Source organism: Amblyomma mixtum, chromosome 2 (genome assembly GCF_055824585.1).
Source record: "Amblyomma mixtum isolate Tamu chromosome 2, ASM5582458v1, whole genome shotgun sequence".
NCBI lineage: Eukaryota > Metazoa > Arthropoda > Arachnida > Ixodida > Ixodidae > Amblyomma > Amblyomma mixtum.
The window spans coordinates 293664768-293786663 of record NC_143013.1 but is presented as its reverse complement, the minus strand read 5'-3'; the positions used below and the strand labels follow the sequence as shown (position 1 = coordinate 293786663).

General features: G+C 49.1%; 3 protein-coding genes across 3 annotated transcripts; 2 read left to right on the top strand and 1 right to left on the bottom strand.

Annotated features, from left to right (window-relative positions):
- Positions 1–11815: 11815 nt before the first annotated feature.
- On the top strand, positions 11816–112764 carry LOC149364521 (cationic amino acid transporter 2-like). Its single transcript, XM_089574481.1, has 6 exons — positions 11816–12455; positions 93755–93963; positions 95549–95785; positions 96213–97347; positions 102817–103077; positions 111765–112764. Exons 1-5 carry the CDS (start codon positions 12122–12124, stop codon positions 103047–103049), a joined length of 2148 nt encoding a protein of 715 aa, XP_089430607.1. The 5' UTR covers positions 11816–12121; the 3' UTR covers positions 103050–103077; positions 111765–112764.
- Positions 67460–70128, top strand: LOC149364523 (uncharacterized). The gene is made up of 3 exons (XM_089570135.1): positions 67460–67784; positions 68762–69012; positions 69675–70128. Exons 1-3 carry the CDS (start codon positions 67677–67679, stop codon positions 69934–69936), a joined length of 621 nt encoding a protein of 206 aa, XP_089426261.1. The 5' UTR covers positions 67460–67676; the 3' UTR covers positions 69937–70128.
- LOC149364522 (uncharacterized) lies at positions 75425–76312 on the bottom strand. Its single transcript, XM_089570134.1, has one exon. The coding sequence runs from the start codon at positions 76051–76053 to the stop codon at positions 75586–75588; it is 468 nt and encodes a 155-aa protein (XP_089426260.1). The 5' UTR covers positions 76054–76312; the 3' UTR covers positions 75425–75585.
- Positions 112765–121896: the final 9132 nt, after the last annotated feature.

The following is a 121896-nucleotide window of genomic DNA, read 5'->3' as shown; positions in this document are numbered from 1 at the left end:
AGGCTTTTGTCCGGAGGGGGAAAGTTCTCCTGCCTAGTTTAAAATGGTTGGTTAGATCATGACATGTGATCATGGAGTCCTTCGCGAAATTCAGGCAGCCAGACTCATCCACTGCCCGGTATACAAAACCTAGGGCTTTATTGTGGGCTGCCTCGTTCCCCGGATTCCCTGAATGGGCTGGGGCCCATATCAGTTCGGAATAATTTGGCGAGAATTTGGTGGCGTTAAGGATTCTAACGGAGGTGTTTTTAATTCGCCCTTGTGCGAAATTATTGATGGCCATTTTGGAGTCGCTGCGAATGTGCTCTCTTGGGTATGCGCAAGGGCGAGGACTATAGCTGCCTCTTCTGCCGTTTCAGAGCATATCGTTTTGAATGTTACCGAGCGCGTCTCGTTTGCAGTTCTGAGCCTGGCGCCGATCTTCGCGCCGCGACGTGTCAGCAGATTCATGCATTTTGTCCTTGCTCTTGCCATCATAAGCCCGCCCGTCAGAAACTCACTTGACTCAACTGTTTTCAAGAAAAAAAAATGTATTTTCAGCTATTTATGTCGTAATACCAGAGCAGCTTTAACTGAGCCCAAGAATGTCAACATTGACAACAATATCGCCCTCATCTGCCCATGAATGAAAGACGCAGAAGAAGAAGAAGAAGCGTCCATGACGGCAGCGGTTGTGGCTTCCACTACCGCTGTCAAATCCCGCGTCACCATCACAAGGCGGCAGGCCCAGACCCGGTGACATCGCGGCGGAAGGCAGCTTGGACGCCGAGCTGCAGACGCTGGTGACCCTTCCGGCCATGCTGGGAAACCGCGAGGGCCTTTACGTGATCGTCGCCGGGCTGGGGGTTTCCATTCTTGGCTGCGCTTGTATGCTGACCTACTCGCCCACCGACCACGCCAAGCTGGAGAGGAACGCCGAGGATGTGCGTCCTGGAACAAGGTCGTCGACCCGTGAGGGAGCTGCGCAGGTGTCAAAACACCGGCTCGGCTACCACGGACGCCGTAATGACACCACCCCCTAAAGATTCCAGCGAAGCACACGCGGACAAGGATGCACTGAACGGAAGGGATATCACCATGAGCCAAAGCAGCGACGGCGCGCCCAGTTCGGTGACAAGGCGAAGGCCAATTCCTACGGGGCAACTCAAGTTGATTCCGAAGCGACATCCTCGTCAATGTTCAGCCGATCCCACAGCTGGTGCCTCGCCACCTCCTTCTCTGCACTCTACCCCTCCGGCTTCCTACGAACACTGCTCGTCTTTGTCAGCTTGTCGCGCGAGCGTGTCTTGCTCTGCACAAGTCTACGAAGCAAAGGCAGTGCCTAAACTAACTGGTTCCTAGTCAAAGCTGCAAGTCGCATGCACCGCACATTTTGTAGCCACATCACACGAACGGTGATGAAGCTGGCTTCATGCTTCTCTTTATTGACCGGTGGAGGAATAAAGAAGCCTAGGAGGAGTGCCGTTCAGTTAGCCTGGAAGGTGTTCGTGCTTCTAATGTTTCTCTTGTCACGTTTGGCGCCGCTGACAATCGTGCAGACCAAACGATGGCCAGTTGCGTGGCGAAAGCTGACACTGAGCTCTCATAGGGCTTCCTCGCGGAGCTTCCTTTCAAGGATACTCGGAGGAAAACTGGAGCTGCTTACTTCGACAACCTCAAACGCTTCAGAATTAATCGTAGTACCTCCTCAATGAATGAATGAATGAATGAATGAATGAATGAATGAATGAATGAATGAATGAATGAATGAATGAATGAATGAATGAATGAATGAATGAATGAATGAATGAATGAATAAAAAAAAATAAATGAATCATCCAGGATGACAGTACACCCGCAGATGCAGGGTATGTTGTTGGGCTAGTTGGTATTTGTCAGACATCATGGAAGCACAACGCTCGCAGGCGAGGACACAGAACACAAGCGCAGCGCAGTTGTGTGTGTGTACTCTCTGTGGTCTCGTCTGCAAACGCTGTGATTCTATGACGTCAATGAAGGGAATTGCAATCATTTATGGTTATCAAAATGGAAATCATAGAGGACATATTAGGTATGGTATGGTATGGTTTGGTTTAATGTGGTGTAGTGTGTGGATGTAGTGCGTAATGTGCGGTTTGATACGCAATGGTATGGTGTGGTATGGCAGCCACTTGGACTGCAAGAGACGCCGTATAGTAAAGGGCTCCAAATTAATTTCGACCACGTTGGTTTCTTTAATGTGCAGTGACATCGGACACCACAAGGACGTTATAGCACTTAGGCTCCATCGAAATTCGGCGGCCACGGCCTATACTGTCACGATCATCATCGATGGCCCATTTAAAATCTGAGCCATCTGCTGTTGCAGCGACGTGAGTAAAAAGTCGTTCCACACCTTGGCTGTACATAAGGAGAAATAATGCTGAAATGTCTCTGATATGTCTGGAGATAAACGACCTTAGGATGGCCACGGTCGTTAAAGCGATGCGTTAGTCTTATGATGTTGATCTCTAGTAAGCTATTAATTAGTACGATGAAGGCAGATGCGTAACAGGCGTAACGGAGGTGAAAGGGGACGATGAAGGTGGTGAAGGCGGTTATGCTCACTTTAAAAAATTAATTTTGCAGAAAGTATCTTACACTGCTTTCGATGAATTCGGATGTATCGGCTGCATTGGTTATGTGGAAAGAAGAGATGGCTGTAGCGTACTCATATTTATATTTTATATCGAACAAGGGTCTAAGAGGACAATAGTTCAATAAATCAGGACGCAAGGAAAGCTTAGTGGGCGTATATCGAAGTGCAGAATTTGACGAGTGGCAAATTTAGTCGGCGAGGCGGTCGAATACGACGACGCTTAATTAAGCCGATGAGGGATGTGTGTAAGTTTTGAGTCACAGATGCAGCTGATTTTTAAAGTAGAACCACCTTCGAAAGTTCTTTTGTCTTCCTGTAATAAGGTTTCTAGGACCTGTTCTGGCGTCGCGCCTTATATGCTGGGCGAAAATTCGATCAGTATAGTCTGCGGACAGTTTTATATTCTCGCTCGCAAAGCTTGAAAAAGGGCGTTCTCCTGATACCAAGGAACAGCACCTATTCTTACTGGCACCACTTAACTTTTACCCAATTATAGCTGCATACGTAGTTAACTGCCACCACTATTTAGGTCAGTGGACACATTTTCAGCGACTTAAAGACGAGACAAGAACGAGAAAGACAGGACAGGGCGCTACTTGGAACTGTTTTATTTAGAAAGTTTTTTTTTTCTGACAAAACTGTTGCAAATAGCGCCCTGTCCTGTCTTCCTCGTCATTTACTGTGTCGTCTTTGTGTGCGCGAAGAAGAACTCTGACGATGGGCCAACTAGCCCCACAACGTATATTATAGGCCATAGACGCAATAAATTTGCGCGTCATGTTGAATTATAACTTACTGCTTGGAAATACACTGAATTTGTAGAAAGGAAGTACAGCGCATTTTCTCTTAAGTTTTACTTTGTGCCTAACCGGCGCTACGCCAAATTCTCCCAAAGCATGTTCATTCACTCGTCCGTAAAACGAATTACTTTGGCGGCTCGCGTCATCAGGACTGACGGTTGCTGCTACGGAAGAAGACATGTGTAATTTCATTACAAAAATCGATCAATAAACCCGCACAAGAACGCGCGCTGTCTCGCTCCGTACGCTTGCTTTATTCGCATAGGGGTTGAACGACTGCACCACGGGGTTGGCCTCCAGTATTCAATGGCTGAAACACCACGAATTGTCAAATAAGCCTGCACCTAATTACGGGGACAGCAAGAAGTGCAAAGCGGACAGGACGAGCGCAGATTCACGACTGATTTTATTATGAATGAAGATGACATATAGTGAACCAAAAAGACCAGCAGCATGCGCAGAAGCCTTTTTTAAAAAAAATGCACGTCTTTTACCGCAGTACAGTTTTTTCACACATTGCATCTAGACAACAAGCCCAACTTGCCGCTCTGCTGTTCCTTCATTGTCCCCTAGCTGCTAATATATATGTATGCATGGCGAAGGAAGTGAAGATGTCCGTCACGCGTTCGTATGGGCAAAGTAAAGAGGTACACCCAGCCAAATCTTTAACTGGCTCGGATGTTGCATCGCTAAATGCACCTTGTAAAAGGTTCTTTTCGGCTGCACCGCTGGCATATTCATGCTGTAATTTGACGCGTGAGATGGCATTTGGAGGTCTTTTTTTTTTTTCACGCGATATTAGAGTGGAGCACTTGCCTGCATGGATAACATTATTAGAAATCCTAATCATCCGCATCTACGAAGAGCCAAAACAAGCGGCATACGCAGCAATGGTTCTGGTCCATTTGGCCCCCTCCTCTGGGTAAACTAGCACTCCTTTCATGGCAGACAAGTCGTTTACCCAGAGTAAGCGCAAATGTGCCACCAGAACATTGCTCCGTATTCCGCTTGTTTCGGCTCTTCGTAGTGGCAGACGATGAATATTTCTTAAAAGATTGATCTAAACATGCAAGTACTCCACTCCAAAAAGGAACCACGAAATGCCATCTCACGCGTCAAATTACAGCATCAATATGCCAGCGGTGTAGCCGAAAAGAACCTTTTACAAGGTGCATTTAGCGACGCAACATCCGAGCCAGTTAAAGATTTGGCCGGGTGTACATACACGTAGTAAAGACCCCCTTATGGTTCGACGCACAGTGCTGTGCGCTTCTTCGGCCTCGTTTGTGAGCGAGCGGGTGCACCGAATGTACACGCAGCTACGCATTACCGGCAATTTCTTCGCCGGGAGCGCGGTAAACATGGACGTAATCGCGGCGACGGCGGCTGTAGTTAACGGCCGGACAAGCGGCTTACCGGGGAAGTTCAGCGCGGGAGCGTTGCCCGCGGTGCTACCGGTGGCCCCGGCCGTACATTGAGGCGTCCTGGATCGTGGGTGCGGGAACTGCGTGTTTCCCGCAGCGTGTTTGTGCAGTTTCGGTCAACCGGCTACGAGTGCTCCAGCGTCCTTAGCGCCATCCCTTGCATCGCGTTGAGCGTAGGTTTCGCCCAGTGCGTTGCAGGAGTGTGTTAGCATAGCGTTGTGTCGTTGTGTCGCGTCGTTTGTGACAAGGGATTAGCGTTGCATTGTACTGCGGACCACCACAATACTTTGTGTGCGTGTGCGCTTGAGTGGCCTAGGTTAGCGAACCGTTTTTCTGTAGACGCCGTGATACTCCCTCCGTGACAGCGTTGAGTAGTTCAGATGTTGGAAATGTTTGCTCTAATTTGAGCGCTGTATGGTTCGAGCACTTGTGCCGATACACTCGTTGCGCTGGACATACGAGTATTATTCTGTTGGCCCATAATAAACGCTGTTTTTGGTGCTACTGGTAGCGTTAGTCGTCTGGCGATATCATGGCAAAAGGACCTCCTTAACGAAGGAGGTTCCTTCAACTCATAGTCTTCGGACCTGATTGTTTATCTTTTTCCTGCCATATAATAGAGCACCTATGGGGCTCCTCAAGCCTCCGGCCTCTCTAAGGTGAGGGTAATCCTCGCACTTGCCTTGCGAGTACTTTTGTTCCTGAGGAATGTCGGAAGGTGGCCCCACTATGTGGCTCCAAAACTAACCATGTTGCCTGAAAACTTTTGACCTAAGCTATAAATCCAGAGTCAAAACTTCATGGGGCACGGCATTCGCGAACGAACCTAATTCCTTGGTATCTGGAGCTCGCCGCTTAATACTGGCCAGTTCACTATGCAATTTGAACACTCAAACCAAGAGGCATTTACCGACTTTCAGGCTTTGTGTAAAGACAGAATCGGAATAATTATTCTTCGTGTGTTTTCATATCCACTAATTTTTTACTGTTGGTGCTCGCTTCTTATCGCAGGAGATCTCTTCTTGAAAGTATTTAATCATTTAACAGACCTCTTTTCGCAGTTACGAATTAGTTATTTCCAAGAAATAAATGAATTTATCAGGCTGCTTTTATCGCTTGTAATAAATAGTAGCCTCTAGACTACATGGTAGATAAATTACTGCATTTGCAACGGCAGTGCCGCCGTATTTACACCGAAGAAGCAAGAGCACATATTACTTACTCTCTGCAAGCATAAGCAATGTCGGTAAAGCGTGATCTACACCTACATGTCCTAGAATTCTGCAAAAAAACGATGATAGTTGCTGCAAAGTAACTTTAACTTTAGTTTCCGCTTAGGGACTTTGCCACCAGATTCACAAAATACACTGAGCTCTCCACTGTTTTAGAGCTTTAGTTGCTATTGTTTTCTGCTGTGCTAAAATAACAGATTCCTTTTAGTGTGTGTGCGTTGGGGGGGGGGGGGGGGGTACATTTTTCGTTCACCTTGCTGAAGTTTCACGAGCGAGTATGCGTTATAACCCGCAGTATTAAATAAATAAATAAAACAGTAACGTTACCGAAATATGGATGTTGGTCTCGTGGTAGTCTAGCAAAGGGAAGGCCATTTTCCAAATGACGAAGGCAGCGGCGAAAGTGCATCCAATTTCGATTCTGCCAGAAGTGAGTCAAGGAAAGCCTTTCGCTGACCTAGCTTATCGCCCCTGCAGTAAAGCCGCAATTTCTTCGCGCAGTAGTCGTTTTTCTTGCAACCAAACCGAAAAATGCATCTTGCGCGGGAACGAAAAGCTAATAACATAGTACAGCCTGACAAGGCTCCTAAACACCGTTTTGACGTGGGCAACAAGCCGCTAAACGCACTATAGCATACTTGTTCTTGTTAGTATGTGCAGTATGTGTTTCTGTGTTGCGTTGGGCTCGGTTGAGTTTTATGACACGTAGGTAACTTAGGCCATCATGCGCGAAGCTCAATGTGCAGTATGAGCAGACCATGCTGTATTAACATTATGCAAACGTAGAATACGAAATAATTTTCAAACTGCACACTCATGCAGGCAATCGTATACATCCATAAACATTTTCCCACTACAGGTAGGTCGCCACACTACAGCTTCCGAACTCATACACATACAACTAAAAGAATTAGAACTAATTATGGTAAACAGGATATTGATTATCAAGTAATAAAGATACTTAACCGCCATGGGCGCTACATTGATTTTACGCTAGCATTTAAGTCATTCAAGTCAACTTATAAAGAATTTTTACAGATCACTGAAGATAATTTATACATATAGGTACCCGTAAGGCATATGCAAACCTTTGGTTTTTGTAAATTTTCCCCGGTTTTCTGTCAGTGTCATCCATCACAAACGCTAATTCATCTCTTCACTAAAATGTGTTGTCGCGAAACCTAAGTTTTTTGTGTTGCTTCACCGCGGAAGTTGTTTAATCTATAGCCATCATTCTGTGTTTATATGTATTTTATATTTCTTCTGTCATTATGTATATCGTTTCAACAGGAGGAAAACCTGTATATGTGTTGAAGCTGCCCACTGCTAATTTCAGACGGGAGACGAGGCCTTGTCAGGCTCCATGCCTTTTGCCTTGTCTTCCACTTTCAGTTGAAAGAAAATAAAATGTTTCTCTCTCTCTCTCTCTCTCTCTCTCTCTCTCTCTCCCTGGCGTAAAAAATCATACACCACGCATACATATATTTAACAAAAAGACATCATGCAAAAGTACGTATATATATTTAACAAAAGCACATATTACCAAACCATACCAAAGCATATGCACATATAAAGAATATAAACTAGCTAGCATATTACAGCAGTGTTTGCCCTTGCTTTGTTGTTGATTTGAAAACACTCAAGCTTTCAAAACCGCGACAGTGAGGAAAACAAGTATAAAGTATTACAGCACATAAATTACACAGCAACAACCACTATGGCAATGCCAATCGTACAGAATTATGGGCACTCCAGATTAAAGAATTCTTTTTTCATTTTTCGTTTCTTAACAATTTTTTATCGACATTTTGTCCTTCCAATAAATTCCAGCAAAATAGGCATGCGGCGCTGCAGCGTATTTAGGGAGCTAGTATGAAAAAAAGGTCAAAGCAGTTGTGCCAGCCATTAAAGTATGTGTGCCCGCATTGTAATGTTGCACAGGATCGCCCGCCAACTTTGACCCATTGCAGCCCCTATCACATTCATCGCTCATTTCTCGCGTAGAAAACGACGCACCGAATCCTTGAACATCGTGCCATTTCGTGCTTTTTTTAGACTGTCTGTTTTAAGTTTTCTTTTTTGCTCCTTCTCGACCGAAATCTGGAACAACCTCGGCGGTTCGTTGAGTAGTTTGCCTCCTGAAGAGTTTGCCAGTACATTGCCTTTTCATATTATGGCCTAATCACCCGTTATTCTTTGTATTACCCTTTGCAACCACTCCTGCAATGTCTCTCACCACAAACAGCAGTATCTGTAAATAAGAATAAAATAAACTAAGAAGCTTGATAGCGCAGATGAACACAAACAAAACAAAAAAAAAACCCTTGAAGCCAAGGAACTCCTACCTATTCCTCCTAATCGTACAGGAACTGACAGCGTGACAAACGTATTGATCTCTGCGTGAATACAAAATAAAACGAAGTGCACGAATTTAAAATTTTCGCACCTTACTTTTGCTAAAGAATTCCATGTGACATTTCCGATTAGACGAAGCAGCTGCTGCTGTAAATTTGAAAACCAATATCTGCTGGCAAGTCGACAACACACCCTTCTCTTTGAAGATAGAGAGTAAGAACAAAAAAACGAGGTTGGCCAGGCGTACGCCTAGCTCGCTACCGCGCACTTGGAGAGAGAGATCAGTGGAGTGAAAGAGGAAGCAGATTGAAAGAAAGTTCAGCTGGCGTATCCGCCTTCCACCAGTGCAACAAGCGTGGAGAGTTCCTTATCAGGTAGTGGAGTGTTCGTTATCAGCCTATATCAAGAACTAGCTGACAAGACTAGACTTAAAGTACGTTCTGAAGTGCTCAAAACCCGAAGCCAAAATAACCGCGTCGCTGACAGAAGGTGCGTTTTGTGCAAACTGTCGTCGCTGAGAGCAAGTACAGATGTACCCAGTAGTTGCGAGCCATACAGTTTGTATTTGTTTGTTAGTAGGAGAATCAGCATACCGAAACACCGTGCCTCATTAAATGAATAATTGCGCAGCCCTATTGGAGGTTCGTTTTATGGAGACTGGCACTGCTTGTGTTCATTGCATCGAAAACATGTCGATGTTGCCAGCAGCACTACGAACTCCTGGCGCCACCAAACCGTCTTACAACGAACCTGTCATAAATATCTCGCAATACCCCAGGTACAGGTGGTTCCAGTGTAAAAGTGAACACATTACTCGCATTTAGTCACTGATTACTCCTTAAGCATCAACGAAAAGCGCGCGTTTTCCTTTGTTTTGAATAATTTTCCTCTAGACTATGGACAACGGCCATGAGATAATTTCTACCTTAGTGAAGAATTAGCATCAGGAATTGTTCTTGTATGCAAACTGTCTCTTTCTTTTCATACTGAAGCCACTCATGCATTTACAAAAGTTTTGGGACATGCAAATGTGGATTCAGTTATCCCGGATGCTGCTGAATTTTATTTTTTCAAAGTATCGTGTTACTGACTCACCAACGACCCTCATGCGAACTCACGGTATTGAAACATTACAGCTGCGCCGTAAAACTCAAAGACTGAAACTACTTTTCTTACTAAAAAACCATAAACTGTCTATAAATGCAGACCCCTTCCTTAAACCTAACACTACGCGCCAAACACGAAATCATCATACACAATCATTAACCCCTTACAGTGCTAGGATTAACGCCTTTAAATACTCATTTTTTCCACGCACCATTGAGGAGTGGAACAGGTGTCCGCCAGATCTCTTAACCAGAGCTGATTCTTTTGACTCAATGTTTTCTTCACAGCATTTAATTTGAGAGCCATTATTTCTACGTTTACTTTTTGTATTTTGCATCTCAGCCTTGTATTTATTGCTGTATTTTGTGTTACAACTTGTATTTAACATTTTTCAATTTTGTAAATCTGTTCTTTTTTGCATATATTATGTATTCGCCCCTCCTGCTTGGGCCTTCTGTAGGCCTGCAGTATGTTCTAAATAAATAAAAAAAATAAATAAATAGAAGTTACGGGTCAGCCCAAAGCGTTGTCTTGAAAGAGAGCTACTTTACCGAAGTCACTCATCATGGCGAACTGTCATTCTTCCGAATGCTCTGTACGTATTTTATTTAATTGAAGTGTGCTCAGGAATTCTCATTTGTTCTTATCCTCATTTTTATTTTTCCTCCTTTTCCGCGGTCTCTTTCTCAGCGTCAAACACGTCAAAAATGCAGAAGCCAAGAGTATACAATCTTCAAGGCGGCAGCTCTCTCTTGGCAGATGAAAAAACGCAACAGCATCCCGCACCGAGCTGAGGCAGTGGCGTTGAAATTCTTTCGTATGCAAAAAGCGGCTCGCACTCGGCAGCCTCGATACCGAGGAGCGCAGCTTCCATGAATCCACAAGCAGCTCCGCAATGATACTCGAGAGCTGGACGCTCATCTATACACCAGTGACGCATAGCAATGCGGAACTACTTCGGCACGCTTACGGCTGCGTGTCAGTTTCCTCCATAGAGGGTTGCTTTAGATGCACGTACACCGTTAGTTCTTACCTGGTATATTGCAACGCACGGTATTCTCGTCATCGGCTAGTAGGCGAATGGGAAATGCATGCAGTTATAGACGCAGGGTTCAAGTTACGTTTTCAGTTCCTAACAACCGAACAAGCAACACCCATGATAACGCCTGTAACTGTTAAATCAATCAATCAATCAAGCAATTAATAAATCAATTAATAAATCAGTCAATCAATAAATCAATCAATTGGGATTGATTGATTGATTGATTGATTGATTGATTGATTGATTGATTGATTGATTGATTGATTGATTGATTGATTGATTGATTGATTGATTGATTGATTGATTGATTGATTGATTGATTGATTGATTGATCGACGATCGATCTCGATCGACTGACTGACTGACTGACAGTAGTGTTCGCTTCAAAATATTGCAACATATTAAAACGACGATAGAATGAAAATGTAACTGCTTTTTCAAAGCGGAGAGAGCTTGATGCGAAGAAGAGAAATATATTTGAAAACACCAAGCAAAAAAGAGAAAAAAACAGCAGGTTTTTATCTTGCTTTGAAGAACTCTACCAACACCTGATGGATTCGGGAAGTTCAAGCCTCATGCCATTCCTCATCCCCCCAAAACAACCAAAAGTGCTTCTCGCGTTCGAAGTTACGAACTCAAGAACAAACGCAAAGATGGGAACACTGCCAAAAGTTCCGGCACCATGGTCGGTCGCTTTTCTTCCTACGTACCTTCCCGCCGGAATCTCTAGACACATTTTGTTCTTTTCGTTGTTTCTGTTTATTTGCGCGGGCTTTGACGCGCAGCGCCGAAGAAACATGACATAGTTTGTCGGGGCGCACTCAAGCATTCCCGCAGCACACCTTACAGAGAAAGCGTTTTAGACTGTATCGACAGATGGCGGCACTAGGCTCGGCGAACGCAACGAAGAAACCCGCGAACGCAAAATAAGCGCTTCAAATGCTCTCCTCTTTCGCCGAACGTAACGCTTCCCTCCGGGAGCACTGCATAGATCGTCAATAATAAAAAACTGGGCCACTCCTGGCGCGTTGGAGCGATATGGCGTGAGATAAACGGAAAAAGAAACAATAAACAGACCCGATGAACAGAACTGAAAAAAAAAAAGGAAAAGCGCGGTGTCCTGTATGTGTGTGTGTATCGATCCGCACTTGCCAGAGCGCGCGCGCAGCACTCCCCGCCCCCTGGAAAAGAAAGGTGCGGGTCACGTGGCACAGCGCGGAAGCTCGATTGGACGGCGCCGGAAGCAGACGAAAATTCGCTCGACTGGCAGACGACGCAGCAAATCAAGATGGCTGCCGCCACCACTGCCGCCGCCGCAGCTGCTCCGCCAACGATAGCTCGCTTCAGTCGGCCGTGTTTCAGGATGAACTCGCGTTCGCGCTTTCGGCTTGCGGCTCCGGCGGGGGCGCGCCATGGCTCCCTACTTTGCTGAACTGCAGCGCGCGAGCTGAACAAAACGCAATCGTCTTATCAGCTCGGTCGGCGCTTTCGGAACATGCTCTAAAAGCCCGAACAGCAGCGACTCTCCACGCTCCCCGCAAATCATGGCACGTCGTCGGAACAGCGAGATCCTCTGGTCGCTGATGACCAGGATCAAGTCTCCGCACAGTTTCCAGGTGCGCAGGTTTTCCGGGAATGCGGAGAACGGCACGGCAGGAGGGAAATCCAAAGCCAAGAAAGGCAACGAAAAGTCGGTTTCGTCGTGCAACGCTGGGCCCAAGTCCGCGTCCCGGGCGCGCCTGTGTCTCATCGTATCGGCGATCGCGCCCGGGTTGACGTTCGGTGTGTTCGTCGTGGTGGGAAACGCTGCGGCCGTGGTCTCCGCAGGTGCCGTCGTACCGTCCCTACTTGTCGCCGCCGTCGCGTCGTTACTGGCTGGTGAGTTTGTTTTTCTATTTTATAGTATTTTTATGTTTTGCTGTCGTAATTCATCCTTCACGACGCGCGCGCGTGCAGCGTGTGCGGAGGTTGTTTTTTTTTCCCCCGTCTGCCAACGCCAGCTGTGGAGACGTCCCTCGCTCACCTGAGACAAATGGGTTAGAAGACGCGAGAAACAAGGCGATAGCCGGAGGCGGTGACTTACCCTTTGTAATCGTAAATGGAGCTATAAATGAGCATGCTGTGACGCAATCACTCATTGTGGAAATGCAAACGCTAAGCGCGTTGAAGACGAGGTGTCGAATCTCCACTATGCACTTTTACGTCAAAAGTTGCATTGGCAATGCTGTTCGATTCAGACGCGTATCCATTGGAATTGAAGACCGATGCCATGTTAATTTCTCTTTATTATGGGTGTAAGCAGCAGACCCTATAGAATTGCAGCCGAAGATACCTGTACGTTCAAGGCAACCGTTCTGGCGGTGTCATTGGCACTATACAGAACCAGAAGTGGCACCACATGTCAGTCACGCGATAACCACCGCAACTGTACAAGCGCAATGACATGCTAGAATGCTCTGAACATGAGATTGCGACTTGCTAACTGTTACTGCACAAGGTACTGTTTCGATAACAACACCTTAAAATACTTCTCACGGGGAAAGCATTTCCCGCGGCGCGAAGGTGTTTTAATCAGAGAGGCGGCTGCTTTTGATGTCTGCTTTGACATGGTCGTTTTGTTTGGTTTACTCCATAAATGGCAGCAACTCAAAATATGGACTGTGATGACGCCAGTTCTTGGACGGTGTCATTTCATTAGCTTTCTTTACCAGTGCGCTGAAGTCTCTAACGAATGGACGGTGTGCAGTGCTCGCGCTGACGTGACGGAAGTCCAGATCTGCCTATACAGCTGTCTGATTCGAGGCCCGTGTACTGTGTGATGTCAGTGTACGTTAAAGGACGCCAGGTGGTCGAAATTTCCGGAGCCCTCCACTACGGCGTCTCTCATAGCCTTAGTCGCTTTGGGACGTTAAACCCCATAAACCAACCAAACAAACCAACCTTTTCTTTTTTTTGCTGAGAGTAGCGCAGATCCGGTTGAGTGAATTCTCCGGCAAGCGTGCATGATGCAGGGCTCGTGCTCAGGTAAAAAGAAAGTAAAGAAGAAAATCTCGCGCGCCAGTTTCGTGCACACGTTTCGTCCATTCTTTTTTGTAGTTGTTGTTTTTTTTTTGCTTCTTTGCGTCTACCCTACCTCTACGCGCAATACTGGTTCGCACTTCAGCGTGTGGTTTATGCGCCGCGAGCCACTGCACACCATAAGAGTGATGCATGGCCCGCTTTCATACGTTTCAAAAGCGTGTGCAGTTGCCGACTTGACTCCGCGCGCTCAAATTTATTTTCTGCGCCAACGCACGAAAAGTGCGCAGTGCTGTGCACGCTGAGTGGAGCCGGTGCGAAGCGCCAGCCATGAATCTGCGTGTAATGATATCCCAAACTCGACGCTGCAGTGGAACCTTTTCAAAAGAAAAAGAGAAGAGAACGAGATAGAAAATATCGACGAAGATATGAAACGGAAATAGTCTAATCGTCTCACTGACAGCACTACACAACTAGACTCCGGCGATCTGTAAGCAGTGCGCCTTTGGCACCCTGTATGTTCTTCGCATGTGTACACAGTCAGACCATCCACAGCCGTGCGTGTGTGCGTGCGTGCGTGCTTCTTGTGCGTGCGTGTAGGACTCAGGAGAATCCTACACGCCCAAGAGACCTTCAGCGCAGACGGACAGCCATCTGTCAGGCATGTGACAGCCTTTTGATACGGCGGCTGTTGTGTCTGTCGACACGTCATCAACGTTGTCGAGTTGGTGAAAAAAAAAAAAGCAAAACGAAACTATAGGACGGCTATTCTGGGCGTGGAGAGTAAACAAATCGCGATCAATGTGCAGCTGAAGAATCCGCTGCCGTCAACGAAAGCTTACAGCCTAGCAGCCGGAGTTGTGCTTCAGGCGTAGTAGTTGTGTACAGGCATTTTTTTTTTCTCATGCACACGTACAGGCTCCCCTGTACTGGGCAGCGTACAGTCAGTCCGTCCGTCAAGCCATAGAGCTCTGGAAGGCCGTACAACGATTTTGCGGAGGAACTGAATAACACTGCATTTAAATCTATTGGGGCATGGCTTTTGACACTGTCAGGTATGTACGTGGCGACCTTCTGCCGTTAGCTTTGCATAAAGGTCGCCTTCGCTCGTGAATGAGGACATCGCGATATTCGCAGGCTGCTCGCATCTGTGGCTGACACGGTTTTTCCTCATGCGCCTGCCGGTACGCCGCGGCTCGACTTCTAAATATAAAGAAAATCAAGCACGGCGGAGTAATGCGAAAATCAAACTATTTAAAAGCGATAGTTTATCACTGAAGGGTAAAATAAAATATGAGCACGGAACTTTACTCAACTCAAATCGCAGTGAAAGTAAGCCTAAAAATCCGATTCATTTGCACAGAAACTATAGACAGCACTACTAGGCGGTGTTTTTTTTTTTTTTTTCGCATACAAATCTCACTGCAGCGTTAAGGGTTTCCAAGGTAAACGGTGGTTTTGAACGAAGAAGCGTCGTAAGTGCGAAAGTATGCTCATGCGAACGGTATACGCTGTAAACAGAAAGGAGTAAAAAGGGAGTAAAGTGTCTTCTTTTGCACTCCTTTTTATAAAATGGAGTGCAATAGAGGGCAGCTTACTTCCCTTATAGGCATATTTGTGTTTAGAGTGCAAAAGCAAAAGAAGCAAGCTTCTTCTTCTGCACACCTTCTACTATGCTTTCATTAACAGTCACCTTAATTATTGCCTATCATCATGGGGTAATACCTATTCATGCCATATGTCATGTATTTCTCATCTTCAAAATCAAGCGCTTCGAATTTTATCTTTCAGCCCATACACAGCCACTGCTTCACCTCTTTACTCTGACCTAAACATTCTGCCATTGAAATGCCTCCTTAATCTTAGGTTAGGTCTTCTAATCTACCGCGCTCGCAATAATAACAATCAACTTCTCTGTTTTTCCGTATCTTTCCTTTCTAATAGCAATAACACTAGATTCTCTGAACAAAATAATATGCTTCTGCCAAAAGTGAACACAAATTATGGAAAACAAACTGTTTTTTTCTCCGCCATCAAAACCTGGAATTCATTACCACTAGCAATCAAATCCGCACGTTCGCAGCCCGCTTTCTACACTTTACTAAAAAAACATCTCCTATCAACCCATTCAGCTTCATGCCATGCTTAAGGTTGCCTTCATCTTATTTTATGTTCCCCACTCTGACAGCAAACGGTCATATTGTTAATCTTCTGGAACCTCTTTTTTTTTTCTTTCTCCGCCTGTGTATTATATCTGCATTTATTCAATGCCCATTGTTATCTGATGTCTTTTTGTGTTCTTTCTATTGCTCTTATGTTTTGCTATTTTATGCCTTTTTTGTTAAATTATGCCCGCTAACTATTGTATAACTTATTCATTGCCGCAAATTACACTAATAGGTTTTAACTTGATTGTATACTTTTATAGCTCCTCTGCCAAACTTATGCACTTTCCTTATGTATTCCTGATGGGAGGTCCCCCAGACAGTTTTCACTTTGGGACCTCCTACTGTACTAACTTTTTTATGAAACTTACAACTCATTTGTATTTCGTTTTAATAAACCTTCAAACCTTTAATAAACCTTCAAAGAGAAGGCGCATTTTTTTCTCTCCGTAAAAACCGCTTACCCTCGACACTAAGCTCTGAACGCGTTGCTTTCAGGTCGAGGGCACCCTCGTACGTCAACCGCTAAAATAAATTGAGGTGGAATAAATCAAGCCTATTACCCACATTGCTTCACTAGCCGTTCCTCTTTTTAGCACGGTGCAGAAAAGAATGCTCGTCTGTAACCCCCTTTCTGGCTTTCCGTTCACTGTTTCTGCCGTTCTACTTTTACGTCATTTAACCTCAATCATTGCCGTTATTTTTTATTCCTCTTTATGCGCTTCCAACGACACGTTGTCCCCTTAACGAGGCAGGCTGCCTTCCGTGCTCAGGTTCATCTCATTCACTCGCACACACTCTCATCATCGACGACCTACCACCGCCGCAACCGGCTACGTGACGCCAACTGCTGTTTTATCTCGTTGTAACGCATAAAAGCCCGCATAACGGCCCAATTTTCGCTGAATAAGCACACCTCTGGCACCCCTATGTAAATAGCAGCAGCCGCCGTTGGAAATCGATACTGCAGATGGTATCGACCCCCCCGTGTACCTGTGGCCGAGCTCGGGCCGAGCTCGCACCCCGACTCTCTCCCGTGCCCTTAATTAGGCGCGCTTTGCGTTATTAGAAGGCTCGCCGGTCTTCCTCCGACCACTGGCCTGAGAAGCAACCTCCATTGTTTTCCGCGCTCTTCCGAGACGGCGAAGACCTTCGTGGGGATGTGTGAACACGGAGGCCAGTGGTCCAATAAGCCTGCACTTCAGTTATAGGCAGTGGGAGATGCCTTGGGTGTTTCGTAGAGTACAGTATGCACCTGCTGCTAGCTGTGACGATACTGCAGTTAATATGAGTCGACTTTATTGAGTCGAAAACGGAGCAGGTATCGGCGTACCTTACCTTTTCATTCTTATTCATTGCAGTACACTGTACAGGGAAACCGAAACGGATTGAGAAAATTGACGCCGCGAAGCGTTTGTGATTGCGAAACGGCTTTCATGAGTAAAACTAGCGAAAACGCCCTGGTCTGAGGGCCCACCTACAGGCGCTCCAGCCTTCATCCTCTTCAATAAACGTTCGCTCACTCACTCACTCACTCACTCACTCACTCACTCACTCACTCACTCACTCACTCACTCACTCACTCACTCACTCACTCACTCACTCACTCACTCACTCACCCGCTTAGTCTGTCACTTACTCCCTGCACTCACCGGCTCACTCTGTCACTCACTCACTCAGTCACCCGCTCACTCACTCACCCGCTCAGTCTATCACTCACTCCCTGACACTCACCGGCTGTCTTCTCTCACTCACTCACTCACTCACTCACTATCACTCACTCACTCACTATCAGTCACTCACTCACTCACTCAGCCTGTCAGAAGAACGACCATGCATCAAAATGTCCATTTTCATCATCTTCACCGTCGTCATCATCATCCTCATCGTGATGACAATAGTAGTACTAACCCCAAAGTTCCCGAATCCCATCGTTTCCGGCCAGATCTCCGCCCCACAAGTCCTACACGCACCTGGTTGACGTTCACGGCAGTTCGCTCACTTTGATGGACTAGCCTTCTCAACAGATAAGCCACGCGCCTGCGGCAGCCGTCACGAACGAATCTGAATATATTGGTCACAGATGACGTCATTCATATTCCGATTTCAATGCTACGTGCCTTGAGCTCTGCTGCCGTAAAACGCCCGGACGAAGAAGAGTATTTTTGGAGACAGAGGGCCATTAGTTTTGACGAGAGAATGCATCGAGTCTGAATTTTGGCTAAAAAAAAAGATAAAAAACGGCGCAAAAGCAATTAAAAAGAAAAGAAGAAAAAGAACCAATCAGTTCTCTTGGGAAACTAGGCCCTACTTCTACGTAAGCAGCGCTCTCCTAACGCGCTGTGAAGGTTTGTCGAGCGTCACGAAGCCTGTTTATTCCGCGGTGTAGAAATGAAACAACGTACGCGAAACCAGCTGCCTCGAAGAAACCTTCGCTCACATTATTTCGTTCGCCTCTGCTGTTCCTGCGACTAGTCTTCTCTGCTTTCAGCTTTTGTTTCGCGCTGAGTGCACTTTCTACCGCTCGCTGCCTCATACAACCGACGCAGGAAAGAAAAAAAAAAAGCAGCTCAAAAGAAACATTATACGCAGATAACACGCGAAATGCGATATGCATACGCTGCAGATATGCATTCTGAAAGAGTGCCTATACAAGAAGCCCCTCTATAATGTTTCCGCTGTCGGACAGACGAATGAATGGATGGATGTCAAGCTGTCAAACCTAAAGCTACTATCTAGACACTCTTCCTTTTCAACTAAAAAGTCGCACACGATTTGGCCCGACGCGCCACCTGTCGACATTTCTGCGAAACAATGCAGCAGTGAGCAGCGGCCAAAGGGAAGGCATGAGCCTTTTACTGGCGCCTCTGATTAAGCCTCCGACTACATTGCGATCGCATCTAACGGATTTCCGTCCCCACGAAGCACTAGTCTCCTGCTCTTATCAGCGCATTCGGGTCCCCTGTATACTTTCCTCTGTGTTTCATATCAGTAAGGGTTGCAGTCACTGTAAATACGTGTATCCATATATGGGAACGAAAAGGGAGTAAGTTGTCCTCTAGCGCACTTCATTTTATAAAAGAGAGGACAGCTAGAAGACAACTTACACCATTTTTAAAACTCCTTTCTCTTCAGTGTGTATCTGGACGGGGTAACTTCTCAACATCGCCCGTCTGCCACTTCACCTAGCCAGCTTATTCAACGCGTCAGCAGGGAAGGAGTGACAGCGACGCCGTCTGTGCTGTAGAAATTTCTGTACGCAGTTATCGCTGTGAAATAAACTACCCGTTATCAGAGTATCTGGATAAAATTGTGATTACGGCATGGACTCGGGGAGCATCATGCAACGCGCAGGACATAAGGACATACCCGGCTGTCTGCTGGAGTGACCGCGCATCGATAGCAAGGGTGCAAAAAAAAATTTCGAGGACACTTTGGCAGCTAAAGCGTTGAGAAGTGAAAGCCGAGGACACTATGCCGTGGCGACTTCCGGTGGATGTGACGTTACACCGTTCCCGTGGCTATATCGATACCCAAATTATATATCTTTCGGGGATCTTAAGTGTTAATTACGCTTAATTACACATTCTTCCATCTTATCTGACACAAATCCGACGTTTTTCCGACCATTCTGCGAAAATTTTCACTATACCGTGACAACTTCGGGTGGATGTGACGTCACACAGTTCCCGTGGCTATATCGACGTCCGCGCTATTTCGACATTTTTTACTGTAATTAATTAACTAATTAATCTACAGTCATCAAACCTGGCTTCTAGGTTCATTTTTCCTCCTCTATCTGAAGCAACCATTGTTTTTCTTCTATCTTTTTTTAGTTCCCGAGTTAAACGCGTGTGACACGCTTTGTTAACGGACGATAGTATGAGCCATTAAAGGCCTTCGCCTTAAAATGCAGTCGTGCGAAGTGAACCGATGAGGGAGCCGGGAAACTAGGCGTGCTCGCTTCTGGTGCGAAAGGGGAGTGATTGATCACTGGGACGGGGATTTTTTTTCTGTCATGAACTCCTTTTTGGTTGATGATTACGATGATGAACAAGAAGCCCTACGTGCCACTTTTGCAAAACACGTACGCTGCTCGACAGAGTTATTAATCTTCGCATGTGCCAGTCTGAAGCCGTAGCTATTGCGATAATGTACAGTAGTGGCCTCACTGTGAGGGCCTGCTTAGTCCTGGTTGTGATTAGCGTAACCGTTAATCGAGCGCGTCCTGTTTAAGCGGCTTCAATAAAACTTGGGTTGGGTCTAGTTGGTACATGTTGGGCCTAGTTGGCGTAGGTAAGCACTGAGTAATGAGTTACCAAGTTCTTTAACGAGAATAGAGGCTGGCTTCCCTGCTTACGCATACGTTTTCTAAGTACGCACAGAATCGTAGGCAAAGGATACGTAAAATAGGGCTAACTTCAGTAATTAGTCCCATCGAGGAACGGTTAGTCCATGGGGGGTGTAATCATGGCTGATGGGTCCCTTTGTATTTAGTCTCAAACGGAGTAATGGCTGCTCTCTGAACCACTTGAAGGCCTTCTTGGCCTTAGTCAAGCTGCATGGGCAGCTTTTAGCCAAGGAGACCATACAGACACTTTCTGGTATATAAACACTGAATTGAATTGAATTGAATTGAAAGGACTCACCCGTGTTGAACCTTGCTGGCTTAGAGTGTATATCGCTGACAAAAGGTTTAAATCTAAGCCTGCTATGTGGCGTTTTAACAAAATTAACCGGATGTTATCACAGCACTGTAAACACAAATTACCCGAGAAGGACGTAAAAAGGGAATATATGGTCCTTTAGCCCACTCTCTAATAGGGATCAGGTATGCCGCCAAAACCCTGGTGTAAACTTCCATCGCTAAGAATACGGAACACTTACGGTGCCGCAACGGAAACAGATTCCCTCTCCAAAATATGCGAAGTTCTTGCAGTTCCCAAGATATTAACCGACGTATCAGTCTCCTCTACTTGCATCCTCAAAACCTCCGGGGCAGCGTTTAAAGATCTCCTTGCATTTATAACTAAATCATGTAACTATTCATTCAAGTGGGAATATGCTTTCATTGCAAAACAATGAGCATTCCATATGCTTAATGACCGAGATCTACCCCGGGATTTAGACAACATGCCCTGTCCCTAAATGAGGGGGAGTGGTAGAGGACGGTTTACTCCCTGTATAAGGTAATTCATGTTTACAGAGCGGACGGAATCTCCGCCCCACACGGCAGACATGCCAAAGAACACCGTGCTCGTACATACCTAAAACCTTTCGACTGCCTCAATTTTTCTCTTCTTATCTATTTTTTCCTCCGTCTCACTCGTTCTTGCTGTCGTACCACGTCATACCCCTCCTCAAAAGAGCCTATACACGCCTCTTTGTCGTGGAAGATATTTGTAACCTTCAGGCGTATTTATACGCTTACAAAACATGGCGAGCCATCCCTTCTTGTTCGTTCCGCGTTCTCCTGGGTTGACATTTCCAAAACACTTGTCTCCCCCTCCGAAAGACGGAAAATAAAAAATGACGCGTATACAGTTTCTTTGTGTCGCTGTTCGTAAATTCCGACCGCTTTATACGACCAACCCTAAACTTTTCCAGCCCGTCTGTCGGGAGAGTGGACTGTCGCAATAAACGGCCTCTCTGTAAAGGCCGTCATTTCACTCGATGCTCGTCGTTCGTCGGTCATTGTGAAAAAAAAATGATAATAAACGAAACCGACATAAACACCGCAGGTTTCAAAAAAGAATACAAAAAAAAATAGGGGATCCCGTCAAAATTGCCGGTTCGGTCCTTTGGAATGAATCCCCAAATAACGCGGTCACACACAGAGAAGGCAGTGAAGGTGGGAAAGAAATAGCGTCTACGTGCCGGGGTTCAAATGATAAGCGCGAGGTATAGACGAGACCCCTCTTCGGAACACCGAACACGTCCACCTCGTAACGGACGCCTTCTAGCGGCGGCAAGGAGCAGTGCTCTGGAAGCAGTGGGCGAGAGATGAGGGGTCACCCAAGCACTGCGCCCGCGTGCCGACTACAGAAGCGCACATCTCTCGGGTACGGTGTGCTTCTACTGCTGCTGCAGCTGCGGCGCTGGCGTGTCGGGCTTTTTGTACGCGGGTCACACGACGTCCTGCTTGCTTGCTTCGTTCCTCATCGACGCTTCGGTCGCCCTGCTTGTTCCGTTCCTTCCTTCCTTGTTTTCGCTGACGAGTCGCGCAAGTGCTTTAGTGTACGTTTGTGCCGCGTTCCCTTCAGCGCGCCCTCAGAGCGCGCACGGTTTTCTATAGTCCCGTTAGAATCGGCGGGGGTGGCGTGTCTTTTTTTTTTTTTTTGCCCGCCATTTTTTGGGGAGCGAAGGGGCCCCATTGCTTTTCGTGCGTGATGGGAGAGGCTGCAAGTGAGTGCTTCTCTGCTGCTGACTTCATTTCTGGCTTCGTTTCCGGCTTTGCGCCGGGCTTCACAGTTGGCTTCAGCGAAAACTTCGTGGCTACGGTCGAATACAACTTAAGTCTGCAGTGAAGCTCCGCCCACATTCAGCCTCCGCGCACAGAATTCCTCCACGACGAAAAAGTAGTCCGATTATTAAGCGCTTCTTTTTACCTAAACAAAAAGCTTATTACAAGAAAAAGATTATGAGGTCTAGAATTTTGATACGTGTAGTGTTTGATATAGTCAAACATTAAAAAGCTGATTTCGTTTACTGTTGCGATTGGCCAGCGGAGTAATACAAAACGCCGCGGACAGCGGCCCATAGTTAGCAGGTGCGTTTTTTTTTTTTTTTAAGTTATATCCTGTTATAGTTTCACTGCTGGCTTCACTATAAATTTGGCAGCTTTACTGGCGCCTTCTTTTGTTCTTTTTATTAAGCACTTGACACCTCGGCATTTACTGACAGGGATTCTGAGTTGAATGAGCCTCTGATGTGCGCAGAGGTGAAACGCATGTATTCAACTTGACAGAGGCTGTGAGGTCCACGTCTTGTAACTATAGGCGCTTTGCGCTTCGCCAGCAGCGCCTTACGGAGGCGAGCTGTGGTTCGCTCGCGTGCATCTTTCGTCTCCGGAAATGCACAACGTGGTTCTGGCGTCGATATTTTTGCAGCCGAGCCAGGTATGCCTCATATTTCGATTTCACTGCATGGTCACTTTTCGGTCGGACGAGGATCCGCGTTCGGCAACGTCAACTCTTTAAACGCCTTTAGCCACGCGCTGTTAGAATATTCTCACGTTTTCAGATTTTTTAAAACAGCACGCCGAGCGTAATGAAATAATTCCTACCCTACCGTACGATCAAATATATTTATGTCGAGTCTTTATGGGCGCACATCGTGAGTGAACGCCTCTCTCAGAATGTGAGTTATGCTTGGTGTCTCTCATTTAAGTGGTTGAAATTCGTTATTTAAACCAATATGCAGATATCAGGCCTCTTACAGTGCCCATGATTGCGAAACGAACAACCGAAAACACTCGCTTACCGGAGTTTCTGGGTAATGCAATTATCGGATAGAATTACCAACAATTATCGCTAGAGAATTACCGATTACCGGAGGAACGATTATCTGCGTTAATTTTCTCCTGCCTGCCTTCAAATCGCACCGCGTGGCTTGCCGCCGAAGCTTCCTTATATGAGCTGTGGTCAATCGCGGAACGTTACATCCAAGCAGTATAAGAGCAGCAAAGCCACACAAAAAGTCTTGCGTAATTTGAAGGTTATCGCTTTCGTTTCGTCTAAAACGGACTAATCATTTTTTTTTTCTTGCGTGACGGTCGGTTAGTGCACGCTAAAAATGACGGTTCAAGATATTGCCACCTTCGGTTAGCTAAGCTCGTATATCCTTTCATCCTTCTTTCGAAAATAAACTTCCATAGAGCTGCTTAGTCCGAGTGGGTTAAGCCTGAAGAGCTCGCCTTCAAATCGCAACAGACTACATATGGGAACGTGATCGTCAAATGGGTTAAGAAACATCTGACAACATTGAGCCCATTGTCAATAGAAATCGATACAACGAACGCCTGCTCGCTGCGAACAAGGAAAAATAAAGTTACATTTTTGTCAACACACACAGCGTCCGTCAAGAATCTGTTCTGTGTTTGGGGTCCCTGTCGCTAACGTTTAATGTTTGCTCGCTTCGATGCCCTGCTGTGGTCCTTTCGGGACAGCCGTGCTCCTTCCTTTTTTTTTTTTTTTTTTGCTTCATATCGGTTTAGCTTTTTGCTGCGTATTGCGATGTTTTGTTTTCTTTTTCTGGTTTTAGGTCGTCGTGTCGTCTTCACTTACGCCTAAGCGTACGTTAGAAGCCCCCCCTCTGCGATCCGTAAACATTGACGGCTAGATTTCCCCCGGGATTCTGAGGACAACGCACTGACCCGCAGAAGCAGCTCGGCCTCGGCGGATACAGTTACGGCGGCCCTTTTTTTGTCCTCTCTGGTACACGACGCGGAGACTCGTCTTTTCCCCTCTTTTTCATCGACCATTACGTCTGCATGTAACATATTTTCCTCCTTACTTCGCGCGCGTACTTTTTTTGCTTTTGTATATTTTTATTTACAATGCTCCTCAGGCTAAAAAATAGATCATAGGGAGGAGGAGGAGCGGACAATAATCATTGAAAACATACAGGACCATTGATAAAATATAATAAAAAAGATTACAGGGACACCTAATTACCATATGTATTGGCAAAGAAATGACATAAGAATCTATTGATGCCTGTACCGAAATTTACCTCACTTCCGGTCTGATGACGTCACTTCTCCCCAGCCAGTGAAAGAATTCTGTGAGCGACGGCACGTTTTTTGTTGGTTTTTTTTTAATGAGGCTATCGCATTATTAGCGTAAGACGCGTAGTACAGGATGAGTGTAATTAACTTATTGATGATATTTAAAAATAACTGGGTTTTTAATAACTGTTAGTGATGCAGGTAATTTGTTTCATTTAGGCGAAAGTTTCAGAGAGAAATAAGTTGGCGCAAGTGATTATGGCACCGCAATATGTGTTATGTGATATGTTGACTCCGTGTAGATAATCACGGCGAGAAGATACTTTTCCGGCATCTATATTTATTAATTTCTTTTGCTGTTTATATTCTGTACATCCGGGATATCTCTTTCCGGCCGCGTTTCTTACCCAAACGTTGATCTCATCACCGACATAGGGCTTATAGCAACCGGTATCTTTTTGTTCCGAGTCATTTACGTTTTCTCGAAACCTGCGCTGTATCACGTAGGAGTCGTAACCCGAGGGAGGGTCATACACAGTGCGCACTATGCTATACCACACTGGATCTCCGTAGAGAACGAGACGGAAGTGGCTAGCCGTCCCGCGGACATGAACGTAGGTCGGTTTATTTTACGTCCTCCCCGCGAATCCGTCGTCGTCCTCGTTGTCGTGTGCGCACTAAAAAGAGGGCACTTTTTTTTTTATCTCTCACCAAAACAGCGCAGCGAATGACTTTGTCGCGGTGAAGTGAGCGGGCGAGGGGCGTATGTGAACGGATTAAAAGAAAAAAAAAATCTAGAGCGGATGCTGTTCTCGGAGCTGAGTGGATTAGGCTCCTCATTCAGAGAAGGCGGGTACAACACAAGAAAGAAAGAAAGAAAGAAAGAAAGAAAGAAAGAAAGAAAGAAAGAAAGGAAGAAAGAAGGAAGGAAAGAAAGAAAGAAAGAAGGAAGGAAAGAAAGAAAGAAAGAAAGAAAGAAAGAAAGAAAGAAAGAAAGAAGGAAAGAAAGAAAGAAAGAAAGAAAGAAAGAAAGGAAGAAAGAAAGAAAGAAAGAAAGAAAGAAAGAAAGAAAGAAAGAAAGAAAGAAAGAAAGAAAGAAAGAAAGAAAGAAAGAAAGAAAGAAAGAAAGAAAGAAAGAAAGAAAGAAAGAAAGAAAGAAAGAAAGAAAGAGAGAAAGAATCAGATGGCTCAGGAAATTGAAGCGCGTGAAATGCACTGTGTCGAGCCTGTTATGCAATTGTGGCCGTTCCCTATATGCCACATATTTCTGGCGCTCCATACTCACACAGTGTGCATAAGGGAATCTGCTCCCTATACCAGCTCGCTCCACTGCCTTGCTGAATATATTATATCGAGCCCGAAAACAAAAATGCATAATGGAATACATTTTGCTGCTATTGAAACGCTCCAGTGCGGCCCTAAGTATAACTTCTTAAGAACGAATTATTCAGCGTGCGCGTCTTAAGGGCCTGAAGTGTAACTGTTCGTCCTTCCAGCTTTTACTCGACAGTAAAGAAAACTTGATGAATGCGAAAGGAGCTTCACATGTGCAGAAAATGTAAGTGTGCGTGCATACTATGCCTCTCGTTCTTCTTTTTTTATTATTATTTCGTGCTAATACAATGGGAATTTATTAAACAGAACTCCATTATGCGCGAGCAAAACATCCCTTCCGCCTAGGGAGAGTCAGCTGCAAGCAGGGCTGTATAGAAGAGAAGGCGATAACTGGAAAAGGCCAGCCGTGACGTCAGCGTCCGAGGAGAACGCGCTCGGGACCGGGCTGGCTTATGCGCGACATTATTCATACGAGGCGCGCGTACGTCATAGCTCGGCCGAGACGCGTCGGAGCGAAGAAAGGTCGAGAGGTTTACCAGTGCAAGCGCTGATGCTTTGCAACTCGGATGCTGCATGTTGTCGCGGAGGCGCGGTGTGGATATTCCACACTGATCTGTTCGGGACCTACTGCACTCTGGAAATGGCAGCCTGACACCACTACCCCCCTCCCCCCCTTTCTTTGCCGTTGCTCGAGAAACCTGGAAGTGGTGGCAGCGTTCCCGTTGCTAGCCATGTGACTCCCAAAAAAGAGAAAAAAGAAAGTATGGGCGGAAGTTGGTAAGGGAGCGCTCGAGAGTAAGAATCACAGCCCCCCTCACTTTGTAAATGGTTTATATATATATATATATCGTGAAAGGAAACATTTATTCAACTCGACGTTTCGATCGGGAGACCAATCTTCAGGAGTCTCCCGATCGAAACGTCGAGTCGAATAAATGTTTCCTTTAACGAAGCGTATACTTCGCTATATACTTTTGTAAGCAGTCAAGTACTTCATGCTTTCGCAACATACATATATATATATATATATATATATATATATATATATATATATATATATATATATATATATATATATATATATATATATATATATATATACCCTGAGGAAGGACGGTCCTCCGTCCGAAACTGTCGGTATTAAATTAAGATAATTGCAAGGTTGTGACCCCTTCTTCTACAAGTCTTCCTGGCCCATTGAACGACAAGACCTCCTGCAACTATATATATATATAGCTATATAGAGCTATATATATATAGTAGAGCTGTCGCTCTGTGTGTGTGTAAGTGTGCGTGTATATATATATATATATATATATATATATATATATATATATATATATATATATATATATATATATATATATATATATTGTTACGTGGCGGCCAGCCGAAGAATGAGACGTGGTGAACCATGGCTATGAGATGATTTAATGGCCGCTGGCCTAGCGCGGGCGCTCCGTCCCGCGCCACTGCCAGCTTCGTCTTCGTCACACTACTCGAGGCCTCCGAGCGATCGTCCCGATCGGTGACGAACAGACGGCGAAATGGCGATGGTCTTGAGTTGGGGGTTGAACAGTATGTAGAAGATGGTGCAGTGCTGGCCGCCACGATGAGAAAGATGAGAGAATGAGTCCCGGTCCACGAAGCATCCGGGCCGGAGGGTGCCAGGAGCTGATGGCCGAGGTCCGTGGATGCACCGGACGGCAGGGGCAGGGGGGCGGTGTCTTCACGTGTGGATCTTGGGTCTTGGGTCGGTCGGGTTTCGGGTCGGTCGGGTCTCGGGTCGGTCGGGTCTCGGGTCGGTCGGGTCTCGGGTCGGTCGGGTCTCGGGTCGGTGGGGTCTCGGGTCGGTGGGGTCTTGTGTCGTCGTGTCTTGTGGTCTGGGCGGGGGACGGGGCTGGGGTGAGCAGCGAGGTCGGTTCAGGTCCGGCGGGCTGGGGCACGGCCGTGCGGCGCTGACCAAGTACTCACGGCCGACGTCCACGGCAGGCCCACGACGCCGAAGCTCCGTGACCGGGATGGCGATGAAGGGACCCCAGCACCTCACACCAAATGTTACGTGGCGGCCAGCCGAAGAATGAGACGTGGTGAACCATGGCTATGAGATGATTTAATGGCCGCTGGCCTAGCGCGGGCGCTCCGTCCCGCGCCACTGCCAGCTTCGTCTTCGTCACAATATATATATATATATACACGCGCAAAGAGCGACAGCTCTACTTCACGCGCCATTTGTGTCATATCGCCTGAATACTGGAACAGCATCCTTCAGGTGCATGCAATTAAATGAAAAATGTTTTACGACGTGCAAAGTATCGTCCAGCCGGTCATACAGGATGATCTTGCGCTGTGCTGTTCAACAGGCCAAGTTCGCAAGAATTTATACCCTGCTGAACTCTCGAAGACGGATAGTATCCTGGCATCTTCACCAATTCGCGTCGCCCGGTTTAAAATATTCTTCTTACGTTCAGTGCGCAGGATAGGAATCATTTAGAAGTCAAATTAATAGCACCCTGCCCTGTAATGTGAAATAGAACTAACAATGAAGCGCCTGAGAGTAATCATGGTCGCTTTATGTACTTCCAAGGGCGTGGGTCATTGTGTTTAGCTAACACCGCCGTCAACACCACCGCCTCTCTGTCTGCGAATCTGCGACACTGTGATATTACACGATGCCGGTGACCACGGTTATCACGCGGCGCGAGCAATAACGTCCGATTTTATTGCTCTTTTAGCAATAATACTGCCTTTTGAACTTGAACTTTCGATGCCTTATATGAAAGTGCAATACACGTCAGAATCACGCATGGGTGGTGTCTTACTAACGGTGTCTCCACGCCTGTCTATACGCTATACCTGCCATACCTGTCTCGAATCGGAAAGTATGTCGAGACGTGCAATTCATGCGTAGCATTTTCAATTCTGTGGCGCGCCATGATTCTCCTCATGCATATAAGGTACGTACTTTTCACCGTTTTTTTTTTCATTCTTATCTTACTACTCTGCTGTTTTTTCCTTGCTTTTTACGATTTTGGGCCCTGAATTTGCTAGAAAGTGTTTATAATTTTTGCACTGTGTTCACACTGGTGCCAAATTCTTTCTTCTATTCTTTTCCTTTTTTTTCTCGTCATCTTGACTCATGCGCTGTTCTTTTATTTCGGAAGTATTGCATTAATTAACGATATTTCGGAGCCGCTCAAATAGGCCATCACAGCATGAACATTTTTTGCAAAGAGTAATAGAACAGCTACTACGCAAGTACAAAAGCAACCTACTGTACTTTACAGTTTTTATCGCTTTCCCTAAATGTGAGTCATAGTCCGTCGTCGTCACTCGAGTTCTGCCCTTCTCATCACCTTTCATCATCAGCCATCCGTCACATCTCCTCCCGTGTTAGCGCCATTCGCATTCCATACAGCTGTCTTGATTTCCCGCTCCCAGTTGGCGTCAGGACTTCACAATTGAGTAACTGTGAGTGTTGGTCAAATCTTTAGGGGAATCCCCCAAGGTGGAGTAAATTTGTTATAAGGGAGTAATTACTCATTGGCATCCACCCAAGCGCAGCCATACGGCTACAAAAGGAAAGCTATACAGCTTTCTCAGAAACTTCGTAGTTAAAGAAAAATTCTTCCTGGTCCGGGGTTCGAGCCCGGGACCACCGCTTCACCGGAGCAGTCGCTCTACCAACTGAGCTAACCGGGACGGCAAGCTTATGGTAGGGCGAGAGCGAATTGATCAATAACTCGAAGTGGGAACAGTGTTGGTCCCACTTCGAGTTATTGCTCCCACTTCGTTCCCATTGTTCCCAGTTCCCACTTCGAGTTATTGATCTATTCGCCCTCGCCCTACCATAACCTTGCCGTCCCGGTTAGCTCAGTTGGTAGAGCGACTGCTCCGGTGAAGCGGTGGTCCCGGGTTCGAACCCCGGACCAGGACGAATTTTTCTTTAACTACGAAGTTTCTGAGAAAGCTGTATAGCTTTCCTTTGTAGCCGTATGGCTGCGCTTGGGTGGATGCCAATGAGTAATTACTCCCTTATTACAACTGTGAGTGTGTACGTTAGTGATGAGCCTGTTTAAATATTATCTGAAATAAACAGGCCCCATATCTATTCTGCACTCAAGTCGAGAAGATTGTGTTCGTTCACTGACGCTCATTTACGCATGTATATTGATTTGAATGGGAGTAATGAAGGAGATTGCAAAGTTAGATTGTCTGGCAGACCTCAAAGAAATGCACAAAATAATACGATTAGGAGAAGTGAGAAATCTAGGAAGTAGACATAAAGGTAACAAATTAGAATAGGGCACAACAAGGTTGCAAGTACGGCGACAACTGCTCCGACTGAACGGTGGCTTTTCCGTGTGAATAACTAAGCCAGACATATTAACAACTTGATGGAGCTTCGGCACCACCTTTTACAAGGCCATGCAGGGACGTCAAACATTTTTCCACCGCGGCGTACCGTTTGTTGCGTGCGGAAACTGTTCTCTAGGGAGCAGTGCGTTCATGCTCATCGATTCCGTATCTTGCTTCCTTGATGTCCGACTTATACTGTTTCGGTCGCTGTGTGCTCTTACAGGTTTCTCAACACATCAGTGCAGCATTCATTTTCCTGTGACTGTTTGTGATGTTTCATAGTTGTTTCGTTCCCTCTAATTGTGCCTTTTGTGTGCGGCAACTTCTGCGCATAAAAAAGAAAGTAAAATATATTTCTCCACTCTCGGCACGGGAGAATAGCGCTGTTTGATTTTCTTACTCACTATCCCGCAACCCAAATTAAACACAAGAAGGAATTCTGGATCACAGCAGCGGTTATTGCAGCGAAGCTGTTGTCTCCCTTGTAAACTTGGTTTCCTGTCACGTAACTTGCAGTGTCCCATACCTGTACACTTTACTCCTTCTGAACTGTTCAGGTTTGATATCTTTTTGGCCCCTTTGCTTATCTTGCGTTCCTGAAATCGTTTATCTTTCCTTCTGATATGCTGAGCCAAAAATTGACGTGTCATCATATCTTTCTTTTTCTCAATATTACGAATTCTTCACTTGTTGTTAACTACCTGCACACTTTGTACCCCTCATGTTTTAATCATTTATTTAGCCCAATATCGTACAATATTATCGCGACCCAGTGGTGACCGCTTGTCGCCGCCTCGGTGCACGACGTAAAGCCTAGACGGAGAAAAAACAACTTCAGCAACCGCACTCACAAAAAAAAAAGAAGATTAAATCGATGGGCAAAGGTCACGGGGCAGCGACACTTCGTCACCCCGCGACGAGACGGGGCAAGGCTGGCCGCTTCCCCGCATGCAAATCTGCGCCCTTCCTCGGCAAATAGCCCTACATGCGTCTAGCTGGCAGCCGCCTTCCCCTCTGTCTTCTTTTTAATCAAGAGTGGAGCCAAACGACGTACAGAAAAAGTGAAGAAAAAAAAGAGGAGAAAAGTGCGCCCCCTTCTTTCTCCGCCCATTAATCTCCCGGTTCATTTCCTTCCTGCGGAAGCACGTTGCGCGATCGAGTGCAGCGGGGCGGGCCGCAACAGCAGCAACGGCAACACATCTACAGCCGCGGCAGCGCTGTCGGAGGCGCCATCTATCTGTAATCTTTCTCTCTCGATTTCGTTGTCCCCTGATGCGCGCCGCCACTCTCCCTTCCCTCCGTGCTCTTCCCTTCTGCTGCGTACCGATTCTCTTCTCCTCTCCCTCCCTCTTTTCCTCCCTCCCCATCACAGCCCCTCTCCCCCCTCCTCCTCTCTGAGACCTCCTATTCCCCACCAACCCTTCTCCCTAAACCGCCTTCCCCACTGCGCCCTACTCAGACCTTTTTTTCGCCATCAACTCTTCTTGCTTAGACCTGTTCCCCACCACCCCTACTTTGTGAGACCTTTTCCCCACTGCCCCTTCTTCCTGAGACCTCTTTTTCCCGCCACTCCTCCTTCCAAACACCTCTTCCCCACTACCCGTGCTCCCCAAGACCCGAGCTCTCTCCGGATGAGTGCCGGCGCCGTGCTTTGCTCGGCTCGCAGCAGCGGCCCTAGTCGATCGTAGACGGTGGCTACCGCCATCGTCGTTGCCGTAACCGGCGACTCCCGCAACGAGGGACGGCTTTGTGCGAAAGCACTCTCGCCGAGACAGGAACGCAAACAACGCATGCCGCATTTGCGGGACAATCTTTCGCGGCTCACCCGCGCGAAAGGGGGGGGGGGGGGGGGTGAAGTAGCCGATAAGAAGAAGCAAAAGAGAACGCCGCCGCTTGTCGATCGTTGCTTGGCTTTGTGTTATTGCTCCTTCGGACAACCAGCCACCGCCCACTTCGTCTGTCGTTCGACAACGCCCTCTTCCTTTCTTGGCGCCCTCCCTACCTCAGTGCTGCGCACACACGAACGCACGCACGCGCCTCCTCTACGCCATTCTCCTCCATGCAAAAGCCGGCGATCGGCAGAGCAGTAGTGCGCGAACAATGCAGGAAGCCGTGGAGAATACGTTCTCGACGGCCGGAAGTCGGCTTTCCTGCCACCACCGACCGAACTATACCGATACGCCAACCCTCTCTTCCGCACTCCTCGTCCTTTTTCCTTCTACTCGCTGCTTTCCCCCTCCCTCTCTTGTAACGCGGCGTCGAACACCGCGACAACGACTAGAGAGCATGGTCGCGGTGTAAAGGGTTGACGACGCTAGGTGGCTCTCTGAGTCGCTTGTGTCGCTGATTGTGTATATACCGGGTTTACACGCGACGTTGATGCTGCTTATGTCGCGAGTTCATTCTCGCTTCTTGCTCTCTCCTGCTCTCCAAATGCACCCCCCCCCCCCCCCCCCTTCCTTTCCTGCTTTTTCCGTGGTCGATGCGAATGCGGGCCGCTGGAAGAAACGCCGCGTGAATGAGCCGGCTCTGTTTTCTGGACTGCGTTTTTCCGCGATTGTGACGAGCGCCCCGTCGACACCCGTCCGCTTGCATTGGAGATACGATCGTGTCGTCTCTGTGGCTCCTGCAGCGTTTCTCCACACTGGGCGGATGTTTATGTCGCGTACGCCTTTTTCCGCGGGATTCCCCGGGTATGGGGAGAAAAACGTCATATGCGTCTGGCTAGAGCGAAGGAGAAGCTGCATTTTCTTAGACCCTTCCGCGTGGAAGAAGTTTGCGGGAATGGCGCAAGTAAGGCAGAAGCGTTGCCAGTAATCGGCGTTGTGGGGCTGGTTGGTGCATTCTAAGAATTGTTCCTGCGCACGCAAAGACGACACAATAAGACAAGGGAGACAGGACGGAGCGCAAGCTTTCAACTGTTTTCTTCAGGAAAAGTGCATGATATTTATATATAAAAAAAGGATGATCATAGATGCCACGTGCAAGCCAAAAACCCGGAAAAAGCACAAAGGAAGAGCACAGGTGACTCAAATTGTGGTGTAACATTTTATGACAAGGATTTTGTCTTTCTAGATAAATTAGATAAGAGGTGAGTCACCTGTGTCCTTCCTTTGTGCTTTTTCCAGGATTTTGGCTTGCACGTGGCATCTACGATTATCCATTTTTTTGTATAGATATCATGTACTTTTCTGAATAAAGCAGTTGAAAGTTTGTGTTCCGTCCTGTCTCCCTTGTCTTATTGTGTCGTCTTTGTGTGGGCAAAAGGAATTCTCAGAAGCGTTGCGCTTGTGCTGTAGTGCTACGTACCGAACAGGCGTCTCTCTTTCAGCTCTGTCCTGTCCCGCATATTTCGTTGCTGCTATCGCGAAAAACGTTGTGCCATGGTCTCTGTACTCTCTTAAAGGGTCAGTCTACTGAATTTCATCGACCATATTTTCTTTGCGGCAACCGATAGCTCTTTACTCAAATTACCGTTTAGCCAGCTGTGGTGCCAAGAAGTGCGGTAGAACATTTTAAAATAGAATTTATTGATGTGGGAACACATCTGTATGAGATGGTAGTCTCATCTGGCAACCATCTGGATTTCCGCCGCGCGGCGACAAACATGGCGGCGCTCGTCGAAGCCGGACCTCTCGCTTCGGACTGAATACTAGTTGTTGCTGCCTTTTTCAGTGCGTTCACTGGCCATAAATGGGGCGCCGGTCTTTCGCTTCGTCCGATCTCGCCTATAAGAAAACATATAAAAGATAAATTTGCTTTATTTTAATAATTAGAGAGTGACGATTCTGCCGCTCCTAGGCTTAAGTGGAGAGTCGGTTTGTTTACAGCAATGGTTCCCGTCCTGACAACCAGGTGGCGCCACTATGGGCTGAGTTTATTTTTGCGTCTCTGCTAGCATACGCTCAACTAAAAGCGGGAATGTGCCTGCGTTTTAAGTACGTGTAACTATAAATATTCATGTGATTTCCAGAAAAAGCGAGCGGTACGCCTTCTACAGTTTACTAGAACAAAACGTGCATTTCTCTGACATTGGGGCATACAAATCGTACGCAGTATATTCACTTATGCTTCTACAAAAAAAGACTACCACCTTCTTGAAAAAAATGAACGTTTGGGGTCGCCACCATGCATTTTTACGCGACTTTTAACGCCGAAATAAAATATAAATTCCTGCCTAAACCGGGAGCAGATCCCTCGTTATTGATGTTATAGGGTGCCAACTACCAGAATATGCCATTATCTATACACTCATCTCGGTGAGTAGACTGACCCTTTAACACATATACGCCTCTATGGGAGTAAAAAAAGGGGTAAGTGGTCTTCTAGCGCACTCCGTTTTATAAGAGGTAGTGCGCTAGAGGGCAGCCTACACCCTTTTTACTCCTTTATGTTTAGGGTGTAAACTTGGAGAGAAAGTAAAAGGAGCAAAAACACACGAGTTGACATTTTGCTATCACGAGATCAAAAGACACGTGTTCTGATTTAAACTCAGTTTTTCAACGCAACAGCACACGGCCAAAAAACAGAAGCAGGAAGAGAAGAAGGACGAACACAGCGCTGACTGGCAACTTTTTATTTATGGACGCACACACAGCTTAAAGGTGCACTGAAGAGGAATCTGAACTTGTCTTTTTGCCGCGGGAACTCGATCTACACGTTCCTAGCATTCTTAGAAACTGCGACTTATTGCCCTATGTGGCCAATTTCCCTAATTAAATCGAATTAACGTCCGGCTCCCGCACTTTTTTTTTAATTCTGCCTCGTACGGTGGGCGGAGTCGACCAACGCGTGGAGTGCCTTTCACCCAGTCCCGTGGCGGCTTGCCGCTCTGCCATCGGCGGAGTAATACGTAGTAGTCCGTAGTAGCAAATAGTCCGCGCGTATTTTTATTACTGCGGGCTTATTTTGCGGCTATATTATCTGCGAATGAAACTATTTATTCATGGAAACCTAAAAAACAAAATAAAGCGAAAGCAAAGCCTCCACGGAGCTGGCTGAAAGGAACTTCACGCGTTGGTCGACACCGTGCAAGGTAAACAAGAAAAAAAAAGAGAGAAAAAGCTCGCTGCATACAAAAGAACTGCAGCATACAAAACAAGTATCGCTGACACATTCTGAGCCTGCTCTCTGGATATAATATGCCTCTATCGTTTCACGGGTTGTTTTCATTTTGCTTCTGCTCAGAATCCTCACTCCCGGAAACACCGGTGTACAATCCTTGCAAGTAGCTCAGTGCTCGACACGGTTAGCACCTTCCCCATTCCTTAAGTCTCTTGCGTGCTCCCTGAGCCGGTCGTTGATGCAGCGCCCAGTTTGCGCGATGTACGATCTGCCACACGTCAAGGGGATTTCGTTCTGATGCGTAGCTAGCTAATATTAGGAAACATAGCATAAATATAAATGCAAAGCCGCCACTTACTCAAAATTTTACTGCAGGATAAAGAGAGATTACTGGGCCGCCAGTCCGCTTTCGGTGAGCCTTGGAAGGAGCGCCAATGAAAAATTCCAGCTCTGTCCAAGTGCCTCGTGTATCGAGTAAAGGAATGCCTGTACGTTAATTGCCACTCCGCATTTGTGGGACGTTGCTACTACACTACTCTTGCTGTGTACTCGACACTACAGCGCACCATAAAACAGCAAGCGCCAGAGCAGCGTTGACATCCCGGCGATATAAAATAAATGCGGGCGACACAAGACCAAATGATCAGCTGATGACGAATCCAGCAGGTTCGAAATTGGGACTAATTGACTCGCGCTCACGACGAAGGAAAAGCGCTCGAAATTTAGGTCGCACCAGTAAGTAAAAGAAGTACTCATCTTGTTTCCTCATTTTGCTGGTCCGTCTTCTTAAGCGTTGTTCTTATACCTCCGTCACGAACGCAAGCTCAGCTCATCAAGATACAGCACCCGTGGCAGAAAGCCCACCGACAAACCAGCGACGGGCGAATGGATGGCTAATGAACTGAAGCAAGGTCGACGGAGAGCTGAGGATTGGTAATGAACGACTTACTAACCGGTATATATCTTTTTCACGGTATAGATTTTTTTTTTTTTTTTGCACCTAACATGTGCTTCTTATTCGTTGGAGAAATAATTTCTCGCTTTTCGTTTTCTTCAATGGAGAGAGGGGCGATGGTAAGTAAATAAGTATTGAACGAGCTCCCTCTTTTTAACGCGCTTGAAGTCGGTTTTCGTGCAATAGGCACCGATTTACTTTCAGAGGAAGAAATCAAAGCAGCAATAAACTTCTCAGCGTATCACCGGCCTTAATTTTGGGGGCTCTAATTCGTGATAGCTTAGTATCCGTTGCAGTCGCCAGAGAGTGAGCAGCAAGGCAATAATACAGTCCGCCAAAGCTTGCTGAACTCAGTTATCGAGGACCAGCGTTTACCAGCATGAGCTTACGTCACGCAGTGTCGAAGCGTCTCGCTGTCACAGCCAAAATCGAATCTGTACAGCTACGACTAGACAAGAATACGGGGGCGCCATCAACGCAAGAACTGAGAAAGAAGATATACAGCACCTCTCATATCGTCACTTGATTTGGCGACAGGCAGAAAAGTTGGTGCAATAAACAGACTGGCGCAGAACTCGAACGAGCTGCGCAGTGGGCAGACTTGATCCAACAAAAAGTAGTAGTACTTGACTTGGTGATGGCAGCAGCGACGCGCGAGCGTTGGAATTATCCAAATAAAAATGACTGATGATGCGCACCTTGGTCATTTTCTCGTTTATTGGCCGCTGTCGTTTATTTGCAGTTCTGAGCACGGAGCAAGTTAATCCTGCAATGCCCGGCGTATCGTCTCTGATACACGGGATGTTTCGCCTAAGATTTTACGCAATTTTTAAAAATAGGCTTTTTGAGCTAGAACAGGGCTTTTTTTGGCATAGCATTGCCAGCGGTATAGTACATTAGAAAGCAGCTACAGCATGCTAACTAGCAGCCTGGTTAACTAATACTGTATAGTTAACTTTTTGACTATTACCGTTATGCTCCTTAATTATTAAAAAGCGTGTAGCCCTACGTAAGTGGTATCCATATTAGTTTCTAGAATTGCGAAAACGCATTTACCCTCGGCGATGTGGCCCAACAAATTCCGGTTGTTTTGACAAGTTACGGGCACTGGAGAGGTTGTTTTGCCTGCAAGCGTTTCGAAAGCGCAGATATTTTGGCGCCACATGATCAGTAGCCCTGGCGAAACGCTCCCGCCTCGGGTGCGCTCTACTGGGCCACTGATCATGTCGCGACACCATCTGTCGCACGCGCCGCGAAGCTTAACCTTGATGAAGTACTAGTCGCATGCTTTTGTTAGCAGAGTCCTCTCCCTTGTCTATTTTACTCCACCGTTTTTACAGACAGTTCAGAACATTGACGCTCACGTATGACTGGGAACATCGTAGGTAAACGTAGGTAACGGACGCGTTATTTTGGCAAACGGTTTCGAACCTCGCGAAATCGCGAGCAAGCGCTTTCGAATCTTAGTGGAGAATCCAATCCCGTCTAGCGAGGATGCAAGAAAACTCGTTCAGCGTAGCGTGCAGAAAATGATAACGCCATGCGCCGATCGCGCTCAACAAGAACCTGGGCTAAAACATAAGCATAACAAATTCCGGGTGCACGAACGATCCTTCGTTGACGGCATTCGATAAAAACTTCCACAAACCACGTCGACAGCGTGAAACGTGTCAGCAGAAAAGCGACCTCGGTATTAAATTAATGATCGCATGCCGTTACGAAAGAAGTCATAAGAAATAGCGATAGATCACTGATCCATCAATCAACTATAATTGGACTCTGGCTGCCACAGTTTCAAATGTGCATGTTGTGCAACCATGTTATTATATACGCTGGTATACTCACTGCATGCGGCATTACGCCATATTCCAGCGGTGCTGTCTGTTCCAGTGAAATTACGTCAACATGCTTTTTTCCTTCGTTTGCTGTGTGATGAACTGTCTTCGAGATTTATGACGCATGGTTATCCGTTATGGGCGTAGCTAACGGTTGACGTGGCCTATGCCTCCACCAATTTCTGCGTTTGGCTAGTGATAATCGGCTTCAAAATGACCACGTCCAGAAAAGCAGAACGCAGGCAGGTTTTCGCAGTGTAGGCGATTAAGGGAAAGCAACGAGGCGGGACTAAAATTTGGCAGTATTTTACTGCGATAGCAGCGCCAGTGCAACTTGTCGAAAATGCTATGTGAAGCCCCGGGAGAGGGAAGCGCGTGTGTGAAGCCTCGGCTTGGAGTAGAACCAGTCAGTAGAGCAAAAGCGTCAAAGTAAAGTAAGAATCGTGGGATCTAACAGCTGTCGCAGCTTTCTGGGATTAGGTTTCATGACCGTCCTGTCATTTTTTTACAGCGCGATCTGTTACTGGCTGTTGACCTAGTTTTGCGGCGTCGTTGTCGGCGTTGGCGCCCGCTCCGCAAGCACCAACGCGCTGATTGCTCAGTGTGCAATGACGTCACGCCTGACGTCATTACAACGTGTCATGGCAAGGAGAACAAGGTGAAGAAGATGAGCACAAATAATTCGTCCCTCTCCCTGTGCTAGCTAACGCAGACTAACATTCGCGTTACTCACTCGAAACTGTCCTGCGGGTCTTTTTCTAGTTGTCGCCTCGTTGTTCTGGAGCTGAGTTATCGGCGTGCTGTTCATTCTGATGACGTCGTTTTGCCGCAGGGATTGTCTTCTTTGCCACTGTGAGATTTTGTTGTGCCTGTCTTCTCAACGTCATTTTGTGGGACATATTGGCCTGTTTGGTCCGGCGTGTGCTGTTTCCGCGAGACAACGGTTCTCCGGCAGCCGCAGCGCTCCGTGAACCGCACAACTCGCGAATAACGCGGAAGATTTTTTAATCTCTATCACATTCTTGTCGCGAACCTGATCCGCGAATAATTATTTCCGTATTCCGTTCTTGTTTTTTATTATTGTTGCTTTCAGCCCATCGTCGAAATGAATGATAGGCTAGACTTAGAGCATTGGTTCCTTCAGCTCATTTTTGTTGCTGCAAGATTTTTGCTTTCAGTTACATTTTGTTTCTGCTTGCTTGCTTGCTTTCTTTTCCGTTTCCATTAAGGCTGCCAGAATGATCAGCTTTCAGTTTTCTATCTCTCTCACTCTCATACACGCTTGCATAAACAGGCATATAAACATGTCAGCGGGAACAGCACTTTCGGAACACGGTTAAAAGAAAGTTCAAGAGGTTTTCACGTTGTCACGCGATTTTCAGCGTCAGTTTACGTGTGAAGGAAAGAATGGCACAAGAGGATGTGTTCGGGAGTTCATTTTACTTCTTGCAAGGGCATTAAAAAGCCTTAAAAAAAAAGAATGTCGCCTAGATCATAAAATTCGCCCATTGGCTTGAGGAAAGTGACGTCACCAGACCGGATGATTCCCATTGGCTAGAAGTAAGTGACGTCACTTCCGGAAAGCATCAATTTCTAACGTTATCGCATTGCCATAACATAAGGTAATTAGATGTCCCTGTGAATTTTTAATGGTTCGCATGACCTGTCGATCGTGTGACCTTGTTGTGTGGTGACGTCATTCATACGCACGCAGACGACAACGCGGCAAAGGGGAGGGGTTGGTCGGAGTTAGTAGATTAGGCTGTAAAAAAAAGGGGGGGGGGGGGGGAATAAAAGTTTGCCCGAGTTGTTACGAAGTGTACAGAAGCTTCGTGGGGCCACGTTTCGTCTGCGTCGTTTATCCTGCGTTCTCTGTGCATATTTTACTTCGATTGCTTCTACAAACGACGACGAGCAATTTGGCGTGCGGCCCCGGGTAAATAAGCAATGGCGCGAGCGGCTGGGTGCAGATGGAGGCTTAGCACGATCTCTCCCTCCCCCGCCCCCCGCTGCGCTTGCGGCGTATGTAGCGTGCATAGGTTTCTGCCAAGCCCGCTTAGAAGCCAAAGCAGATTGGTTTGGTCTCCTTTTTGTCTTGTTTTTTTTTTTGTTCTCGACCAAGCCACCAGGAAATTGCTCCTCTGAGTTCCCGAAAAAACCAGCAATGCGCGTTGACGCCCCCCCCCCCCCCCCCGTTCTCCCTCTCCCTCTCTCAGAGCTGCTTGCTTCGGGCGTGCTGGTTAATTGAATTCATTGTGCCCGCTCGCACGCTAGTCCGCGTGGCGCCCGGGCAAAACAGCGATTTTGGTGGTGGCGGTAGCATCGGTGCTGCCGTAGCCCACGCTGTTTACAGAGAACGTTTTTCTCGCCTCTCTATTCGCTATATTCTCGACGCCGTCGCAATAAAGTGCGCATTTTCGCGCGGGAAAAAAGCGCCGTTAAGCCAACGCCCGCCCAAGCTCGGGCCAACCGTGGCACGTGTCGTCTCGATTCGTTTGTTTTTTTGGGTGGTTTTCCTTTGCTGCTATGCTTTTTGTGTTTGACCCGCGTGTTTGTTTTCCCCCGTGGCGTGCGCCAAATGTCAGTTTCATCGCATTATGCACGCGGGAGCGCTTCCTGCTATATTCTTGCCGTGCTTCCGTGTACTTTTTTTTTCGACGCTGAATTGCTCGCGAAACGCACTTTCATTTACTTTTATTTATAGCTCTGAATTACTTGAAGTACTTGAAAAATGTGGCTGTTCTTTCTGGCCTCCTTGTTGTTCTTCCTGTCTTCTCTCCTTGAGTGCCGTATGTGTTTCCCGCCCTTAATAAATGACGACTAGTATTTTCAAATTAGTGTTGGCGGCGCCTGCTTATATTACGGTTTGGCTTCAAATGAACTGGCCAGGGTAGTCAGGGTGGTCTAACGAATGAGACTGGAACCGTTGAGAATTGCAAAAAGGCTTCGAAGAGTGAAGTAAATTAATATAAATTGGAGGAGTGTCGTACAAGGTGTGTGGCCGACAGGCTATGCACGCATGTCTGCTGAGTGCAGTCTGATAAAGTGGGGCAATCCATGAGGCCAAATTGTAAAGGGCAACTCCTGGGTCTTTTTGGGCTTCGTTCCCACCAATCGGGAAGATACCGAATAGACAGTTACAGGAAGTTTATGAAAAAAAAAAAAGAAGAAAAGACGAGTAATGAACAACCTCAACAAAAGAGCGACGGAATAGCGTATTCGTTCATGTTTTTTTCTTCGTGTTTTCAATCGCGTTCTTATGCGTGCGATATATTTTATGTTTCGCGTTAAATTTCAAGTGGTTCATTTCGATGACCCTCTCAGAAACACCTGCGACGACCTGACCCGTTTTGAAATCTCCGAGATTTTTTTTTTTTCTTTTTCCCTTCCACCCAAAATTACTATTCTGCTTGACAGCCACGATTCTAGGAGCTCAGGGCGCCAGTGTTCTGCTGGTTGTGCGTGGGAGAGATTAGAGCGTGGTACCCCCCCCCCCCCCCCCCCCCCCCCCCCGGCCTGTGCTGAGGCTTTGCCGACATGTCAGGCCGTTCATCTCCTTTATGCGCGTCTGACAATGTTATGCAAGCGAGGCCATAATGGCCCATGTAAGCGCGTCGCCCACAGTGTGTGCCACACGCATCTGACCCGTTTAAAAAAATGCTAATTCAAATGTTTCTGGGAAGCGGAGAGGCGCGTTACTGTCTCACTCTCGGTGGACACATCAACCACGCCGTGAGGGAAATGGTTCATGGAAGTAAGATAAGAAGACAGAGAGAAAATGCGCAATAGGGGTGCGCGAATGTTCGAAATTTCCGAATAACGAATCGATATATATCCTTCTGTTATTCTGTAGTAGCATGCTAGGCTAACAACCAGGGAGAGCTCTCCTGTATTCATTAAAGTCTATCTCTCTCGCTCGCTCTCTAGATTCGCCGAATGAATCAAGTAGGGCATGTTCAAAATTATTCGAAACGAATCGAATCCATTCTCAAGTTTGCGAACAGTTTTCTCGTAAATGGCAGGAAGCTCGAATAAGGCCCGTTGTAAGTTTTTTTTTTTTTCTTTTCTCGGCGATTGTTGCAAAATGACGGGGCTCATTCTGACGCCGCACAGCATGCTGCTGCTATCGGTCTGTGTGCACAGGATTCAGGGTTCAGCACCTCTACACGTTCTGTTAGTGCGGCGTTGTTCGTAGCGCTCATACGTACTTGGCCTTCAAGACTGGGTGGCGCGACAGGGTTCGGCCAAATTAGCAAAGCCTGTCTTTATGCCCGCTATCGGAGTTCGTGGCTCGAAATCTCGACACTTTCAAGATTGAGTTAGTCTGTTGGGTGTCGTCGCCAGTAGCAAAAAGTGATTTTCCGATGACAACGACATGATGGTAACAGAAATAATATTCACTGACTACATGTTGCGTGTGCCCTATAGTGGAGGCCAGTGTTGCGTCTTTCGACGGCTGCACCTTTAACTCTACGATTTAGAAGGCCGCCGCTAGCGCATCGCTGTTTCGCATGAATATTCGCCCAAGTCGCGAATAATCACACAAATATTCGATCCGTATTTCACAAACGAGGTTACCCTCGGTGCTGTGTCCCAATAAATTTTGGCTGTTTCGATGAGTTACGTGCACTGGAGAGGTTGCTTTGCCCGCAAGCTTCTCGAAAGCGCATGTATTTTGGCGCGATGTTGGCAAAATTTGTTGGGCCACAGCGCCGAGGGTAAACGCGTTTTCGAAATTCTAAAAACTGATATGGATATCACTTACGGTGGGCTACAAGCCTCTCAATAATTAAGGTGCCTAACGGTAATAGTTAAAAAGATTACTATTCAGTATTAGTTAACCAATCTGCTAGCAGCACGCTTTAGCTGTATTCTGATGTACCGTCTTTGTCAAAAGTAACCAGGCTGCATGGTTTGCTTCTAGCTTGTATAGTGGAGCCCTTGTGGCTATCCTAAAAATCACAAAGTGTTGGAAGGTAAGAAGACCACCAGTCCTTATCTTTAACGACGATTTCAGCTTCAGGGAAGCTGTAAGGGCCCCACTGAACGAGCTAGGAGCAAAGCATGCAGCCTGGTTACTTTTGACAAAGACTGTACGTCACCGCTGACAATGAGCGAAAAAATCGCTCACCCAAAAGCCAATTCTTGAAAATTCTGCAAAGGCTTAGGTGAAACACCGTGTATACTATATATAGCCTGAGGTATTCGAGCCCTCATGCATCTCGCCACTGGGGGGGGGGGGGGGGGGGGGGGGGGGGGGGGGGTAGAGAGAGGACATTGCGGATAAACCTCGCGTTTTCGCTGCTGCTGGGGTTCGCAAGAATCAACGAGCAGGTTCCGTACGCGTTCAGTTCCGGGAAGATGTAAAGGCAACAAACATAATGGCTGCTGTTTGAAGAAGAAACAAGCGCTTCGCTCTGTGCGCGCCACATGCTCTCATCGCCAGTGCCGCGCAGCTGTTTCAACAAATATACGCGTTGCAAAATAAAAAATAAAGTGGAGACGATTCACCCTGAAACCGTGCGTCCGCCGTTTCCATCTTTCGTGTTTTTTTCTGCGTCCTTTTGTTTTTTACGTAATCTTTCTCCGCGCTTCCGCTTCGCAAGCATCATGCCACTATTTTTCTTTCTTTTCACGTCTTTCCTTTTCCACTGTGAGCTCATTTTCCATTTCTCTCTGCGCGTCGTGCGTTTATCCAGTCTTTACGCGTGCTGCATTGCAAAACTTCCGGCCGGTCTGGAATTGCTCGCCAGTCTAGGTTAGGGGCTGTGTTGCTCGCTCTCTGGGTGAGGGATCTGCGGTCAAGAGTATGTCTAAAACGGTATCTCGTTATTACAGCAAATATAGTGTCCCAAACGGAAAACCCATAGAAATGTATTTCCACATACGGCTATGAGCGACATGTGTGGTGGATACGCGGCACTGATAACGGCCACCTGAATGTCCGTCGTGAAGATGAAGCGAGCCGAAAAATCGCCCGCAAGATGAAAACGGAATCGAGTTACGACAGAAAAAAAAATAGCATTGAAATAGAAGCACACAAGGCATTGCATTATTCGGCTTCGAATGAAGCCTGTATGGCGCTGGAGGTGACTGAACGCGCGGCTTCTTGACAAGCAGCACGCAGTGCAGCTGCAGCAAATTCATTCTTTTTCTTTTGTCCCCAGACTCTAATGCGAGACCAGATTGAGAATTATCTGACATCAGCCCCAGAGATGTAGCGTTTCAAGATTAAAGTTTTAGTATTATACTTGTGGTGTTCAATAAGTTTTGCCTCCTACGCTACAAGTTTTTATTAAGAAATATTATCGCTAGTTTATTTTTCTTCTCAGCAATGCATCAGTATTGAAAATCATCCCAACAGCATAGACTTCATAGACACCAAAAGCATCACACGCATCACAGGCACCATAGGCGCCACAGACACCAAAGGCGCCACAGGCACCATAGGCACCCTAGGCACAGTAGGCACCGTAAGCCCGTAGGCTCTTACCTGTAGAGCTTACTGTGCCTGTGGTGCCTACCATATTCATCGCAGGCACTCTCGGTACGAAGGCACCAAAGACATCAAGGCCCCACACGTACTACATACACCACAGGCACCACAGACAACATCATGCCGTAGACACCAAAGATATACAGACACCGACAGACAATGTTCAGTTTCGTCCGGGAGCTCATGCTCAGACGTCGCTGCACCCGCTGCGCCTAGTCTCTTGAGTCTTGTATGGCTAATAAATGTAGCACTCAGCATCGTTGGTGAATTCCAAGAAGAGGTAATAGAGCTAAACTCATTGCAGGCAGATTGTGCATAATTTAGGGACGTCGCGCGAGTCTATATAGTCACTGCTAAGAGGTGTCTTTTTCAAGCACGTAGTGTATGTAGCAGGATGTTAAGGCGGAGGCTTGGGCGAGTTTAAAACCTTCTTAAATTATAAAACTTACCACTGCAGGAAAGTCGTTCACGTGAACATCTTTAATCGGACTAGTCCCACTGACACTACGACGAGGCGACAAACCACTAGTCGTTTCATATTCTTTACGCAGAAAAAAATACCATAACGCGCGGAATGAGATGAGGAAACACTAGTTAGGTTCATTTTAATAGCAACAGTTACACGATGGATTTCTTTTGCTCGGTTTAAATATTCAAGAAGTTTGCTGAAGCGCTATAGAAATGACTAAACGCGAGCAACTTCGTAAACGATTAGTGCAAGCAAATACCATCCCATTTTCTTCTGGGCTACAGTGGGCAAAATCAATTTCAGTCCTAGGTCAAGGCGTAATGGGCTCTGGTCTCCGGGACTCCATTTACAGTGTAGCCTTGGAGCGACCTAATTAGCTCTGTGGTAACGGTCGGGAATAACGATTACTGAAGGGGAACTCTGATTTGATGGTACATAGAGTCAGTGTATTATTAATTAATGAATGATATGAACTGGCGCATGATCTCGTTGACTCAAATGGACACGTTTTGGACGCACATGAGATATAAAACGTAATTAGGACGGTAATGGGAACTGAGGTCGTTTAAAACCCTTGTAATAAGTTTCGAGAACTGAAGGTAACGGAAATTAACGACGGTATGCTGTATTGCAGGGGTAAAGGAATTGACTTGATTTCAGTAACGCAAGCCGATTATATAGGTGGAAGTTGTAACGACATATACAGTTATTCTGCCTACAAACCTCGGTCGGACTGATCCCCCGCTATCAGAGCACTGTCTCTATCGTGTAGTCGTCGGTTATACGGAGATCGCACGCTTCATCTTGCATGAAAAAAAAATTGATAATAAAATGTCGCCTCCGCGTATTTCTAATAATGAATTCCGATTACAAGAGTTTCGGCAGAACAAATTTCGTTCATGTCTGTTTTGTTTGTTGAATCGACGTCTTTTCGATTCGCTTACAACAATCACCGGAATCGACTTGAGGAAGCTCTGTCCTATTTCTTCCACTTTTCCTTCCGTCCGGGGCTCGTCTTTTTGACAACTCTGGAATAGCCTTAACACCCCTCCACTATCTCCCACGTTCGCTACGCTTGCGATCATTAACAAACAAACCAAAAAAAGAGGCCTACTCGGAGACGCATGTCGCGATTAGACATCACGCGGCCGCGCTAGCCACTGTAAAGATAAAACAGTCGGCTGGCGAAGCAACCTAGAAAGAAGCGTCCGCAAAGATTTCATAGCACATTTGCGTCTTGTAATTTGTTTTTTTTTTCTTTGAGGTTTCTCTTGCAGGTCATTAAAAAGCGATAAGCTATTCCTCGCGTTGTGGGAGATTCGTTGCATCTGTGTGTATACGTCGCCCTGTCTTCGGAGGGCAAACAAAGTTGCGAACAAGCGTTCAGCGCCCAGGTTGTGGACTCGGCGCATGTAGTTTGTTTTGAAATTATTGATTCGTTCAGCACATTTATTCCTCGGCCTGAAATCTCCCCTCGCGATTCTGCGGCACTGCGAAGTTCACGCGGAGAGCAACTCAGTAACGCTAAACCTGCTATGCCGAACCCCCGCTGAGCATCAACGCACACCGGCTGGGGCCAGTCGTCGTCGAGCGGAGCGTATTACAACGAGGCGGTAAGAACAAGGACACAACTGGAATACGCAGTCAGAGGACTGGCGCTGGCTTGCCGCTCTCTTAGGTTGCATGTGTGCGCCCTTGTAGTAAGTGCAGTCGGTTGAAAAAGTTACGAGACCAGACTGTGCGAAAAAAATATATTTCGGCGCAGTCAGGCAAGCTAATCGCTTGAAGTGCTCGCAAGTATGACGGGACATGCATGCTCCTCAGCCAACACCGCAGTCACCGCAGACATAGATAGACACTTATAGAGAGTCTTCAGTTTCTTCAGGCGACTGAGGCTAGTGGACTTAGAGGTAGCGCTATATAACGAACTTTCTGACGAGCACACACAACTCGTGACCTCTTGCTGCCGACTGTACATCTTAGCTATATCAAGAAGCGGAAAAATAAAAAAAAGCATGCAAACAAATAACTGGCTGTCCATTTGGGGCCTCTCTGATGTGTTCTAAACGCTTGGAAAATGCATGGCCTCCGAGAGTCGTGGCAAATGCCAAGGAAAACTGCATAATGGGTGCGCCTACTCTGCTTTGACTCCGAAAGAGCGCTATAAAAGAGAACATGGCCCTAAATATCGCACCCGACGGAAAATGCATTCTTTGTTTTAATGTGACAGCGGCGGTCCAGGAGGATTCGCGTCCAGTTTCCTAACCGCAATTAAGTTTCGTGATTTGATTCCTCCATGGGATGCAGTTCTCTTTCCTAAACATCCCCTGTTCAGGCTATATCAGGCCACGGAAATTCCAAGGAACGACGCACTGTGCAAGCGCTAAGCATATAACAGTATTCTTTTTAACCGCGAACCACCGAAAAATAGCACACACGTAAAAGACGACGAGTAGAAAGGCAAAACAATCTTTTAAATCAAGATAAACCCCCGCGTCTTTGAATGCTGCCTGTGTCTTGGTTCTTCTTTCACGGCAACTCGCTCTAATCGGAGCGACTTTCGCACACTATGGTCAATCATGTGACTGTGAGATAACGCTGAAGATAACGCTCGTTGATTATCCTCTGTTATCGTTAAGAAAAGCAGCCAATTATTGAGTTTTATTTCCAGTGACAACAATATACTACGTATACATCCAAGCAAAAGAGTGTGTTCCGTGCTCTCCTTTAGCATCGAACGATGAGTCAGAAAATTGCAAACAAAAAGAAAAGAAAAACGGAACGGAGAAATAAATTATCGTTTCTTTTCCCTGACTCGGCGTTACCGCGTATTTTTCTCATCCGATACTTCATGAAGCTAGTGCAGGTGGGGCTGCATGCTGCCAGAACCGTGGACAATGAAATGTGGTACAAACACATTCCTTTTTTTTTTCTTGATTACAGCGCGAACGCTATAGAGCTTGCAATCCGATGGCTGCTGTGCCCGCCCGCTGTGCCCAGACTCAGTGAAAGTGGTCTCGAAAACAATGAACAAAGGGCATCGCATCGCCCACTTTTGCCAGCCTGCCGCAGTAATACGGTTCTAGGAAACAAAAAGTGTAAAAGGAGAACTGTTACTTAGAAAAGGAGACACCTGCACGACGGCGCACCGATACATGCATCGAACAGCCACGCGCACACAGGCTGGAAAGACTGGTGTTTTACAAGCGTGCATTTCTAGCGTCAGCTCGCACCTGGAACCTGATCAAAGGCTTCGCGTCATGCCTGTGCGATTTGTGGCCTCATTTGTTGCTCGTTCGGTCGAAAAGCCGTCGGCGTAACAGTAGTAGTAGTCGGCACCGTGTGTCGGAAATAATCGGAGGCTGCGTAAAAATTGCCGCAGAATGTTCCGGATGTGTCATACGATTCAGCTTTTTGTACAGCATAAACCTACTATAGTTAAGTTAGAGCCTAGCTCGCGGCAGGGACTCGAACCCGCGACCTATAATTGGGAACTGCGTAAAAAAAAAAAACCTATCATGCGCCGTTCGAACGTCCACCAAGTTAGGTGAGACTGTTACTGCGTCATTTCTTTTCCTAAAAAAAAAAAAAAAAATTTGGTTTGTCCAACGAGCAAGGCGTTGCCCCGAACCGTGGACTCCCAGACAGCGCTGTCACACGCTGTGTGTTCCATTCTTTTAAAGGCGCAGATTAAGCGTCCTGCAAACTTTTATTGAAATATGTCGCCGCGGTGGCTCAGTGTTTATCGTGCTCGGCTGCTGACCCGAAAGGCGCGGGTTCAATCCGGGCTGCTGCGGTCGCAGTTCGATGGAGGCCAAATGCTATATACAGGCCCGTGTACTGTGCGATGTCAGTGCACGTTAAAGAACCCCAGGTGGTCGAAATTTCCCGAAGACCTCCACTACGGCTTCCCTCACAGCCCGAGTCGCTTTGGGACGTTAAACCCCTTAAACCTAAACGTTTTATTTAAATATCGTTAGGTCACTGTTATTAAGAATACCTCTCATCTGTCTTTCTACTTCTGTATCTCACGTGGAGACAGCTTCGCTCTTTTTTTGGAAGTAAATGCATCTGAATCAACAGGACGGTACACCTACTGCGCGCTTAGTCGACGATGAAGAGGACATTCAGTGAAGTTGTTTTTCTCCAAAGCGTTCAATTCTGTTCACTTAAAGCCACTAACCGATTTGTGGGGAACTTTTCTCTTATACTCAGCCATGTTTACAGAAACAGCAGTCTTTACTCTTTTTTTTTTTAGGGGGGGGGGGGGGGGGGGGGCATTTGTGGTTTGCGTCGATTGCGTAGGATCATACGCAGTTTGGTTTTATTCACGCTAAGGAATACGCATCCACTTAACGCACAGCAAACCACGGCGCCCGCTGTCTGCGTTGAATCACGACGTGATCGAAACCGGAAGCCGTCGGCTCATTACGGGTCATTACAAAACTAGGACAACGCTATTAAGCAGTGACGCATTCATTAGCTCTTCGTCGTCTTCTAATAAGAAAGAAGAAAATATGCATATATGAAATTTGCTGTTCGCAAGGGGGGGGGGGGGGGGGGGGGGGAGGAGGGGGGGGGGAATCCGTTGCTAAAAGTGTCCGAGCTGCCCTACTTTGCCACAGAAGCTTTTCGTCGTTAAAGATAGCCCCGTGAACTTTCAGGTTTTCAGAAAATCTCACGAGCCGGTATATGTGCGTTCTTACTTACGTGCACGCGTGACATGCGTATACGTTTTACGTACGCGCAAGCACAAATTGCACAAGCTGAAGCAGTGGAAATTAATTTGATAGAAGAAAATATATCGAGGCTGTAACAGTTCTGACAGCTACAAAGACCACAACATATGGCTGTACGAGATGACTCTGTAAAGCCGTTTGAGCACATCTGTGTGCGTGCGTTTTTTTTTTTTTTATGGACACTTAGCTGTGAGTAGAACAAGGAACGAGCCAAGTTATTGCGTCCTTGATGGATGAGCTCAATGTCATGCAATCTGCGATCGAAGGAAAATAAATGTGATTAAATAGCACCGTGATTTAATTTCTACATCCCGACAGACACTAAAAGCGGAACACGAAACACCACTAGCGCAGCTTTCGACAGGGGTGTGAAAACAAGAACAACTGGCGATTTGAAATAACACGTATTCACAACCCCTCGTTCTGTACGCAGTTGTCTCTCAACTGACTGCAGCAAAAGCTCTAATTGGACGCTGTTGAAAACGCATCTTGTGAAGATCAAATTTGGCATATTTTAGACTATACTCGCTGGCCTGACGTTAGAGTGTCGTGCCTTGAAAATGGGAGGATCTATATGGTTTGGTTTATGGCGGTTTGCGTTCCAAAGCGACTTAGGCTATGAGGGACGACGGTAGTGAAGGGCTCCGGTAATTCCGACTACCTGGGGTTCTTTAACGTACTGACATCGCTCAGTACACGGGCCTCTGGAATTTCGCCTCCATCGAAATTTGACCGCCGCGTCCTGGGTCGAACCCGCGTCCTTAAGGTCAGCAGTCGAGCGCCATAACCACTGGGCCACCGCGGCGGCTTGGGACGATCTATATGAACTAGAACGCACGCTCCTTCGTATTTCGACTTTCTCTAATGGCACATTGCGTTATTAATGTTAGAATGTCGTATGGCGTCGCTCAAGGTTTTAGACGAGGTTACCCTTACTGATGTCGATCACTGCCTTGCGTTATGAGGCGGAGAGTGTTACCACCTACCTTACCCGTTCGCATTTTACCCTAACTGCGCCGTAAGGAAGCTGAACAACCTCTGCAATCGCTCGCTTATAACCATAGTTACGTAATATCCTCAACAAATAGCGTTATGTTTCGTTCTAGGGCGATTGGCGTTTATTCCATGACTATATATCCAGTTCGTTCGGTTATATCTGTTACTTCTGCGTCTTAAGCCTTCAAGTTCGGTTATATCTGTTACTTCTGCGTCTTAAGCCTTCAAAAAAATGTTTTATAAAACTAACTTTTTGAAGACATTTAGTTAACTCAGAACAACAAATGGTCATTTTTACCCCTACGTTAGGAGCTTCATCCGTAAAACCCAGCAAAACACATATCTGTTAGTTCGCAGCCCCGACGCGGTGGCTCAGTGGTTACAGCGTTCGGCTGCTGACCCGAAAGACGCGGGTTCGACCCCGGTCGCGGTGGAATTTCGATGAAGGAGAAATTCTAGAGGCCCGTGTACTGTGCGATGTCAGTGCACGTTAAAGAACCCCAGGTGGTCGAAATTTCCGGAGCCCTTCACTACGGCGTCCCTCATAGCCTGAGTTGCTTTGGGACGTTAAACCGCAATAAACCAATAAACCAAACCAGTTCGCGTTGTCGACCGTTTCGTTATAGCGAGTGGAAACTCGTTGTAACGACCACAGATGCGCGACGTTGGCTCCCGTCCGCTACGCCGACAAGCTGCGGGCGCGCCGCAACAAGTGGTCTGAGAGAATGCCGCGCTGGCTCCACGTCCGCCGGCTATAGTCGCGTGAGCTCGTCGCCAGCTGCGGTGTGTGTGTGTGCATGCATGCATCCACGCGTCTCAGGCAGACGCCGTCGACCGAAGAGAGCTGCCCCAGCCGACGCCAGCTGCGAGGTTTCCCACGTCACTGCAGCCGCCCGCCGAACCGCGCCTTCGCCACCGTATAAAGCGCATATACGAAAGGCTGCGATGCCTGCTCTACATTTCCTTTTTTCTTCTTTCTTTTCTTCTTTTCTTCACCCCGTTTGAACTGCACACGTCGAAGACGTCCAACGAAGAAAGCCCGTGCACGCATCGCCTTGAAGGGCCTTGGTTTCGGTCTGCCACTGGCTCTTAAAAAGGCTGACAGCTCGATGAGTTTTCGCATGTATATCGGATTTAGCTTCAAGCTTTATGCTGATGGCAAAGTTTTGCGGTGTAAACAAAGCCTCCAAGCGGGTGCTGAGTGAGGAAAAAAATAATGCTCAAAGTAGGAAAAAAAAATTGCAGATTCGACTCTCTGTCACGAAAGAAATAAACAAGTCCGATGTCTGTGTGTATGCGAGCGTTTGTGCGTGCATGCGTGGGCGCGCGCGCAGCTGTCAGCTATGGCCATCACTGTGTGGTGAAATAATTGAACAACCAAACATTCTCCACCAATACAAGCCTTTAGTACACGGTTAGGTGGGATGCGACTCCCAGCGAGCATATAGACGAGGTTTAAAGTTTCATTAATATGGTAAGATAAAAATGGTTTTTGAGGAAAGAAAATGACTCAGTATCTGTCTCACATATCTCGGCGGACACCTGAACCGCGCCGTAAGGGAAGGGAGGTAGGAGTGGAAGAAGAGAGAAAGAGGTGCCATATTTCTTTTCTGCTCTATTTTTTTCCAAATACTGTTTTTTTAAGGCAATTAGCATTTGCCATTTATCATACCGAAGGCATCTTTGGTCGTCTGGATACTCTTCAGCGGTATCACTGTCTTCGTCTTCCAAGACAATGATGCTCGCATTATGATTAAACGGTTTTAGAACCATCCCTGTCTTCCTTGTCTGGAAGAGTACTGTAAGTGCTACTTTTGCTATCTGGTGTGTACTGTGGCGCAAAATGAGATTGAGCAGCGATGTACCACGGATAAAGCCAGGCCAGACCCGGGCTATCCTTAGCATAGGTACGATTACTAAGCCTCGACCACTGCCGTTATGCAACTAACGTTGCCCGCGTGTTTGGAAGAGGACAGAGGAAACATTTGAGGTGCTATCCGTTATCCGCGCCGTTATCCGCGGATAACGGCGCTTGGGAAGTACACTGCAGTAGCCTAGAGTCAACTATAGCACCACATATATCGCATCATGCGGGTTTATTCGAAACGTTGATATAGCTAGGCTCAGGGCGAAATGCACCTTGTAAACACTACAGATGATCCAAAAGAATACCACACAGCTCGCCATCATCCAAATTTTTATCACGCACGCAGTTCGCACCGTAAAATCAGCGCATCCTGGCTCTACCGCGCAATATACCACTCAAAAATATCCTCGCCAGCAACACTGCAACGCGTTAGTCAACTCAAAACACAAAATTCACGCTCCTCAAAAGCGTGTGCCTATACTTCTGCATTGTCCTGTTGCTGCGTGCTGCACAACAAGCCGAGGTCCGAGAAAAATTGCTTCAAGCAAGAAGAAGCACTCCGGGTTGCGTACGAGTTCTTTTTCTGTTCTGCGCCAGCAAATAAATGTCTGCAGTCCTATTGCTTCGCGCGGAACAAACCGCTGCTCGGCTCATGCGATGAGTTCCAGACAGCGCGTTGCCCAGGCAGAAAGCCTGGCGAACCGCTGCCACTAGGATAAACACTGGTTCGAGCAGCGCATACTGGTGACCACGACAGGCTAGGCCACCTCCTTCCTGGCCACCACAGTGGGCGTGCCGTGAGTGCTGCGGCCCGTTGAGCCATCGCTCGCGTTCGGCGCCGGCGTGCCCATCCTCGCCTCCTGTCCCGTAGTCGGTAGTGCTGGCACCGGAGCCTTCTGGGTGGCCGTGACGGCGTTGTGCGCCACTTTCCTGGCGCCAACGCCCCTGTTCTTGTGGTGGTCGGCCCCGTTGGCCCGGGACGCGATGTAGTTGCGCACCTGCTCGGCGTTCCTCTTGAGATGGACGTAGTTGCTGAACGAGTAGGTGAGGACGCACGAGCAAGCCAGGATGGACACTCCCAGCACGGCGATGACCACGTACAGCCCGTCGCGGTTGATGAGCGCCACTGGTGGGTTAAGATCTGCCTCCAGCCGAGACTCCATGGTGCTTCTGTCAGGGCGATATAATGGCGCTGCTCTGAGGGTCAGCTATGGCACGGGCGGAGGTCAGTGGTAGGCTTCCTCTTCTTCTGTCCGGGTGGTACCTTCCTTGTCTTCGGGTAGAGAGGGGTTGCTAAAAACATGTATTTGTATATTGAACGGGACGTGAGAAGTACCTTGTGTCGACGTCCTTACGGAAATACTGAGTGAAGGGTCATGTTCAGTCATGTTCAGTGAGGCAGTAACTGAATTCGCGGCGTTTTGTGCCTAAGGCTGGTCTTCCTGGGAGTTTGCAACAGGGTATTGGTTTGCGCTCTGTTGCCTAATCACAATTAAAGCTAATGTCGCTGATATTATAGATTCAGCGGCTTGCAGTCGCCGCTTTCTTTTATTCACGTCGCCCCCCCCCCCCTTTCTTTTTTTTTTTTCATTTAAGTGGTCTTTGTGCTGTACTGAACCCTTAGATAACTTTGTCCTCCTGTCAGACTGTCCTTGTGGTGGTCTCCCATCGTCTCACACTCCTTGTCATATTTTGAGGGTTAATTAAGACTGCTTCATATGTTATCACCACCGCGCGCCGTCGTCGTTAGCCGGATTACGTCCTCTACGCCACGAAGGCATCTCCCAATATTCTCCATTTGTCCTTCTATGCGTCAGCCAAAAAAGCGTCTTCAGTGAGGTAGTCCACATTTTCCGCGTCGGGTTCTTTGCGTCATGTGTCACGTGCTTTAACAAGCAAGCGGTGTATTCAGTTCAACGAGTCTTCCTGCCTCGATTCAGTTGAACTGACGTTGATAATGACACAACCACTGGCTAAATCGTCACTGTTATGCCAACACACTGTTGGTTTTTACTGTTGACGATGTTTGGTCAGTAACTTAGACGAACACATAAGAAATGTGGTATTGTTCATCCCCTGTTTTCGTCTTAGCTTGCGGTAAATTATGTCCTCTTCATTTTCGACTTTTACAAGGAGAAAAAAAGTTTATCATACATGTAAGCTAAAACACATGCACTTTAGCCTATTACAAACAGTGGTAGTTAGGATTCTCTGTGCTTTCTTTAGGGGAGAAACTTGGAAGAAAACGAAAAGACTTGAATTATACTGTGAACAGTTCAGCAAATATGTGGAAAGGTTTTGGTTTAATGGATTTTTGTGAGTTTAACTTTCGAAACTGACTCAGGCTATGAGGGACGCCGTAGTGAAGGGCACAGGAAATTTCGACTAACTCGGGTTTTTTTAACTTGAACCGACACCGCACATTACACGGGCCTCTAGAATTTCGCCTCCGTCGAAATTCGACCGCCGCGACCGGGCTCGAACCCGCGTCTTTCGAGCCAGCAGCCGAATGCCATAACCACTAAGCCACCGCGGCGGCTTACTCTGGAACCGAAAATTATTGGGGCGTCCTTAGCAGAGAAGAATACAGCAGAGTGGGCGAGAGAGAGGGACAGCGAAGAAACGCAAGTTAGTGATGTCCTTGCTGAAATGGGGAAGAGAAATATGCTTGGGCAGGGCGCACTTAGGTGACATAATCGACGTTCCTCTCTTAAGGTAAAGGAGCGGATTCCAAGAGAAGGTACAGATAGCAGGGGGCTACAGGGAGCCATATGGGTAGATGAAATTTGGAAATTTTCACGTATAAAATGGCTACAGCTGGCTCAAGACAACGCTGAATGAAGATCAGTGGGAGCTAGGCCGTCGCCATGCAGTGAACATAACTGGGATGACGATGATGGCGATGATAATTGTGCTACCATACGAGAAAATTATATTACACACGCACCGTCATCACCATCATAGCAAATGCCTTTATCTTTTCGTGCGCTGAGTTCTGTTCGTCCGCCTATAGCTCCTCAGCTTTTGCGTAGAGGTTGATGCCCACCGCACGGTGTGACGATCTTACGTTGCCATTTTCTATTCACCCTTTCGTCATGGCCCGCTTTCTTCGCGCACATCCCCCAAGGCTGGTTGCTCTGCAGCGCTTCTGCCAGCCTTTGGTCGCTGCTTTAGGCGGTGATACGGTTACTAACATGTTAGTAGAAATCCCTAATTGAGGCACATATGCTGCGCTCATTTTCCTATGTCCTACAGACAGCTGACTCGCTATACAGGGATGGGGTTACGCACTAGTTACCCATCCAGTTACGCACTACGACGAGAAACCTCGGGAACGGGCGCATAACAGCTGTCCCTGTAAAATTCAAGAAGGAAATTCAGACTAGCAAGGACGAGAAATTAACCTTAGCTTTCTTTTTTCTCAGCAGAGTGCTGTAGGTGCGGTGCTTTTCAAAACTTCTCACAAACGTCAACACGCTGCTGCAACGACGTGATAGCAAGCTGTGCTCTGCGCTCAAGGAAAAAAAGGCCACCGTGGTTCACTCATGGTTCGCGATGCCGTTGCCAACTTCCATTGGCGGCCACGATAGAGTACACAGTCAGTGCAGCCTTCACGGCAGCTGCAGTCTCCGCAGCCCTTTCTCTCCCTAATGTCATCCTGAACTGCTTTGGGATGCTGTGGATCTTCCAGCGTCCTCTGCCCTCCTGGGAACCTCAGTGACTGGGGTGCGATTGGCGGCCTGGACTGTAGGGTTGTCGCTTCTGTTCCCAGTTCGCACATTCGCATTTCCAGCGCCGTGTAGTTGGGGCACTGAGGCCTGCTTCACATTGGCCGCGGCCGTGCCTTTCCGGCCACCGGCGTTCTTCTGCTGCTCCGCCATCTTAGCCCTAGAGGCGATGTACTTGCGCGCCTCCTCGGCGTTCTGCTTCAGCTGGTTGTAGTTGTTGAAGGAGTAGGCGAGGACGCAGGCGCACGCCAGGATGGACGCGCCGAGCACCGCGAGGATCACGTACAGGCCGTCGCGGCTGACCAGCACCACCGGCAGGTTGAGCTGCGCCTGCAGTTCCCGCTGCATGGTCGCACGGCTTCGAAGTGGCGACGCACGAGGAGCCGGACACCTCACGGCCTGTCAGCCGTCACCTACGCTTTTTCTTCGTCTCCATTTTGTCCTCGACTTCTGTTTTCGTCTGATGATGATGATGATGATCCGAACGACACTGGGGAATGGGCCAAGCCTGTTGTTGACCTCTCCAGACGCGGTACGCACCCACGTGAGGGTATTGGCCAGGGTTTGGGGTGAACGCCAAGGAAAATCACATGGATGATAGCGAGTAAAAGAGAGTGAAATTATAGAAAACTAGAAAAGGATAATTAACGAGAAAAGAAGAAGAAAACAATTTTGAAGAAGTAAGGCTGTAGCGACACTTTCGTGTTCTTCTCGCTGAAATGGCGCCGAAATTTTGGCACTGTCATTTTGCAGAGACCAAGCGCGCGTTCAGAAAATTTGGCTTACAGGGTGCGTGCTTTTGAGAACAGACTCCATTTTTTTCCCACGGAAAACGCTATCAAAATCGAAACGTAACCATAGTCGAGGCCTTCGCAGATAGTGGGGCTTTAAAGGTTCCGCACGCACCGAGCCTTGTTCGCCGTTAGGTCGTTAGGGGCGCTCCGGTGACGTTGCGTTCAAAGGAAGCTGCATCGAGGCATCCTAGTCTTGTTCTTGTTGTTGTTGTTGTTGTAGCCTTTGACAGAATGGCCAGGATATCATCATCTTCCTCACAACATCACACGCTTCTTGTAGTGGTGTGGGCTTATGGCGGACTGCGATCTACCTCCAGTTCTGCAAACCCCTGAACACCTCGATGTCCGCCACATTGCAAGTTTTCAAGTACACAATTTTTGCTGCTCTGAGGTAATGCAAGCTGATCGTCTCTGTGAATTCAAGGTTGAGCTTCGAGCGATGCTTTTGTGTGCAGGCAGTCACAAAATGGTCATGAGGCTTAGGACAGTTCTAGCAATAGGAAGTTTACGTACTTAGTTTGAATCTGAAATGGTACTTGACCGGTGTGCTTTCCTTGGGGTTCGTTGAAGTCGGCAGTCGTATCGATTCCGGCGGCTGGTTTCGATCTGCCGCCTGCTTGCTACGCTCCGACGTTACTGCTTGTAGCGCATTTGCATACTACACAGCTTGCACTCAAATGCTACAAGGTTAAACAAGGACTACGTGAAGTCAAATAAGCGCGTGAGGATGCTAGCACGTAGCCACCCTGGTACTTTTCAAGTGATTCTAACTTTTACCGTGCCACACGTACTGTTACGGCCTTGACGGCGAAAAAGACCAATCAGCACAAGCACGCTGTTGCATTGCTACCTGTGGAGGTCGAAGAAACAACCTGCTTTTTTTTGTGTATGCTGTATGTCGAAGATGACTAGAGTCACTGGAAAAAATTTCAGAGTACCGCAAAGGTCGGAATTTGACTGGCAACACTGAGCGGCCACTGCCATTTACCTTCCAAGCCGACTGCGTCGCAGGAAGGTCGCCGTGTTGGAAGAGCTTGATATTCGGTGACATATCGGGTTGAATGTTCACTGAAGCGCAAATACTTCGTGCTCGGAGACAATGGTTACTCAGAAGATAAAAAATATTGTTATTATGTGCGAAGTAATGCAGCCGGCGGTTGTTTTGCTCCGCGGTTTCGTTTACTGCAGGAACTGTGCTATGATTGTGAGCAGCATCTTAGCGCTGCTATCGGGAGCTTGTGCACGCCTTTTTCCCCTTCCGCGGAGCAAGCTACGAAGGAAACATTTCGCCGCTCCGAGCAGCAAAGAGACAAGCTCGTGCTTTTGGGCAGTGAGCATCGTGGACCGCCATGGGACCGCCGTCTCGTTCAAGCAGGACGAAACTACTTGACATTAGTTTATTCTTCCCATCCACTCTAGGCTTCTCGAAGTCTTCAGCACAAAAGTGGTCCTGCAAATGTATGTTGTACAGTTTGAAGAGTGATGCTGGTCACCCGAATGCTGGGCTGCCCAAGGAGGCTCCCAGGGCTTTTTCGAGTGAAGCCCTGTTTCAAACATGTGGAACAAGAAAAACATGGAAAATAGCTGTAATAATAAGCTGAAACACCCAAATAAAGAGGCGAAGAAAAAGAATACGTTATAAAGGTTTCTAAGTTTACGCAGTGACACTTAAAATAGCTCATTTGGGATGTAAACACGCAAGTGGCCGCAAACACGCAGCTTCAAGGATTGCTAACATTTGACCCATTTATATTTTTCTACCAGTCCCAACACAACTGCACAGAAAGCGGCCGTTATGTGGACGTAAGACATGCCCGACCATGCTTTTATTGACTGCGATCGTCACGGTCCGCGAAATACAAGTACGATGGGTCGAATGACTCGAGGCGCGGAAAGATTGTGCGAGTGCTTGGTGCGCGTTAGGACGCGGAATTCTCGCGCGACAAATGTGCCTTCGCGTGCCACAAGCACGGAATAGTCGGAAGAGCCGCGTGTGTTGAGTAACAAACGCGTACACGTGTACCCGCGTCAAGCGGGCAAGCCGCGAACGATCCCTACGCGACATGCGCGACGGTCTTGCTGTGAACTCCTATTTTCTTAGCATCCTATCGCTAACACCTCGTGCACTGCCCTTACATACCTTCTAAAACCGCACCAAAAAGCACAAGCAAGGTGCACTTATCTTGCACAAGCGTGTGTTTTTTGAAGGCTTGAAGTTCTCCCGGCCGATTCTGTGCAAACACGCAGAACGACGCTCTCGGTCATTTTTCCCGGTCGGAATCGAGAAAAAAAGTCTTTCCGGACTCGGTTCGGTTGCTGCATCCGAAGGCGCAGCAGCCAGGCATGATTTCTTCAGTATCAAACACGAGAGCGACAGCTGCAACACGAGAAACATCGGAAACCTGCGCTCTTCTCAGCCGGCCCGACCGGCGCTTGGAAGGTATATGGCACCCCAAGATCACGTGGTATGGTTGGGCCAATGAACGCATCGGCGGCGCGGGGAAAAGAAATGCGGTACTCTGAAATTTTTTCCAGTGACTCTAGAAGATGACAGGTGCACAGCGCCACCAAGCGGGGACAGCAGGTAGAAAGAGACAACGAAAGCGCGACAGTAGATCTTGTGACCAGACATTCGCCAGTGCGCGATCTGCTGTTCTGCGCATGCGCGAACACGCGGCAATATTGATATTGTGTTGTCTTTGTCTCTGTTCGGTGCTTGAGAAAATGTTCAGAGTTTAAAACTTGTCCCACTCGTGGTTTCACTGAAGCTCCGCAACGTCCTCATTGAAATGTTTCGAGTACTCTCAAGGCTCAGAAGCTATTCTCAACTAATTAGCTTGTTATGAAGTAAAAATGCTTTTGCTCGCACTATGCTACTGGAAGCTTTGCTAGTTAAACCGCAGCCTTCCACTACAGCTGCACCCTAACCCCAAAGACATATATATATATAACTATTAGTCCTCCCTGCCCCATGCATCAGTTATTTTAAGCGCTTGGTGAACGTTACGTTACGAAGACACCGCTTGCTTGTGTGCGACTACAGACTAGGGACAGAAGTGATCATACGTCATCGTATTAGGGAAAATGGTTGATAGGTCCGCAGTCAAAGCAGTCAACATCATTAGTTATTCGCATAAAGAGCCAAGCACCGCGCCATTCAAACAGCATTTCTGTGTTACTAGTCTGAGCCCATTTATTGTCATGCCAGCCTGATTGATCGCCACAGTCCCGCTCCGTCAAACCATGTGTACTCTCATGCCGAATGCAGTGTTTCTCTGCAGTTTTTTTTTCTTTTTATCAGCAGGGCTTCACTGTGGGAAACCTTTCTCCACACATTTGTTGATCTCCCCGAACACTTAAGCTACAAAGTCCAGTCATTCATCATTCCTTTCAAGTCGCGGAAAGAGTTCTTTTTGACATCCGGAGAAGCGCTGGCTTGTCTCATGAAGCGTCGGTGAAGTCGTGCTCCGTGGCGTTCGGACTGACATTGGCGACTCGGTGGATTTCAGTGCCGCCATCATCCCCGTTGCGCTGGCCGCCTGATCCAAAACGAGGCCGGCACATCTGGAGAGCAAAATTCAGGGGAAGCACTTAAGTCACCTTACGTGCAGCAAGGCGAAAGCCTTTGTGCCATCCTGCTAAGCTTTCTGGAGCGCTTCTCATTCTCAATTGCGTGCATTTGTTTTGTTATGCTCGTTATAACCGATTTCGAGTTACGAAGTACATCTTCGTTATATCTGGTGTGTTCGTTATAACAGATTTCATGTTACGAGATACTACACCCTTGTTTCCAACGTATACAGTGCAAGAGACAAATCGTTAGACACCACTTCAAATGTTCTAGGTCAATTAGATCCGTAATGGACGTTTGAAGTTTCAAGAAATCACGATTTGGGGAACCAAAGGTCGTCGGTGCGAATCCCTGTGATAAGCTGCGCTTTGATTCGCCTAGAAATCGTATGCTCTCTAACGCGCTGGATCGTTCGGTGCCATCCCTAACATTCTAGGTCAGTTAGGTGGTCCACAATCTGTGTACCAATAGTACCACCCACTGGTCCCACCTGAACTCATGACACGCACGAGGGTATATAGGGGAACGAAGGTTGCTGACCCGAAAGACATGGGTTCGATATCGGCTGCGGCGGCTGAATTTCGATGGAGGCGAATTCCTAGAGGCCCGTGTACTGTGCGATGTCAATGCACTTTAAAGAACCCCAGGTGGTCGAAATTCCCGGAGCCCTTCACTACGGCGTCCCTCATAGCCTGAGTCGCTTTGGGAGGTTAAACCCCAAAAAGCAAACAAACGAAGGTACGCGACCGTATGCGGGGTGCCGCGCTGTTGACTAGGTTTGACTGACAGCTCGCATGACCTGGCATGACGTCGACCTGTGACGTCACATGTTTGAGAAGTTCTCGCGGACGGACACGCTAGCGAGTTATGAACCTACAAAGGCTTTCTCTTTAAAATGAAACATCGCTTCTCTTCGTCACCTGCAGTATATGTATCCTCCGCTGGCTTCCGGTGACGCCACCGACAGGCCCACGTCCTCGGTTGGGGGCGTGGTGGCCGCTGTCCTGCTGGTCGACGACCTCTGGGTTGTTCCCGGGACGCGATGTCGTTGCGCACGTCCTCGGCGTTCCGCTTTATCTTGCCGCGGTTGGTGAAGGAGTAGCCGAGGACGCGCGCGCATCCCGAGACAGAGGCGCCGAGGACTGCTACAATCACGTAGAGGTCCTTGCGGTTTGCGAGGACCCCGTTGTGACTGGCCGGTGGCTGGGGCTCCACGCTGGCTCCGTCGGCGAGTCTGGGCGCGTAGTGGCGAATTAGCGCCGCCAATAATGACAGCGGCGACGCTGATGCGACCGTGACCGCTGCCGTCCGTGCTTCTTCTGCTTCTTCCCTCGTTCTTGTCGCCTCTTCGTCTTCGTATGCAGAGAGGCTGTGGAGATCCGAGAAGCGTAGGTTCCGCATAGTTGGCGTTGAGCACAACGTTAGTCCAAGTCGTGTCGAAGTTCCCATGCCTGCGCGATAGGTGTCGAAGACTATTTTAAAGGAGGAAGGCTGAGATTAAAAAGGAAAGCATCTGTTTTGCCTCGATGTTGAGAAGTGAGACAAGCTTAAGACATTTATTGATTCCCAAGGTGATTTTCTATGCTGTTATTCTGTATTCTGAAATTGCTTTCTAAACGGTGTGGTGAGGAAATTTACATAAAAGTTGTTTCACTCCCTTTGAGTTGACAACTTGTAACCCTTTCCCTGAGTCTCGCTTTAAATGTGAAAATCGAACAATTACTTCTAACACTTTTTTATTACCTTCATTTAAAATCACTCAGGTTCACTTTGTCCCTTATGATCCAGGCACATATGGGTCGTTGGGAATGTTCCGCTTGTTACTCGTTTTATTCCTCGTTTTTTTTTTTTTTTTTGTCTGCGTCGTGTGGCGTGCTACGCGCACTACGGCCAACGGTAGCTTTCTTTTCTTTTTTCTTCATCGAGAGGCCCTCCAAAACAGAATTAGACACAATATGTCGGATAGCTATATGGGTGCCTCCCACATTTGTAAGGAATAGCATATAGTCTTCTGCGGTTACAGTCCAGAATTATGGGTTGCAATCAACGGGCCCGGGCCTACCCTGTCGAAGTCTACTTTTACTCTTCCAAGGTCTTTCCAGGATTGTAGCAGATCCGGGAATCCCCCAAGTAGTCTGGCCTCCGAGAATATCGACAGCTTGCTTATTTGGCATGGAATTCATGGTAGTATGAGAAGTGGTTGTCAGGGCCCTATATTCTCCACTACGATGACGATAGCAGAGAATACGCAGGGTTTTTTTTTTTCTAGTCTAAAGAAATTTTCTTGCTCCAGGAGAAAGAGAAAATACTATAATATAGGTCTTGTCCGGGCCTCTGGGTTAATTAAGCCGGTTGAGGCTAGAGTTCGGGGTGGTGTTTGGTTTGGTTTGGTTTATTGGGGTTTAACGTCCTGAAGCGACTCAGGCTATGAGGGACGCCATAGTGAAAGGCTCCGGAAATTTCGACCACCTGGGGTTCTTTAACGTGCACCGACATCGCACAGTACACGGGCCTCTAGTTCGGGGTGGTGTGGGGTGGTTGCTCAGCCCTTAGGTGTCATGGGCGGGGATATCAAGAATAGAGTTGAATGGGCATAGTTAGCCGCTCATTATGCATGTCATAATGCTGCGCCTGTGCGTCCTCCGATAAGTTGAGAACCTCAGAAACGGAAGTCCTGTACATAGAGATACTGCGGAGCATCTATGAAGCTGGCGGCTTTTCCGGAACACAACTGAAGCTCTTTTCATCTTCCTGATTAATTTACAGTACGTGAGGTTCTTAACGTGCTCTGACATCGCACTGCTTACTGGCGTTTCTGTAGATATTTCGCCTCTATCGAAAGAAGTCCGTCGTGGCCAGGAGTGGTGGTGGTGAAAATATTTTAATGAAATAGTTTAGGAGGTTGTAGCGGCGGTTGGAGCTCTCAGTCCGGAACTCCATTGGCGTAGGCTGCTGTCCGGGCTCTTTCGATCAGTTGCTTTTGACTCTTTTCGTCCGAGCTGGCCAGAGCTGCCTCCCACCCCTCCTGCGTTGGCTGGTTATTAACAGTGACCGCCTGATTTCGTTGGCAGGCCCATACCATATGGTACAGGTCCGCCTTCTCCCCGCAGAATTTGCATTGTGAGTCAAATGACTCTGGGTGGCATGTAGTCTTCGTGTGTTGTTGTAAGTGTTGGTCTGTAGCTTTCGGAGGTGTTGTTCCTCCCCTTTATCTGATGAGTATAATAACGATACGTGATGAGTACAACGCACACTAAGTCCGGAATTCTTGGACGTCTATTTAAATTGTGAGGCAACTGTGGAATATTGTAAGTTACGATTATGAAAATATTGAAGGTATTGGTCCATTCTTCCGACGAGTAGCAAAATATTTTTTTTTAATTTTGTCCATTGCTCGCATCGAGTAGTTAAGACTGCCATAGGAAACCAATGGTGAACGTTTCTGCCGGTGGCAAAAACGTTAACAGCAATAAAATGCAAGCCTGCCGAGGGGAGATTTGTACATATATTGATTGTTAAAGCGAAATCTTACGATATATACGAAAAAAATTGCGTTGGCAAGCTATCTCGCGTTCAAAATTCGCCTGTCCGGAATTTCTGGGTATGGGTTGAACGCAGAGTATGTATTGTATGCGACGTTCTGCAGTCAACTGTTCATGAAATAGAAACAAGGCACTCAATCAAAGAACATAAAATAGGTGTTCAAAATATCCACGGCTTGCAGTACAGTCAGCTGGTCCCGTAACTGAACCGTCGCTAACCAGGGGTGGTATTATGCCGGTGTCGCCTTTTGCGACATGTCGCATATGGGCGGGGCCTAAAAAAGTGCTTCAGATGCTCGAAGAAACGGAAAAAGCCGCCGGCACTTTCGTCTGCGGTGCATTCATTCACTCCGAGAAGCGACAATTTACCACTGCTGATCCACTAGCAGCAGTAGTTTCGTATCTTTTATAGCAAGAATATTTGCCATCACATGACGTCTAATGTTCAAAAAAACATTTGCAAATTTAATATAAACTCGCTTTACTTCATTTAAGTCTATAAAACACCGCGAAAAAGCTCCAAATCTATTTTTCTTTCGTTCCGGACGGTTGTGCTAGGTTTCGGCTGCGTTTCGGGCCGTTGCAGACGGTAGCAGTGTAGCTGGAGGTCCCATTAGGCTTGCGCGCTCCAGAATCGAGAGCGTATCTAAAAAACTAGGCTGAATTGCAGCTTAAACTTTATCGTCGAAGCAAGGTAAGTCATCGCGAAAAGTAACAACACCAGTAGTTGCCGGTAAACATGCCGACCGGAATCGCAAGGACTGCTGAATTGGCTGAAGCGGGCGGCTCTCGCTTGAAAGGACGTCGCCATGTTTTCACGCCAAGGGCGCAAAAGCCACAACTGCCGATTGCGTTCGTACGCTAACGGTAGCCCGTCGCCCGCGCGAATCGCTTCAGCGCATTCCGTTGTTCGACTAAGCGTAGTAAATTGGGGCGACGTCACGATGACGCAGCAGGAAGGCGGGTCCGTGTCGTCACGCCGCCGTCACCGCGGCTCGAGCCAATCATCGAAGAGCGAATGCGACATGTCGCAAAAGGCGACACCGGGAGAATACCACCCCAGGTGCTCCGAGATGAGGTGCAGGGATTAGGACGCAGTGGGGTACATGTTACCTCCATTGCAAGATACAGTGCTCCAGGTTCTCGTACGGGGGAGGGCAGTTTGTCCAGAAAGAATCGGAACAGACTCGTTAAAGGTGTAGCGTGGCGACGTCAGCAGATGAAGGTGGCGTTAAGGAAGATGTTGAAGAAGTACAGAGCTGTTTGTAGTCAGCTTTGATTAATTGTTTGCATATTAAACTCTGAACACTGAACTTTGCGCTTTGTCGAATGACCTGTGCAGGTTGTGCCGCCCGACGCATGGATAATCCTTGAGCCAACACGAATATGCACAAGCATTGTACCTCGCTACCTTGACCTCGTACCTTGCTACTTTAATCTCGTACACAGCCTGGTAACACAAATGTGCGCGGTCATCCCATATGGCCTTGCCACTCATTCGCACGGTTAGATGGCTCACTCATTGATGAACCGTATTTTGGCGATTCTATTCCGACTGTCAAAAGCGAGTGGCTATATGGTGCGCGCTATGCGGTGCCGCGATATCGCGCTTGCATCTTGTGCGTCAAAGCTTCTGAAGTTGAGATATGTCGTCCTGTCGCCTTCCTAGAGGACGCTTATTCTGCCGACAAGTGGCAACTCAAGTAGAGCAGCCGCTGGTGTTACGCCAGGCTGTAGATCTGCCTGCAATAATCCAGTACGTACTCAATAGAAACTGGGTACTCGAATTTATTTGCAAACTTTAAAGGAGAAAGCGGTGAAGCGTCACTTATATCTCGTCTTCGCCGGACTCTATTGGCGGAGTCTCTTCTCCACACACCTTCTCAAAGAACCAGCACTGATGGACAGCAGCAGTCCACCAAAGGCTGCGCGCTTCGCTCTATCGAGAAAAAAAGGAGTGCTGTCCTTGTTCAAGCAGCCTCGGCGTACCCGTTCGCCGTAGCGCTCGAGCTCGTGTTGGCGGCAGCGCTGGAGCTCATCGTCTCTTCAACACTGGCAGCTGCAGGGACCGCTATACCCACGGTCCCGGCACGCAAGTCTGTGTCCCGGTTCTCCGCACTGGACGCCTCTTGTCGCGCCACTTCAGCGAGCTTGCCCTTGGCGGCCTCGCTGAACAGTACGCCGCCTCCCCTTGACATTCCCGTATTCTGACTGCCAGCTGCCTCAGCCACTGGGGTGTTCATGCCGGCCGAGAGGCCACCGGTAGCGCGCTGCCCGGCACCACCGTACCCGCTCTTCTTTCGTTCCGCAACCTTGGCCCGGGAGACGATGTAGTTGCGCACTTCTTCGGCGTTCTGCCTGAGGCTGTTGTAGTTGGTGAACGAGTAAGCGAGGACAGTCACGCATCCCAGGACGGACGCGCTTAGTACGGCGACGATGACGTAGAGGCTCTCGCGGCTGACGAGCACCACCGGGACGCTGATCTCCGCGTCCAATTCGGACGACTCCATGCCGCGTGTCCGGGTAATGCAGGCTGGTCAACGGGATCACAGCGATGAAAATGGCGGCGCACCGAACGACAGCTGGTGCACGAGCTGCGCCTCCTTGCTTCTTTGCCTTCTAGCCTTCGTTTTGTTGTTGCCAGATGTATAGCGGAGCTCGTGCCTACATCTCTCTTTTCTACGTTGTTGTTGTTGTTGCCTTAGTGGCATGGCACATACCCACGACGGGGGATTGGCCAGGGTTCTACGTTACAGTTGCTTCATAATCATCGGCTTCTTTTGCCTTTAGTATGTGCAGGTGAATAGCAACCTTTGCCTTCCGATTCTTGGCCGATCCCCCAGTGTGGGTATGTGCCATCTTTTCAAAGGCTAACAACAACGACAACAACATAATCCTCGACAAAGTACTACCTCGGCCGCGTTGTCAGCCATATTGTTTGGAACCAATTTAAACGTTTTGGGTCGTTTCGTCAATCAATCCCTCTACTCAGGCTACGCGCCCACTATGCTTAGAGAAACGACTTTCTCGATTTGATGCCTTTTCCTGGTGTGAACAAGCCACAGCGATAAGTGTACCGTAACCCTGTACGTCTCTCCTTTCCAGCGCATTCAGTGTCAGGCCAAAATGTACAAAATGGCAAGAGACGGCAGATTCTCGAGGTTGTCCTTTTCTCTGTCCTTATGTCCCTTGTGGCTCGGCAGGTAAACGCAGGAGGTTTATGTGACGATATCCGCTACGACACTTTTGACCCATACAGTTCCTTATAAAGGCACCGCTCTTTAAAAAAAGAACAATAACAACAACAACAACTTGCAGGATTGCAACCTTTTCGGTCTCTGTGCGAGGAATAATGAGCGAAGAAGGAAGAGGAAGCGGCTTTCTCCCCGTCGTCTCCCTCAAACCCAGCGTGCATCTCAGGCCGGAGGGGCAAGTAATATGACGACCAGCCCGCGCATCACCAGCCGCAGTGGGAGCGGCGGCAGCGCTGGACCCACGATTGGGGGCAGGCGCACCCACTTCCGGGAGTCCCAGCAGGCCACCCAGGTGACACACACGCGGCCGCGCTGTGCCCGTCCTGATGACCCTGCCGCCACTTGGGATTCGGGAGTGTTGGCCGTCCCTTTAGCGCTTACCGATGTAACCGCCCGCTGATGGCTTACTGTGCAGGCGATGTTAGCCGACGCAATCCTGCGCCATCAAATCTTTTTTTGTTTTTGTTTCTTTCTGGACATAAAGATGGCATAGCGAGAGGACAAGGCGTACTCCCTGTCCTGGCTACGACTAGTGTAATAAAGTGCTACCTTGCTCATTCTACAAGCTTTCTGGGAGCTCGCTACCCAAGAATTGAGCGGTGGTGTGGCTCAGTGGTTATGGCGCTCGGCTCTTAAACCAAAAGACGTGGGTTCGATTCCGGTCGTGGCTATCGAATTTCGATGGAGACGAAATTCTAGATGCCCGTGTACTGTGCGTTGTCAGTGCATGTTAAAGAACCCCTAGTGGTCGAAATTTCCGAAGCCCTTCACTACGGCGTCCCTCATAGCCTAAGTCGCTTTGGGACGTTAAACCTCCGTAAAACCATAACTACTGGTCTTATAGCTCGACGTTTAGCCCGTTTTAATCCCCTTGCCAACTCCGTCAGTCGTGTCGTCCTGGCGATGCATCCCCAAGAAAAAGAGATCGCAGACATTTCACTCTCTTCTGTGGGAACGAAGAGGTGGAAATGACTGCTGCTTCACATATTCTTGATGATCTCTGCCGGTGTCCGCTGCTCTGTCCGTGCTCGCCGCGTTGCTTGATTTTAATAACTGGAACTATTCCTCGTACTTCTTTTCCAACACAATGTTTTACCTCCTACCTCGAAAGAAACGCCGTGCAGTGTACCCTAGCCGACATGGACGAAAACGTTCCAGCCCTGAGCACTTTCTGTATGCGCTCAGACTGACATCTCTGGGCGCCTCCAACTCGCAGCACTTGCGCATATCCCACTGAGTGCCACCCGAACGCACCTCTGCCGGTCGCAGGGTACGCCTCGGGACATGTACGACAGCCTGTTGAGCGACGTGAACAAGCGCGAGACGTCCAAGAGCAAGCCGTCCATCGCGTTCACCGCGCCGCACGATAACATGGACTCGCCGTTCGGCTCGCTCGACGAGTTCAGGGACTTCATGTACAGCTACTACACCGAGGGACAGTCCATGATCGCCCACATGCGCGACCGCGTGCCCCGGGACCTGCCCGAGGTCGCTCAGCTGCTGGAGGCCTCCTTCAAGAGGTACACACCTACTGCGCCGTCAGACGCGACTTCTGACACATTTTGCAGAGGTAGTACAAAATGAACGAATGTTTTGCGCATGCATAGTTACAGGAACATATAAACAACCTGTAATCAACGTGCGGCCCTAGAAATTTTCGCAAACTATTCAAGCGATACGACGACACCAGTCATTATGGTGGTTAGGTACTGCAGCTTTCACTTTGTCATTGCTGTACTCATTCTTAGTATAACTCTAATTAGCTCACGCTTAAAGTAATATCAGTAGCTTAGTGACAACCCTCCAAACACACCGCCTGTACATTTTGCCATACCGCAGGATGCAAAGATGCTCTATGGTGCTTAACCCTTTCTCCCCTCGCTACCCCTCTTTTCCTAGGTGTTATGCACGACAAGAGAAACGGAGAAACTGTAGAAAATAAATAAAGGAAAAGACACTACACAGGTTATCGCGTCATAGCTTTTATCATATGCCATGATAAAAGGGTACGGTGTTAAAGGTGTTTCGTTTCTTCAGCAGGCTTTATCTGTCCCGGTATGTTGCGAACTGACCTACTATTCAGCCTTGTTGAGAAGCTAAAGATAGACGCGAATGCAGTGACCGCGAGGGCACGACAATGTACATGTGGATCGGGTTGGACTCTAATTCTGCGCAAGCGCAGGTACGTGATGCTGAAGTTGGAGCTGGACTGCTACTTCTCGACGGTGGTGAACTACAGCGCGGAGCGCATCTCTAAGGATGACCTGCGCTACTGGCCCAACCACATCCTCAAGAACATGGACGAGAACATGAGCTGGATCATGGAGCTCATCCGGCGCAAGCCCAGTCTCTCTGAGTTCTACAACGATACCATGGAACAGCTCAAGCTGCTCCTCTACCAGATGCGCTCGGCCACACAGCTCTATGACTGGCAGTCCTTCTGAGCCCCACGGACCTCGCCCCTGGACGTCTCCGCCACCGCCGCTCAGTGGCTCGAGCACTGAGAATTAAAGGCAGCTTGGCCTCGGGCTTTCTGCAGTCACATATCTATTTGTAGACGTCTGTAGACACTGCAGTGAAGTACACGTCTCACCAGCAGACTCAGAGGTCAGAGGCGTTGGTGGGCGGAATGGAGCTTCCCTCCATCAGGCCCTTGTTCAAAAGCATGTGCTTCAAGAAGCACCTTCTCTTTTCTACGATTCACCACTAGTAGACTAGTATCATAACAACATACATGTACAAAGAGAGAAATCTCACCTACTTCGCACCATCTTCCAGGGCAAAGAAGTCCCTGCAGCACAGCTGTTTATTGTAGAACAGCGGATATTATAGTGTCACAGCAATTGAAGACGCACCCAAAGAAGGCACAGCACTCGCCAGTTGGGACAGAGTGCGCCGATCAAACTCCGCAACAAGACTTAACGCCGTCTCAGCAGCCGAAGATAAATATTGGGCCTACACCGTGTACGAATACACCGATGAATACCGGAGGGATCAAAACGTTGATATGAAGCTTGCTAGATGAACGGGCAGGATGCGTAGACCCTCAAGAACTTCCCTTCATGCTTTACGAAGGCGAACAAATTATGCCTTTTCTTGTTTCAAACTCTGCAGCTCAACAGCAGATAGATTAGACGTCGTGTAGTTAGGCGGACACTGCAGCTTCAGCCTGTAGGCGGCCAAATGTCTGAGCACAAACACAAACCACCAAGAAAGGGAGACAAAATAGCAGGACATACGCTCATCACTAATTGGTTTAATCAAAGAAAAATATGTTTTTCAAACACTTGCGCTACAGTGCAACTAGTGGTAGCGAGAACTTCTCCCGTCGTTTTTTCTTCGTTTTTCCCCCCCCCCCCCCCCCCCCTTCGTTCTTGTTCGAGCTGTCGCATATTTTCCCCAAACATAACCCAGAAAGCTTTGCTCAAGTATCTTTAGCGCATACCTGTCGTTATATAACGGGGTTCTCTGACCAGTTCCAATGCTCGTAATTTTCAAACCTTGAAGCGCTTTTAGCTATCATAGTCACAACCTTGTCTAGTTCGCTTACATGCCTTGATAAAAAAAATAGCAGTGACTTAGCTCTGCTATATGTAGCGTGAGGTATTGGTGCAAGCTTGTTGTTAATAACTTCGCCCCCCCCCCCCCCCCTGTTAAACCTTGAAATTCCGGTACGCGTAACTATGACTAAATTAAAGACGCGACAATGTGCAGTATCAATTGTGAAGTGTTTATTTATTTCTCATGGTTTCTCTTGTTCTCCTCGTTGGTGAAGCCATAGGCCGTCGGCTTCGCTGAAGCCATAGGCTGTCGGCGTTCGTTGTGTTCATTGGCGTTGGCGTTGACAACGTTTTACACTCCGATCATTTTAAGGAAAGTAAGTGCGCATAATGGCTCTCTGGGTCAGTGGACGCCTGAAACGTGCTTATATAAGTGCACGGGGTTATGAGAGAGAGAGAGATATGGGCTTCAGGCACTGACAAGGTTGTGCCAGAAACGCGGTGCTGAAGCCATAGGCCATCGGCGTTCATTGTGTTGGCGTTTTTCCTCCATGGAACACGGCGCAGTAGCTGTTGTTGTTGTTGCGACTGAGAGAAGGATGAAAAGGAAATTCCACGGGCCTGCCAACTGACTCAAGCCGAGCCACCACCGCTGCCACATGCAGATAGAGGAGAGTTAAAACATAAGAGGAAAGAGTGAAAGAAAAGAAAAGACGCGCGTCGCAACAACAGCGTCCGCCTGGCTGAGAAAACCGGATAAGCGGCCGTATAAGCGCCGGATAAGCGCCTCCTCGTCGCCACCTCCCTGCTATAGTGCCTAGAATTATTCTAGGCACTATAGTAGTGACGTCACAGCTCCTCGCGCATGCACAGTATGGCCGAGCAAGAGAGCACACGAAACGGCGAGACTGTGGCCAATCTAGCTCACGCTATAAAATAGCCTAAAGAGAGAGAGAAAAGCATTTCCCGAGGCACACAGCAAGCTGAGCCACGGCCGGACTGAATGCAGCGGCGCGCGCCGTCACATTTAGTCCGGCCGTGGCTGAACACTCCCATTTCAGACATTCATATACACGTTGTTCGTCCATATATCGCGTGTTGCGTAAATCAGAGAAAATCGAAAAAACATTATCTCGGCCTAACCGCACGTTTCTTTGGTCTCAAATTTCGCACAGAGGTTGCATTTGGCGGTCAGTTTTGTTTTATAACACATTTAGGCGGGGTACTTGCCTGATTCGGTCAGAATTATTTGGAAATCCCCATTGTCTGCGGCAACGGGGAACCAAAACCGAAAGACTTCTCAGCAGTGGTACCTGTAGCGCCATCTCGTACCAACCGGAGAAACCCAGCTGTGCTAAATTGGTGAGCAAATCATCTTTGCTTGGTGCTGTCTGCTGCGAAGCAGCGCGAGACATCACTGAAAATGCGGTCGTACAGCGATCAAGAGGAGGCCATGGCCGTGACTTTGATGCGAGTCCAAGTCCTCCTACGCCGCCCTCCCCAGTACAGGGCTCGTTTCTCCGGCAACTGCGAGATGGCGCCACGGGCATGCCACGGGTACCAGCGCTGCGAAGTCTTTCTGTTCTGGCTTTCCGTCGCCGCAGACAATGAGGATTTCCAAATAATTCTGACCGAATCAGGCAAGTACCCCACCTAAATGTGGTATAAAACAAAACTGACCGCCAAATGCAACCTCTGTGCAAAACTTGAGCCTGAACAAACGTGTGGTTAGGCCGAGAGAATTTTTTTTTTCGATTTTCTCTGATTTACGCAACAGTCGGTATAATACTCATTGGCCGACCTCAGTGTGACGCCAGTTTTCCCGACAACATTCCGGGTGGTGTCATACGATCTCTCGTAGCATATAGCTGACATGTGCTGTTTGAGGAGGCTAACTTGCGACAGGGATCGGAACTGACGACATATGCACCTGCAAGCGTATGCCGCCTCCCCAGATTTCACCTTTGTGTACTGTGCGATGTCAGTGCACGCTAAAGAACCCCAGGTTGTCGAAATTTCCGGAGACCTTCACTACGGCGTCCCTCATTGCCTGAGTGCTCGCTTGATGAAGTAGGTACCCAGTAAAGAGGCATCGCAGGATACTGTAGGACCATAATGATGGAGAGGCATCAAATCTGGCCAGAAAAGGCAAAGACAGGTTCGTCGAGTGAAGACATTACAAGAGAATCCGTCTAAGCCAAAGACAAAGCTCCAGGAAAGCTGGCAGAGTTTGTTCCGTTCTCTGGGACAGTTACAGTTTACTTCATTCTAGCATCGCGTCCAACGATCTGCACACGTCCTATTTTTTGCTAGGTATGCCACAGGTCCTTACCTCGCATAATGCCAGCAGATTCTTGTTGTGAAAGCGGCGTGCATGCATGGTGTGTTGATTATTATTATGAAAAAAAAAGCTGCGCTAATCGCTCGAGATTCTGTTTGTGGTGCCTCGTCTTTCTGATCTGTGGTAGTGCCAAAATATGATTATATTGTTCAAAGCAGAAAAGACTGGCCGAGCACTGACACGCTCGGCCACGCTGACAACGATCTTTGTGAGGTGTGTGTATATGCTTTTGCGCCGTCGTTGAGGTTGAGGAGACGCGGTTGAGGTATCCACCGTAATGTGAGACAGTTACTGGGCATTTCCTTTCCTCAAGAAACGATTTTCGTATCACAATTGTGACACATCCGTTAGTCGTACACGCTTGCGGGCGGTGTCGAACGCTTGCTCGTTGCATACAGCATAGGAGGTATAGTGAACTAGAAGTATTCTAGTTCACTATAATAGGAGGCTAGCTCGCGACACGTACTCGAACCGAGTGTTTCAATCGGACCTTTATGTGTTCAGCGTTTGCGCAATCAGCGTTTACGCGTCCTCATTTCTCAGAACGCAACTTGCATGAAAAGTGAAAAAATTTGGAGGACACTTAACACTTCGAGCCGCCGCGGTGGCTCAGTGGTTATGGCGCTCGGCTAGACACGAAAGACGCGGTTCGGTCCCGGCCGCGGCGGTAGAATTTCGATGGAGGCTAGAGTCCCGTGTACTGTACGATGTCAGTGCACGTTAAAGAACCCCAGACGGTCGAAATATCCGGAGCCCTCCACTACGGCGTCTCTCATAGCCTGAGCCGCTTTGGGACGTTAAACCCCCCATTAACCAAACCAAACCATCTATTTCTCCGACCGAAACGCTACCTTCGTCAAAATCAAGACGTTGCAGACGACTATCGCAAGTGGTCTCAAAATAATCGCTTTATCGCGAACTTTTGCCGCTTTTTAAGCGAGGCTTGTTTGCACTCCTTTTCATAACTTTCTTTCCCTTTTTCATTATGCCTAATGGCAAACAACTCAACTAAAAAAAAAAGAACTGTTAGTGGAGTGTTTCTTGAAGAAGGAATATGTGTGAAAAATAAGTTGTCTGTAATTGTACATACATGTCTTGCTCGTATTCTTTGCCTGAATCTATCGAAAAGCTGAAACAGCTGATGAGCGGCGCTCAAATTTCGGATTAGGATAAACGTAATCGTCGGCAATTTTTTTTTTCAACTACGTCTGAGCCGCAAGTGGTGTACTTGGTGGAAATTATAGTGTTCATTATAGTGGAAATCATGCTTGCGTTTCCAGATGCGCGGATGTGGCTCGGATAGAAAAATTTTTCACATTTATGACCTGTCGGTAGCAGCGCGCTCCGGTTTTTTTGTTTATTTGCAGTTTTCGATGTTTCTAGCACCGTGTAGCCCACTCCCCGCTGTGCGCATGCAGTTTAATAAGTGGAGCTATGTTCCCTAAATACATTACCGGAGCTGTCTCCCTCAATGCATTACACAATGACATTAGGCTCGGCGAGAATTCTATACCATGTTTCTGTGCACGGAAGATGGCCAATCGCTGACCTTCATGAAAACAACAGTGGGCCAAAACTAAAAAATAATGCCTTATGGTTGTGTTTATTGGGTTTAACGTCCCAAAGCGACTCAGGCTATGAGAGACGCCGTAGTGAAGGGCTCCAGATATTTCGACCACCTGTGGTTCTTTAACATGCACTCACATCGCATAGTACATAGCCCTCTACAATTTCGCCTCCATCGCAATTCAGCCGCCGCGGCCTTATGTAAAAATGCCTTATATACTTAAGCGCGAATATTGCACTGGTATATTTCACTTTCCCTGCCAAGGGGCACGGGACTGGTGCGTTATCTCACACGGTTAATTTGCATCTGCAAAGCGTCCTCAGTAATCTCAAACCGGCTTCGTTATCTCGCTATTTGCAACGTTTCTTTTTTTTTTCTTACGTGAAACTGACCGCGACTCTGCAGGCACAAGAGGCACCGTATCAGTGTGGGCAGAGAAAAACAAACAAAAAAAATCTTGCCTAGCCCGCCAAAGAGAGGCGCCATCGCCAGTGTTATCACACAATCGAAGCCGCACACACGAATACGAATAATACTTCTATATTTTCACGTTACAAATACTGGCCAAAGATCTTTCAGGCCAAAAGACTACGTCATCGTCCTTTCTCAACAACCCAGGTCGCTCTCGGTGCATGCTGCACGGGGATTTCGCTCGCGACCAGCACCCTGGTGGCACTCTTCTGCTTCAAAAAATATCCGGGCCGATGTTATCCAAGGGTGTCATGACTCTGGTGCCATTCCTCTGATGGTCGGCCGCATTGTGCCGGGACGCTATGTAGCTACGCACTTCATCGGCGTTCCGCTCCAGCTTGCCGTTGTTGGTGGGCGAGTAGGCCAGCACACACGCGCAACCCAGGATGGAAACGCCCAGCATGGCGACGATCACGTAGAGGCCCGTCCGGTTGTTGAGCCTCGCTGGAAGGTTCACCTGCGTCTGCACCTCGGCGTCCATGCTGCCTCCCGTGCTAACGCTCACGACGTCGGCGTTCCGCTTCAGCTTGCCGTGGTTGGTGGGCGAGTAGGTCAGCATACGCGCGCAACTCAGGATGGAAACGCCCAGTACAGCGGCGACCACGTGAAGGCCAGTCCGGTTGTTGAGCCTCGCTGGAAGGTTCGCCGGCGTCTGCAGCTCGGCGTCCATGCTGCCGTCCATCCCGACACCGGCGAGCCTGGACCCACCGCCGGGTGATATTGAGGCGTCGGACAAGAGCTGCGGTGGAAGCCGCGACCGTCGCCTTCATGGACGCTTCTTGTCGTTCGTCGTCGTCGTTTGCTCTTCCTCTCGATCTCGTGCAGCTGAGAACGACACCGACGTCACGTAGTGACTGTGTTACGCAGAGTGAAAGTTTCCTTGGAAGAAACCGCACGACTGACAGCTAAGAGAGCGCCCTCTGGTTGACAAGCGTAGAATGCTGTCGACTATGGACGCGGCGCTTCTGTATATCGAGAGCAGCGCCCTCACGGTACAGCCCACGGCGCCACAGAACGTGTCACTGCGCCCGTGTGGTGGTGGCGCCGTCGGCTGTACCGTGAGGGCGCTGCTCTCGCAGTAGAGTAGCTCTAGAGTTACTGTATATGCAACCAAATGCTACCTTTGGTAGCATATACTGTAACTCCAAGTAGCCCCGACCCGCCGCCCCGCCGCGGTGGCTCAGTGCTTAGGGAGCTCGGCTACTGAGCAGGTGTACCCGTGTTCGTACGCGACCGCGGTAGCATCGTTTGGATGGAGGCTTGGAATTGTAGAAGAATAGCTTGTTGGTCCAGGTGGTGCAGTTGCATAGTGCATCCTGTTGGTTTCTCTGGCCGGTTAAAGAACCCCAGGTGGTCGAAATTATTCCGGTGCCCTACACTACGGCACCTTTTGAAGCGTAAGCTTCACTACGCCAGTAAAGTCAAGGGCACCGTGTCTGAAGATTTCACCTTCATTTGACCTTCAGATAAAGCACAGGAAAGAAAAGGAGCATAACTGCCCCCCCCCCCTCCCCCCTCGGGACAGTGCACACCTTAGCTGCGTTTTAAGCTACGAACCCGATGAAGAGCGGGAGCTTCGAAATGAAAGAAAAGGGGCATAACTGGCCCCCTGGGACAGTGGACACCTCAGTCGTGATTTAGTTACCTGGCAGTAGTGACAGATGTGCGCTGCATACATCAGCACTGACAACATTGTGGTAGAACGTGCCACTGAAGCCATATGCCGTCAACGTCCAATGTTTTAGAGCGTAGCTCCTTGGCGCCCGTTCCTGCGCTTCGTTGCGTCGCCGTTGTCCGTTGTAACCACCAGTGGACACCTTAGTCACTCTTAAAGCTGCGAAACCAATGGAGCGGGAGCTTGGAAAGCAAAGCAAAGGTGCATAACTGCCCTCTTGGAACAGTGGACACCTCAATCGTGCTTTAAGCCACGTGGCGGTAGTGACAGATAAGCCCTGTTCGCTGTCTGAAAAATTTTGTTATTGTTACAAAATAGGGAGGGAGTTTGAGGTACCCCGGAAAGGGCCACCTCTCACAAGCACATAGGTGCGCTCCTCAGTACAGCAGCCCATTGGCGACCGCTGCAGCTCGGGCGCGCTGAATGCGTTGGCATTGACAACGTTGTGCCATTTTAAGGAAAGTGCGCATTACGCTCCTTGTGTCAGTGGACGCTTGAATCACGCTTATAGGTACGTGGGGTGATAAGAGAGGGATGTGGGCTGCAGGCATTGACAACGTTGTGCCACAAACGCGGCGCTGAAATTCGGTTTGTTGGTTGGTTTATGGGGTTTTAACGTCCCAAAGCGACTAAGGCTATGAGAGACGCCGTAGTGGAGGGCTCCGGAAATTTCGACCACCTGGGGGTCTTTAACCTGCACTGACATCGCACAGTACACAGGCCTCTAGAATCTCTGCTCCAAAGAAATTAAACCGCCGCGGCCGGGATCGAACTCGCGTCTTTCGGGTCAGCAGCCGAGCACCATAACCACTGAGCCACCGCGGCGGCTGAAATTCGGTGTCCGTTGTGTTCATTGGCGTTCGCGTTGACAACTTTTTACACTCCGATCATTTTAAGAGAAGGAAATGCGCATAACTGGCTCACTGGTACGGTGGACCCCTGAATCGCGCTTATAGGTAAGTGGGGTGATGAGAGAGAGATCTGGGCTGTAGGCATTGACAACTTTGTGCCAGAAACGCGGCGCTGAAGCCATAGGCCGTCGGCGTTCATTGTGTTCATGGGTGTTGGCGTTGACAACGTTTTTCACTCCGATCATTTTAAGGAAAGGAAGTGCGCATAATTGGCTCCATGGGCCGATGGACACTTGAATCGCGCTTACAGGTACATGCGGTGATGAGAGAGAGATGTGAGCTGCATGCGTTAGCGCTGACATCGGTGAGCGCACTCTCGCGATCAACCATTAAAAGCCACCTGCCAGGGTGGCAGGGGACTTCGATGTAGATATAAAGGCAAACAGGAATTTCATACCCCTTAAGCGGGAGAACATCCCGTTCTTCTCGCTTGTAACGCCTCCGACGGCTCTGACAATTTCGCGAAATACTTGCATAGACCTCGTCTTTGAGAACCAGGCATTGGTGAAGCAAGTGGAGCATATATTAAGGCGAAAGCCTTTAATGTCTCATCGTTGTAAGCAGCAGTTGTCGACAGAAATGTCACGCTTTTCAGTTGGTCGAAACGGTCGTGACGTCACAGTGCGCGAATTTCAAACGGGGCCAATTGTACTTTGGCTAGTAACCAGGCAACCAATTGAAGGGATCGTACAGTGATGCTCCAAGTAAGTGGGACTGAGCTTAGTTAATTGCTTAATTACTCAATTAGCCTAATTAACTTCTCTGTTCAGGCCATATAAATAAATAAAACAGAGTAAGAAATTGGTCGAGCTCGGGAATCGAACCCCGGTCTTCGGAGTGCGAGACGAGCATGCTATCCACTCCGCCATGCCAGCTCGATGGTTTGGGAAGAACAAAGGTGCGTCTAGTGAATACGGTGTCTTCGCTCACTCCCATCCTCCTCCCTTCCCTTCTGGCGAGGTTTAGGTGTCCACCGAGATATGCGAGACATATACATTTCCTTTCCTCAAAAACCAATTTACCGCCGAGCGAGGCATAGAACCGAATGGGCGATGGGGTTGCAAGACGCTGTCGCGTTCCACTCTTAGAGGCGAAGCTTAACATCTTAACCACACATCAGTTACCGCACTTAAGGTCAAAAAAGTGCCCCCCTGAGTTTTGACGGGTGTCCACCGAGATATGTGAGACAGTTACTGCGTAATTTCCTTTCCTCAAATACAATTTTCATTTTCTTCATTACGGGCCATCTTTGTCTTTCTTCTTCCACTCCCACTTCCTCCCTTCCTCTACGGTGCAGTTCAGGTGTCCACCGAGATGACAGAGAATTACTGCGCCCTTGCCTTTCTTCAAAAAGCGTTCAAAGGGCAAGGCATCGCGCAGACCGGGTGGTGGCGTTCCGTGGACTCCCTGGCAGCGCTACAACACGCTGCCGCGTTCCACTCCTAAAGGCGAAGCTTAAGCGTCATTAATTAGCAGTTAATTAGTATTCAGGCACATTTCAGTAAATAACCATTAATAAGTGATTTGTCGTTACTTAGTAATTAGTACTCAATTACATGTGACGCCACCAGTGCCACAGAAGCAGCGAAAGTGGTGCGGAAAACGCTTTCGCCTCTACGCACTTTAGACAGTCAAAGTGCCCCCTGAATTTTTCATCTATTTCTCCGACCACAAAGCTTCCTTCACGAGAACCAAGAACTGTTAGTACAGTGTTTCTTGAAGAAGGAAAATGTGTGAAAAATAAGTTGTCTGTAATCATACCAACATGTCTTGCTAGAATTCTTTGCCTCAATCTATCGAAAAGCTGAAACAGCTGATGAGCTGCGCTAAAATTTCGCATTAGGAAGTAACATAATCGTCGGCAATTTTTTAGACTCCGATTTTTAAGGAAAGGAAATGCGCATAACTGGCTCCCTGGGCCAGTGGATTTAGGGTGGTGACAGATGTGGGCTGCACGCGTTAGAACTGATAACGTTGTGGCAGACACACGGAACTCCCAAAGCGACTCAGGCTTTGAGGGACGCCGTAGTGAAGGGCTCCGGAAATTTCGACCGCCTGGGATTCTTTAACGTGCACTCACATCGCACAGTACACAGGCCTCTAGAATTTCGCCTCCATAGAAATTCAGCCGCCGCGGCCGGGATCGAACACGCGTCATTGCTCACTTTCTCGCAGTATGGGCATACCCACATGCTCTAAAGAAATATGGATGGTTGGGCCCGTCTTTCGGGTCAGCAGCCGAGCAGCATAACCACCGAGCCACCGCGGCGGCCTGACTGCAGTAACGTTGACAGGGTGGCCGCGCTGCTTATCTAGTGTGCGGCACATACACTACGTTACGGACGCCAAGCCGCGTATAGTTTGTTGTCCCGATGCGCCATAGCTCTCTCTCTCTATAACCAGGTTCAGCACCAGTTAAACCGCAGCTCATTTTTTCTTCCTTTCTTCTTCCACTCCCTCCTTTACCCTTTCTCTTACGGCGTGGTTCGGGTGTCCAGCGAGATATGTGAGACAGTTACTGCGCCACTTCCATTACTGAAAAAAAAATAAAAATTTCAATTTGTCCAACGGTCAAGGCGTCGCGCCGAACAGGCGATGGCGTTCTGTGAACTACCTGGCAGCGCTGCCGCACCTTGACGTGGAGGAAATCGGGATGAATTGGAATGGGCTGGATGGCCCCGCTCGCTGAATTGCTGCTCGAGCTAAGGCGTGCGCACTTTAATTTCCCTCTAGTACCTCGTGACCAGGGGTCCACGTAAACTGGCGGAATTTACTGACGGGGTTGGGTACCCATGAGCCGAGCGACAAAGTCAGCAAATGCGAACGAGTGGCATTTGTCAAAACTTCTACCCCATGCATGTGAACTTGCGTCTGGCCGGAGAGTCGCTTTACAAAAAGAAAAAGCACCTTTTATTTTCGCTATAGTTTATGATCATTTGAGGGCAATGCAAAGGATGAAAAAGTAGGCTGACGTGAAAAGCTATCCCTGTTGAAAAAGTCCCGTGTTCTATATGGCACACATATTAATTCACCCCAGGTGGTCGAAATTTCCGTAGCCCTTCACTACGGCGTCCCTCATAACCCGAGTCGCTTTGGGACGTTAAATCCCCATAAAACACAAAAAACACGCATCCACTCTTAAAGGCGAAGATTAAGTTTCGTTTATATGGGTTTAATGTCCCGAAGCAATTCAGGCCATGAGGGACGCCGTAGTGAAGGGCTCCGGAATTTTCGACCACCTGGGTTCTTTACCGTGCACTAACATCGCACAGTACAAGGGCCTCTTAATTCGGCCGCCGTGGCCGGGACTGAACCCGCGTCTTTAGGGTCATCAGCCGAGCGCCATAACCACTGAGCCACCGCGGCAGCTCGAAGTTTTAAGTGTCCTCCAAGTTTTTTCACTTTACCTGCCAGGGGGCACGGGACTGGTGCGTTGATCTCACACGGATGGTTTGCATCTGCACAGCGTTCTTAGTAACCTCAAACCGGCTTCGTTATCTCGCTATTCACAACGCCCTTTTTTTACGTTGAACCGACCGCGCTACTGTATGCGGAAGAGGCACCAACAGGCGCCATCGCCAATAATATTATCACATAATGGAAGCCGTATACACAAATACGAATAATACTTCTATATTTTCCCGTTAAAAATACTGGCCGGAGATCTTTCAGGCCAAAAGAGCAGGTCAGCGTCCTCACTCAACAACCCTGGTCGCGCTACCGTGTGTGCTGCACAGGTTTTTCTTTCGCGGCAAGCACTCTGGTGGCACTCTTCTGCTTCAAAATATATCCAGGCGGATGTACTACGAGCATGTCCTGACAACGGTGCCAGTCATCTGACGGTCGCCCACATTGTCCCGTGACGCTATGTAGTTACGCACGTCATCGGCGTTCCGCTCCAGCTTCCCGTGAACAGTGGGCGAGTAGGTCAGTTTGCACGCACAACCGGGGATGGAAACGCCCAGCACGGCGGCGATCACGTAAAGGCCCGCCGGTACCGGCGTCTGCAGCTCGGCGTCCATGCTGCCTACCGTGCTGACGCTCACGACGTCCGCGTTCCGCTTCAGATTGCCGTGGATGATGGGCGAGTAGGTAACCGTACACGTGCAACCCAGGATGGAAACGCCTAGCACGGCGGCGATCACGTAAAGGCCCGCCCGGTTGTTGAGCTTCGCTGGAAGGTTTACCGGCGTCTGCAGCTCGGCGTCCATGCTGCCTACCGTGCTGACGCTCACGACGTCCGGGTTCCGTTTCAGCTTGCCGTGAATGATGGGCGAGTACGTAACCATACACGTGCAACCCAGGATGGAAACGCCCAGCACGGCGGCGATCACGTAAAGGCCCGCCCGGTTGTTGAGCTTCGCTGGAAGGTTTACCGGCGTCTGCAGCTCGGCGTCCATGCTGCCTACCGTGCTGACGCTCACGACGTCCGGGTTCCGTTTCAGCTTGCCGTGAATGATGGGCGAGTACGTAACCATACACGTGCAACCCAGGATGGAAACGCCCAGCACGGCGGCGATCACGTAAAGGCCCGCCCGGTTGTTGAGCCTCGCTGGAAGGTTTACCGGCGTCTGCAGCTCGGCGTCCATGTTGCCGTCCATCCCAACACCGGCGAGCCTGGATCTGCCACCGGGTTATACTGAGGCGTCGAATGAGAGCTGCGGTGGAAGCCGGGACCGTCACCGTCATGGAAGCTTCTTGTCGTTCGTTGTCGCCTACTGCTCCTCCCTTCGATCTCGGGCAGCTGAGAACGACACTGACGTCATCAGTGACACTCTCATGCAGAGTGAAAGTTTTCTTAGCAAAAACCGCACGACTGACAGCTAAAAGAGCGCCCTCTGGGTGACAAACGTAGCATGCTGTCGGCCTAGCAGCGCCCTCACGGTACTGCAACCCACGGCGCCACAGAACGTGTCACTGCGCTCGTGGGGTAGTGGCGCCGTGGGCTGTAGTGTGAGGGCGCTGCTCTCGCAATAGAGTAGCCCCGACCTGCCGACCCGCCGCGGCGGCTCAGCTGTTAGTGCGCTCGCCGCTCGGCTACTGAGCCGGTGTACCCGGGTTCGACCCCAATCGCGGTGGCAGCGCAAAACGCACCCGTGTGTGCTGTGCGGTTCAGTGCACGTTGAAGATCCCCGGGTGGTTGAAATTATTCCGGAAACCTCCACTAAAGCACCGCTTTCTTCCTTCTCTCCCTCCTTTATCGATTCCCTTACGGCGCGGTTCAAGTGTCCATCGAGATGTGAGGCAGATACTGCGCCATTTCCTTTCCTCAAAAAACAATTATTTATTTTATATGTCGTCCAGTCCTCCAGGAACATCCTTTCCTCTGTGCAATGTCTCTGACGATGCTGCTCGATCGGCTCACGATACAACCAACATTGTCCGCATACCACTGACAAGAGCTGACGCAACAAGGCACCTTCAACTGCTCGCCCGAAACCTGACTGTAACGTCGTGGTCTGCCCCTGGAGGTTGGACACCCCGCTCGCATCACTTCAACCTCTTGCTCCAACATCATATACCATTCGGCCTCCCCCGCGGTGATACTACGCTGTTGTGCCGCCTGTGGCTGGGAGTGGCGTTCACAAACGCCTATTCCCATCTCATCGCAATGGCTGACTCTCCTGCGTGCGACCAATGCGGTTGTGACGAAACGATCAGCCACCTCCTCTGTGACTGCCCTCGTTTTGAGCGAGAGCGCGGTTTACTAAGTGCTTCTCTGCTCCGCTTGGACTCACGTCCTTTAACAGAGTCTAACGTCTGGGGCCTTGGACACAACCTTCCAGACAACGGAAAGCGGTGAAAGCGCTCCTGAATTTCTTAAGGGGCTCGGGGTTGCATTCCCGCCCATAATCTAAGTTTTCAGTGCGCGCCCTCTGTCCCTGTGACATAGTGGTCGCTGGACACTTAGAAAACTCATTTCCTTGCCGCTATTTTTCCTTTTTTCCCCTTTGTTCCCCTCCCCAAGTGTAGGGTAGTCAACTGGGCATCGCCTGGTTAACCTCCCTGCCTTTCCGTCCTTTTCTCTCTCTCTCTCTCTCTCTCTCTCTGGATGCACGGACGCTGGTACGACACAGTGGCGCGAGCAGTCGGGCGAGTCTAGGACCCGGACACGCAACTTCGCTGTGTGAACCGGGGTGCCAGTACCATGGCCCAACGTGGCGTGGACACATGCGCGTAATGTGAGGGCTGTGCGGTTTCCCTGAGACCTTGCACGGTCCAAACTCGCTTGCATAATAGTTTTCCATCCATCTAGCGGTCGCGGTGTCGTATGCATAGCACGCCAACCGCAGCTTCGTTCGCTTGCGAACTGCTGGGCTTCCGTTGAGCATTCTTTTGCTGACGCGATCAGTGGGCGTTTGTTCGACTCCCATAAAACGGACTGCGTCCCGCCGAAGTACAGTGGCGCCGTTCGTAAACTACCCGAAGTCTGTCTGAGAGAGTCCCTCAGCTCCAAACAATGAATATGAGGTGAATTTATTATTATACTCGACCGGCGATCCAGGCGCAGTCATATTTCATGGAGGCAGGGGTGCTGGCATGACGAAGAGTATTTGGCGGCGCTTATTCGCTAAGGGCAAGCAGCGGACAATTTTCCGTCAGTAGAGAAGCAATGACACCAGCCGGAGGGGCGTCCGAAGACGATGAACTCATGGCCCGCGGTTTTCGAATACACGATGGAGGCCACGGTTGCATAGGACCTCGCCACAGGCAGCGCCGAGTGACGCCTCGTGCTTAGCAGCCACAGCGGAGGAGTCAACGCTCTGCGCCATTCCTTGCGTTCGGCTCCTTACTATCCGAAGTCGATGATGTCACAATAAAAAATGTCCATGCACGCATTGACTGGGAGTCGTCTCTCGCTGTAGGTTTCATCGTTATCAGCCCGAATACGCCCACTCCAGGACAAAGGCCTCTCACATCTCTCCAATCATCCCTGTTCTATGCCACCCGCGGTCACCTTATCCCGTCTAACGCAAGTATAGTCTAATTATAACGGCCTTACTGCACTGCTGCTCATGACGTGACACACGTGTTTGCGCCCCACGAAAGCAAGATCGTATTGCCGTCACGTCAGGAGAAGAGACGTTTATTGCATAGTGGCTGGATTAATGAAGAGACATGTAATGACTATCTTAGAGCTAAGTACAAAAAAGTACCAAATATTCACGTCATGAGTCAAAGCCTTTCTTACGTCAATAAACCGGTGGAGCCGAAATAACGACACTAGAGGCCATTTTTTTTTTAACGCGAATTTATTATCGTCCTTTGCTCCAGGAACGCCTTTTCTTTGTGCGATGTGTCTGGAAGCAGGGACGCTGGTAGGACGCAAAACTACTTGAAGGCGCATGGTCTCCAGAAAAGTGATCAGACTGCGCCCAGTCGAAGGACAGGGGCGCCGTCGTAGGGAGCGTGAAGACTATATGAGCAGCCAGAGTCCCTTTGCGCCGGACACCGTGCATGTTGAACATGAGGCGACTGTTTTTGTCGTAGCCCGCGACTCTCCGGGGTCGATCACGTTCCATGGAGGCAGGGACGCTGGCACGATGAACGGTATTTGAGGGCGCTCAGCCGCCACGGAAATCCAGCGGTCAGTTTTCCGTCAACGGAGACGCAGTGACGCCACCCGGAAGGGCACCCGAAGAGTCGAACCCATAGCCCGCAGCTTTCGAATCGATGGTAAAGGCTACGGTTGCATACGTGCTCGCCGTAGGCCTTGCCGTAGGCCTCGCCGAGAGACGCCTCGTGCTTATCCGCCTCTACGGAGGAGTCGTCAACGCTCTGGGCCATTCCGACGTAACATGCGTTCGGCTCCTTACTGTCCACCTTGGGCTTTGTCGGCCGCGCCAGTCCTGCCACCAGTTCAGCTCCACTGCTGGTAGGCCGCCTTGTCCCTGGACGCGATGTAGGTGCGCACGTCGTCGGCGTTCCGCTCCAGCTTGCCGTAGTCGGTGGGCGAGAATGGAAACGCCCAGCACGGCGACGATCACGTAAAGGCCCTCCCGGTTGGCAAGTGGCGCCCGGTGCTTCTCCAGCGTCTCCAGTTCCGCGTCCGAGCTGCTCTCCGCAGTGATTCCGCCGAGCACTGGTGTGCCATCGGGCGATGTTGGTGCGTCGAGCGAGAGCTGCGGTGGACGCCACAACCGCCGCCATCGTGTTGTTGTTGTTGTTGTAGCCTACGACAGAATGGCACATACCCACTCTGGGGGATCGGCCAAGAATCGGGTGGACGCTACTTCTTTTGCGTCTGCCTCTTCCTTTGCTACTTCTTTTGTACTTGGACCGATGGGGGCGACACAGTGGTGAACGGAGGATTTTTTCCGCGATGAAAGTTTCCGCAATATAAATCACAAGACGGATATCTAGAAGCGTTTTTTGCTTGATAAAGCTTGGATGGCGCTGTTTCTGAATACAGAGCTACTCGAATGAGAGAGCAGCACCTTTAAACCGCGTAGTGGCGCGCCGCGTCACTGCGCTCACGTGACCACCAGACACATCAGTGTAGGCGAAACGCACGCCTCACGTCTGCCAACCAAGGCAGTAATGCGGTATGCATGTTGCGGGGGGGGAGGGGAGGGGGGGGGGGGGGTAATGCGGTATGCAAGGCGGTATGCATGTTGTGGGGAGGATGACGATGTTTTCAATATGCACAGCTTTGATTAGCTAAAGTGGTATATGTTATTCCTTTCACAAAGAAGACGTTATGTGGGTGCTTTTGCTGGGATTGACGACATCGACGGCTATAGTTGACTACGGTAACCGTAAAAGAAAAGAAAATGTATTGCAGTCTGCCTTGAATATGCTCATGAAGGGTGGATTGCTTCTGTTGTAATCTCACGGCGTTCATGCAGCAACGCCATTAAATTTGCTTACAATTTTGGGCCAAGCTAATAAATTTATGCCAGTTCAGTCTAATGAAAATATAGATGGCAAATCCTTTTTTTTTTATCACCACCACTTAATGCGAGACAGATTGAGGTCTTGTCAGCGAAGCGCAGAAATGTGCAGCCTGCTCATTAACATAGTCGAGGTTTTTTTGGGTCGGAATTTACAAAACAGGAGTTAAAACCGTTTTACGGTTAATACTGTAGTGGCAAGACTACAAGACAAAGAAAGACTCAGATTGATGTACTGGTACCTCATCTCGGCTTTTTTTAGTGGCCTGTGCATAGGATCTTAAACCACCTTGATCACCCAGCGCGCGTCTTGACACAACATGAGCTGTACATGCGGCTTCCCCGTTTCTTTATCAGCCAAATCCGAACAGGCGCAGTTTTTGGCTTCGCACACTTCTATGTCGTGAAGTGCTCTCGTGCCGTTCCCAAATGCGCGCCACTTTCTTGCAAAGCCGTACCGCAGAGCTCCGTAAATGCGGGAGGAGATGCACCAGCCGTACGGTTCACGAAAGTCTGACGAAGTTCACTTTTGAAACTGAGCCGCCATGATGAAGCCATTCGTCCCCCGGCCGCCCCAGCGAACGTGTGGTTTGCACTGTGGCCCAAGAAGACGTCCAGCGCCACCCTGTCCGCCGCCTTTGGCTCGCTGCGATGTTCCGAGAGTGGCGTCAGTAGGGCCTTCGTGGCAGCCGAGCGGGCGTTGTCCTGGCGCCGCTCCCCCGCTGCTCGGCCACCTTGGTCCCAGGACGCTGTGTAGGTGCGCACATCCTCGGCGTTCCTCTCCAGCTTGGCGTGGTCGGTGGGCGAGTAGGTCAGCATATAAGCGCAGCCAAGAATGGAAACCCCCAGCCCGGCGACGATCACGTAAAGGCCCGCGCGGTTTCCCAGCATGGCCGGAAGGGTCACCAGCGTCTGCAGCTCGGCGTCCGAGCTGCCTTCCGCAGCGATGCCGCCGGGCTGGGGCGTGCCGCCGTGTGATTACGCGGCGAATTTGAGCTGCGGTGGGAGACCCGACCACCGCCATCATGGACGCTCTTCTTCTTGTTCTTCTTCGCTTGTTTCTTCTCTCGATTTGTCTCGCGCCGTAGCCTCCTTGGAGACTATGCACGGACGGTGAGGGCGACATATTGTTTAAAGTAACGTTGCTTGGTCACAATCGAAATTTAGTGGGCAAAAAAATTTCAAGATTAAAAGATTAAACCAATTTGTACTAGAAATTTTTGCTGATGACGACCTGTCGATAGGAAGTGCGGCGTCTTAGCACCATCATCAGCCTGACTACGCCTACTTCAGGAAAAAGGCCTCTCGATCGCTCTCCAATTAACCTTGGCCTCTGCCAGCTGCGACCATCCTAACCCCGCAAACTTCGTAACCTCACCCGCCCACCTAACTTTCTGCCCCCCCCCCCCCCCCCCCGCTACGCTTCCCTTCCCTTGGAATCCAGTCTGTTACCCTTAAGGACCATCGGTTATCTCGCCTTCGCATTACATGCCCATCCCAAGCTTATTTCTTGCTCTTGATCTCGACTAGGATGTCACTAACGCGCGTTTGTTCCCTCATCCACTCCGCCCGCGTCCGATCTCTTAAAGTTACACCTATGATTTTTCTTTCCATAGCTCGCTGCGTTGTCCTCAACTTAAGCTGAACCCTCTTTTTTAGCCTCCACGTTTCTGCCCCATAGGTGAGTACCGGTAAGATACAGCTGTTGTACAACTTCTCTCTTGAGGGATATTGGCAAACTGCCATTCACCAGCTGAGAGAACCTGCCATATGTGCTCCACCCCATTCTTATTCTTCTAGTTATTTCACTCTCATGATCTGGAACAGCGGTCACTACCTGCCCTAAGTAGACATATTCTCTTACTACTTCCAGCACCTTTTCAGCAACTGCGAACTGCTTGCTGTTCCCTTGCTAGACTGATGAACATTACTTTGGTTTACTGCATGTTAATTTTTAGCCCCACCGTTCTGCTCTGCCTGTCTAACTCATTGATCATACTTTACAGTTCATGTCCTGAGTGATTTACCGAAGCAATATCATCAGCGAATCGCAAAGTTCCTATTTCAGGCCCAGGAATGTCTGCTGTAAACAGGCGGTGAATAGCATTGGTGATATCGTGTCTTCCTGCCTGACACCTTTTCTTATTGGAACTTTATAGCTGACTTTATGGAGGAGAATAGTAGCTGTGCAGCGATAGCAACCAGGTCGAGGGTTCGAGTCCTATAAGGTCGTGGACTCGAGTCTCGTGAAGTTCGTGGGAAATGAAAAGGGAAGGGAGAAAGAGGATAAGGAAAGGTTTTCGCATTTCCGCTCTTGAGCAGACTTAAATGCAATGCTGTAATTTTTAACGAACATAGTCGAGGCTGTTTGGGTTCAAACCTTCAAAACGAGAGTTAAAACCCTTTTAGGGTTAATACAGTAGTGGTAAGACTGCAAGACAAAGAACGACTCAGATTGATGTACTGGTGCCTCATCTCGGATGGCTGTATTTACTGGGCTGCGCATAGGATCTTAATCCATGTTCATCACCGCGCGCCTCTTGAAGAAACATGGTTATGCATGCAACTTCCCCATTTTGTTATCAGTCAGTCGTAACAGGCGCAGTCTTTGGCTTCGCACACTTGAATGCCGTGCTGTCGTGCCATGGATTCCTAAATGCGCGCGATATTCTTGGAAAGCCGCACCGTAGCGCTCCGTAAATGGAGCAGGAGATGCACCAGCTGTACAGTTCACGAAAGCCTGACGAAGTTCACCACTTTCGGAATTGACACCCCCCTTCCCGCCGTGCGTGTGGTCTGCACCGTGGCCCAAGAAGACGTCGCTTCCGTCCAGCGCCACCCTGTCCGCCGCCTTTGGCTCGCTGCGATGTTCCGAGAGTGACGTCAGTATGGCCTTCGTGGTAGCCGAGCGGGCGTTGTGCTGGCAGCCCTCCCCCGCTGCTCGGCCACCTTGTCCCGGCACGCCATGTAGCTGCGCACTTCCTCGGCGTTCCTTTCCAGCCTGCCGTGGTTGGTGGGCGAGTCGGTCAGCGTACAAGCGCAGCCAAGAATGGAAACCCCCAGCCCGGCGACGATCACGTAAAGGCCCGCGCGGTTGCCGAGCCTCGCCGGAAGGGTCACCAGCGTCTGCAGCTCGGCGTCCAAGCTGCCTACCGTCGCGATGCCGCCGGGCTAGGGCGGGCCGCCGTGTGATGACGCGGCGAACTTGAGCTGCGGTGGAAGACCCGACCACCTCCGTCATGGACGCTCTTCTTCTTGTTCTTCTCTTGGTTTGCTCGCGCCGTAGCCTCCTTGAAGAGTATGCGTGTACAAGTGCAGAAATTTAGCGGGCAAAAATTTCTCAAGATAAAAAGGTTACACCTATTTGTACTTGTACTTGAAACCTATTTGTACCGTTTGTACTTTCGGACGACCTGTCCCTAGGAAGTGCTGCGTCTTAGCACATAACAGTGTTAACTGCGGTCAAGGGATCGGCGGAATCGCGAACAAGGACGAACACGCGCCGAATATCGGCCGATGAGGAGGAGGACAACGAAGTATGCGATGTCACCTGGTCGCTAAAAAATTCACCTGAACAACTCTCTGTGCACCCCAATTCTTGGCCGATCCCCTGTGTGGGCATGTGCCATTGTACGAGGTTAACAACAACAGCTTCAGCTACTCATGACGGCTATAGGCTTCGAAGGTGTGCGTTAATAGGTGAAATAATTGACTCCCTGTTACCCCTTCCATTATACTCTTTGAGAACTTCGCCATTAATCTTGGAGCGGGAACTTTAGCCGAATACTACTGAGCAGATTGAGGTGCTGCGTACGAGGCTGCAATGGTATGCTGCGCTGCTCCACTTTTGCCGGCGGTGCTCTTGTGAAAGATTTCTCCTTCGTATCTATATTCTGCGACCTAAAATTGTTTGAAGAATGTGACTCTCTTGTTCCGATGTCCGATGTCCATTAGAAAGCACCTTCTCCTGCCCCTGCCCGCCACGGTGGCTCAGTGGTTACGGCGCTCGGCTGCTGGCCCGAGAGACGCGGGTTCGGTCCCGGCCGCTGCGGCTGAATTTCGATGGAGGTGAAATTCTCGAGGCCTATGTACTGTGCGATGTCAGTGCACGTTAAAGAATCCCTGGTGGTCGAAATTTCCTGAGCCCTTCACTACGGCGTCTCTCATAGCCTGAGTCGCTTTGGGACATTAAAACCTAATAAACCAAACCAAACCTTCTCCTGCCCCTGAAATGCTCCCGCTGGGCGATGCAGCACTGAGTTTTTAGCGAGAGCGATGGAACGATGAGGACGGAACGAAATACATAAAAAAAATGCCTCCGCAATTATGCTTTCTCGTTAATGAGTCTAACCAGTTAAGCTGTTCGTGCTTTTGCGATTAAATGAAGATTCCACCCACACCTGTGCGGAGCGCACTCGGACGGCTCCTAGCTGCCGGTGACGTCACCGTTTACGCAGCATCAGATAGCCGATAACACAACGTAAACACGAATATGCCTATATGGGAGTAAAAATGGAGTATCCTCTAGCACAGGGGTTCTCAAACTTTTTTGCTTGGAGGAACCCCAAAAGCCTTCAATGAGTTCCAAGGAATTCCCCCCCCCCCCCCCCTTCGCTTTCACTTACCATTAATGTTGTCGAGTGCATTTTTGCAAAGAGAGAGTTGCAAAAGTTAAATGTTTATTGCACAGATTAATACAAATACTAATGTGATGGGTGGCACTGCTTCCCTTTTAAGAGCAAGTCAAAGCGTGGCTCAGTAGCACTCAGAGCCAGTCTCATATCAGCTGTCGGGTCAGGGCCGGTGAGCGTTCTCGCGGAACACAAGAAGACAGCCCGCGGAACCCCTGTGTTCCGCGGAACCCAGTTTGAGAACCCCTGCTCTAGCACATTCCCTTTTATAAAGGGGAGTGCGTAAGAGGACAACTCACTCCCTTTATATTCCTTTCCGTTTAGAGTGCATGTTGCTGACTGCAACTATCACGTGATGACGTCACGATCGCGCGACGCCACGTGACCGGTCATGTGATGTGTTGCACCAACCACGACGCTGGTTGCGCCACAAGACAACGCTAACGGCCTCTCTGTAAAACAGAATCGTTTTGAACAGATCAGAGATCTAATTACACGCTAAGTTTCCCACCTATAGATCTATACACTCTGTGCGGTGCAGCTTTGTGCGTCTGCAAAGGTTCATATTAGCTTCGTTATGAAGCAATATAATTTAGAGAAGATAACGTTCTATTTACGCGGCTGGCCTCGTAAACTGCGAGAATAGAGTTTTTGCAGTTTTCGTTCCCTCTCCTCCACGGTTCCTTTTTTTTCTTTTGACAGATGCTTCTTCATTGTTCTCTCGCACAATAGCTTGCACGCCTCGGGAGAGCGCCAGCTGTTCTTCCAAGTCCTTGGACTCGCGCGCGTCTCCTCGGTGCGCTGAACCTCGAATGACAGCGCACGCTAGAGTTCAAGCACCTGCTCTAATTTTAAGTGCACACGACCGTCCCACTTGCGATTGAGCAGCGTGGAGGGTACGGTGTCTGCTGTCGCTTACACCTACTCGTCATGTGAGGTCAGGAACGATACGTGGTGTATGTAACAGGCAGCGAATAAATCATCCGCGTTACGGCTGCGTCATTCACATGCAAGCTGCTCAGTGTATACAGTTCGGTGCAGCGGCTTTCTTTTCTGAGCACTCGTTTCTTATGGTTATTGTTGGCCCCCTCCCCCCAATATGAGCTACTGTTTGTTTTTGCTCGTTTGTCACTTTTGCCGTGTTCCTAACCGATAGTACAATGAAACGACCATACACGTGGTCGAAGCGCGGACTGCCATGTGCATTTCCGAGAAACTAAGACGGATGATCAAAAACTAGGGACGGATTTATGAACGTCTATTGGAGGGGGCTGCTGCTAAGATGGAAGAAGGGTACCTCAAATCCGCCGCCGTCAAAAACCAACAGGCACGGTTTGTTGGCTAGCTAAGCGGGAAGATTTTGCATCCACGGCAAAGAGGATGTTGTAAGGCATGCTCGATTTTGCGAAATCAGGCTGAACAAAGACGGCGATCAAGTAAAAGCAAACACGACACTGCGCTGTTCTCGCTCTTTTACGTGTTTGTCGCCTTTGTTCCGTAAGCTATTGCGATGTCAAGCATGTTGCGGGAACCACCTCGCCAGTTGGTGTCGAGCATTGTGTAAGTATATACTGGTTAAGCGAAGGTGACCTCTTTGCCTTTGCCTCGAGGAAGGTGTAGCCTTGAATGGTGTTGTGAAATTTTGAAGCGAAAACTTAAACGTCTCGGAAAGCTTCTCCCTTAGTCTTCGTCAATGCAGCGCTAAAGATGGTGCCATTACAAAGGCATACTATATTACCCAACGAATTTCTTGTTTACGTCAGCAGCATTACTTACTGGTAATGGTGGCTCAAGAAGGCTAGAGAAGCTGACAATTTCCCAAATATTGTAGCGTCTTGTATTACGCAGATATTTCTTTTCTCCATTACACCTTTTTACAGACTGTTACGCAAGATTAATCTTGCCCATACTATGACTTCGTAGGTCATACGTCAGTCATGAACAGAATAATGATTGCTTTTCATGTGGACCATGTCGCTATAGTCTGTCGATGGAGGAGATCGCTGCATTGAAAACTGGAGGACTTCGCACGTAACTGGTCAACAACTGTGTGCATCGTTTCTTTTGTTTCGTCTTGAAGGAGCACTGTACAGGACTTATCCAATTATTGTTCTCTATAAAAATGAATTCCCGGGCTCTTTGCTCTCATGTTTAGGTTTGTCGGGCAGCAAAATGGCTGGTCGGTTGGCTGGTCGGACGCATGCGTTCAGGACCAGTTGCCATGCAGTAAATAACAGCACGTCTATCCTCTCTCTTCCTTTCCCGTGGCCAGGTCTGTGCCTGATCGAGCTGGTGACGTGGCAGCGTCCCTGTCCAGACTCGCTGTACGCCTGCCTGTACCGGTGGGCGGGTGAAGCGGCCGCTTTTGCCGCTGGCTGGCTCTCCCTCCTACACCAGGGGGCGGCAGTGGCCTGTGTTGCCCGGCTGCAGAGCAGCGCCATCGACGCGCTTAGCGGAGGAGCACTGGCCAGGGCCTGGCAGGTAACGGCCGCCGACGAGACGTTATTTAGGCGAAAGCCTTTAATGCCTCATCGTTGTCGCCAGAAGGCTGTCAGCAGAGGTGTCACGCTTTTCGGTTGGTCGAAATGGTTATGACGTCAGAGTGCGCTGATTCGCAATAATGAGGGCACTACGGATGCATGACGCCCCCTTTTGGAGCAGACGACAACTAATAAAATAGTTGTCCGCTCCGACAGGGGGCGTAAGTCGTCCGTGGGTGACCACATTACATACCTCATTACTGCGAACAGAGCCATGGATACAACCGAACTCATCGAAGCAGAGAGAGAGTCGTGCTAAAGAAGCAGTCAAAGTCTGCAGTCAAATTGTTGTTATAATGTGTAGTCAAATTGTGTCGTCAAATAAAGCACTAGTACAGCACCAACATTCTCGCAGTCAATGCCAAACAGTGCGCCAGGAAAGGCTTTCGCCTTGCAGCACTTTAGAGAGCCAAAGTGCCCCCTGAATTTTTTCTTGTGTTACGTGCAGAGTTGGCACGAAAACCAAGGTCAGAGGCGTGTTTCTGAGCAGTATATGAAGCACTTACGATACTTACGAAGCTACTAAGAGGTGCGTTCAAAACCACATAATGTGTCCTGAGTATTTTGAACCAGCCCTTTACTCGTTGTGGCCGAGTGTCGCAGCGGTATAACTACGCCCATAATGCGCCGAACACCTGCTGACTTCAACTGTGGCTAATAAATATTAAGGTTCAAGACACGACTAAAATAGCCCAAGTTATGTCAGTGTAACACTGCGGGCTAAGTGGCAAGCCATAGTTAAAGTATCTAGATTAATGCATTAAAATACGGAGGTCATTCCCTTAACCACCCATATATGGTATTTTTATTAGTCAGCAGGCTCACGTAACAGTTTTCGGCGACAGTGTACCGTTGGTCAGGGAACGACATGGAAGCGCCATTGCCAGCTGTCCCTGCAGAACCTAAAGCGAATTGGCGCAAGCAGCAAGATTCTGCCTCGTGCTTGCGTGGCTTGCTGTTTTTGTTGCCGCGACAGCCTTGCCCCCTCCCACTCCCCGGCTAGGAGCTTTGCCAGAAAAGTACATAACAGTGGCATCCTGCCAGTGCGTATACCAACAGAGGCCTTGACTCGAAGGTTTACAAGATGTCTTAAAATTTGACTGAGAACTGCGAAGCTAAGTGTATAAAAGAAAATGATCGGGTAACGTTGAGAGACAAATGGAGCCGCATGAATTAGAAAACACGGTCGAGTTCATGACGTATCAGCGGAACCCAAGACGAGGAAATGGATCTATGCGCGACATGTCAGTACGGAGAGCGTATCACCGACAGTCCGTCACGGTAACACAGTGGATTACAAAGAGGCGACAAAGAACCAGGTGGGAGGCCAGACTCCAAAATTGGTGGCAAAGGATGGCCGCAGCAACAGGGCTAACTGGAGGTTCAGTGGGAGAGGCATTTGTGTGCTTCAGCGGACGTAATCTGACTGGTGATGATTATCGTGCTTCAAGGCCTCAAACACAGGTAAAAAGTCGCCGTAACCCCTTCTTCTCCCTCCCTTGTCCGACACTGCACTGATGGTGCAGGCCCTCGGTTCGTACGACCCGGTGGCTCTAGCTCTGGGCCTGGTGGCGGCCTCGGTGGCCGCGGCTCCTCGGCTGCTGTCCTCCCGAGAGCCCACGTGGTTGGGCATGGCGCTGATCGGCCTGTCGCTGCTGGCGGCGCTCTTCTTCGTCGCCATGGGGTCTGTGGGAGCCACGGCGGCGCCGGGCAACTCGTGGAGCCTCGCCATGCTCGTGCTCAGCGACAGCGCGCCCACGGGGGTGAGTACTGCTGCATAGGCAGCCACCACCGCAGCAATGAGACGGGTGTGCGCGCAATCCACGGCCGTGAAATGTTTTGCAAATTCCATTAGACCTCACCATGGAAGGCATTGCTAAAGAAAAACAAGCAAAATGTGAAAACAGTTCCAGTATTTCTTTGAAAACGAACTCACCGGCCTTCCATGTCAGTACACATTGTCGCTTTCAAAGCTGCGATGCTATATGAGGTCATGGCATGTTATAGTATATCCGCCTTCCTTGCGCGAGTCCTTGCGCACTACTAACTGCAGCACTCTCTCCTTTTGCTACAGCCTTTCCACTTCTAATGGGGAGGGTCTCATTGGCCAGAAATCGGTCTTTTCCACGTGTGCTGAAGGCAGTTTTCGTTGGGCGAAATTTCACCGAATCTGCGTCCGCTTCCGCGCAGCTCCTGTCCGGTGCGGCCCTGTGCACGTACGCCTTCATCGGACCGCACACGGCGCTGCGGCGCGCCCCCGACAGCCCGCAGCCGTGGCGTGACCTTCCCTTGGCGCTGGGGCTGAGCACGGCGCTCACCTTCCTGCTCACGTTCGCCATGGCCGTCGTGGTCACCATACAGGCGAGACACGACACCGCGCGACCGCTGGCCGCCATGCTGGCCTCCTGTTCGGCCGAGTGGGCCGGAACCGCCATGAGTGCCGCCTCCCTTCTGGCGCTCGTCGGTCTGGCCCTGTACGGCCTGCTGCCTCTGGGAGGCGCCGTCCGCTCGCTGGCCGCCGACGGTCTTCTCTTCCGGGGCCTCGCCAAGACGTCGACCGCCGGCAGGCCCGTCGGCTCCATCCTGGCCGCGGGAGCGCTCGCCTCTTTCGCCGCCCTGGTGGCGCCCGTCCCCAGGCTCCTGGGACTTATGGCCGTTGGGCCCCTCGCCCTGAATGCGGCCGTCTGCGTGGCCTTACTGCTGGCCCGCTACCATCCGGCCAGCCGCACCGCCTACGACCTGATCCGCGACGAGTCGCCGCCGGGTAAAGAAGACTCGACCACGGGTGCGGCAGGAGGAGGAGGCGGTGGGTGCAGCTCCGGACCGGCGTCGTCGACGACTTCCCCCTCTTCCTCGGCTTCGTCGTCTTCCGAGGATGAGGAAGACATCGACGCCCTGGTGCGCGAGTACCGCGAGCGACTGCGCGTGGCGGCGCTCACCGACGGACTTCTGGCCGGAAGCGGCGGCGCGTCCCTGCGCGAGCCTACGTCGGCGACGGCGCGCCGCTCGGACCTGGCCGTCTCCGGCGTTGTGGCGGCGCTGGTCGTCCTCTCGGTGGCCATGGAGGTCGGCTCGAGGCTCGAGGGCCGCGCGGCCTCCGTGTGCGCGGTCATATCGACTTTGAGCGCGGTGGCTGTGGCCGCGCTGCTGGTGCTTCTGTCGCGGCAGCCGCAGGCCCAGCTGGGCCCCAGCCTGCTGCACGGGGCCGCCTTCCGCGTGCCCATGGTTCCATGGCTGCCCTGCATCGGGGCCTTCCTCAACATCTGCCTCCTGGTCGACCTGCTCGTCTCGGCCTGGCTCGTATTCGTCTGCTGGCTGGCCATAGGTATATATACACAGCGCCGCTTCAAAAAGAGGCGCAGTTATACGCGAACTTGGAGTGCGAAATTGGCATCCCACAAAGCAGAAACTGTTAAAAAGCAGTAAATCGTGCACAGATGCGCTGCTTTAGTTCGGCCTTATGAAGTATACCCACGCCATGAGTTATCAATGGCTATAGTAGTTAAAGCTAAAAGGTATACGCGTCAGCTCTTCATGCTGGTTTCCACCATAATGTTGGCGCTTGGGTCGACAAACAAAATGAGCACCAGGTTTGAGCCGCTGCTCCCAAGCACTGAGCACTTTGTCACACCGCAAACCTTTATCATCGCGCTTATCGCGCCTCGTGACATAAAGTCGAGCTTGTGGGTTCCTACGTGGACACAGGCCACCACCCACCGCGGGTTCGAGCTTCGCGCGAGCCAAGGGCCCCGATCAGCCGTCACCACACACACACTGGGACACCGTTGCAGCGCACTCAACCTCCGCTGGGAGGAGAGCGATTCGCCGCAAAGAAATAGGCCTCCAAGTTCACAAAGGAGACGTTTATTCACGTCGTCCTTCAGCAGGTACACAAACACTCAATAGTCACCCCGTCCCGGGGACGCGCGAGGAGCAAGGCTCCGCTGCGCGCACGAAGCGACCAGAGTAATGCGCGCCGCTAACACGCCGCTGCAGGAGAATGTCCCCGCGGCAGTGCTGTGATCTCTCTCTCGTGTCGGCCGTTGGGCCGGTTGCGAGAGAGAGTGGGCAAACAACGCAAGGTACGCCTGTCGGAGGTCGCTGGACCCCGCTGGACAGGCTCGAGCCGCTGCAGGTCAAAGGACACGTGCGGGCGAGCTCGAGTATGCACTGGTCCGAACGGCAGAGGCCGGCACGGACAAACACAGTAACGTACGCACCTTACGCTGTCTCGGAGGGAACTCTCTCTCTCTGGGCCCCGCTCGGACGGTCGCGCAGTGCGCGGCCGCCCAAAGCGGGGTCCCGAATTCCCGCCAAAAGGCGCCAATGGCAAAGGCCCTTGGGGAGCCGGGGCGGAGCTGTGGCTAAATGACAGTGATTAGTCACCCAGCCGCCTCTCCACCGCCTGAGGCGGGAGCAAGGGAAAGAGGAGAAACAACGCGGGAGGCCGGCTAGCCGCGCAAAGGCGACGGCAGAAAGCCAGGATTCCCACATCCCCCTCTCCTTAAATGCCCTCCTACCCATCGGCAAAGCACGCGGCCAAAAATAAAGAAATCAATACACAAAAAACTACACTTCAGTTCCAAAATAAAGAAATGAATACACAAAAAAAAACTAGCTACACTTCAGTTCCAAAAATAAAGAAATGAATACACACAAAAAAAAACTAGCTACACTTCAGTTCCAGCCAGAACAACGTAAGAAAACAAAGGAAAAACAAGGCAAACAAACAAACACTGGCATACGCTTCAGTAAATCAAAACAGCTTGCAGATTATATACACGGTACACCAGAAGATGTGAATACCACTGTACAGCTGTGTTACAGGTGGGTGCCAGCCTCAAAGTTCGATGGCGCGGCCCAGTGGGCCTGTCGGCGACTCACCGCTCGCAGACTTCAAGTTGAACGGGTTGGGAGGGCCGACGACTGATGGCGGTCTTCTTTCCGTTGATGTAGGGTGCGTTGATGACGACGGGGCCGCGGCAGAGCACTGACCTCGCGCCCTTGGACACGACATCACGTTCGGGCACAAGAAAGTTAGTGCACCCCTTTCACGCCGGCTGAAACGGGCGAGGACGTTCGGCGGCGTCCAGATGTGTAACCTTGTCCACAGCGAGGGTTCCTTCTCATCCTCGCGCTCACGCAGAAGGACACAACGGCACAACTCACAGGCGTCGCCTTGGCTCATGGTTACGCGCGCACACAGTCACAGCCACAAACACGCATACACCGGCACGTGCGCGGACGCTGGTCGGCGACAACGATCCCCTCATCAGAAGCGTCCAGAGGCGCCGCGGCGAGGGTCAAAGGGTGCACTTTCCGCCCCCCATCGTCCCAAACGCCCCGCCAACTTCCCCTCCATACGGGCCGCACAAAACTCGCACCGCGACACACGGCTCCTTAACGAGCCAACCACCCACAGTCGGGCCGGAAATGAGAAAAGGCGCGCTGTACAAACGACACCCATCTTTTCCTTCTAGAAGATAAGAGCAAGCACGAGCGGGCTGAAGTTTGCCTATGTACACCTGGGTACGTTAGAACAAAAACAGACGAGCAAGCGGGGAAACGAAAGTGGCTAGAAACTGACTCAAACAAAACAAATAAATAAATAGATAAACACGCAAGGCTGGAACTGACCATGCTGCAAAAACAAAAAAAAAATAACACACCGTGCTTCGCCTAGGTAGGGCCTGACGAGAAAGCTCGCCAGCTAGCTGAGGCTGCGTGCCTTCGGTTGCGGAAAAGTCCGCCGTCCGGCATCAATCACACCGGTGACCGTCGCCTCAGATTGTACCGGTGCTCCGTACGCTTGCGTTCCGCAGCACCAGTTGTGCCTTTGCGCTTGCCTTTGATACCAATGGGTACCGGCGCAAGCTCGTCAGACCGTGACGCGTAGGCCTTCAGGTCATTGAACCCCTGCTTGCTCCTGGGGAAAGGCCCCATCAAATCGCAGGTGGCCATCTGCCACGGACGCACACTGTCAAACGGTTTCATCATTCCAGGCGGCTTGCCGCCCCGTGACTTCACCGCTTGACAGACATGGCAGGAACGGCAATAGCGGAAAATGTCACGCTTCATGCCAGGCCACGTCACCGAATGACTCAGTTTTGCAAAAACTTTGGAGCCACTCAGATGACCGGCCAGTGGTTCGTCATGAGAGAATCGCAAAAGTGCGCCTCTCAGACTTTTGGGGATAACCACCTAGAACGGGTCGATGGACTCGTCATCGGTGGCTATGTACTTCAGCACGAGCCCGTCATTGTCCAGCAAATATGAATCCCCGGGGTTCGCCGCGACACACGCTGGCTTCTGCCCCCCTGCGCCCGCTACAATACAAGTAGCGTCACGGCGCTCCGTCTCCCTGAGACCGTCGCTCACCTCGCGACAAAACGGGTCATTTTGCTGGGCTTTCAGTAGCTCTTTAGGGCTGAAAACGATTCCAGTCATCCCAGAGGGGAGCCTGGTCTCGTCCCCACTCAGGTTTGCAGCCAAAATTTCCGTTCGCGTCGGCAACTCCGAGGCGCTCACGAAGAGCTTTGCCTCTCGTCCGCTTTGCGAAGCGCTGCTTGCCTGGTTAGCGGAATGGGTTAGCCCGTTTGCGGGCTCCCCCTCCTTGCCGCCCGGCGGCTCGTCCGCTGTTTCGCCCCCTCCGCCTACAAGCGTCAAGGCGCCGCTGGCGAGTGGGGCACGGGATAGCGCGTCAGCTACCACGTTTGTGCTCCCCTTTCGATACTGCACCGAAAAGTCGTAATGCTGTATCAGGAGAGCCCAGCGCGCCAGCCGACCCGCAGGCTTGCGGAGCCGCATCAGCCAACTGAGCGCACTGTGGTCTGTCTGCACCACGAATTGCGTTCCATCAAGGTAGACGTCAAATTTGCGCAGTGCAAACACGATGGCGAGGCACTCCTTCTCGGTCACGGAATAATTCCTCTCCGAGGTCAGCAAGGAGCGGCTGGCAAAGGCCAGCGGTTGCAGCACGCCATCGAATTCCTGTAGGAGAACTGCTCCTAAACCCAGATCGCTCGCGTCAGTCTGGACTACGAACTGTCTGGTCAGGTCGGGTAGCCTGAGCTGCGCTGTCTCGACAATGGCATTAGACAGGAGGCGAAAGGATCGCTCTTGCTCGGGCTCCCATCGCCACGCGGCCGTCTTTCCCAAGAGCTAGGTCAAGGGTGCCTGCACGCGGGCACAGGACGATAAAAGGTGGCCATTCCTACACAACGGCGCAGGCCGCGTACGTCCTTGGGCGCGGGAAATTCGAGTATGGCTCGAAGTTTCTCCGCATCTGGCTCAATGGAGCCCCGGCCTCAGCGACTGCACCCCTGCCTCAGTGGAGGCTTGGGCGGGCTGCACGAACGAGGGAGGCAAGGCTCCTAGTTCGATGAGCGGCGCGGTTTCCACAGGGAACCGGCCAGCGCCTCGCCGTTCCCAGAGCAGAATTGACTGCTCGCGGGGCACGGCTGCTGCTGTTCGAAACTGCCGGTTGCGGCAGCGTGACACGAACTGCTTTCGCACTGGGCGGAAAGCGTGCACAGCTGAGGCATGTGACCAGCGGATGCACCGCAGGGTGCTTCCGATACAGCTCCAATGGGAGCCACGTGGTCAACATTTTGAGTTGTGTCACCGTAAACCCCAATGGGGGCCGCGGCCAACCACGGTGTCTAGCTATTCGAAGGAACAGCAGCCAGCGGATCAAACGACGCTACAACTCCGTAGGGAGCCGACATGTAGCTGCCGAGTGCCGAGCTGGGGGTGGTAGACACGGTGCGCAAGCGTGATCGTCAAGGCGACCTGCTCGGCTAAAGTGCCATCAAAGGCGTAAGCGCCAATGACTTAGCACGTTGGGCGCCAGTTGTGGGTTCCTACGTGGACACAGGCCACCACCCACCGCGGGTTCGAGCTTCGCGCGAGCCAAGGGCCCCGATCAGCCGTCACCACACACACACTGGGACACCGTTGCAGCGCACTCAACCTCCGCTGGGAGGAGAGCGATTCGCCGCAAAGAAATAGGCCTCCAAGTTCACAAAGGAGACGTTTATTCACGTCGTCCTTCAGCAGGTACACAAACACTCAATAGTCACCCCGTCCCGGGGACGCGCGAGGAGCAAGGCTCCGCTGCGCGCACGAAGCGACCAGAGTAATGCGCGCCGCTAACACGCCGCTGCAGGAGAATGTCCCCGCGGCAGTGCTGTGATCTCTCTCTCGTGTCGGCCGTTGGGCCGGTTGCGAGAGAGAGTGGGCAAACAACGCAAGGTACGCCTGTCGGAGGTCGCTGGACCCCGCTGGACAGGCTCGAGCCGCTGCAGGTCAAAGGACACGTGCGGGCGAGCTCGAGTATGCACTGGTCCGAACGGCAGAGGCCGGCACGGACAAACACAGTAACGTACGCACCTTACGCTGTCTCGGAGGGAACTCTCTCTCTCTGGGCCCCGCTCGGACGGTCGCGCAGTGCGCGGCCGCCCAAAGCGGGGTCCCGAATTCCCGCCAAAAGGCGCCAATGGCAAAGGCCCTTGGGGAGCCGGGGCGGAGCTGTGGCTAAATGACAGTGATTAGTCACCCAGCCGCCTCTCCACCGCCTGAGGCGGGAGCAAGGGAAAGAGGAGAAACAACGCGGGAGGCCGGCACAGCCGCGCAAAGGCGACGGCGGAAAGCCAGGATTCCCACAAGCTCAAGGTTGTTCTTTTTTGTGTGTGCAGAATAAGCTTCAGCATGGATCAGCTGGGCAGACTGTCTTTCTCTAAACATTTTACCCGTGGTACCTCAGCTGCTTATACACCCTCCACCCCCACCGCAGGCGTAGCCCTGTACCTGCTGTACGGCATCCACAGCTCGACGGCCGCCTCGGAGATCCCGCTGCCTTCGGCGCCCGCCGTGGGGTCCCCGCGGCAACCGTCGCCCAAGATCTCGCTGCAGCCCCTGGCGCTGCAGCCGCACAGCATCGTGTCACACATCGTGCCCTCGCACCGGAGCCACCCGGGCAGCCAGCGGAGGCTGGCCGAGCTGGACACCGTCTTCATCCAGCACTGATCGAGGGCAGCCACCGCCGTCACGAAAGGTGAGTATACTGTCACGTGAACGCAAGCCGAAAAGTCACGAGGCTTGTATTATTACACCTGCAGTCTCAACTACGTGATGTCACCGCAAGAATGCAGTCGTACAGTCACGGACAAAAGTTTACAGGACGCAGATTCGCGGAAAAAAAAATACTTTTGGGTTGCCTTGTCAAGCAGTCAACTGGTATTTTCGGTGTGGATGGAGCATGCATGTGCCCTCGTGATTCAGTACTTTTCATTGACCTGCTTTATACATTTTTTTTTTCCGCAAACCCGCATCCCGCAAAATTTTGTCCATGACTTACTTTTCTCGCGTGTAGAAAATATTCATAATGATTAGCATAGGGAGATATGGACTGGTGAGAAAGACGTCGAAACATCCTCTGCATTCGGTGTGAATTGCAAAGACGCGGTTCCACTTGAGAGCGGTCAGGGTAACTGCAAGCATGAGTAGTCCGGACTGCATTACACTGTCGGCATGCATTAGTCATAAAGTCTTCTTGCGGCCACCGAGATGCTTTCACAGCCGGCTTGCAGAAACTAGTAAGCCAGGACCAGTTTGCCCGAAAGAACAGCCCAAACCTTGAACTGCAGTTTAGTACAGTTCTCTACATCAAGCAATAATCCAGTTCGAATTATAAACGTATTCATTTGTTTTAGATTTCCCCCAGTGCAACCTCGAAGGTATACACCCAAGAGAACGTCCGCGGAGACGGCCATTTTCTGATGCGACGTAACTGCAGCACCCATCTTACCATATTTTACTGTTGTTTTTTGTCTGAACGGGCGTACGCAGTATGTGTCGCCCGGTGTTGAACCCAGTGTTAGTCCAGAATTCACCTGTCCGCTTACGTGAGAGTCGATATTTCTACTCTTCGATTTTTGCGAGCAGGATGAAAATACCAATGCCCAAGTATGGATCGCGGTGACGGGCAGTGCAAAGTTAAGGAAGAGGAAACGAAGAGTTTCTAAAACTGTTGCGTATGACTCGCACAATTTCCTCCATTTCGTCGTCTCTTTCTTATTTTCACGCAAAAACCATGCATCAGCCGTCGACAGGTGATAAACTAAGCCTCGAATTCTTGGTCCAACACCTATTACGCGACTAACGCTTACTCCTTCGCCTATAAACTAAAACACTGCTGTGCCTGGCAGTCATCAAACATTTCAACCCTGCGTGCTCAGGGGAGTGCCCGCACTGTAGGGAAAAGTCGGGACATTTACCACATGGTGTGGGCATGCCAATCAAACCCGCACCTTCCCCTTCACCAGACCTACCCGGGAGGTCTGGGAGGCGGCCCTGCTCGGCTGCTCTGACCTGGCGAGCCAAAAGGCCCTGGTCGGGCGCGACCGAGCAGGAGCTACAGCCAATGGGCTCCTGTAATGAGCAGCCCACCTAGCGTTTGAACGGCCCCTTAAAAGGACTATGCAATGAATTAATTGCGATTACGTAAAGCAGATGAGAGGTAGGCATTCCATCACTCGTCACCCCAGCGCAAGAATTTTTGAGCTAGCATCAATAACAACGAAGTTATGGACGATTAAAAATCACGCTCCTCCTCTCCCCCCTCAACTCCTACGCGCGGAGCACCAAGAAAAAAATTAAGAAAACAGCTCTGGGACTGGGCCCCGCCCATGAATACGTCATTCGCTGACGTTCGGTGTGCGACTTCCGGTTGTCGCACCCAGCACCCCAGCAGCAGCGTCGGCAGTGTGTCCCCGTCTTTTGCGCTGGTTTTCTTTCTACAATCGTGAACCAATTAACTCGCCCAGCTCTCCACTCTACTGGACCAATAAGGCATCAAGCTTCACAGTGCATTAGTGTTATATCTTACGCTACATATTTTCGAATTGTTTTTGCTCGGCATACACGTCTTTCATTTGCTTAGGAAGAAAGCAGCGCAGTCAAGAAAGTTACTCCCTCCTGCCAGCGAAAATTAAAAAAATGCGGGTTTTTCAGCGCCAGTATAAAATCTTTGCATGCTGACGGCATGTTGAAATTTTCGTTAATGCACCGTAATAATTATCTCATGAAGCCCCAGCTCTTGTGGCCCAGGACGAAGAGTACGATGATTTATGGCAATATTTGAGGTGCATTTATGAGCCAAGTTCTTATTGCTCTAACGTTCTCCTAAGCAAATAAAACTGAAAATTGTGATAATTTTGATAATGCTTTATGGAGCTAACACTACCAGGACGTGGTAAATAAACAAAAAATAAATTCTTTGATAAAGGCCTGTACGCTGCACTTGTGCTGCTCATTTATTTCATGCTGTCCATTTTCTCAGTGCAGTGTCTTCTTTGATATGCATATTTCTGGCTCATTACATACTTTGCTTCGGTTCACAATTCTTATTTTAGCTATATTTCATCCACTTTCCTGCCATAATCTCTATTCAAACGTAATTTGTGTAATTTTGCTTTGTCCGGGCTCCTGCAATGTTCTAGCATATATGAATGATGTGAAGACCTGTTTCAAGCTGTTGCACTATAATTCAGTCTAACCTCCTCGATCACGATCACCTAAGCCTTTCCTTATCTGTTGCCATACTTTTTTATGGAAACACTTAAAAACAAAGCACCATGATCTATTTCAGTATTGTTTTATTTGCCGATCTAATTTTTTCGAAGATAACATGGGATACCAACTCCCCTTTAATGTCCCCGTTCTCGTCTCGAAGTCGCGAATTTTTAGATGTGCGCTCAGTATTCTTGTTAGTGCATTTGTGCTCACAAGGGACTATAACAGCCAACGCGGCTAATACGCTAGATTTAATCCTGACAAATCGATCTGACATAGTCTCACCTATTACATACCTGCCAGGCATCAGCGACCACTTGCTAATGCACTATGACATTAATCTAGCCACTCCGAACACTAACAAAAAGAAAAAAAAAATAATAATACGAGACTACAATGGAGCAAATTTTTAGGCGATAAATAATGAACTATTTTTTTTTATCGATGCTTTCCCATAGCTTTGGTGTCCGCAGCATTCAAACCAACTGGAGCATGTTCACAGCTATAATCACCCAACTCACAGAACAATACACTCCTGAACGCACTGCTACCACCCACTCAATAGCTCCCTAGTGTAATAATCACATTAAACGTTTATCTAACAAAAAGAAAGCCTCTACCGCATCGCAAAGTTCTCGCCAACTAGTGAGCGATCGGACTTCGTATTCAGCGGCTTCCAACATGTATGTTCAGGCGCTCAAAAGCGCTAAAAGCACTTCCACTCACATGTAACCACCAATGTCAAAAATTCTGGCGGGTCATTAATCCTTCCACCGACGATAGTTTTGCGTTATCTGACCCGTTAGGCGACCTCATCCCTTCCGACGTTCGCGTCACGATTCTTAACCGCGTAATCACTGACAACTTTACACCCATATCTGATGTATACATATGCCTACAACTCACCACTTCAACTATGTTTTCATGCCACCTATAACTGTTGCTCCTACTGGTGTGAATAAGCTTATTGATGGACTCAGTGTTCATTCCGCTCCGGGTTATGACTGCGTTACTTAAAAAGCACTGCAGCTTATTCGCCCATTATACTAACCAAACTTTTCCAGCATTGACCAGTCAACGCTGCTACTGAGTGGAAGATCGGAAAGGTGGTTACAGTCTACAAATCCGGCAGCAAAGCATCCCCTATTAATTATCGTCCCATATCCCTTACCAATACTTGACCCAAAATGTTCAAACATATAATATTCACCAACCTTGTTAACTTCCTTTCATTGAACAACTTTTTATGTCAGCGCAACATTGTTTTCGAAAACTTTACTCTTGCGAAACACAGTTAATATAGTTTACACATGCATTGCACTGTATTCTAGACCTATCATCACTAACTGGCTGTATATTTCTGAATTTTTCAAAGGCTTTCGACGATGCATGTCACAACCTTTTGGCTCACAAACTAAAACATCTTAATATTGACTGTAACTTATTGAAATGGATTGAATGTCTACTTAATCGCTCACAATTAGTTATTGCTTACGGTTATAACACCTGTTTTACAGAGGTGTCTTCCGGAGTTCCACAAGGTTCAGTTCTTGGACCCTAGCTACTGTTCCTGATCTAACATTAATGATCCCCGCTCTCTTATGGATTCTCATATTCACCTATTCGCTGATGTTTGCGTCATTTTTAGAGAAATAACCAACACTAACAACCTTACATTACTTCAGTCAGTGGCGGTCACAGAGAGTGGTTTTAGGGGGAGCGGACAGACTGCTGTATATAAAAAAAGAAAAAATAGAAACAACGATTTTTCATTTTATTTGCACAAAATTTTTTTTGCGCTTTGTTATTGAAAAATAAATGGCGAAAGGTATAGACGTTATACCATTACTCAATCTTTGAATGTTAACGTTTACGCGAGCAATATTCATTTCGATACCAGGGGAAACGAGTCGACGTCTGAGATAATTGCCACGACATGTCCACTAAGGTCAAAGCACCTGCCCGGACATTTCACCAGTGGGGTTAGCGGCCTTCATTTATCAGTTCTGGGAAGTGGCTTAATTTGTTCTGCCCTCAGTCCCCAAGGCGGCTGGTCGGCGCTCCTTGTCAAGCCAGAAAGGGATGGTCCCCTCGCTTGCGTCGCTGTGTCCCTGGTGGGATAAAGACATGAATGGGTGGCTCCCCCCCCCCCCCCCCTCCCGCCGACGAGGTTGTTGGCCACCGCAACCGCAGGTAAATGGCACCGCCGTCGCCGCCGCGCCGGCGGCATGGCAAGACAACGGTGGCGGGAACTTGATTACTTTTGTATTTTGTAAATAGTGTACAAAGCTCTCCCCTGTCCTTTCTTGCTGTCGCTCCCCTCTATACTTCTCCTTACTATCCTCTCCCTTTCCCTGTCGTTTCCGCCGGCTGCAGCTCGGGTGCTTAAGATATTAGATAGCAATTGCCGCAGCCGGCAACACTCTTTTGCTTCCTTTTTTTTTTAAATAAACCACTACCACCAAGGCAGGAACACGATACCTATCAACGTGTAGAACATGGAATTGTGTGAAATAAGACAGCCGCTAACAAGGTGAACGTACAAAGCAGGGGACTACTTGACGAGACCGCCACTGACTTCAGTGCGAAGAATGGTGAATGCAGCTATATATGAACAAATGCAAAGTCATGCGTGTATCTAGAAAAACTTCCGTCCCACCTCACTACTACATCGATAACATTTCGTTGGAATCAGCCTCATCATATAAGTGCATCGGCGTCCACATTACTTATTATCTTAACTGGTCTCTTCATACCGAGAACATAATTGAAAATGCTAATCGCATGCTTTGCTACTTACGTCGCAACTTCTTTAACGTTCCTTCCAATTTGAAACTACTGCTTTATCAAACACTAATACGATAAAAACTCGAGCATGCAACACGTGTATGGCACCCTGCTCATGACTTCATTAATGATCTTGAGCTGGTGCAAAATAACTCTGTGCGTTTAATCCTTGTTAACTACAACCGCACAGCTATGAAGTCTAATATCTGCCTCCCATAACTGACATCGCGTAGAAAAGTGTTTCGTATCACCCTGTTCCACAAGCTGTACCATCATCCCGCTCTTCGTGATCACCTCATCCCCCGTACAATTTCTGTATCCCGCCGCATTGATCATGATCACAAAGTTGGAAGTATGTCATGCAACAGAAAATGCTGCTCGCAGTCATTCCTGCCGCGAACCTCATGCGACTGGAACCACCTTACCGCAGAAGTTGCCGGCACTGAAAATTACGAGCAGTTCCGCGTAGCACTAGCTAACATTGTATATTCAGGCGCTGTTTAATGTTCATGTAATCAACTGTATTTTTCTCTCAGTTTTAGTATATTTACCATTCCCCCTGTGTAATGCCACTAGCCCGTTGTGCTCTAAGCGGTGCGGGCCGGGCTCTATTATTTTACTTTCCTTTAGACTAGCCCACCCTAACATCTGTGTAATGCCACTGGCCTTGAGGGGTAAATAAATAAATAAACAAACAGAGTAATATGCAAGCCTCTCACACAACATTCACTAATATTTCTTTCTTTCTGTAATAACAATTTGTAGACAGCCTAAAGGCTCATATTTCACTGACGTGAAGGTTCATTTTTCAGTCACAGTTCCATACTGTAGAGCGCAGGATAGCGCTTGTGCTGCATAGTTATTCTTCTGTGTGTGTCATTGTAGGCGCTATTGTTTGTTTTCTCAAGTACTATGCACCGTGTATCCCAAACTGAAGTTCTTCTAAATCTTCTTTGATATTAGCAGTTGCAAATTCAAGCCTTCTGCAGGATTTGAAGGAGGCCCAAGGAGACGAGGACTAATTTTATGCATATGCAAATGTAAACAGCTAATCTATCTGTACTATTGTAACTTGCATTCTCTTTTTTGCTTTATGTGCTGTTCTTATATTTCGTGCCATTATGCTGAATGTCGTGATTTTTGTATGTATTATAGTGTAAATTGATACTGTATGTCTGCTGTCAAAGTGTTTTCTTTTTCTTTACTGTAATGCGCGATTGTAATGTTTATCTCTTATATTGTTTGGTGTACTTTCCATGTTCTTTTAAAGTACCAACTTGTTTTTCCTACGTTCAAAACTGTCATCTAATGGTCCCCTGGGCCTTGTCAAGCTGTGTGCACAGCTTTTAGCCCAGGGTGACCAGCCAGATTTTTCTGGTAAATAAAGTGCATTGACTGATTTATTAATTCATTGATATGCAACTTACAAATGATTGGAAATGAGGGGAACATGTGCACAGGGCGGAAAGCGCGTGGTCTGCCAGGAAACACTGAGGTGGCCCCGAGAAGGGCCTTTAGTAAGGACGACATCCGTTTTGTGCCTCTTCACTAAGCAGCGACGACACGGCGTGCGCAGTCCTCGTTTTGCACGAGCTGTCGAAGCAATCCTTGGTAAAAAAAAAAACACGAGGGAACAAAGTCGTGCTGTGTATGCACATGCGATCGCCTCGTGGTTCCATTCACGGCGAACAACCATCCGGCAAGCCTGACTCTTTCGACGGATTCAGGAAACGACTGAAAAGAACAAAAGTAAGGAGCGAAGAAAGGTGCACTGCTTACAGGTTAGAACACAAAAACAAAGCTAGGCGCTGCACTCGGTTAACCCATTCAACGAGGCGTGGCGTGAGCTTTAAATCCGATTTCGACAAGGCGTGAGAAGTCGCTAAAGAAGCAAAGGCACACTGCACTGAATGAATGATATAGATAGACTAAGCGCAAGTCATAACTTCTCTAAAGCCACACTGCACTCGTTTAACCCTGCAACGAGGCCTAGCGCGGGTTCTGATGTCTGGCGCCGATTTCGACAGAGAGGGAACACGGCCGCGAGATTGATGCCCGCAATCTTCCAGGAAGTAATGAAGCGGCCCTGAAAAGGGCCGTTTGGAGCAGCTCTTCAACGTCAACCTACAGCGGCGTGGCGGCGAGCAGTAGGCCCAGCGTCCGCGGCGAACAATGACATCGGCTTCCGAGAAGCATATCCAGGGAACGACGCTGCAAAAAAAAAAAAAAGTTTCGTTACAAGCACCGCAATTTGGTGAGTCCTCAATGCACGAGAAAACTTGCGACAATGTAGTTCAGTCCTTACCTCAGGGTTGAGAATGCGCACCCCCGACAAGCGCGTCAGCGTAGCTGTCAAACGGCGGTCCTCAAAGCGCGCCTGATGCGGATCCTTGTAGTGCCGCGGCAAAAACTTTAAATACGAGCACGACACTAGCCACGTGCTCCTGGGGAAACGGCGAAAGCCGCAAGCAAAAACTGCACAGAAATTTCAGCTGGCTGTCGCCGCCGAGCGCACCACGCACGAACGCCATAGCTGCACACGCCTCGAAACGAGCGCGCCGAGGATCACGAGACGAATGCCCGCTCACCACGCACGCGCGGCGCGGCGGGTGCACCTAGCGATTCCCCAGGCGCTCTAGGGAGAGGTCGAGAAAGGCGCGCTGACGCCACGTCCGGTTGAGAACGAGGGCGAAGTCAAAAAACGTCACGGAGAAGCGCATCCCATCGACCAATCAGCGTTTCCAGCCTGCCGTCCCGCAAACGCTTCTCTCTCTTCGCCTTCCTGGATCGCGGCGCATGTCGGATTTCTTTGCTTGTCACTGCGACAAAAGTACTGCGGGTGGTTCCCGAACTCCCGACAGAAGGAGGCGGCAGAGGTAAATTGAAAACATATGCGTGAAGGCAATGCCTTGGCTCGCGCTTGCCCGAGGGGGTCGCGCGGCGGCTCGAGCAGACGATTTTCACGGCTACGATTTTCAGTGCCCGTGACGTTGTGGCTGTCGTGGCTCCAGCGAATGACAACGTGTGGTGGCCTGCCGACGTCACGGGACTGGTGACGTCTGTTTTCCCGATTTTCGTTTCAGAGTCGGTCGACACCAATCGGCCCGCAAACTTTAAAAAACGCGGTTTTTAGAAATTCATACTAAATTGTCGGCTCAGTTCTGAAGACTCATACATGATGTAAATGCTTCTTAGCATCCTTTCTAAGTATTGAAAACATTTACAAGTGACCCTGTACATATTTTCAGCATAAAGTTTTTCACAGTCCCGTTACAATGGACTAGGCTGTAATTAACGGAGGGAAGGTGTTCGTGGGCAGATTAGCGGTCAAATCCCAGTGAAATCTGACACCCCCTTCTGTCTGTTTCTCTCTTCGCCCAGAGCACGAAACAAGCCGGCCTACAGCGTCGCGGGGAGGAAACTAAAGCGTACACCCCGCTCACGAAAACGTCGTCCGAAAAATCGTCTCCACGATCGTCGCCTGGACATCTTCGGTGTGCCACGCCGCAGAGAGGCGCCGTGTTCCGCTGAAGAAGGAGCGAGCGAGCGACGTCCACGACTGCCGCCGACCAGCAATAACCAGGGAAGGCCTGGGGAAGGAGGAGGAGGAGGGAAAAGGAGGTCGCCCTCTTGTCCCCATTTTTTCCCCGTCGCGACAGCGCCGTCCGTCCGCCGTGACCGTCCTCGACACACAGCTGCCGCAGCTTTCTCTGTGCGCGGAGTGACTAGCACGCTCTCGTGTCCCTGACACGCTGACAGGTCGTTAAAGTTACGAGACAAATGGTGCGGTTGAAAAAAGAGGATCGCGCAGGTGGGGGACACGTCTTTTCGGGGACAGAAGTGCAGTGACCCTTTCTTTCGCGGATGCGGGACAGTGTTTGCGGCGAGAGAAGACTTGTCTGCTGCAGAAATTCATCCAACGAAAGTGAAGCCTGAAAGTGACGAATGTCTACCATTAGCGTCCATCTGAGCATAGTGGTACAGCTGCAGGGGACAGCTTTCTAAGGCAACCTTCGTATCTAGTCCCGAGAAATATTCGTCTGGTTCGCGGCTCGAACCGTGGGCCACAGCGTCACCGGTGTTCTCCACCTAAACGCAGCTGCATGTCTGCACGTAGGTGAATGTGAATTGTAATTACTAGTTTTCTTCAACTCTAGTCTACTTTGGGGATTTCTCCTGAAACGAATTGGGAATGGACTAGTCATGTTGGGTACATCAACGGTATAAGCCAGGACTGCGCAGGGCGCAGACGCAGGGCTCCTTGTTAGCTCCGCTTGTGAACCAAAATTTATCCTCTGTCCGAATATCATTTCTCTTAGACACACAGGTGACGTTTGCCACATGTGGCGGTGCCTTGCCGTACCACAAAAGCTCCTACGTTATCGCTCAGAGCTACTCAGGACTCCACCGCAACACCTGTCGTTAAAGCTAACGGAACTCATCGCGGCTTTTGCAGAGATTGGGTAGTTTTATCTTCACGTAATCAAGCCGTAAATTTGCACCCCGTGAAACCTGAATTCCGAAACTTCAGCACTAGGAGCTTAGCGTAGTTAGTGGCGACATCTCGGAAAGGCTTATTTAACCAGGATTCGATCAGGACTATAGATGTGGCTTGCCTTTTTCTCCTTCTTGTTTTTGAACGAACGCAAAGAAGAGCGAAAAGATCATGGCACTAGCAGAATGTTAAAAACAGAAAATAGTCGAAGCACTGTCGAACGCAGGACACAGTGTTTTCCAACATAAGCGGGGCACCATTCCTCCATGCGGAGCACAGCTGTGCAGTACAGTAGAAGCGGTTCCGTATTCTTTACGAGATGTCGGCACTAGAATTTGCGGCCGCGTTTGTGCCTCGGAATGACACAATGATGCGCACGGTACAAAGCTGACACACAATTGTGTCATGCGAAAACACTAATAATTTAGTGCGTCGTTTTAACTACCTAAAGCAAATAGTACGTTCTTAACCTGCTTACAATTATCAGGCGGTCGAATTAGGCGAGGTGATTGCGCGGACAGTGATTACGTAGGCAACAGAACTAGCAGAGGTTTTCTTCTGCAGAGAAAAATTACGGCTTTATACGCGTGACAGATTCGTTCACAGCAGCAAGCGCGGAGAAAACTCTCAACATAATTCTCCGCTTTCTCCGTCGTGCAAAGCTGTTACATTGTTTCCGACGCTGAGCAAGGCAGCAGCAGCCGTTAGGCCGGCACCTAAATGAATTCCTCCCTCAAAAGACGGCGAGCTAAATTCTTTCGTCACTCCGCGACATCGTCACTTTGCGATCGCGCACCAAATTTCCGAGGCGGTGCTGGCTGCATAGAGTCCGGATGCGTTCTTTGTAATAAGCGCGACGTTTGCCCGGAAAGTTATAAAAGCCGCTGCTGTGACAAAGCATCTGATGTTCGCGCTCGGTTACCCGGTAACGACGACGAAATTCTTGCAAATACCCGCAATGAAGGAGAAGAATGCGAATTAGGGAGGAAAAGGGGGAAAAGGCGGCGATTTTCCTCCAGTTACGCCTCGTTTGTATATTATTTTAGGCGCACGTACGCTGTCGTCTTGTTGAAAACCGCGTCCTCCGATTCTTACGAAAGCCTGGGCAGGGCGAGAAGCAAAGAAACTGAAGTCATTATTTTCTTCTTTCCTTTCTCCCTCTCTGACTCTCTAAAAGCTGGTCATTCCGACCCGTCCATTTTTGTTCTCAATTCCTTCGTTCTCTTCGTTTTCAGTTACGCGCAAAATCAATACGTCTGTTCAACTAAATTTTTCAGAACATTCAAATAAAGAGAAGAAATTAGGGCGCCACGCATTCTTTTCCGGCGGCCTCCGTCGGGTCCCCGTATAAAAGGTAGGGACGTCGCCTGCGGGAGGAACTGACATTTTGCGCAGGAGACTCTCACACGACGTACCCCGCAAAATCGAATGACCACCGCCTCCGCCAAACGTTCGGTCTCTCCCCCGCTGACCGCTCGCTATAGCTATATGGCCAGATTCACCGTTCCTTTCCTGCTGAGCTCATCCCGTAGGGACGATCTGGCAGAAAGAACCGACGCGGTTCGAACGAGACGGAGCGCCTGATATTGGGAAAGGGCCACGACGACGAACACGGCGGTCGCGGGTCGATTTCGCGTTAAAGCGATTCCAAGCACGCCGGGTTCCGTTCTTCGTGCCGCCCGGAGGACGGACTTCGTGCAACGTATCGCCTTTTCCTCCTCCTTTATCTTGTCTCTTTATCCTTTTTTTTTCTTTACTTCACCGAACGTGACATATCGTTTTGGAGCCCGTACAGGATTCGCCTGACGTATTGATTTCCGTGACTTTTTTTTTTTTTTCGGAGATTTTTTTTTTTTTTTTTCGCCGCCAGACAGAAAAAGGTCACGTTCTTCTTCGAACGCATTTTCTGCTTTCGTGTTTCTTTAGCGGGCAACAATTCATTCTGCCGCTACCGTTATGTCCGCCGCCCATTGTCTAGAGCCGTTCCAACGGTTCTTTGCTTTGTTTACTTATTTCCCCGGGCGATAGTGCGGCTGTTCCGGAGTTCTTCCGCTTTCCTCCTTCCCCTATCCTCCACCACCGCCTCGACCGACGTTTGATCTACGGCATGCTTGCATTTCAACTCCGCCCAAGGAAGCGGGTAATTTCAATTTCAATCCGTCTAAGGGACCTCCTGTCTGCAAGGGCCTTATCTTCTTTTCTAATGTAGCTGTGTGCTCGAATGTCAACGCTCGCTCTATACGGCGAGTTAACGTTCCTCCCTCCCACTACCTTCACTATGCGCGCAGCGGTTCCCGAGTTTTTCTCCATTTCCGGCGCCCCGTATAATCGGACAGTTTCCAAAGGCTCGTGATTATGGGGCGCGAGCACTCCGTTATTCCGTTCGCGTACCGGTCGTTGTTTTATGGGGCAGAGTTATTGCGTCCCCCCTCTCTGTCTTCAATTCTTTCTTTATTTCATTTTCGCTCCTGTCTTTGAATCCGCCCGTATTTTGAGGGAAAAACGCAGGCCAGTCGTCGAGTACATTTCAGCCGGGCTGTCTGTTGCTGAACGGCTGTGTATGTAGTTCAAAGCGCAGCCGGTTTAGATTTTATTTTGCTTTCAATCCAGAGCGAAGGCTATGAGGTCTCGCGCGAAAGGAGTGCTTGGAGAGAGAAAGAGACAGATGAAAGGAAAGGCAAGATTAGCCACCTACAGGTGGGGAAAAGATAACCGGAGAGAAAGAGAAGAAAGACAGAGCTTCTACAGCCAATCATTGCCAGGGATTCGAGACAAGTGCTTCTAGTTCTCAGTGCTGCCACCACGTGGCGCATGGCTTTCAGCATTCAGATTCGGCGCGCTGACATATCATCCGTGACGTAAGAAAGAGAATAACCCAGTCACCTCCCATTGAAGCGCTACAGGCCGCTAGGCTTAGCGGCACTGGCTGGGCGCTGTTCAGAATTCGTGGTAATGCGTTATCCATAGGTCCTGACCACTGTCTTTGGTGCATCGTGAATGACACCGGAAGGAACTAACTCCAGCGGTTAAAACAGGCTGTTGAGGTAGTTGGCTCCGCATATTCTTCACACACAGCGCCAAAAGCCAGAGAGAAGAAAGTGAAAGGCCAGACGGACAGGCCGCTTCTTTGTGTCTGAGCGTTGACTTTGTTTATCCTGAAGCCCTCAGGTAGTGGCATCATGGAGGTACGGTCGCAGAGCTTCGCAAGATCTGTCCGCCACGAATTACAGGAGAAGAAAGCGGAATGATTGGCCTCTCGCTTCATCCGATCTCCAAAGATGCAACAAATTCAGAGGCATATCGAATAGATCGAATTATTCATATGCTCTTCAAACTGCTTCGTTGTATCTGGAGAGTTCTGTCATAGTCTTTTTCTTCAAAGGCTTCAGCTTAAGACATGACTCATGTCTCATTGATTCATGTAGCGGATAATGTTCGGCACAGCGATTCCCTTTTTTCCCAAATGTTGTGTCCCAATTGTTATCTTGATTGGTGCTACACTGTCTTCTCTGTAAAAAGCACCGACTGCCACGAGCAGCTAGCTGCAGTGACATCCACATAACATCCAACTTCCCCACGTGAAAAGCTGCATTACAATAATGATTTCTGTGAGCAGCGTGAAAGTGTGAATCATGAACAATCCCTACTGTGAGCTCTACTACTACACAGTTCTTGATTCACGAGCCAAGTCCAATAGCTGCAAAAGTGGCAAAACGCAAAGAAGCACTCACTATACAGCACTGTGTCTCCGTGGAAAGTCACTGAGGTAGCTCAGGTGCCTCAGGCTTAGTGAGCGCCGGTGGAGATTAAATGTTATTAGCCTCACTTAGCTAAACTAGATGATGAAAAGGCTGTACAAACGACAGCAGCATGGTGTCTTTACTCCTCACCAGAAAGTTTTTCAACCCTCTCTCTCCAAAGCTGCCCCTTTATCCAACATCTGTCCCAACGTCTGCCTGTTCACCCAACAGCGTGAGCTGTTGCAATGGTATATTGCTAGCGGTTTGAAATAGGAATGAAATAGAAAGAAAAAGAGATGCTGACTTGACATGACCATGAAAACCTGTTCAGAGAGTTGTTTCAAAATACCGGCCCCTTATAGCAGAACACTTGTAAGGGCGATCTGCATGTGGGCTTCGGATGACAATCTGCACGAGCTTTAGATGACACGAGCACATAATTTGCTGAGCTTAGCATACAGAGGGCGATAGGAAAAGGATTAGAGATGTACGAATTAACTGGATGAGAAAGACAGGTGCCTGGTAATTTCTCCCTCGAGTTCCTAGGGACTCTTAAGTCTCCCCATGCACTTTTAAGTTCAAAGTTCATGGCAGCAGCAGCGCAGTACAGAAACACGAAGCCGCATTCAGGATTTTTTGCAGGCGTACTACGTCTGAACACCATTGTGTCAAAACTGGCATCAGTACAACAGTACTCACGGCAGGCACCGTTCGCTGCATGTCTGAAAACCTTGCAAGCATCACAGCATGGGAAGACGTGGGGTGCTTGCAGGACGCATCTGTTACGACGCAGAAGCATAGACGAGGTATTTCTGTGTAGAAAGCATGGTTCTGTACTTCCAAGAAAACCGCCCATGCAGGTATATGTGCATATAGGCTTTAGCTTTGCATCGTTGACAGATTTGTTTTGAAAACAGATGCATACTGCAATGAAATGCCTGTTGCTGCAGTGGCGCTTCTCGGGAACTGGCAGGACAGTTAAAAGGTCCGACAGCTTTACGCAGTTCAAACTGCAAGCACCAGTGCCATGGCTGCCGTAACCACGGCAGTGATTACCTGCTGGCGTTACTTCACATTAATCACCCGCTCTGTCCTCCCTACAGCGCTTCTAGAAATAATGCAGTAATGGCAAATTTAGCCCATTATAAAGATACGCGTCTGACACGTAAGCCAGGCCATGTCGCAGGACGTGGTCCACCGTTCTCAATCCTTTAAAAATCAACCACTGGTTTTCAGACAAGCGACGGAACGCCAGGCCGTCGATAACACACACGCTCAGTTTGTATCAGGGTACAAAAAAGCAGCTGCCATGCCATCGTTGAAAAACTGAAAGAAAACAAAACAGTTTGTTTGTTCATATACCCCAGCCACGACACTAGCCGATTACCAATGCCGTTCGGAGACGGTCTGCTAAGGTCACCATTTGACACGAGGGGTGTCGCAGCAATGCGCAGTCATGAGGATGCAGCTCACAAACAGTAACGAAACTCACAAAACCCGTACAGACCCAAATAAAGACGCCTAGTATACTGATGGCATGCCAATGGTGCCTCTGCAAAGCGCCGGTACCAAAGAAAGTGTGTGGCGAAGTCTTGTAGTGTTCCACTGCAACACCGGAATGATACAGCCATCCATTTCAGGAGCGCGGCTTCAAATTAGATTCAGTGGTGTAAGTGAACTGCCTCTCGTCATTGAACAGGTCCTGCGCTTTGAGCGTAGGTTCACTACCGAATGCGCATTTATCGACGTCTCTCGTTCGAAAGTGACCTCAAAGACCGTACAAGGACGTCTATACCCTTCGTTCCCTTATTCGTCTTCCAGTCCCGCTTTGCGCTGACTCGTCGATCCTGGCAGCAACTAAAACATATCTCTATTTCGTATACACTTCACACCCGGGAAAACACCCTGGTCTCAAATAAGAACGCAGCAGCCTTAGCTGAATTGTATACGTCTGCTTATAATATGTATATATCTGATAACTACTTTCGCGCACCGCTAACTCGTGTGCTTTCTTCTGCCACAGCACGTGGTTCATGTGGTTGTGCCCTTCGTTTAGGCCTTACACTTGAAGCGCTTTAACGATTTATTCACACCGCATCGCTCGCATATATAACTCCTGCCTTCAGTGTGAACAGCACGTCGAATGCGCGTCCGTCACTTATCTCCACGGAGAATGTATGTTCTAGAAGCGGATGCTTTGTTACGAGCTTGGGACGCCTATGTACTCACATCCACTATCTACCAGCAACTGCTATCACAGCAAACACTGGTCACTGTGCATCCACAGCTTAGATTCATATCGGTGTAGAATATGACGTCTCTGTCCCATCGCTTAACCAGTATTCGACTTGCGCGAGATCACCGCGAGACATGGCGCATGTAGCCTTTGCTTCTGAAAACAACCCTCTCGTCATCTGCCCTGTTATCCAGTATTCAAAGCCACACCGCTTTCAGAGCTTGTTGCCATGTCTCATAAACTCGGATACAGCTTGTTGAGTAGCCAGCCACCCCTTATAGGCTCTGCTAAACTGTGAACGTGGTGTTTTAGAACCGTTATAGAATGTCTTAGACAATTTATCCGAGTTACGGTACAAGTTGATGTTGTTGCGCCGCAGATACTCAAATTACAGTGCACTGTTTACGAGCTCAGACATCTCTTTAGCGAATGAGTAAACGTAACCGAGAAGCAGCTTGAGTGTACTGCACGTTACTGTTTCTTTAATGCTTTCTTGCGATCACCTCCAGAAGAGTGATGACCAGGCGCCAAGACCTTCACTGAGACACCTGTTTTTCCTTTTGCGCTAACTAAATGTGACACCTGCAATAGCGTTAGCCCGTACGTAAAAGAAAAAAATACGTGCTGGTAGTCATCGCTAATCAAGTTCAAACTAGAGTGGTTCTGCTCCAAGTAGTAGTGGCGTTTAACTTCGTACAGAGACAACTTCTGAAGCTCGTAGCTCGCTTGGATGTGTCATCGAAAGAGCCAGCACTCACAAAGCCAGGTTGTGCAGACACACTTTTTTTTTATTCATTCATTTAGCGTACATTTATGAATGCTTGTGAAGATGGACACGGACATGGATGTTTATTACGACAACAAATATGAATCATGATCGAACAGTCCAGAGCCTGCCTTTGTCCACACCTCCATACTTGTAAGAAGTGGTGGTCTTTTGTTCGTGACTATCATCTTGTTCTCTTTTCAGTGTTGCTTTAGGGTTTGCGTTTCTTATTCACAGCGTTCTTTGTTACTTTGAACAGAGTATATATGTGCTGCGTGTCGCTGAGGTTATGCACGTTGCACAACATGCAGATAAGTTTCAAATACGGTTGTTCTCACTGGAAGACACAGACGCACTTTGCGATAGGCAGGTTTCTACGAACTGAGCTTGAACAGTGCTTTCTTTTTTCAAAATTTCAGTGCTTGAACCATTCTGCACACTTTAGGATGCTCCTACGTTTGAAAGTATGGCAACTGGCTTTTTACTCGACAATCAGCGCTGACCCGGCTACGCAATAAGCTTTTCCTTTCTTTTTACTAACGCATCCGAAATAGCAGGTTCAGTATCTAAAGGTATTGCGTGAATGTAGTCGGATACAACTCAAGAATGAAGCGGATTTTCCCTGTCGAAGGACCCTCTTCCAACCATTGGCGTCGGCCGATTCTCATGAACCTGCTAGCGTGACAGCGCAGGGAGAAGACTACCCCCTTTCATCTGCCGCTCCTCGCACTGTTACGCTTGCAGGCTCATGAGAATTGGCTGGAAGCGGGTCCTTTGACGGGGAAAAGCTGCTTCATTCTTGAATTGTATCCGGCTATAGTAAGGCTCGCTTGATCAAGTAGGTACCCAGTAAAGAGGCATCACAGGATACTGTAGGACCATAATGATGGAAAAGCATCAAATCTGGCCGGAAGTGGCAAAGACAGGTTCGTCGAGTGAAGACATTACAAGAGAATCGGGCTAAGCCAAAGACAAAGCTCCAGGAATGCTGGCAGGGTTTGTTCCGTTCTCTGGGACAGTTACAGTTTACTTCATTCTAGCATCACGTCCAACGATCTGCACACGTCCTATTTTTTGCTAGGTATGTCACAGGTCCTTACCTCGCATAATGCCGGCAGATTCTTGTTGTGAAAGCGGCGTGCATGCATGGTGTGTTGATTATTGTTATGAAAAAAAAAAAGCTGCGCTAATCGCTCGAGATTCTGTTTGTGGTGTCTCGTCTTTCTGATCTGTGATAGTGCCAAAAGATGATTATATTGTACAAAGGAGAAAAGACTGGCCGAGCACTGACACGCTCGGCCACGCCGACAACGATCTTTGTGAGGTGTGTATGCTTTTGTGCCGTCGTTTCTAACTATGTAGATCAGCAGCAGCGAGCGCGTGTTTTTTGTCTTCAGTGAGGTCTTGCCGACTACATCGATTCCAAGATGAATCAAAGTATTTTTAACTCCACTGTATGCATTAACTGCAGTTGTGCTCACTTGATGAATTGATTTGTCTTGCACAGACACGGAGTGTATGTAGACAGCATGGCGAGATCTTGTGAAATAAACTGTTTTCAAAGATGAATAAAGGGCCATAGATCGACCGTGCTCTCGACTTACACCCTTTGTCTCAAGTACAGAACCCAAGGAGTTTGCTTCTTAACCGTACTGTGTGGCTCATACATCACCAGTGTTCCAGATCTCTTGAAGCCTCGATGGTAACAGGAACTCTCATTCCCACTAATACAAAAGTTATGACTTCCACGGATGCTACAGGAGCCCCACTACATGGCTTAGAAGCAAACTCTCCGCTGGGCTCTTTACTTTTGACAACAACTGTATATGTTCCAAACTCGGAGGGAGGCGGACCGGGTTTGACAGCAGATGTTGCGTGCAGTCCAGCGGAGCAAGTTTTACACTGCTGAAAAGAACTTGTCATCCATGAGATGAATAGAAATCAAACAACCATACACGCACTAAGGCTAAGGACAGTTGCTGGCGATGAATCCAGCTGCGAACCTGGAGAAACGTGGAGGCTGAACAAAGTAGCTATACCAATTGAGGTACCGTCGCATCGCGTCGCGTCTATAGTAGTTGAGGTACATTCCCGAGGCTAAGACCTATATGCTTTTAGGCAGAAGCTACACTGCCATCATCAGTGACGCAGTGCGTGATCAAGGAAAGCATGTTCGCAAGCAGAACAACAGTTATACAAGGTGCAAGCAATGTTTGTGCGTATGCTATCACTATACAGCAAGGCAGAAAGAGCTGCAGTTATACAGCTAACATCAC

What these genes read in the sequence shown, in the direction of transcription:
- LOC149364521 (XM_089574481.1), top strand. Translation starts at nt 12,122, where the DNA reads ATGGCACGTCGTCGGAACAGCGAGATCCTCTGGTCGCTGATGACCAGG. An exon ending in CGTCGCGTCGTTACTGGCTG is followed by an intron (nt 12,456 to 93,754) that starts GTGAGTTTGTTT and finishes TCCCGTGGCCAG; the next exon opens with GTCTGTGCCTGATCGAGCTG. An exon ending in GCGACAGCGCGCCCACGGGG is followed by an intron (nt 95,786 to 96,212) that starts GTGAGTACTGCT and finishes GCTTCCGCGCAG; the next exon opens with CTCCTGTCCGGTGCGGCCCT.
- LOC149364523 (XM_089570135.1), top strand. Translation starts at nt 67,677, where the DNA reads ATGACGACCAGCCCGCGCATCACCAGCCGCAGTGGGAGCGGCGGCAGC. An exon ending in AGTCCCAGCAGGCCACCCAG is followed by an intron (nt 67,785 to 68,761) that starts GTGACACACACG and finishes TGCCGGTCGCAG; the next exon opens with GGTACGCCTCGGGACATGTA. An exon ending in CTGGAGGCCTCCTTCAAGAG is followed by an intron (nt 69,013 to 69,674) that starts GTACACACCTAC and finishes GCGCAAGCGCAG; the next exon opens with GTACGTGATGCTGAAGTTGG.
- LOC149364522 (XM_089570134.1), bottom strand. Translation starts at nt 76,053, where the DNA reads ATGGACGGCAGCATGGACGCCGAGCTGCAGACGCCGGCGAACCTTCCA.